Here is a 135,832-nt window from a genome sequence, read left to right as displayed (position 1 = left end):
TCAGAGCTAAGTTCTTTAAGCAAAGAGTGGTGTGTGTGTGGGATGCACTGACAGCAAGTGATAGAGCCGGATACAATAGGGTCTTTTAAGAGACTCTTAGATAGGTACATGGAGCTTAGGAAAATAGAGGGCGATGCGGCAGGGTAATTCTAAGCAGTTTCTAGAATAAGTTACATGATTGGCAGAACACTGTGGACCAAAGCGTCTGTAATGTGTTGTAGATTTCTATGATTCTGTGAAATTCAAGGGAAATCTCCTATCCCATAGATTCTTCTTTCTCTGCTGTTTAAACTCCCAGTTACGGGGTACATAACAAATCTCCTATCCCATAGAGTGGTGACTAGTTGCAACCTGTCATCTCAGGGAGATCAAGGGGGAACGGCAGGGATATATTTTTATATACTGATATGGAACAGAAACATGGGCAGGGACAAGATGGGCCGAGTGGCCTGTCTAGTGTACATAGTCTTTTAACTGGCCACAGTTCCGGTATCAGGCACAATATCAAACTCTTTGCTTCCCTCTGTGTATCAAAATGGATTATTCCTCCCCTTCATCAGTTTGTGACTTGGCTCAGTTTGTCTGTCTCCTTCGCATTCTGAGCATGCGCCACACACCCACTGAGATCACATTTTATTTACACGGCTGTGACTAGAGACTTTCTGATTATTATGTCCCTCCCGGCATTTGACGGTGGTAAACTCAGAGTCAGCAATGGTATTGACCCTCAGGAGTAGGTGATTAGGCTTTTTCGTTGGAGATCGATAAACTGCCGGTAGTGTGTGTCTGGATGAGTGGGTCGTTTTCAGACTGGAAGGAGGTAGCGTTTGGAGTACCTCAGAGATCAGTCCCTGACCACAGTTGTTCACAGTTTAATGTCCTGGCGGAGGCAGCGAGATGTGAGATGCCCCAGTCTGCTGGTGAGGCAAAAAGAGTGGAGTTGGGGGAGGGGAAGCTATTCACATGCAATTTCGTAGCTTTGCAATTAGTACATAGTGCACTGTGGGGCTGCCGTGGCGGGTTCCAATCTGCTAATTAAATTTGCTGACCACACTACATTGATCGGCCGAATCCCAAATAATAACGAGGCAGTCTACAGAGAAGAAGTCATCTCCTGACACAGTGGTGACAAGAAAACCTCTCCATCATTGTGACAAAAACAATGGAGCTGGTTGTGGATTACAGGAGGAATGGAGACAGGGACCAAATTCAACATTTCCAAGTCTGTTATTGAGACAAAATGCACATTTTAATATTGATCATGACACAATGTATTTTATATATTGTTAATGACATAAAAAATATCTATAGATTGTGTTACGTACTCCGTAACTGGGTTAACAGACCAGCAGAAATGGAATGATACGTTGGAGTCTGGTGGTACTATAACTAAAAGTGTTTATTAGTAAACTAAGCAATACAATATCAAAAATGCTGATATACATATAAAACTGGTTAGCAATTATAAACATAGAAGTGTAGGAATAATAATCAATAATAAGAAACAAGCTCCATCAATGTCTAGGGGTAAATGAATTGTCATAGAAGAATATAAAGTTCAGTTCAGTTCGTGCTGAGGTAGTTGTTGTGTTGCAATTGTTGGAGAGAGAGAGAGAGAGAGAGAGAGAGAGAGAGAGAGAGAGAGAGAGAGAGAGAGAGAGAGAGAGAGAGAGAGAGAGAGAGAGAGAGAGAGCAAGAGATTGAGCAGCTGCAGCAGGCAAACCTTCTGTTGTCTTCTTATTCCGTTGTACCGTTGTTGACATTCGGTTATGACCCCTCCGTTCTCGGCTAGACCGTTCTTCTGTGGTGGACTCGTCACTCTGGCATGAGTGGACACACACACAAGCCCCCACCGGCCCTGCCGTCACACTGTGAGCTTTGTGACCGATCTCCTGATTCGCTCCTCTAAGCCCCCACCTTCCTGTGGGTGCACAACACTCTTTCAGTGTCCACTGGTGTGTCTGAGGGTGTCTCCACAGACCCGTCTTTTAACCCCACTGACGGGGTATCAGCCATCCATCAACTCAATATGTCTATGTCCATCAAACTAGGCCACTTCTGCTGTCTCCTCAGGAATGTTAACGAACAAAGAAACGTCCTTGTAGCGAAAGGTAAATAATCCTTGAAGAGCCAAAATACAACAACTCAATCGTTTTTCTCTCTCTTATCTGTAGCAGATGTCTCTACCTCTGTTCATCTCCCTCTCTCTCTTTCTCTCATTAGCAGCATAGTTCCCGGGGGGGGGGGGAGGGGGGGGCTTAGCTCTGAACCACATTTCCAAATGGTTTGTTCAGCACTCATAACATTGTTACTGACAGAGAATCGTATAATTTGTGTTCCGTGTGTTATCTGAATGTACTTGCCTGTGATGCTGTCACAAGTCAGTGTTTCTCTGTACCTGTACCTTCCCGTACTTGTGCACTTGGCAATAAATTCAACGGGACCTGAGAAATCTCATTGAGATTTGATTAGTGATGATCATCTTGGCAGCTCGGTAGGTCGAATGTATGAGACAGTACACTGTTAAATGCAAAACCCTGAACAGTGTTGATGATCAGAGGGATCTTAGACTCCAAGTTCATCGCTCCCTGAAAGAGATGCACAGATTGACAGGGAGGTTAAGAGGGCAAAGGGCATGGTTATCTTTATTAGTTGAAGCATTGAGTTCAAAAGTCGGGAAGTTGTGTTGCGGCTGTTACGAGCCTGCGGTCGTACTGTGACTGTTTCTTTAAGAGCGCCCCGTCCCTTTCAATGTGCGACAGTGACATCGACAAGGTAAGTATCCTTGGTGACATCTCAACTTGCTGGCATTTGGAGTTGGATGAAGCAAAGTAGGAAGAGAAAGAGACAGAGACATAGAGGAAGAGGGAGGAGAGAAGGGAAGTGGGAGAAAGACAGAGAGAGAACAGGCTGTGGTGGTATTGAGAGAGACAAACTGAGTTAGAGAGTGCAACAAGAGGCTGTTGGAGTGTTAGCGAGACAGACTGAGGAGAGATGGGAGGGAAGTGTCGGAGGCAAGAAACAGAAGGGAGAGACGGGGCGACAACCAGTGAGGGATGGCGGAAAATGGGACGGACGTGGGTGAGAAATAAACGGGGAGCAAGTGAGGGGGCAGAATGAGGCGTGGGAGAGAATGACCGAGGAGAGGAATTGGAGGGAATGGGGACGGAAGAGAAATGGGGAGTTAAATGGGGAGATACTCAAGGGAATGTGATGGGCTCTTTGATATCTCTGTTGATCAGTGAGAGAGACACGGACAGGGATCGAAAAGGGCCACTCATTGTAAATGGAGATATATAGAAATTTCTAAATTTCTAAATCTTCCAAGTAAATTCCTGTAGGATCAGCAAAGTGTCTATCTATCTATCTGTCTGAGTGTAGGCGGTGGGTGGGTACATTTGACGTGGAGATAGACGGGGATGGGAACAGAAGCATAGATCAGACTCGGCCCGTGTTGAATAAACATAATATCATAAGTCTTCCTCCTCATCTCTCTTCTGAATTGATTTCCCTGTAGTCTTGAGGGTGTACCCCTGGTCCTGGGCTCCGCATTATGGGAAACATCCTCTCCATAACCTCCATACCTCGGCTTTTCAGTATTCGGGAACCCCACCCCGCAACACCAACACATTCCTCCCCCCCCCCCATAATTCTAAACTCTAGCGGGAACAGGCACAGAGACAGCAAATACCATGAGCTGTGGTCTTGTTCAGCAGCTTCAGCTGCAGCACCTGGTTCAAGACGATCTGAAAATCCAAACAAACAACACCCACCGCCTTACTTATTTCACCAAAGGATTCCAACAGAATTGTCTGGGAAGATTTCTCCTGAGGAAAACCATGCCGACTTTGGCCGTACAGAGGAGGATTTAAAAGAACGGTCATTGAGGAGGAGAATAAGATGGCGGCGCAACGCAGCACACACGGCCTCTCTGGAGAATGATATCTGTTACTTGTTAAGTACAGATTTGTATCTGTATGTTAAGTATAATATTATTGTATAAGTATTCTGATTTGATGGAGACAGACGTGAGAGCGTGGAGGAACATCTGGAGAAACTTCTGAAACGCCCGCTTCGCTGCCGCTGCTACTGTGCGGTCCGGAATCTCCGGAGGAGAAGGCCTCCGAGACCTCGGCTTTGCTTGTTTCGGCGGCCGGGACAAGGTCGAAGGCGCTCGGCAGAGGATGGCGCTCCGGAGGCTGTATCGCAGGCTCGAAGTTTTCGGACAGACTCAGAGTCTGCTGTGGTCCGGTGCTTCCAAGGCATCAGTTTGTCGGTGCCTGGGAGTTTATGGCAGGGAGAGTTTCTCCCTTTTGCTGCCTGATATCAGGACTATTGGAGTCGATCGGGACTTGAGACTTTCTCTTAAACCGTGCCCATGCTCTACTTTTATCAGATTATGGTATTGCTTTGCACTGCTGTAACTATATGCTATAATTATGTGTTTTTTTGTCAATGTGAGTCTTTGGTTTGTCCTGCTTTTTATGTGATATCATTCTGGAGGAACATTGTATCATTTCATAATGCATGCATGCATTTCTAAATGACAATAAACGAGGACTGAGTGTCCTCATAATCTAATGGAACAGAATCACTGGCAGGGTCCAGCTGGCCAGGGTTGACTCTCTGCTGTACACTAGGTGTGTTACAAATTCACTTAAGTACCAAAGACAGAGTTTAAAATAAACCGATTTATTTGTCTCAGATCCAGAATATTAAACTACAGTCCCATTAAAGGTGAATGTGCAGCAGAAGAAACTCCTCCCATGTCCAGTGACCAGGGTGCAGAACTGGGTGTGGTGAGCAGCAGTAATAATTGCAGAGTTCAGCTCCGACAATCACTCTTGAAATAGCATTCAGCAACAGTGATGGACAAATACCCAGCATGCAGCTTATTGAAACTTTCTCCCAGTGTGACCATGGCAGTGTGTCATAAGTGTAACATGCTGTAATGTTTCATTGCTGATGTACTGACCTCTCTGTAATGTTTCACTGCTGAGGCAATGGTTTCTCTGTAGCAGCAATGTTTAGGTTAAGACCAGAGAAAACAGGGTTTTGGAGTGCAGGGCTATCCGATGAGAGAAACCTTCTGTCTTGTGAGTCTGGAAGAGAGATTCTCATGGTCTTTTGCTGGGGAGAGATGAGAAGACGTGAATGGAGAGAGTGGGCCCTTTTTCTTTTCTTTTTTTGTTATCTTTACCTACTATATAGTCAAAGTAAGAATTATAAAGCTCAATCGTTTAATCACATATTGTGTACTGTTTGTTATTTCGGGGTACTGATTTGTAACGGGACACATCACACAGCATCCACCCAAATGAGATTTCTTAAGTTTGGCCGGGCTGAGGGGCTATCAACTCCGAAATTAAGTGAGAGATACATAAGGTTAGCTGACTGAGTGAATCGCTTCCCACATTCACAGTAGGTGAACAGCCTCTCCCCAGTGTAAAGTCAGTGATGCACATTTGGTTGATTTGGCTGAGAGAATCTCTTCCCAAAGTCTGAGCAGGTGATCAGTCTCTACCCAGTGTGAACTCGCTGGTGTCTCTGTAGTTTAGATGACCGAGTGAATCCCTTCCCACAGTCTGAGCAGGTGAACGGCCACTCCCTAGTGTGAATTGACTGGTGTGCCTTTAGGCTGGATGATTGAGTGAAACCCTTCCCGCATTCTGAACAGGTGAACGGCCTCTCTCCAGTGTGAACTCGCCAATGTACCTTCAGTTTAGATGAGCATGTGAATCCCTTCCCACAGTCTGAGCAGGTGAATGGCCTGTCTCTTGTGTGAAATGACTTGTGTACCAGTAGGTCAGATGACTGAGTGAATCCCTTCCCACAGTCTGAGCAGGTGAATGGCATCTCTCTGGTGTGAACTCGTTGATGTACCTTCAGTTTAGATGAGCAAGTGAATCCCTTCCCACATTCTGAGCAGGTGAATGGCTTCTCCCCAGTGTGAACTCGCTGATGTATCGTCAGCTTGGATGATCGAGTGAATCCCTTTCCACAGTCTGAGCAGGTGAATGGCCTCTCTCCAGTGTGATCTCGCTGATGTACCTTCAGATAAGATGACCGAGTGAATCCTTTCCCACAGTCCGAGCAGGTGAACAGCCACTCCCCAGTGTGCACTCGCTGGTGTACCTTCAGATAAGATGACCGAGTGAATCCTTTCCCACAGTCCGAGCAGGTGAATGGCCGTTCCCCGATGTGAACTCGCTGGTGAGCCATTAGGTCAGATGACCGAGTGAATCTTTCCCCACAAATTCAGCAGACGAGCAACTTCTGCCCAGTGTGAACTGACTGGTGTGTCCACAGGTGGGAAGACTGACTAAATCCCTTCTCACGCACAGAACAGGTGAATGGCATTGTCCTAGTATGAACCTGCTGATGTATCTTTAGTCAAAATGACCAAGCGAATCCCACAGTCTCAGCAGGAAGGATGATCGAGTGAGTCCCTTGCTCCAATTATTAAATATCTTGATAGAGACAGCAAAGCTGGTGTGTTCTGTTTGAGATTCCTGTAGACAAATTCCTTGTCATTTTTAACCTGTAAAAAGATTTACAAAATCCATCAATGGGTGTAGAACAGCATTTCAGAAGAGATCACTTGAGTTGTCAAGGTGTGATCTGGAATCACACAGTTACAGTGAAGTTCATCCCAAGTTGGAGAGAGAAATCATCTTCTAACTGGGCACAGTGCTGGTATCTGGAATGTGCATTGAACTCTCTGATGCTCCTCCTGTCTCTATAAGAATGGGGCATTTCTGCCATCTCCAATCTGTAACCTGGCTCAGTTTGACTCTCTCCATTGGTATTATTCCCTGTTCCCACTGAGCTGCATGGGTGCCTGGCCCCACAGTAACTGAAACACTCTCACACAAATAGCCGGCAGTGCATTCCATGCACCCACCACTCTCTGTGAAGAAAACTTACCCCTGATATCCGCTCGGTATCTATTTCCAAGCACCTTAAAACTATGCCCCGTCGTGTTAGCCATTTCAGTCCTGGGAATAAAATCCTCTGGCTATCCACACGATCAATGCTCCTCATCATCTTATACACCTAAAAAATGCTCTAAACATAGACAAGGTAATTAAACATTGCTTTGAGGATTTGTTGGAAGTCTACAGAATTATGATGGTACAGATAGCGTAAAGGCAAGCAGCTTTTTCCACTGAGGTTGTGTGGGATGACAACTAGAGGGCATGGGTAAGCAGGGAAGGTGAAAATTTAACGGGAACATGTGGAAAAGCTCTTCACTGAAATGGTCGTGAGAGTGTGGAATGAGATGTCAGCAGAAGGGGTGCACGTGAGCTCAGTTTCACCATTTGAAAAAAAGTTTGGATGGGAGCCTGGATGGTAGGGGTATGGCGGGTGATGGTCCCGGTACAGGTAGTTGCATAAGATACCGTAAATGTTTTTTTTAGCATTGATGGGCCAAATAGCCTGTTTCCGTACTGAACTCCTCCATGTTTCTGTGACAGAGAAGCTGGCCAAACTTGTTTGAAAGGGAAAAGGTAGGAGCGACAACAGAGTAGCAATGGCTGGAGTTTTTGGGAACAATTTGGAAGCTGAGTGATCGATATCTGAGGTCTGATCAACATCTGACTTGTGTCAAGAAAACAAACTCTCCCTCATTGTCACAAAAACAAAGGAGCTGATTGTGTACTGCAAGAGGAATGGAGACAGGCGAACCCTATTGACATCAATGGATCTGGGGTTGAGAGGGTGAACAGCTTTAAGATCCTCAGCATAAACATCACCAAGGCATTCAAATGCTCTGTATGTACTGGCTGTGTTGCAAAAAGAGCACAGCAGCACCTCTTTCACCTCAGATGGTTGAAGTTGCTTGGTATGGGCCCGAAATCCTAAGAACTTTCTACAGAGAGACAATAGAGAGCATGCTGACTGGGTGCAGCACTGCCTGGTATGGGAACTGTACTTCCCTCAATCGCAAGACCCTGCAGAGAGTGGTGCAGACAGCCCAGTGCATCTGTAGATGTGAACTTCCCACTATTCAGGAGATTTACAGAGACAGGTGTGTAACGAGTGCCCAAAGGATATTGGGGACCCAATTCACCACAACCACAAACTGTTCCTACTGCCACCATCCAGGAAACGGTACCACAGCAAAAGGACTAATAGGCTTTGGGACGTCATTTTCTACCAGGGCATCAGAATGATTAATTCATGCTGATACCATTGAATTTCGATTTTATATTGACTGTTCTATGTATAAACAATATATTATAAATTACTATAAGTTACACATTGCACATTTAGACGGAGAGTAACATAAAGATTTTTACTCCACATGTGTATGAAGGATGTATGTAATAAAGTCAATTCAATTCGACTCAATGCACCCTCTCCACTGTCTGTTCTGTCACTCTGGCTCCCATTTCCCCTACAACTTATTTTAAGCACATCACCCTCCCACCACACTAGCTCCAGCAAACCTTAATACTAGGATATTAGTCCCCTTCTTGTTCCATTCCCGTAACTAATGAATCCCCTATCACTTATTTGACTTTCCACTGCCAGGTAATCCCCCCAACAGTTTCTAAAGTGGTCCACCTGCTGTTGTGTGGAATGTCTGCAACAGTACTCTTCGATGGCCTTTTAACCTCATTCAACTGCCTGACTGTCACCCAGTTTCCTACGTCCTGCACCTTGGGTGTAACTCGCCTCTCTTCATGTCACATCTATCACCCCCTCTGACTCCCAGGGATTCAGGCAGGCAGGCACGTCCCCGGGGTTCAGGCAGGTCTAGGTGGCTAGATAGGCTGGTGGAGAGCCCTCCCTGGGTGGGCCGCATATGTCCCGGGTAGGGTCGCCTCCCAGGCAGAAACACCAGAGGCCTGGGCACGATGCAGACCCCTAGGCAGGAGTGGGGCACAATCCCAGGGTTCGGGCAGAAGAGGAGGATGGGGCAGAACACCTGCCGGGCCTACCCGACCGAGGCAAGGGATAGTAACGGGCAGAACTACCTTGTCTCCGTCGGGCAGGTCCGGGCATAGGTCCACGGTGAGCAACACAACAGCCATGATGGCAGGAAAATTGGGAACGGCCGGCAGACAGCGCGACCACGCAAACAAAACAAACGAGCGGAGAAGCGGGACCAGCGCATGGGAAGAAAGGTGGGGGAACGGACCAACCTGGCAGTACAGGTACGGGGCAGAAAAGCATGATGAGGAGTAGATCTGAGCCCGGGCAGGATAACAGAATGCAGAGAAGAGTTCAGAACCAGCAGAGAACAGGAAATAGAACAAAACGACCACCCGCCTGGTCCCAGACCCAAGACCCCTTATAAGCACCTGCAGCTCAATGAGTTACAGGTGTGCCTCCTTGAGCCAGAAAGGTCCTAACTAGTTGACAGATGACGGGAGGGACTACTGCAGGACCCGGAGTCCGGAGCCCTCGGACCGGATTCGAGACCCGGAATGCGAATTACGGACCGGACCGGACCCCGACACTTACTGATAAGGATAGGAGTAAACATCTGTCTGTAATTAAGTCAGGGACTTGCAAAGGGAATAACTGATAAGGACTGGACAGTACATACATCTGTAATTAAAACCTTCATTTAGCAAACTCTCTTATCTAATTAAGTTTGGAACCAACAGACTTGCTGGGCGTACCAGTTCAAAGAACATTTTGCAATCGTAATGAATGTGGCTTACTATGTATAAATATATGGCTGTAACCTGACTAAGTCAGTCCACTTGTCAGATGGTGGCAGCGCTTATGTGCCTTCCTTTTAACAATAGGGTCTCAAACTCCTGCAGGAAAATGTGCGATAAACTGTGGTGACGATAAGAAGCTGGTCTCCCGAGTTTTATTCAACTTTAACATTTAGAGTCACAAACACGATCCCAATACAGGGATTGCCAAGCAGGATGAATAATAAAATAAAATGGGCGGCATGGTGCCCTGTTGGTTGGCACTGTTGCCTTGTGGGATTTGGTGAAAACTAGACTTAAGATTGGATCAGCCATGATCTTGTTGAATGGCGGAGCAGGCTTGAGGGGCCGATTGGCCTACTCCTGCTCCTATCTCTTATGTTCTTATGTTATGTTATGTTCAGACGGGCTGAGTAAGCCGCTGGACCACTCTGGGGACTGCGGAGACCGACTCCATGCCCAATAGTTATTTTACCTTTTGTCGCTCTCCGTTAGTTCCTTTGGAGGAGCGGTCCCTCTCCCAAGGCTGATCGCATACCTTGAGTGGATCTGGAAAGAATCTGTTGGGAGACTCGTTTAAGGTAGGCAAAATTTTACTAAGTGGGCAGGAGGCAGACATGCCCGGTAAATTTATCAAATGGGATGCCAGCCGGGTCAATTTATCTGATTGTTAATTGAGCAGGAGGCTTTGTGCCAGGTAAATTACTTAGAGAACATGGGTTAATTGCAATCGATTGATACGACTGGGCCAGGAGCAGCCCTGCACAATGTCTGAGAGTTTTCCAACAAGGAAAAAGATTTGTGAATGTTCACTGCAGCGCTGAATAGGAAATTGGGGAACAAAATGTGGCCACTGGGGAGGGTGGGAACCTGGGATATTACATCATGAGAACAAGCAGTAAATTTGATATGGAAAAAGAACTGTGGAAAGAAGAGGAATTTGTTGAAAAGGGAATGGAATGAAGATGTAAAGTGGAACAGTATACTATCAGCAAGTTGGAGGAATAATACATGTGACAAAGGGATAGAGGTATGTACTGCAGAAGGAACGCCAAAGGTTGGGAGACACTAAAAGTGAAGTGTGAATGGGTGGATGTGCGCCAAAAATGAGAGCAGGAAAAACAACGTAAGCAAACCAAGGTTGGCCCAGATAGGAGAGAAGGGCAGGAACGTCAGTCTAAAGTTCGAACTGATAGGGAAACAAGGGATCCCGAACCCATGTCTGTCATACCGACCCTGTTTGAGGACAGTGACCGTGATGAGGAGTGGGCACCCCCCGTAACAATCCCCCACCTTACCAGGGGCCGAGTGCACCCAGTGCTCCTGAACCCAATCCTCCCAGTACCCAGATACGGTGGCCGCTCAGGTAAAACAGTGGCACAGGGAAGGGATGTCACTACATCCTGAGATCCAGAAAGGGAATACCCAGGATTATTCCGAGACAGGGAGGGAAGAATCCAATAAATCCCCAGAGTTAGTGACTCCACAAAGACAACTGCCCACCCAAATGCTGCCCAATCCACGAGCAGGAGGAGGAGGGACAGCCCTCAGTGATTCCTGTGTATGCACCCTGGAAGCCTCAGGAAATGATAATGATCATGAATCAGGCCCCAGATAGAAAAGAAAATCCAGCACAGTTTGCTCAGTGTGTCCACAGTACTACACAAACGTTTAATGCAACCCCACAAGATTTATTCAGTCTCTGCTGCATGATTCTCTCAGCTGCTGAGGGGCGGAAATGGAAGGCAGAATTGAGATACCAAACCTATCAGGAGTTACAGGCAGGAAAACATAATGAGAATGAACAGACAGACCAGATCATTCAAGCCTTGGAAAGGGCTCTCCAGCAACCTGTAAACATCACTAAAGTACTTGAATGCAAACCTAAGCCTGGGGAATGGGGACCAGACTATTGGGAGCGATTTGTGGCCTGCTACGGCACCTTCGCAGGAGACCAAGACTTTAATGATGGGAATCTGTCCCCTCAGTTCAATGCCCTACTGCTCCAATGCTTACCAACTAAGTTAACCAACATAATTAAAATAAATAATATGGATTGGCTTAACAATGACCGAAATCGAACATGCCGAGCTTTGATATATTATTGGAACCTGATTTTTGATTCCTGATCAACCTCGAAGGGAAATAATATTTAAGGTGAATATGTTCAGCAGGAAGAAGGATGCAAGCGGGCTATATCTGGGAATCAGAAATGGGAACAAAAACCTACCAAGGGACAGGTGGGGACAACAACCCATTTAGAAATGGACAAGCAAGGATGCTTCCTACCGTGAGTACCACCCCTCAGGAAGAGCCCAATGTAATATTGACAGTTGCTGGAGTTTCAATTCCGTTTATGATTGATATGGGGCAACCACAACCACTCTCGATCAGGAAACAGTATCAGAAAAGGGATTCCAGCTATCAGACGCTACAATCACTCTGCCAGAGTTCAGAGGCACGGAATGTACGTATTCACGTACCCAGCTACTGCAGGTGGAATTCCAGGGGAACCAGTGTGAGGTTTCATTTACAGTCACCACCAGACGGGGGTGTAATCTCATAGGGAGAGACTTGCTCTGTCCGTTGGAAGTCGAGATTCTATGCACGGACAAGGATAGCACGCTGGAACTGCGAACAACTGATAGCTTCCTCAGTTTCTGACCACCCAGTGGTGGGTACTTTATCTGGACTCCAGTACATTTGAACCCCTTCTGCCAGCGGCCAGCTCTCACGTGACTCTGTGTTATGACCCTACATGATGCTCAACTGAGGAAAGCTAATATTATGCACCCCTCGAGGGACAGAAATTCCCAGTCACGGTGAATGGAGAGGTTAAAGGAAGAGAGGGCAGGGCTGAATTTCTGGATTTCCTTTGGTGACAGACAGGACTGGTGGTTCCCAATACCACCGTTAGGGTTTTCCCTGGGTTCAAGCCAAAGAGCCGAGAGCTCCTTGCCTACACCCTGACAAAACAAGCCTCCAGCACTGAGGGAGACTGGCAAGACTTGGCTGCGGGCCAACTCCGATACTGGAAGGACTCTGAGGTGAAGACGGGACATCTGGTAAGTCATTCTTTTAATATTGACCGATCCCAAGACGTTGTACCCCATTTCTGGGCAATTTCAGGCCATGGAGTCGGCCACACCAACTGCCGTCTGTCCGGATCACCGTGAAAGAAGGATAGTCTCTCCCATCCATTCCACAATACCCCCTCAAGCCCGAGGCAATGTTTTCTGAGGATGGAAGCTCATTTGTAGATCCAGCAGGGAAACGATGCGATAGTGACGGACAGTAATTGAACAGGCCACTTTTGAAGCGGCTGTCTCCGCCCAGAAGGCTGAGCTGTTTGCTCTGACTCGTGCCTGTATCCCAGCAACAGACTAAGGTGGGAACGTTTACACAGACTCCCGTTATGCGTTTGGAATGGTACATGACTACAGGGCTCTCTGGGAACATGGGGATTCCTGACTTCCTCTGGCCACCCCATTAGTAATGCCACCTTTGTAAACAACTTACTCACCGCTCTACAGCTACCTCGAGTTTTGGCTATTATTAAATGTGCAGCCCACGTCCGTATGTCTAACCTGGTCACTACAGGCAATGCTTTAGCAGGTTAGACAGCGAAAAGTGCGGCACAATCCTCGGTAGTTGTAGTCCGCTCGGGTTCCCGTCAAGCAATCCTCCATGACTCAAGCAGAACGGGTTTGCCAGACATGCGGGAGGTACGTAATTTTCAGGTGGATGCCTCTGAGGAGGAGCGCAAACTGTGGTCCCAGATGGGATGCCAGAAAGACCCCGACCTAGGTTTTTGGATCTCCCAGTGGGACAGGTTTGTGTTCCTACACAGTTTTTACCAACATTGGTCAATTATGTAGATAACTGTACACACCTGGGAAAGGAGGGAATGGGTGGTCACCTGTACCCTGCACACCGGGTACGACTCCCTTGACAGGTGGAACTTTTTCGTGTCTACAAGTTGATTTCATTGAATTGCCTCGAGTACATTGCTATAGATACTGCTTAGTTATTATAGACGTGTTTAGTAGATGGGTTGAAGCTTTTCCAACTACCATTAATACTGCTGTGACTGTTGTGAAGGTATTATTACGGGATATAATTCTCAGGTGCGGCCTGCCAGAGATGCTGAGCTCTGACAATGGCCCACACTTTGTGGTGAAAGCAAACGAAGGGGTATGTAACGAACTATCTATCAAGCAACAATTCCACTGTGTACACCACTCACGGGCCACCGGTATAGTGGAAAGAGCCAATGCAACTCTGAAGAGTAAACTGGCCAGACTAACAGCGGAGACTGGACTCACTTGGTTGAAGGTCCGACCATTAGCCCGATTCCACATGAGGGTTACCCCACAGGGGAAAACAGGGCTGTCACCAGCTGAAATCATTTCTGGATGGCCCATGAGGACACCCTGGGAACAAAGTCTCAGGATTTAAGGCTAAATGAATAATAAGGAACCTTGGTTCTCAAGGGAACTCTGATAAAGAAAAAGAGAGATGTATGACATGTCTAAGAAACAGGGAGCAAATAAGGTACTAGAGGAGTATAAAAAGAGTAAGAAAATACTGAAGAAAGAAGTCAGGAGGGCTAAAAGAAGACATGAGGTTGCTTTGGCAGTCAGGGTGAAGAATAATCCAAAGAGCTACATTTGGTATGTTAAAAGCAAAAGGATAGTAAGGGATAACATTGGTCCTCTTGAAGATCAGAGTGGTTGGCTATGTATGGAACCGAAAGAAATGGGGGAGATCTTAAATGGTTTTTTTGCGTCTGTATTTACTAAGGAAACTGGCATGGAGTCAATGGAAATAAGGCAAACAAGTATTGAGGTCATGGAACCTATACAGAGAGAAGAGGAAGAGGTGCTTGCTATCTTGAGGCGAGTAGATAAATCTCCAGGACCTGACAGCGTATTCTCTCAGACCTTGAAGGAAATTAGTGTTGAAACTGCAGGGGCCCTGGCAGATATATTTAAATGTCGTCATCTACGGGTGAGGTGCCAGAGGATTGGAGGATAGCTCATGTTGTTCCATTGGTTAAAAAAGGCTCTGAAAGTAACTCTCGAAATTATAGGCTGGTAAGTTTGATGTCGGTAGTGGGTAAAATTTTGGAGGAGTACTAAGAGACAGGATCGACAATTATTCAGATAGACAGGGTCTTATTAGGAAGAGTAACATGGCTTTGTGTGTGGTAGGTCATGTTTAAGGAATCTTTTAGAGTGTTTTGAGGAGGTTACAAGGAAAGTGGATGAAGGCAAGGCAGTGGATGTTGTCTACATGGACTTCAGTAAGGCCTTTGACAAGGTCCCGCATGGGAGGTTAGGTAGTAAATTGGATTAGACATTGGCTCAAAGGGAGAAGCCAGAGAGTGGTAGTGGACGATTGCTACTCTGAGTGGAGGCCTGTGACTAGTGGTGTGCCACGGGGATCAGTACTGGGTCCATTGTTATTTGACAACTATATCAATGATCTGGATGATAATTTGGTAAATTGGATCAGCAAATTTGCTGATGATACAAAGATTGGAGGTGTAGTGGACAGTGAGGAAGGTTTTCAAAGCTTGCAAAGGGATCTGGACCAGCTGGAAAAATGGGCTGAAAATAGATGGAGTTTAATACAGACAGGTGTGAGGTGTTGCACTTTTAGTACATTGGCCTTTATGAATCAAAGTATTGAGTATAAGAATTGGAATGTTATGGTGAGGTTGTATAAGGCATTGGCGAGGCCGAATTTGGAGTATTGTGTGCAGCTCTGGTCACCGAATTACAGGAAGAATATTAATAAGGTTGAAAGAATGCAGAGAAGGTTTACAAGGATGTTGCCAGGACCTGAGAAACTGAGTTACAGAGAAAGGTTGAATAGTTTAGGACTTTATTCCTTGGAGCATAGAAGAATGAGCGGAGACTTCATAGAGGTATATAAAATTATGATGGGTATAGATAGAGTGAATGCAAGCAGGCTTTATCCACTGAGGCTAAGGAAGAAAAAAACCAGAGGACACGGGTTAAGGGTGAAGGGCAATAAGTTTAAAGGGTACATTAGGGGGGGCTTCTTCACAACTGGTTCTGACAGAGGCATAACTGGTTCTTCTGGGCACATTCAGTCTCACTCCCAACTATTTCCTACCTTCCTTTGTACAGGTATGTAATGTCTAAGAGACCAGTGTTTGAGTAAATGAGACTCACCAAACTTTCTCCTGACTGAATCACTGGAATCTCCGAGTCAGATGGGTTCTCTCCAGTCGGTGCTCTCAGTCCTCGGGCAGGTTCACTTGTTGCTATTCCCTCGTCTTCAGTCGTGGTTTTTCTTCCAATAAATCTCTCACTGCAGGTCTAACTTTAACATGAAAGATAATGAAGCACGTTAACAATGAAAAGGAGGACCAAACATTTCTGCTTAATGTTACTAGGAACAAAACTCACTGAAATTTAAACGTTGAAGGCAAATATAATGATCTCAGTGAACAATCTTTTATTGTCCCTCATATGTCACAAAACGATATGGGATAAGAAGGAGCCATCATTCAGTCATGGTAAGACATAAGACAAAGGAACAGAATTAGATGATTCTATCCATCTGATCTGCCACATCACTCAACCAGGACTGATTTTTATTCCAACACCATATTCCTGCCTTCCTCCTGTAACCCTGAAGCTACTCAGCAATCATGAATATATTAATCTCTGTCATAAATATACCCATATCGCAGCCTCAATCAGACTCCGTGGCAACAAATTCCACAGATCAGACATCTTTTGGCAAAAAAAAAATTTCTCAACTGAATTTTAACAGGAAGCATCTTTATTCTGAGACTGTGCTGTCAGATCACAGACTCTGTCTAATGGAAACATCCTCTCCATGTCCACTGTATCCAGGCTTTTCAGCATTCGGTAAGTTTACTTAACCATACATCCCTCCACCACCCCCACCGTCCCTCTGAACTCCATCGAGCACAGGTCCAGAACCATCAAATGCTCCTGATACATAACGCCGATCATTCCTGAGATTATTCATGTAAACCTTGTTAGCAACAACTGTACTGAACACATTTCCAGGAATAACAGACAAATTACAGACAAAGTACCAGGATAATTTTTCTTTTAAAAATTTTTTTAATTAGTTTTCAAAACATTTTACAAAATTAAAAATCCCAAATCCCAATGAGGAGCATTAATACAGTGCAAGATTAAGCATACAATAACAATATGCTACAAAGGAAGAGAATTTAACAAAAAAGCACCTAAATTAAAGACAAGTGAGCTTAGTGTCCTCCCCAAACCCCACAAGAAAAAAAAAAAACAATTCCAGACCAACCACCACACAATATAAAGAATATAAGTCCGGACAGTCAAACTCCCAGACTGTGAATACACTTAGTAACAGAGGATAATAATGCCTACTACCAGAAAAAAAAAAGAGCTGAAAGCAAGGGACCGAAAAGAAAAAAAAAACCCTAGTCAAGAGGAAGGTTATGAAAGTACTCGATAAAAGGCCCCCAAACCTTATGGAATTTTAGGTCCGAATTGAGAACTGAATAATGAATTTTTCCAAGGTCCAAGCAGGCCATAATGTCGTTAAGCCATTGCGCATGGGTGGGCGGGGCAACATCTATGAAAATGCCGACCCGCCCACTTTGACAGAAGCAGGGAGTTATCAAAACAACGAATATGAGTTTCTTGGAGGAAAGCAATGTCAGCTTTGAGTTGTTTAATATGTGAGAATACCTTCCTCCTTTTAACAGGGTGGTTCAGTCCCTTTACATTCCAGCTCACAAATTTAAGTGCACTAGCCATTATCAATTACTAATGCATAAAAGGCAGCAGGCATATAAAAAGTCAAGCAGTACAATAGCAGTCTGGGAGCAGAGATGTAAACATAGATTCGTAAGGTCAAAATATAAACATGTCCTAAGCAATAAAGAGATGTTGGAACTGGAAAACCCACCCCACCCACACAACCCAAACCTAGACGGCTACCAAAACAAGTAGCTAGCTCTACCAAAAAAATTAACCCAAATACAACTTCCAGATCTGTGTCATTAACAACAGTTCCGTATAAATGCTATAGCAAACAGTAACTAGTTTATGCACTAGAAAACATAACCACAGATTAGAACACCTTCTGCCGAAATATACAACTTAATGCAGAAAAAATCGGAAGAAAACCAAAACTAAACTACCCGCAAAAAATTATAGAAGAATAAAGTAAGAGAAAGGGGAAAAAATGGTAAGAAAGAAAAAGAAAAAAGAGGAAGGGGAAAATTATAAATTCAAGACGAGTATTTATCAACCACTTACCGAGAAGGGAGAGAAAAAATTCAAATATTAGAAAAAAAAGGGGGAGTGAAGAAAAGAAAAAGATAAAATAAATATTTAAAACAGAGGAAAAATAAATCAGCAGTTGAACTGTGAACCGACAAACAGGGAGGCCTTCACTAAAGACTTCGAACCTCCAAAACAAGTTAGAGTTAGTTGTAGAACTCTGTAGGTAAAGTTATACAGAGGTAAAAATAGATTACACACACACCAAATCCCGGGAGAGATTGTCAACAGCCCTTAGAGTTTCAATGAATAATGTCTGAGTGATTCAAGTGAATTCCGAGTCCAGAGAAAGTAACTTTATTACGAGGAGTACTTATCCACCATTTTAGGAGATCCTGACAGATTCCGAAGATGACTGGATAGCCGGATGACTTGCCACAAACGCTTCAGCTTCCCTCGCTGATTTGAACCACTTGTATTTCCCGGTATTTAACTTGATTCTTAGATCAGCAAGGTTACGAAAGGAAGGTTTGAAACCACGATCAAAAAGCACTTTCATTACGCCTTTAAACTCAGCGTGCATCTTTAAGGTCTGGGGTGCAAAATCTTCCACAAAGCGAATGGTTGTATCCTGGAAAGAAAACGAGCCTCTGCGACGCGCTTCTACAATCAGACTGTGTTTTACCTGGTATTGATGGAAACACAGGATTACTGGTCGCAGGCGGGAGCCCAGAATTCCGGGGGGAACGTAAACTCTGTGTGCCCGTTCGAGCTCGGGCGGCTTCGGAAGCAGATTTTTCCCGAATAACTCACAGAGAAACTCGGCGAAAAACTTCACGGTTGACCCCTTCTCAGTCGCCTCTGGTAATCCCAGAATTCTGATGTTACAGCGTTTGCTTCGGTTTTCGAGATCCACCATTTTGGAAAGAAGTTTGTTAGATTTTTCCTCTAAACTGGAACAGAGAGTCTCCAAGTATCGAACACGATTTTCTAAGTCTTCAGAAGTCGAATCGATGCGAGATAAGTGTTCAGCATGTTTGTCCACTTTATCGTTGATCCGATCCAGTTTGTCTTCTAACTGTTTGAAAGCGGTTTTAAATTCCTTTAAGATTTCGTCTCAGAACTTTCCCAGCGCAATCAGCGTCTCCTCTGACGGGGTCATAGCTTCTTTTCTTCCAGATTTAGAACACTTGCTAGACATTGTAGGTTAGGTATATTCACAGGCAAGTAAGAGATACCGAAATAATTCCTAACTAAGGTTTAAAAAATGGAGACATTTAGTGCAAAGGTAGCGACAGTAACGGAACAAAAGTTCGGAGCAGCTAAGCAATCGCCATCCTACCGGAAGTCCCGTACCAGGATCATTTAAAGGGAAACGTTGTGCTTTCTTTACTGTTCTACAATCACATGTGCTGGCGCGTGGCCAAGTGGTTAAGGCGTTGGTCTAGTGATCTGAAGGTTGCTAGTTCGAGCCTTGGCAGAGTCCTTGTGTGTGTGTCCTTGAGCGACGACATCAGTGCCAAGCTGTATGGGTCCTAATGCCCTTCCCTTGGACAACATCGGTGGCGTGGAGAGGGGAGACTTGCAGAGACTCTAACGGAGGCCTACAAACTATCAGAGCCATTTTCATTTCCAGGTTAAAACAGGTCCATTTCATGAAATATAAACCAAGAAATAAAAATAAACTGGAAATTCCAGAAACACTCAGCAGGTAAGGACAGCTTTGAATACAATTCAATTAATAACATTTCATCAGATTGACTTCAAACATTTTCAGTTTTTAGTGCAGATCTCCAGCAAAGCTGCCTGATTTCCACTGTGTGACAGTGAGGGGGTGGGATTTCCAAACACAGTTTGAACACCAAACTCACGAAACATCTGATCCCAGACCAGAAATACTCGATCAACACCTCACAAGCCCAAACAGCTCAATCCCAGGTCCACTTTACCTGGATCAAAAACCGTGATCTCCCAGGACCCAACCTCACAGACTCACACAGCTGAATCTGCCACTCACCGACCCTAAGAGTCTCACACATTGTCCCCACATCTCACACTGGGTAGTGCAATGTCCAGCTGCTCAAAATTTCTGCTTCATTGCAGGACGACTATCCGGCCCCATCTGTAGGAGCTCAAAGCAAAGTCAAAGCCAAAACACCAATAGTTCCATTTGCCTGGAATGCCGAACACAGGATTAGCGCCCAAGCACCAACTCTCCCAGTACTCTTTGCTGCCAGTAAAATGCTGCAGTGTGTCAGCCCGTCACTGTTCATAAACTAGCACCTCCACACCAATGCACAACAGAACTGGGACCTGATGACCCTCTGGCATTCCAGCTGACAATAACCGATTCTGGAAATAACTCAGCGAGGCCAAAGGTACAAAAGAACACTTCACAATGAAGACAAGGATTAGAAGAAAGTTTGCTGATGTATAACATTGAGGAGGTGGGATACAAGGCGGACTGAGGATGACCCAGATAGATAGATAGATACTTTATTCATCCCCATGGGGAAATTCAACATTTTTTTCCAATGTCCCATACACTTATTGTAGCAAAATTAATTACATACAATACTTAACTCAGTAAAAATATGATATGCATCTAAAATCACCCTCTCAAAAAGCATTACTAAATAGCTTTTAAAAAGTTCTTAAATAGTTTACTTAAATACATTGAATGGTATCAATAAATAGGAAAGATATTGTTAGGGTTAATTTGCGACTGCCAGTTCAGGTCAGCGTGATATTAGCAGACAGAAATACAAGGGAGGGAGCGAAACAAGGGATCCTTTGTCTCTAAACTGCTAGTGTCACGTGATTCAGTAAAACAGGGAACTCGTGAAGAAATGGCATCGGACCAAGGACACAAGTGTCCAGCATTACCAAATATGTGTAGCGAGGGTTGGGCTAAGGGAAAGGGGTATAAATAAGAAAAGAATGTAAGGGGAGGGGAGAACGCGCCTTCCCAGCGGGGTCTTGTCTCCTCGCTGTGCCAGTTACGCTTCTGCATTAAAGCCAAGTTTTGTAATATTCCGGTGTTGGTTGTCTCTCTTCCTAAACGAACACAGGGCAGAATTTAAAGCATAACAATTGGTGACCCCGACGTGGGGAGGGAAGAGACAACAGGCTGACGGATCCGACAGCAGACAACTTGCGGCCGCACCCCGACTAAGGTGAGGAAGTGCCTGTTATATCAAAGACTTCCACTAGATAGTTAAATTACTGAGTTAGATCTTGTCTGCCGACGGATCCTCACCAACCCCAAATTACCTCGGGAAAGATTATTCCCGGTGCAGAATCGTGACTGGTAAGTGCTAACTTTGTCTTGTTTTGGTAAGTACTAACTTTGTCTTGTTTGTTTGTAGAAGAATCCTCCGCCGCCCACGAGGGGCATAAAAGTCTTCTGAGTGATGGTACCCGCCGCCCAGAGGGGCATAAAAGTCTCAGGAGTGAGGAGGATAAAAGTGTTGCCAGGTACACCACAGTGCACAGAGATACTGACGGTGCCTACCTTAGACTGGTTGTTAAGAGGAGAAATCTCCCACACGAAGGTCAGGTTTTGAAAGGAGACTGTCCCACATTTGATTTTCTCCGTGCACTGGGGAGCCATGGAACACTTCAACTTTAAGTTACCGAAACTCAGACATTTGTGTGTTGAGTAACAGAGTATATGAGAGTTTTTAGAAATATGGTAAAATTGATAACTGTGCTTGTCTGGAAGCTAAAGATAATGAAAAGAAAAGTATCTCTGATTTCAAATCATTGTTAAAGGAAGCAGAGAAGGAAAATTTCCAGAAAATGATTTATTGAAACAGTTGCGGGAAGCTATTGTTGAGGCAGAAAAGTGTGCCTCTGTTGCTCAGCAACTACTTAATGATAAACGGCGGGAGGGCAGTGGTGTGCCTCCTGGGATGATGTTTGGTGGGGAACGGGGTGGACCAGACGGAAAGCTGACCAGGAGCCTGATAGAACTCCGGGCGTTGGCCAACGAGCTGAAAGAGCAGTCTGGGGTAAACAACCCAGTGGTAGATTGGCTGAATAAGACCTTTGGTAAGTGGGGAGCGTTCCTGGGACAGTTGGCGTTAGGACTGTCTATTTCAATTGCTATTTTTATCACGTGTGGTTGTTGTTGCATACCCTGTATCAGGACCCTAGTCGTCCGGACTATAGATCGAGCTTTGACTGGAAAGGATGGACCTCCACCGGCGTACCAAACGCCGGTGTTCCCGGTGGAGGGAGAGGACACGGCCCTCCCTGAAAGCGGACGCGCTATGGGAGGACACGGACTGGAATGGACAATGGCAAAGGGGGGATTGTGAATTTGTTCTTGAATAAGATTTCAGAAATGTTGCGTGCTACTTGTAAAAATTGCTGATGCTTAGGGAACCCCTACCCATACTTTATGACCCTAGGTCGGACAAATCAGGAAATGCAAAAAGGGAGGGCATGACAAAGAGTGCCTGGGGGACGCTCGCCTCCCTGCCTGGTCCCGACAGCCGCGGAAAAGCTTGTAAGGGATGTGGCCTCGGGGAGGCCAAGGGAGGGAATGTTAGGGTTAATTTGCGACTGCCAGTTCAGGTCAGCGTGATATTAGCAGACAGAAATACAAGGGAGGGAGCGAAACAAGGGATCCTTTGTCTCTAAACTGCAAGTGTCACGTGATTCAGTAAAAACTGGGAATTCGTGAAAAAATTGATATCAGACCAATTAGAAGGGCAAAAGTGTCCAATATTACCAAATATGTATAACAAAGTTCAGCATTATCAGATATGTGTAGCGGGGGTTGGGCTAAGGGAAAGGGGTATAAATAAGAAAAGAATGTAAGGGGAGGGGAGAACGCGCCTTCCCAGCGGGGTCTTGTCTCCTCGCTGTGCCAGTTACGCTTCTGCATTAAAGCCAAGTTTTGTAATATTCCGGTGTTGGTTGTCTCTCTTCCTAAACGAACACAGGGCAGAATTTAAAGCCCAACAGTCTGAACCCGGGTGTGTGTGATGGGACGATGTGGGGGTAGCTTCACTCTGTGACTGTGCCGGGGGAGTGTCTGATGGACGGTGTTGAGGGAGCTTCATTCTATGTCTGACCCCAGGAGTGTGTGCTGGTACAATGCAGAGGGAGATTCACTCTGTGTCTCACCCTGGGAGTGTGTGATGGGACGGTGTTGAGGGAGATTCACTCTGTGTCTGACCCCGGGAGTGTGTGTGACGTGACGGTGCGGAGGGAGCTTCACCCTGTGTCTGACCCCGGGAGTGTGTGATGGGACGGTGCGGAGGGAGATTCACTCTGTGTCTGACCCCGGGAGTGTGTGATGGGACGGTGTGGAGGGAGATTCACTCTGTGTCTGACCCCGGGAGTGTGTGATGGGACGGTGTGGAGGGAGATTCACTCTGTGTCTGACCCCGGGAGTGTGTGATGGGACGGTGTGGAGGGAGATTGTCTCTGTGTCTGACCCCGGGAGTGTGTGATGGGACGGTGTGGAGGGAGATTGTCTCTGTGTCTGACCCCGGGAGTGTGTGATGGGACGATGTGGAGGGAGATTCACACTGTGTCTGACCCCGGGAGTGTGTGATGGGACAGTGTGGAGGGAGATTCACTCTGTGTCTGACCCCGGGAGTGTGTGTGACGTGACGGTGTGGAGGGAGATTCACTCTGAGTCTGACCCCGGGAGAGTGTGATGGGACGATGCCGTGGGAGATTCACTGTGTGTCTGACCCCGGGAGAGTGTGATGGGACGGTGCGGACGGAGATTCACTCTGTATCTGACCCGGGGAGTGTGTGATCCGACGGTGCGGAGGGAGATTCACTCTGTGTCTGACCCCGGGAGTGTGTGATGGGACGGTGCGGAGGGAGATTCACTTTCTGTCTGACCCAGGGAGTGTGTCATGGGACGGTGCTGAGGGAGCTTCACTCTGTGTCTGACCCCGGGAGTGTGTAATGGGACGGTGCTGAGGGAGCTTCACCCTGTGTCTGACCCCGGGAGTGTGTGATGGGACGGTGCGGGGGGAGAATCATTCTGTGTCTAACCCCGGGAGTGTGTGATGGGACGGTGTGGAGGGAGATTGTCTCTGTGTCTGACCCCGGGAGTGTGTGATGGGACGATGTGGAGGGAGATTCACACTGTGTCTGACCCCGGGAGTGTGTGATGGGACAGTGTGGAGGGAGATTCACTCTGTGTCTGACCCCGGGAGTGTGTGTGACGTGACGGTGTGGAGGGAGATTCACTCTGAGTCTGACCACGGGAGAGTGTGATGGGACGATGCCGTGGGAGATTCACTGTGTGTCTGACCCCGGGAGAGTGTGATGGGACGGTGCGGACGGAGATTCACTCTGTATCTGACCCGGGGAGTGTGTGATCCGACGGTGCGGAGGGAGATTCACTCTGTGTCTGACCCCGGGAGTGTGTGATGGGACGGTGCGGAGGGAGATTCACTTTCTGTCTGACCCAGGGAGTGTGTCATGGGACGGTGCTGAGGGAGCTTCACTCTGTGTCTGACCCCGGGAGTGTGTAATGGGACGGTGCTGAGGGAGCTTCACCCTGTGTCTGACCCCGGGAGTGTGTGATGGGACGGTGCGGAGGGAGATTGTCTCTGTGTCTGACACCGGGAGTGTGTGATGGGACGGTGTTGAGGGAGATTCACTCTGTGTCTGACCCCGGGAGTGTGTGTGACGTGACTGTGCGGAGGGAGATTCACTCTGTGTCTGACCCCGGGTGTGTGTGTGACGGGACGGTGTGGAGGGAGATTCACTCTGTGTCTGATCCCGCGACTGTGTGATGGGACGATGTGTTGGGAGATTCACTCTGTGTCTGATCCCGCGAGTGTGTGATGGGACGGTGTGGAGGGAGATTCACTCTTTGTCTGACGCCGGAAGTGTGTGATGGGACGGTGTGGAGGGAGATTGTCTCTGTTTCTGTCCCCGGGAGTGTGTGTTGGGACGGTGCGGAGGGAGAATCATTCTGTGTCTAACCCCGGGAGTGTGTCATGGGACTGTGTGGAGGGAGATTCACTCTGTGTCTGACCCCGGGAGTGTGAGATGGGACGGTGTGGAGGTAGATTCACTCTGTGTCTGACCCCGGGAGTGTGTGATGGGACGGTGTGGAGGGAGATTCACTCTGTGTCTGACCCCGGAAATGTGTGATGCGACGGTGTGGAGGGAGATTCACTCTGTGTCTGACCCCGGAAGTGTGTGATGGGACGGTGTGGAGGGAGATTCACTCTGTGGCTGACCCCAGGAGTGTGTGATGGGACGGTGTGGAGGGAAATTCACTCTGAGTCTTCCCCGGGAGTTTGTGATGGGATGGTTTTGAGGGAGCTTCACTCTGAGTCCGACACCAGGAGTATGTGATGGTACGATGCAGATGGAGATTCACTCTGTGTCTCACCCTGGGAGTGTGTGATGGGACAGTGTGGAGGGACATTCAGTCTGTGTCTGAACCCCGGTGTGTGTGATGGGACAATGTGGGGGTAGCTTCACTCTGTGACTGTGCCGGGGGAGTGTCTGATGGACGGTGTGGAGGGAGCTTCATTCTATGTCTGACCCCAGGAGTGTGTGCTGGTACAATGCAGAGGGAGATTCACTCTGTGTCTCACCCTGGGAGTGTGTGATGGGACGGTGTTGAGGGAGATTCACTCTGTGTCTGACCCCGGGATTGTGTGATGGGACGGTGTGGAGGGAGATTCACTCTGTGTCTGTCCCCGGGAGTGTGTGATGGGACAGTGTGGAGGGAGATTCACTCTGTGTCTGACCCCGGGTGTGTGTGATCGGACAGAGTGGAGGGACATTCAGTCTGTGTCTGAACCCGGGTGTGTGTGATGGGACAGGCCATCTTGGCCCTTCTCTTCCGTGCTAAACACTCACTCTCTACCATGTCCCACTGACCTGCACTCACCCCATAACCATCCATTCCTCTCCTGTCCATATACCTATCCAATTTTTTTTTAAATGACAAAATTAAACCCGACTCTGCCACTTCTACTGGAAGCTCGTTCCATACAGCTACCACTCTCTGAGTAAAGAAGTTCTCCCTCGTGTTACCCCTAAACTTGACTCTCAACTCATGTTCTCTTGTTTGAATCTCCCCTACTTTTAATGGAAAAATCTTTTCTACGTCAACTCTATCTATCCCCCTCATAATTTTAAATACCTCTATTAAGCCCCCCCCCCCCTTCAACCTTCTACGCTCCGAAGAATAAAGACCTAACTTGTTCAACCTTTCCCTGTTACCTCGGTGCTGAAACCCAGGTAACATTCTAGTTAATCTTCTCTGTACTCTCTCTGTTTTGGTGACATCTTTCCTATAATTCGGTGACCAGAACTGTACACAATACTCCAAATTCGGCCTGATCAATGCCTTTTCCAATTGTAACATTACATCCCAACTCCTCGACTGAATGCTCTGATTTATAAAGGCCAGCATACCAAAAGGTTTCTTCAGCACCCTATTCACATGAGATTCCACCTTCAGGGAACTATGCACCATTATTCCGAGATCACTCTGTTCTACTGCATTCCTCAATGCCCTACCATTTCAGTTCATCGGGTGCTGGGGGCAGCAGTAACCCCATGTCACTGATTCTCCTATAATGAGACCAAAGTCAGACACCAAGACACTAAGTTACAGCGGTTTATTGATATCATCATGACAAATGTAAATCGACTCTCTCACAGTCACACACAATTAACTGACCGGCGACAACGAGTGACAGGTTGAATAATCAATCCCGTTTCTCACCGTCACTCTGCATCGGGGAACCGATGATTATAAAATCACACTTCAGGGCCGTGTCCAGGATCGCTGCAGATCCATGGTCACTGCCGAGGGATTTGTCCATTTAACATCATTATATCGGCCAGGCTGCCGAATGCACCGTCCTCAGCAAAGGGAGCAAAAGGATTCTCTCCCGGGATCATCCCCCCCACCCCGGGACACCGGTGTCCCAGACTGAGCCCCGGACCTCCGGGCTCTTCCTGTCCGGGTAATTCTCCGGGGTGTCACGTGGGGAGTCTCGAACACGCACATCCGGCGGAAGCTGCCCCGCCGGACAACAGGCGGAAACACGTCACTGCGGGACCGCTGCGAGCGACGCACACAGCGCGGGGCACGAGCCGGTTCCGTTAAAACCGTTGGGAATCAGCCCCGGCGCGCGGCCGTTAAAGGTAAGGGCGGGAGTTAAAGGGGAGGGCGGGGAGTCGGCCAAATGTCCCCATCCCGCGGGCGGGGATGTTCACACATTCAGATGTTCACACGATCACTCTCAGTCCGGGTCTGAGTTCCTCCAGAGATCTCAGTTCCTTCCTCCCGGTCTCATTGAACTGATTCCCCCGCAGCCTGAAACAGATGGGAGAATAAAGATGAAATAAACAGATTAAACAACAGTGTCAGTAACAGGGGACCGGGGTTAATGTTTCAACAACACTCACAGACAAATATCACCAGAAAACCCGCGGATCCGCTGATATTTTATCACATTGAACATAAACACAAACGCTCACCCGATCCACTCCAGACTCGGGAGGGTCAGTATGAGGCGGCGGAGAGCGGGGACAGATCCGTCTGTCAGAGAGTTGTAACCCAGGTCCAGCTCCCTCAGTGATGGTTTTGTACTGAGAGCGGAGGCGAGATCCTCGGCACCAGAATCTGTGAGACTGACATCCCCCAGCCTGGAGATGAGAGAGAGTGAGGGTGAAGGACACAGAGAGACAGGAGACGGTACAAATCCCCAGTGTTTATCAGTAACACATTTTCTGATCACATTAATGTTCAGTGTCAGACACCCAGTGACTGTAAACACAATCTCTCACAGTCTGGTACTTACCCCAGTTTCTGTATTTTACACTCCGGTTTCCTCAGAGCCGCAGACACCAGTTTCACTCCTGAATCTCCCAGTTCATTATAACTCAGGATCAGCTCCGTCAGTGATGGGTTTGTACTGAGAGCGGAGGCGAGATCCTCGACACCAGAATCTGTGAGACCGACATTGAACAGCCTGGAGATGAGAGAGAGTGAGGGTGAAGGACACAGAGAGACAGGAGACGGTACAAATCCCCAGTGTTTATCAGTAACACAATCACTGATTATTTTCCTCAGCACGACTGCGCAAGTCGGCCAGTGAGAAGAGCGAGAAGAGTTTAAAAGGAAGACAGATTTACAGAGCGAGCGTCAGAGGAACGGGAGACAGAGTAGGAAGGCTTTGGCACAACGGGGCTTCGGCGATAAAGGGTCGAGGCGAGATAGGTTATCTGTTGACAATACAGACAGAGAGTATGTGTGTGAGGCTGTGTCGAGCTGCAGCTCCTTAGGGACCGAGTTAGGGAACTGGAGATACAGCTCGATGATCTTCGTCTGGTCAGGGAGAGTGAGGAGGTGATAGAGAGGAGTTACAGGCAGGTGGTCACACCGGGGCCACGGGAGACTGAAGAAGTGGGTGACAGTCAGGAGAGGGAAGGGCAAGAGGCAGGTACTAGAGAGTACCCCTGTGGCTGTACCCCTGTTCGAGTACTGCCGGAGGGGGGTGGCCTACGGGGTTGGGGAGCATCAGTGCCAGTGCCTCTGGCACAGAGTCTGGCCCTGTGGCTCAGGAGGGCAGGAAAAGGAAGAGGAAGGCAGCAGAGATAGGGGACTATAGTCAGGTGGTCAGACAGATGATTCTGTGGACGCAGGAAAGAAACTCGGATGCTAGTTTGCCTCATAGGTGCCAGGGTCCGGGATGTTTCTGATCACGTCCAAGATATCCTGCGGTGAGAGAGAGAACAGCCAGAGGTCGTGGTACATATTGGTACCAGTGACATAGGTAGGAAAAGGGAAGAGGTCCTGAAAGTAGACTACAGGGAGTTAGGAAGGAAGTTGAGAAGCAGGACCTCAGAGGTAGTGATCTTGGAATTACTGCCTGTGCCTCGTGACAGTGAGAATAAGATTAGGATGAGGTGGAGGATAAACGCATTGACTGAGGGACTGGAGCAGGAGGCAGGGATTCAGATTTCTGGATCATTGGGACCTCTTTTGGGGCAGGAGTGACCTGCACAAAAAGGATGGGTTGCACTTGAATTCCTGGGGGGCCAATATCCTGACAGCAAGGTTTGCTAAGGCTACTGGGGAGAGTTTAAACAAGAATTGCTGGGGGGAGGGAACCAAATTGATGTGATGGAGGAGAGGGAGGTTGGCTCACAAATAGAGAGAATTTGGAGACAGTGTGAAAGGGAGGATACGCGGGTGATAGAGAAAGAGGCACTCAGTCCGATGGTTTGAGATGTGTCTATTTTAATGCAAGGAGTATGATGAATAAAGCGGATGAGCTTAGAGCGTGGATCAGCTCTCGGAGATATGATGTGGTGGCCATTACAGAGACTAGGATGGTGCAGGGGCAGGAATGGTTACTTCGAGTGCCAGACTTTAATTGTTTCAGAAAGGACAGGGAGGGAGGCAAAAGAGGTGGGGACGTGGCACTGTTGATCAGAGATACTGTCATGGCTACAGAAAAGGAGGACACTACGGCATCTCTGGGTGGAAGTTAGGAACAGGAAGGGGTCAATAACACTACTGGGTGTTTTGTATAGACCACCCAACAGTAACAGGGACATCGAGGAGCAGATAGGGAGACAGATTCTGGAAAGGAGTTTTAATAACAGGGTTGTTGAAGTGTGAGATTTTAATTTCCCAAATATTGATTGGTATCTCCCTAGAGTGAGGGGTTTAGATGGAGTGGAGTTTGTTAGGTGTGTTCAGGAAGGTTTTCTGACACAATATGTAGATAAGCCTACAAGAGGAGAGGTTGTACTTGATCTGCTATTGGGAAATGAACCTGGTCAGGTGTCAGGTCTCTCAGTGGGAGAGCATTTTGGAGATAGTGATCACAATTTTGTCTCTTTTACCACACCTTTAGAGAGGTATGGGTCAGTTAAGTTAGGGAATCCTTTAATTGGAGAAAGGGGAACTATGGGGCTATCAGGTTGGAACTTGTAAGCATGAATTGGAAACAGATGTTGTCAGAGAAATGTACCGAAGCAATGTAGAAAATGTTCAAGGGATATTTACATGGGGTACTGAGAAGGTGCGTTCCAATGAGACATGGAAAGGATGGTAGGGGACAAGATCTGTGATGTACAAAGGCTGTTGTAAATCTAGTCAAGAAGAAAAGAAGAGCTTACAAAAGGTTCAAAAACGAGGTAGTGATATGAATCTGGAAGATTATAAGGCTAGCAGGAAGGAGCTTAAGAATGAAATCAGGAGAGCTAGAAGGGGCCATGAGAAGGCCTTGGCGGACAGGATTAAGGAAAACCCTAAAGCATTCTGCAAGTATGTGAAGAGCAAGAGGATAAGACGTGACAGAATAGGACGAATCAAGTGTGACAATGGAAAAGAGCGTATTGAACCGGAGGAAATAGAGGAGATATTTAATGAACCATTTGCTTCAGTATTCATGACGGAAAAGGATCTTGGCAATTGTAGGGATGACTTGCAGTGGACTGAAAAGCTTGAGAATGTAGATATTAAGAAATATGTGGTGGAGCTTTTGGAAAGCATCAAGTTGGATAAGTCACCGCGACCGGAAAAGGTGTACACCAGGTGACTGTTGGAAGCAAGGGAAGAGATTGCTGAGCCTCTGGCGATGATCTTTGCATCATCAATGAGGACATGAGAGGTTCCGGAGGATTGGAGGGTTGCGAATCTTGTTCACTTATTCAAGAAAGGGAGTCGGGTTAGCCCAGGAAATTATAGACCAGTGGGTCTTACTTCAGTGGTTGGTAAGTTGATGGAGAAGATCCTGAGAGGTAGGATTTATGAACATCTGGAGAGGCAAAAGATGATTAGGAATAGTCAGCATGGCTTTGTCAAAGGCAGGTTGTGCCTTACGAGTCTGAATGATTTTGTTGAGGATGTGACTAAACACATTGATGAAGGAAGGAAGAAGATGCAGTGTATATTGATTTCAGCAAGGCATTTGATAAGGTACACCATGCAAGACTTATTGAGAATGTAAGGAGGCATGGGATCCAAGGGGACATTGCTTTGTGGATCCAGAACTGGCTTGCCCACAGAAGGCAAAGAGTGGTTGTAGACGGGTCATATTCTGCATGGAGGCCGGTGACCAGTTGAGTGCCTCAGAGATCTGTTCTGGGACCCCAAGTCTTTGTGATTTTTATAAATGACCTGGATGAGGAAGTGGAGGGTAGAGTTAGTAAATATGATGATGACACAAAGCTTGGGGGTGTTGTGGATAGTGTGGAGGGCTGTCAGAGTTTACAATGGGACATTGATAGGATGCAAAACTGGGCTGAGAAGTGGCAGATGGAGTTCAACCCAAATAAGTGTGAAGTGGTTTACTTTGGTAGGTCAAATATGATGGCAGAATATAGTATTAATGGTAAGACTCTTAGCAGTGTGGAGGATCAGAGGGATCTTGGGGTCCGAGTACATAGGACACTCAAAGATGCTATGCAGGTTGACTCTGTAGTTAAAAGGGCATACAGTGTATTGGCCTTCATCAGTCGTGGGATTGAGTTTAAGAATCGAGAGGTGATGTTTAACAGTTGAGAGATTATGAGGGGGGATAGATCGAGTTGACGTGGATAGACTTTTTCCATTGAGAGTAGGGGAGATTCAAACAAAAGGACATGATTTGAGAGTTAGGGGGCAAAAGTTTAAGGGTAACACGAGGGGGAATTTCTTTACTCAGAGAGTGGTAGCTGTGTGGAGCGAGCTTCCAGTAGAAGTGGTAGAGGCAGGTTCGGTATTGTCATTTAAAGTAAAATTGGATAGGTATATGGACAGGAAAGGAAAGGAGGATTATGGGCTGAGTGCGGGCCAGTGGGACTAGGTGAGAGTAAGCGTTCGGCACAGACTAGAAGGGCCGAGATGGCCTGTTTCCGTGCTGTAATTGTTATATGGTTATATGTTGCAGCTATACAGGACCCTGGTCAGACCCTACTTGGAATACTGTGCTCAATTCTGGTCACCTCACTATAGGAAGGACGTGGAAACCATAGAAAGGGTGCAGAGGAGATTTACAAGGATGTTGCCTGGATTGTGGTGCATGCCTTATGAGAATAGGTTGGGTGAACTCGGCCTTTTGTCTTGGAGTGACGGAGGATGAGAGGTGATTTGGTAGAGATGTACATGATAATGAGAGGCATTGATCATGTGGATAGTCAGAGGCTTTTCCCCAGGGCTGAACTGGCTAGCATGAGAGGGCATAGTTTTAAGGTGCTTGGAAGTAGGTACAGAGGAGAGGTCAGGGGTAAGTTTTTTTACACAGAGAGTGGTGAGTGCGTGGAATGGGCTGCTGGCGGCGGTGGTGGAGGCAGAAACGATCGGATCTTTAAACTCCAGGAAGGCTACATGGAGCTTAGAAATATAGAGGGCTATGGGTAAAACCGAGGTAATTCTAAGGTAGAAACATGTTCAGCACAACTTTGTAGGCTGAAGGGCCTGTATTGTCCTGTATGTTTTCTATGTTTCTTTGTTTCTACTGATCACATTAATGTTCAGTGTCAGACACCCAGTGACTGTAAACACAATCTCCCCCAGTCTGGTACTTACCTCAGTTTCTGTATTTTACACTCCGGGTTCCTCAGAGCTACAGACACCAGTTTCACTCCTGAATCTCCCAGGCCATTCTCCCCAAGTCTAAACACAAACAGACAGATTGATGAACAAAGTGATTCAAACTGTGGGTTTGGGGGAATTTCTCTCACTTGGATATTTCAGGAAACATTAAACTCTTCAGTAAATCACTGATCACAGATCCCATCACTATCAATGTTCCTCACTGCCCAGCTCCAGCGTATTCACCAAATGTCGGTAATTTAGTCTGTCGGTGTGACCCTTTAAACTCCACATATTCTGTCCCATTCCCCGATGGCTAAACAAAATGTTCCTGACAGAAAAGCAGAAATGTCAATGGGACACAGTGAAATAGACCCACCCGAGCTAAAGGGATGGGGAAGAGAGATCCCACAAGAAGAGTGGGGGATGGGAACAGAGGCCCCACACGAGAAAGGGTGATGGTGAATAGAGATCCCACATGAGGAAGGGGGATGGGGGAGAGAGATCCCGCAGGAGGAAGGGGAATGGGGGAGAGGGATCCCATAGGATGAAGGGGGATGGGGGAGAGAGATCCCACAGGAGGAAGGGAGATGGGGAAAGAGAGATCCCACAGGAGGGGGGATGTGGTAGAGAGATCCCACAGGTGGAAGGGGGAAGGGGAAGTGATAGATCCCTGAAGAGGAAGGAAGATGTGGAAGGGAGACCCACAAGAAGGGTGGGGTATGACAACAGAAGCCCCACAGAAGAAAGGTGGATGGGGAATAGAGATCCCACAAGAGGAAGGGGGATGGGGAAGGGAGATCCCACAGGTGGAAGGGGGACGGGGAAGAGAGATCCCACAGGAGGAGGGGGGATGGGGAAGAGAGATCCCACAGGAGGAAGGGGGAGGGGAAAGAGAGATCCCACAGGAGTTCAGATGGACGAGAGATCTGAAAGTAGGAAGGGGGATGGGGAAGAGAGATCCCACAGGAGGAAGGGGGATGGGGAAGAGAGATCCCACAGGAGGAAGGGGGATGGGGAGGAGAGATCCCACAGGAGGGGGGATGTGGTAGAGAGATCCCACAGGTGGAAGGGGGAAGGGGAAGTGATAGATCCCTGAAGAGGAAGGAAGATGTGGAAGGGAGATCCACAAGAAGGGTGGGGTATGACAACAGAAGCCCCACAGAAGAAAGGTGGATGGGGAATAGAGATCCCACAAGAGGAAGGGGGATGGGGAAGGGAGATCCCACAGGAGGAGGGGGGATGGGGAAGTGAGATCCCACAGGAGGAAGGGGGATGGGGAAGAGAGATCCCACAGGAGGAAGGGGGATGGGGAAGTGAGATCCCACAGGAGGAAGGGGGATGGGGAAGAGAGATCCCACAGGAGGAAGGGGGACGGGGAAGGGACATTGCACAGGAGGAAGGTCAAAGGGGAAGGGAGATCTCACAGGAGGAAGGGGGACGGGGAAGGGACATTGCACAGGAGGAAGGTCAAAGGGGAAGGGAGATCTCACAGGTAGATTGCTACCCATGCCCCGTGCTAGTGAGGCTAGAAATAGGAAGATAATGCAGCTAAATACGTGGCTGAGGGGATGGTGCATAAGGGTGGGGTTCATGTTTCTGGACAATTGGGCTTTCTTCCAGGAGAGGTGCGACCAGTTCGAATTGGACAGTTTGCACCTGAACTGGAGGGGACTAACATCCTTGCCGGTAGGTTAGGCAAGTTCTGCTCAGGGGGTTTTAATCCAGATTGTAAGCGGAGGGTGCAGTGTGTTAGAGCTGATAGTGATGTGGAGGAGGATACGGGTCATGTGAGGACTGCTTGTATAGACAGATATCAAATGTTTGTACGTGATAGAAATGTTCTCAGGTACATCTATTTCCATACGAGGAGTATTGTAGGTAAGGCAGATGAGTTTAGGTCGTGGATTGGCACATGATGATATCGACATCATTGCTATTAGTAAGACTTGGTTGCAGGAGGGGCAGGACTAATAACTATATAAACATATAACAATTACAGCATGGAAACAGGCCATTTCGGCCCTTCTAGTCCGTGCCGAATGCTTACACTCACCTAGTCCCACTGACCCGTACTCAGCCCATAACCCCCCATTCCTTTCCTGTCCATATACCTATCCAATTTTACTTTAAATGACAATACCGAACCTGCCTCTACCACTTCTACTGGAAGCTCGTTCCACACAGCGTCCACTCTCTGAGTAAAGAAATTACCCATCATATTACCCTTAAACGTTTGCCCCCTAACTCTCAACTGATGTCCTCTTGTTTGAATCTCCACTATTCTCAATGGAAAAAGCCTATCCATGTCAACTCTATCTATCACCCTCATAAGTTTAAATACCTCTATCGTCCCCCCTCAACCTTCTATGCTCCAAAGAATAAAGACCTAACTTGTTCAATCTTTCTGTGTAACTTAGGTGCTGAAACCCAGGTAACATTCTAGTAAATCTTCTCTGTACTCTCTCTATTTTATTGACATCTTTCCTATAATTCGGTGACCAGAACTGTACACAATACTCCAAATTTGGCCTTACCAATGCCTTGTACAATTTTAACATTACATCCCAACTCCTATACTCAATGCTCTGATTTATAAAGGCCAACATACCAAAAGCTTTCTTCACCACCCTATTCATATGAGATTCCACCTCCAGGGAACTATGCACCATTATTCCTAGATCACCCTGTTCTACTGCATTCTTCAATGCCCTACAATTTACCATGTATGTCCTATTTGGATTATTCCTACTAAAATGCAGTACCTCACACTTATCAGCATTAAACTCCATCTGCCATTGTTCAGCCCACTCCTCTAACTGTTCTAAATCTCTCTGCAAACTTTTAAAACCTACTTCATTATCCACAACGCCACCTACCTTAGTATCATCTGCATACTTACCAATCCAATTTACCACCCCATCATCCAGATCATTAATGTATATGAGAAACAACATTAGACCCAGTACAGATCCCTGAGGCCCACCACGAGTCACCAGCCTCCAACCTGACAGTTATCCACCACTACTCTCTGGCATCTCCCATCCAGACACTGTTGAATCCATTTTACTGCTTCAGTATTAATACCTAACGATCAAATCTTCCTTATTAACCTTCTGTGCGGAACCTTGTCAAGGGCCTTAATGAAGTCCATATAGACAACATCCACTGCTTTACCCTCGTCAACTTTACTCGTAACCTCTTCAAAAAATTCAATAAGGTATGTCAAACGTGACCTTTCACGCACAAATCCATGATGACTGTTCCTAATCAGACCCTGTCTATCCAGATAATTATATATACCATCTCTAAGAATACCTTCCATTAATTTACCCACCACTGACGTCAAACTGACAGGCCTATAATTGCTAGGTTTACTCTTAGAACCCTTTTTAAGCAATGGAACCACATGAGCAATACGCCAATCCTTCGGCACCATCCCCGTTTCTAATAACATTTGAAATATTTCTGTCAGAGCCCCTGCTATTTCTACACTAACCTCCCTCATGGTCCTAGGGAATATCCTGTCAGGATCCGGAGATTTATCCACTTTTATATTCCTTAAAAGCGCCAGCTTCATGTTCCGAGGTTCCGTTGTTTCAGACGTGATAGGGGTGAAGGATGAAAGGGGGAGGAGTGGCTTTACTAGTCAGGGAGAATATCACAGTTGTGCGTAGACGGGGCAGCCCAGAGGGCTCGTCTACAGAGGCCATATGGGTGGAGCTGAGGAACGGGAAAGGTGTGACCACATGAATAGGGTTGTATTATAGACCGTCCAATAGGCAGAGAGAATTGGAGGAGCAAATCTGTAAAGAGTTAGCAGACCGATGTAAGAAACAGAAAGTTGTAATTGTAGAGGATTTTAAATTTCCACATATTGACGGGTACTCCCAGTCTGAGAAAGGGTTAGATGGCGTGGGGTTTGTCAAATATGTTCAGGAAAGTTTTCTAAATCAATATCTTGAGGTACCAACGAGAGAGGGTGCAGTACCTGATCTCCTATTACGGAACCAGACAGGTCAGGTGACAGAAGTATGTGTGAGCAAACATTTTGGGTCCAGTGACCATAATGTCATTAGGTTCAAGATAATTATGGATAAGGATAGGACTGGTCCACCAGTTAAGGTTCTGAATTGGTAAGGGCCAATTTTGTGGAAATGAGAGAGGATCTGGGAAAAGTGGATTGGGATAAGTTGTTTTCTGGCAAGGATGTGTTCAGTAAGTGGAACACCTTCAAGGGTGAAATTTTGAGAGTGCAGAGTTTGCATGTTCCTGCCAGGATTAAAGGCAAAGTTAACAGGCCTAGGGAACCTTGGTTTTCGAGGGATATAGGTGATCTGGTTAAGAAGGTGTTTAGCAAGTATAGGCAACAAAGGACAAATGAGGTACTTGAAGAGTACAGAAAATGTAAGCGAATACTAAAGAAGGAAATCAGCAAGGCAAAAAGAAGACATGAGGTTGCTTTGGCAGATAATGTGAAGGTAAACCCGAAGGGTTTCTACAAGTATATTAAGAGTAAAAGGATAGTAAAGGACAAAATTGATCCCCTAGAAGATCAGAGTGGTCGTCTATGTGTGGGGCCTCACGAGATGGGGGAGATCTTAAACAGTTTTTTTGCGTCAGTGTTTACTCAGGAAACTGGCATAGCGGATATGGAATTAAGGCAAACAAACAGTAGTGTCATGGAACATATAGAGATTAAAGAGGAGGTGTTGCTTGCTGCCTTACAGTGAATACAGGTAGATAAATCCCCCGGGCCTGACATGATATCTCCTCGGACCTTGAGAGAGACTAGTGTAGAAATTGCAGGGGCCCTGGCAGAAATATTTAAAATGTCCTCAGCCACGGGTGCGGTGCCGGAGGATTGGAGGGTAGTTCATGTAGTTCCGTTGTTTGAAAAAAGCTCCAAAAGTACACCAGGTAATTACAGGCCAGTGTGCCTGACATCAGTAGTAGGTAAATTATTGGAAGGTGTTCTGAGAGATCGGATATACAAGGATTTGGACAGCCAAGGGCTGATTAAAGATTGTCAGCATGGCTTTGTGTGTGGTGGATCGTGTTTAATGAATCCTGTAGTGTTTTTCGAGGAGGTTACCAAGAATGCATATGAAGGATAGGCTGTGGATGTTGTGTAGATCGACTTTTGTAAGGGCTTTGACAAGGTCCCACGTAAGAGGTTAGTTCTAAAGGTCCAGACACTAGGTATCCATGGAGAGGTTGTAAACTGGATTTGAATTGGCTGTGTCGGAGAAGACAGAGAGTGGTAGTGGATGATTGCTTCTCAGACTGGAGGCCTGTGACTAGTGGTGTGTCTCAGGGATCTGTGCTGTGACCATTGTTGTTTGTTGTCTATATCAATGATCTAGATGATAGTGTGATAAATTGGATCAGCAAGTTTGCTGATGACACTAAGATTGGAGGCGTTGTGGACAGCGAGGAAGGCTTTCAAAGCTTGCAGAGGGATCTGGACCAACTGGCAACATGGGCCAGAAAATGGCAGATGGAATTTAATGCAGGCAAGTGTGAGGTGTTCCATTTTGGAAGGACAAATCAAGGTACGACATACACGATAAACGGTAGGGCACTGAGGAGTGAGGAGGAACAGAGGGGGTCTGGGAGTTCAGATACCTAAGTCCCTGAAAGTGGCGTCACAGGTAGACAGGGTTGTAAAGAAGGCTTTTGGCATCCTGGCATTCATAAATCAGAGTACTGAGTATAGGAGTTGGGATGTTATGGTGATGTTGTGTAAGATATTGGTGAGGCCAAATTTGGAGTATTGTGTGCAGTTCTGATCACCTAACTATAGGAAGGATATCAGTAAGTTTGGAAAAGTGCAGAGGAGATTTACTAGGATGTTGCCAGGTCTTCAGGAGTTGAGTTACAAGGAAAGATTGAACAGGTTAGGACTTTATTCCTTCGAGCATAGAGGAATAAGGAGAGATTTGATAGAGGTTTACAAAATTATGAGGGTATAGACAGGGTAAATGCGAATAGGCTCTTTCCACATAGATTAGGAGAGATAAATATGAGAAGACATGGCTTCAGCGTGAAAGCAGAAAGTTTTATGGGGAGCATTAGGAGGAACTTCTTCACAGAGGGTGGTGAGATTGTGGAACGAGCTGCCATCTGCTGTGGAAAATGTGGACTCACTCTTAAGCTAAGAATAAATTGGATAGATACATGGATGGGAGAGGACTGGAGGGTTATGGACTGGGAGCAGGTCAATGGGACTAGCGGAATAAGGTTTTGGTACAGACTAGAAGGACCGAATGGCTTGTTTTCTGTGCTGTGGTGTTCTATGATTTTATGATTCTATGGGGAGGAGAGTTCCATCAGGCGAAATGGGGATGGGGAAGAGAGATCCCAAAGGAGGAAGGGGATGCGGAAGCGAGATCCCACAGGAGGAAGGGGGATGAGGAAGATAAATCCCACAGGAGGAAGGGGGATGGGGAAGAAAGAACCCACTGGACAATGGGGCATGCCAAAGAGAGATCCGACAGGATGAAGTCGATGGGGGAGAGAGATCCCACAGGAGGAAAGGGTATGGGGAAGAGAATTCCAACAGCAGGAAGGGATGGGGAAGAGAAATCCATAGAAGGAAGGGGGATGGGGAAGAGCGATCTCATAGATGAAAGGGAGATGTGGAAGAGAGATCTCACAGGAGGAAGAGGGATGGGGAGGAGAGATCCCACAGGAGGAAGGGGGATGGGGAAGAGAAATCCCACAGGATGAAAGGGAGATGGGGAAGACAGATCTCACAGGAGGAAAAGGGATGGGGAAGAGAGATCCCACAAGAAGAAGGGGTTTGGGGAAGAGAGATCCCAAAGGAGGAAGAGGATGGGGAAGATAGATCCCACAGGAGGAAGGGGGATGGGGAAGAGAGCTCCCACAGGAGGAAGGGGGATGGGGAAGAGAGTTCCCACAGGAGGAAGAGGGATGGGGAAGAGAGATCCCACAGGAGGAAGGGGGATATAGAGATAGATTAAACAGGATGAAGTGGGAAGGGGTTGAGAGATCGGCCAGGAGGAGTAGAGATGTTGAAGAGAGTTCCCACAGGAGGGTGTGGGATTGGGAAGAGAGTTCCAACAGCAGGAAGGGATGGGGAAGAGAAATCCATAGAAGGATGGGGGAAGGGGAAGAGCGATCTCATAGGTGAAAGGGAGATGGGGAAGAGAGACCTCACAGGAGGAAGAGGGATGGGGAGGAGAGATCCCACAAGGGGAAGAGGGATGGGGAAGAGAGATCTCACAGGAAGGGGGGGGGGTGTGGAAAAGACATCCCACAGGAGGATGAGGAAAGAGTAATAGAGAGCCCACAGGAGGAATGGGGATGGGGGCGAGATTCCAAAGAATGAATGGGGGATTGGGATGAGAGGTCCCACAGGAGGATAATCCTACAAGACGAGAGGATGCGGAAATTTTTTGTACGTGTGTGTTGGGTCTGAACAGAGGAGAATGGCCCTCGCTCTTTGCGTATCTGGAAGTGAGCAAAGTCACACACGGGGAAGGGCAGGGGAGGACAATCTCACAATGGTATTTCTTTCCTTCTCACTGGGACAGTCTGCTGACGGTCTCTTGTCCCTCACCGGGAAGAGGGTGTGAATTTCTGACCCACCTGCTGCAGTCAGTGTCGGTCTGGGTGTCAGTAACAGTGAGAAGGAACATTGTCAATGGACGTGTCACAGGCGGCGAGAAACACGGCCATTCCTGTGATTTACTACCATTAAACCAATGGCCGTTGTTCACTGATCTGATGAAGTCTCCAACATCCCTTCACAAGGAACCACAGAATCCTCCCATCATTGGGGAATTACTGACCAATCCCCTGGTCATTTGTCACAATTCATCACAATCTGATTTACTACAAATTTACCAAAATTACTTTACATTGAAACAGCACAATGAGACAGTTTCACAGTTCAGAGTGAGAGATAAATCAAGTTACCCCAACTCCTGGCACTTGTGAAGCCCGGGTCCCAGCCGCTGGATTCCTTCACACTGAATGCGGCAGTTCCCCAGGTCGAGGTGTTTAATTGTATCACAGAGTCTGATGGCATGAGACAGGACCGCGCAGTCAATCGGAGTCAGTGTCATTCCACTGAATGAAAGTGTTTCCACAGATCCCAATGCGGCCTGAGCCAGTCCACGATTCTGAGACTCAAACAGGTAGTGCAATGTGTTCAGGAGGCTCCTTTTACCAGCTTCACTCCCCGTGTTTCTACTCTGACGTTTAACCTCGTTCTTCACCCAGTCAATCACCCGGCAGGTTGTTTGATGAGGAAATGGACCCAGAAACTCCTCCAGGCCCCGAGCTGTCATTGGGTTGGAGAGTCCAGCAACAAAACGGAGAAATACCTCAAATCGCCCATCTCTCGTGTTGTGGACTTCAGTGAGGAATATCAGGATATCCCCGGGATGTGGATTCAGGAATTGTGCGACTGCAGCTACAAACTCTTGGATGGTGAGGTGTGGGAATGTGTACACCACGCTCCGGGCAGAATCCTCTCTCTCCAAAAGCTCCATCAGGAACCCAGACAGGAACTGGGAAGGCTGCAGATTGTACTTGATCAAATCTCCATCTCTAAACACAATCTTCTTCTCGGACACTCCTCCGAAGGCCATCTGACCAACCCTGAGTAACACATCACGGGGGTTCTCAATCTCACGGCCGTGGTTTTTCAGGATGTTGTAAATATAGTAGGAGTACAGTTGGGTGATGGTCTTGGGAACTCGCTGCGGGTCCCTGACTCTTTGTGTGAAGAAGGGGCCCAGTACCAGAGCGAGGATCCAGCAGTAGGAGGGGTTGTAGCTCATGGTGTAGAGGATCTCGTTCTCCTTCACATGTTTGAAAACAGCTTCTGCCACCGTCTGATCTTCAAAATGCCTGATGAAGTATTTCTTCCGTTCCTCACCAGAAAATCCCAGGATTTCAGCCTGGATACCGATCTGAGCGTTTTGCAATAAATGTAACGCAGTGGGACGGGTGGTCACCAGCACTGAACACCCTGGGAGCAGCTTGCCCTGGATTAAACTGTACACAATGTCAGACACTTCACACCACCACTCGGGATCTGGACACTGGTGCTTGGGTTCTGAGTCTCTCCGGCTGTCTGCAAAATCGATTCTGTGCTTGAATTCATCCAAACCATCGAATAAAAATAGCAATCCCTCTGGGTTCCTCCAGACCTCTCTCAGGAAATTCCCAAAGTAAGGATACTGATCCAGAATCAGTTCCCTCAGGTTTATTCTGTTGTTAATGGAGTTTAAATCCCGGAATTTGAAACTGAAGACAAACTGGAACTGTTGGTATATTTTCCCCGTGGCCCAGTCATGAACAATCTTTTGAACCATCGTTGTTTTCCCGATCCCCGGCACTCCAGCCACTGCTGCCGAACTCCCAGATTTGGATTTACTCCGGGAAAACCTGCTCTGGAACAACTGAACAGTCCGGATTTTTTCCAGCTCTCCTTGGAGATGTTTCTCTCTCCACTCCTCGTGGTCTCTGCCTCTTGCCAGCAGCTCATGTTCCACCACTCTCCGATCTCGAACAGTAGAAATGACCGTGAGCTCAGCGTATCGATCAACCAGCTGGAAAACCTTCACCTTCTCCCTCATCAGGATCGTGTTCACTCTCAGTGTTTCAGTTTGTGCCCTCAGAGTCTCCTTGTGTTTCTGTTGAACATCTTCCATAGGAACAGACAGTGGACAAACTGTTAGATGCCTCAACTCAGAACTCAGTATTTAAGCACACAAGAGTTAGCTCAAAGCTATTGCATTAATGGATTCGTCAATGGATGTTCCTACAGTAAAGTAAATTTGATTAACAGACCCCAAAATGGACAGGGAGGCCTGGTCTAGATAAAAATCCGATCATCACATTTCCACATTAACTGTGCTGTGAAGGTCACTATTTCCCTTGTAGTTTACTGACCGACGACTGTCCTGTACCGAATAATCTCCCACGACTGTCATAACTGTCATTTTCTTCTGTGGAATAAACTTTTAATCGGATCCTGTCATGGGTGTGTGGTGTCTCACTCTGTGACTGAAACTCAAAGTGTGTTTGGATCCTGTCAGGAGTGTGTGGAGTCTCTCTGTGTGTTAGGACCATGTAAGTGGTGTTGGGCCTCACAGTGTGTCAGGACCCTGGCCAATGTGTGTGTGGTCTCACTGTGTGTCAGGACCCTGTCGGGTGTGTGTTCTCACAGTGTGTCAGGACCCTGTCAGGGGTGTGTGGGGTGTCACAGTGTGTCAGACACTGTCAGGGGTGTGTTGGATCTCACACTGTGTCAGGACCCTGTCAGATGTTTGTGGTGTCTCACAGTGTGTCAGGACCCTGTCACGGGTGTGTGGTGTCTCACAGTGTGTCAGGTCCCTGTCAGGGGTGTGTGGTGTCTCACAGTGTGTCAGGACCCTGTCAGGGGTGTGTGGTGTCTCACAGTGTGTCAGGAACCTGTCAGTGGTGTGTCGTGTCTCACAGTGTATCAGACCCTGTCACGGGTGTGTGGGGTCTCACCGTGTGTCAGGACCCTGTCAGGAGTGTGTGGGGTCTCACTGTGTGTCAGGACCCTGTCAGGGGTGTGTGGGATCTCACAGTGTGTCAGGACCCTGTCAGGTGTGTGTGGGGTCTCACTGTGTGTCAGGACACTGTCAGGGGTGTGTGGGATCTCACAGTGTGTCAGGAACCTGTCAGGGGTGTGTGCCCTCTCCCAGTGTATCAGGACCCTGTCAGGTGTGTTTGGGTTCTCACAGTGTGTCAGGTCCCTGTCAGGGGTGTGTGGTGTCTCACAGTGTGTCAGGACCCTGTCAGGGGTGTGTGGTGTCTCATCGTGTGTCAGGACCCTGTCAGGGATGTGTGGTGTCTCACTGTGTGCCAGGACCCTGTCAGGGGTGTGTGGTGTCTTACAGTGTGTCAGGACCCTGTCAGGGATGAGTGGGGTCTCGCAGTGTGTCAGTAACCTAAAATGAGTTTGTGGGGCATCACAGTGTGTCCGGACCCTGTCAGGTGTGCGTGGGGTCACACAGTGTATCAGGACCCTGACAGGGATGTGTGGTGTCTCACAGTGTGTCAGGAACCTGTCAGTGGTGTGTCGTGTCTCACCGTGTATCAGACCCTGTCACGGGTGTGTGGGGTCTCACCGTGTGTCAGGACTCTGTCATGGATGTGTGGGATCTCACAGTGTGTCAGGACCCTGTCAGGAGTGTGTGGGGTCTCACTGTGTGTCAGGACCCTGTCAGGGGTGTGTGGGATCTCACAGTGTGTCAGGACCCTGTCAGGTGTGTGTGGGATCTCACAGTGTGTCAGGACCCTGTCAGGTGTGTGTGGGGTCTCACTGTGTGTCAGGACACTGTCAGGGGTGTGTGGGATCTCACAGTGTGTCAGGAACCTGTCAGGGGTGTGTGCCCTCTCCCAGTGTATCAGGACCCTGTCAGGTGTGTTTAGGTTCTCACAGTGTGTCAGGTCCCTGTCAGGGGTGTGTGGTGTCTCACAGTGTGTCAGGACCCTGTCAGGGGTATGTGGTGTCTCACAGTGTGCCAGGACCCTGTCAGGGGTGTGTGGTGTCTCACAGTGTGTCAGGACCCTGTCAGGGGTGTGTGGTGTCTCAACGTGTGTCAGGACCCTGTCAGGGGTGTGTGGAGTCTCACAGTGTGTCAGGACCCTGTCAGGGGTGTGTGGAGTCTCACAGTGTGTCAGGACCCGGTCAGGGGTGTGTGGGGACTCACAGTGTGTCAGGACCCTGTCAGGGGTGTGTGGGGACTCACAGTGTGTCAGGACCCTGTCAGAGGTGTGTGCGGTCTCACAGTGTGTCAGGACCCTGTCAGGGGTGTGTGGGGACTCACAGTGTGTCAGGACCCTGTCAGGGGTGTGTGGGGACTCACAGTGTGTCAGGACCCTGTCAGGGGTGTGTGGGGTCTCACAGTGTGTAAGGACCCTGTCAGGGGTGTGTGGGGACTCACAGTCTGCCAGGACCCTGTCAGGGATGTGTGGGGTCTCGCAGTGTGTCAGGAACCTAAGATGAGTTTGTGGGGCATCACAGTGTGTCAGGACCCTGTCAGGTGTGTGTGGGATCTCACAGTGTGTCAGGACCCTGTCAGGTGTGTGTGGGGTCTCACTGTGTGTCAGGACACTGTCAGGGGTGTGTGGGATCTCACAGTGTGTCAGGAACCTGTCAGGGGTGTGTGCCCTCTCCCAGTGTATCAGGACCCTGTCAGGTGTGTTTGGGTTCTCACAGTGTGTCAGGTCCCTGTCAGGGGTGTGTGGTGTCTCACAGTGTGTCAGGACCCTGTCAGGGGTATGTGGTGTCTCACAGTGTGCCAGGACCCTGTCAGGGGTGTGTGGTGTCTCACAGTGTGTCAGGACCCTGTCAGGGGTGTGTGGTGTCTCATCGTGTGTCAGGACCCTGTCAGGGGTGTGTGGAGTCTCACAGTGTGACAGGACCCTGTCAGGGGTGTGTGGAGTCTCACAGTGTGTCAGGACCCGGTCAGGGGTGTGTGGGGACTCACAGTGTGTCAGGACCCTGTCAGGGGTGTGTGGGGACTCACAGTGTGTCAGGACCCTGTCAGGGGTGTGTGCGGTCTCACAGTGTGTCAGGACCCTGTCAGGGGTGTGTGGGGACTCACAGTGTGTCAGGACCCTGTCAGGGGTGTGTGGGGGCTCACAGTGTGTCAGGACCCTGTCAGGGGTGTGTGGGGTCTCACAGTGTGTAAGGACCCTGTCAGGGGTGTGTGGGGACTCACAGTGTGCCAGGACCCTGTCAGGGATGTGTGGGGTCTCGCAGTGTGTCAGGAAGCTAAAATGAGTTTGTGGGGCATCACAGTGTGTCAGGACCCTGTCAGGGGTATGTGGGGCATCACAGTGTGTCAGGATCCTGTCAGGGGTATGTGGGGTCTCGCAGTGTGTCAGGAACCTAAAATGAGTTTGTGGGGCATCACAGTGTGTCAGGACCCTGTCAGGGGTATGTGGGGACTCACAGTGTGTCAGGACCCGGTCAGGGGTATGTGGGGACTCACAGTGTGTCAGGACCCTGTCAGGGGTGTGTGGGGTCTCACTGTTTGTCAGGATCCTCTTAGGAGGGTGTGCTGTCTCTCGGTGTGTTAGGACCATGTAAGGGGTGTGGCGTCTCTCAGTCGTTCGGGACCCTGTCAAGGATGTGTGGGGTCTCACACTGTGTCAGGACCCTGTCAGATGTTTGTGGTGTCTCACAGTGTGTCAGGACCCTGTCACGGGTGTGTGGTGTCTCACAGTGTGTCAGGTCCCTGTCAGGGGTGTGTGGTGTCTCACAGTGTGTCAGGACCCTGTCAGGGGTGTGTGGGGTCTCACAGTGTGCCAGGACCCTGTCAGGAGTATATGGGGTCTCACAGTGTGTCAGGACCCTGTCAGGAGTGTGTGGGGTCTCACAGTGTGTCAGGACCCTGTCAGGGGTGTGTGGGGTCTCACAGTGTGCCAGGACCCTGTCAGGGGTTTGTGGTGTCTCACAGTATGTCAGGACCCTGTCAGGAGTGTGTGGGTTCTCACAGTGTGTCAGGACCCTGACAGGGGTGTGTGGTGTCTCACAGTGTGTCAGGACCCTGTCAGGGGTGTGTGGGGTGTCACAGTGAGTCAGGACCCTGTCAGGGGTGTGTGGGATCTCACAGTGTATCAGGACCCTGTCAGGGGTTTGTGGGATCTCACAGTGTATCAGGACCCTGTCAGGGGTGTGTGGGGTCTCACTGTGTGTCAGGACCCTGTCGGGTGTGTGTTCTCACAGTGTGTCAGGACCCTGTCAGGGGTGTGTGGGGTGTCACAGTGTGTCAGACACTGTCAGGGGTGTGTTGGATCTCACACTGTGTCAGGACCCTGTCAGATGTTTGTGGTGTCTCACAGTGTGTCAGGACCCTGTCACGGGTGTGTGGTGTCTCACAGTGTGTCAGGTCCCTGTCAGGGGTGTGTGGTGTCTCACAGTGTGTCAGGACCCTGTCAGGGGTGTGTGGTGTCTCACAGTGTGTCAGTAACCTGTCAGTGGTGTGTCGTGTCTCACAGTGTATCAGACCCTGTCACGGGTGTGTGGGGTCTCACCGTGTGTCAGGACCCTGTCAGGAGTGTGTGGGGTCTCACTGTGTGTCAGGACCCTGTCAGGGGTGTGTGGGATCTCACAGTGTGTCAGGACCCTGTCAGGTGTGTGTGGGGTCTCACTGTGTGTCAGGACACTGTCAGGGGTGTGTGGGATCTCACAGTGTGTCAGGAACCTGTCAGGGGTGTGTGCCCTCTCCCAGTGTATCAGGACCCTGTCAGGTGTGTTTGGGTTCTCACAGTGTGTCAGGTCCCTGTCAGGGGTGTGTGGTGTCTCACAGTGTGTCAGGACCCTGTCAGGGGTGTGTGGTGTCTCATCGTGTGTCAGGACCCTGTCAGGGATGTGTGGTGTCTCACTGTGTGCCAGGACCCTGTCAGGGGTGTGTGGTGTCTTACAGTGTGTCAGGACCCTGTCAGGGATGAGTGGGGTCTCGCAGTGTGTCAGTAACCTAAAATGAGTTTGTGGGGCATCACAGTGTGTCCGGACCCTGTCAGGTGTGCGTGGGGTCACACAGTGTATCAGGACCCTGACAGGGATGTGTGGTGTCTCACAGTGTGTCAGGAACCTGTCAGTGGTGTGTCGTGTCTCACCGTGTATCAGACCCTGTCACGGGTGTGTGGGGTCTCACCGTGTGTCAGGACTCTGTCATGGATGTGTGGGATCTCACAGTGTGTCAGGACCCTGTCAGGAGTGTGTGGGGTCTCACTGTGTGTCAGGACCCTGTCAGGGGTGTGTGGGATCTCACAGTGTGTCAGGACCCTGTCAGGTGTGTGTGGGATCTCACAGTGTGTCAGGACCCTGTCAGGTGTGTGTGGGGTCTCACTGTGTGTCAGGACAATGTCAGGGGTGTGTGGGATCTCACAGTGTGTCAGGAACCTGTCAGGGGTGTGTGCCCTCTCCCAGTGTATCAGGACCCTGTCAGGTGTGTTTAGGTTCTCACAGTGTGTCAGGTCCCTGTCAGGGGTGTGTGGTGTCTCACAGTGTGTCAGGACCCTGTCAGGGGTATGTGGTGTCTCACAGTGTGCCAGGACCCTGTCAGGGGTGTGTGGTGTCTCACAGTGTGTCAGGACCCTGTCAGGGGTGTGTGGTGTCTCAACGTGTGTCAGGACCCTGTCAGGGGTGTGTGGAGTCTCACAGTGTGTCAGGACCCTGTCAGGGGTGTGTGGAGTCTCACAGTGTGTCAGGACCCGGTCAGGGGTGTGTGGGGACTCACAGTGTGTCAGGACCCTGTCAGGGGTGTGTGGGGACTCACAGTGTGTCAGGACCCTGTCAGAGGTGTGTGCGGTCTCACAGTGTGTCAGGACCCTGTCAGGGGTGTGTGGGGACTCACAGTGTGTCAGGACCCTGTCAGGGGTGTGTGGGGACTCACAGTGTGTCAGGACCCTGTCAGGGGTGTGTGGGGTCTCACAGTGTGCAAGGACCCTGTCAGGGGTGTGTGGGGACTCACAGTGTGCCAGGACCCTGTCAGGGATGTGTGGGGTCTCGCAGTGTGTCAGGAACCTAAGATGAGTTTGTGGGGCATCACAGTGTGTCAGGACCCTGTCAGGAGTGTGTGGGGTCTCACTGCGTGTCAGGACCCTGTCAGGGGTGTGTGGGATCTCACAGTGTGTCAGGACCCTGTCAGGTGTGTGTGGGATCTCACAGTGTGTCAGGACCCTGTCAGGTGTGTGTGGGGTCTCACTGTGTGTCAGGACACTGTCAGGGGTGTGTGGGATCTCACAGTGTGTCAGGAACCTGTCAGGGGTGTGTGCCCTCTCCCAGTGTATCAGGACCCTGTCAGGTGTGTTTGGGTTCTCACAGTGTGTCAGGTCCCTGTCAGGGGTGTGTGGTGTCTCACAGTGTGTCAGGACCCTGTCAGGGGTATGTGGTGTCTCACAGTGTGCCAGGACCCTGTCAGGGTTGTGTGGTGTCTCACAGTGTGTCAGGACCCTGTCAGGGGTGTGTGGTGTCTCATCGTGTGTCAGGACCCTGTCAGGGGTGTGTGGAGTCTCACAGTGTGTCAGGACCCTGTCAGGGGTGTGTGGAGTCTCACAGTGTGTCAGGACCCGGTCAGGGGTGTGTGGGGACTCACAGTGTGTCAGGACCCTGTCAGGGGTGTGTGGGGACTCACAGTGTGTCAGGACCCTGTCAGGGGTGTGTGCGGTCTCACAGTGTGTCAGGACCCTGTCAGGGGTGTGTGGGGACTCACAGTGTGTCAGGACCCTGTCAGGGGTGTGTGGGGGCTCACAGTGTGCAGGACCCTGTCAGGGGTGTGTGGGGTCTCACAGTGTGTAAGGACCCTGTCAGGGGTGTGTGGGGACTCACAGTGTGCCAGGACCCTGTCAGGGATGTGTGGGGTCTCGCAGTGTGTCAGGAAGCTAAAATGAGTTTGTGGGGCATCACAGTGTGTCAGGACCCTGTCAGGGGTATGTGGGGCATCACAGTGTGTCAGGATCCTGTCAGGGGTATGTGGGGTCTCGCAGTGTGTCAGGAACCTAAAATGAGTTTGTGGGGCATCACAGTGTGTCAGGACCCTGTCGGGTGTGTGTTCTCACAGTGTGTCAGGACCCTGTCGGGTGTGTGGGGTGTCACAGTGTGTCAGACACTGTCAGGGGTGTGTTGGATCTCACACTGTGTCAGGACCCTGTCAGATGTTTGTGGTGTCTCACAGTGTGTCAGGACCCTGTCACGGGTGTGTGGTGTCTCACAGTGTGTCAGGTCCCTGTCAGGGGTGTGTGGTGTCTCACAGTGTGTCAGGACCCTGTCAGGGGTGTGTGGTGTCTCACAGTGTGTCAGTAACCTGTCAGTGGTGTGTCGTGTCTCATAGTGTATCAGACCCTGTCACGGGTGTGTGGGGTCTCACCGTGTGTCAGGACCCTGTCAGGAGTGTGTGGGGTCTCACTGTGTGTCAGGACCCTGTCAGGGGTGTGTGGGATCTCACAGTGTGTCAGGACCCTGTCAGGTGTGTGTGGGGTCTCACTGTGTGTCAGGACACTGTCAGGGGTGTGTGGGATCTCACAGTGTGTCAGGAACCTGTCAGGGGTGTGTGCCCTCTCCCAGTGTATCAGGACCCTGTCAGGTGTGTTTGGGTTCTCACAGTGTGTCAGGTCCCTGTCAGGGGTGTGTGGTGTCTCACAGTGTGTCAGGACCCTGTCAGGGGTGTGTGGTGTCTCATCGTGTGTCAGGACCCTGTCAGGGATGTGTGGTGTCTCACTGTGTGCCAGGACCCTGTCAGGGGTGTGTGGTGTCTTACAGTGTGTCAGGACCCTGTCAGGGATGAGTGGGGTCTCGCAGTGTGTCAGTAACCTGTCAGGGGTGTGTGCCCTCTCCCAGTGTATCAGGACCCTGTCAGGTGTGTTTGGGTTCTCACAGTGTGTCAGGTCCCTGTCAGGGGTGTGTGGTGTCTCACAGTGTGTCAGGACCCTGTCAGGGGTGTGTGGTGTCTCATCGTGTGTCAGGACCCTGTCAGGGATGTGTGGTGTCTCACTGTGTGCCAGGACCCTGTCAGGGGTGTGTGGTGTCTTACAGTGTGTCAGGACCCTGTCAGGGATGAGTGGGGTCTCGCAGTGTGTCAGTAACCTAAAATGAGTTTGTGGGGCATCACAGTGTGTCCGGACCCTGTCAGGTGTGCGTGGGGTCACACAGTGTATCAGGACCCTGACAGGGATGTGTGGTGTCTCACAGTGTGTCAGGAACCTGTCAGTGGTGTGTCGTGTCTCACCGTGTATCAGACCCTGTCACGGGTGTGTGGGGTCTCACCGTGTGTCAGGACTCTGTCATGGATGTGTGGGATCTCACAGTGTGTCAGGACCCTGTCAGGAGTGTGTGGGGTCTCACTGTGTGTCAGGACCCTGTCAGGGGTGTGTGGGATCTCACAGTGTGTCAGGACCCTGTCAGGTGTGTGTGGGATCTCACAGTGTGTCAGGACCCTGTCAGGTGTGTGTGGGGTCTCACTGTGTGTCAGGACACTGTCAGGGGTGTGTGGGATCTCACAGTGTGTCAGGAACCTGTCAGGGGTGTGTGCCCTCTCCCAGTGTATCAGGACCCTGTCAGGTGTGTTTAGGTTCTCACAGTGTGTCAGGTCCCTGTCAGGGGTGTGTGGTGTCTCACAGTGTGTCAGGACCCTGTCAGGGGTATGTGGTGTCTCACAGTGTGCCAGGACCCTGTCAGGGGTGTGTGGTGTCTCACAGTGTGTCAGGACCCTGTCAGGGGTGTGTGGTGTCTCAACGTGTGTCAGGACCCTGTCAGGGGTGTGTGGAGTCTCACAGTGTGTCAGGACCCTGTCAGGGGTGTGTGGAGTCTCACAGTGTGTCAGGACCCGGTCAGGGGTGTGTGGGGACTCACAGTGTGTCAGGACCCTGTCAGGGGTGTGTGGGGACTCACAGTGTGTCAGGACCCTGTCAGAGGTGTGTGCGGTCTCACAGTGTGTCAGGACCCTGTCAGGGGTGTGTGGGGACTCACAGTGTGTCAGGACCCTGTCAGGGGTGTGTGGGGACTCACAGTGTGTCAGGACCCTGTCAGGGGTGTGTGGGGTCTCACAGTGTGTAAGGACCCTGTCAGGGGTGTGTGGGGACTCACAGTCTGCCAGGACCCTGTCAGGGATGTGTGGGGTCTCGCAGTGTGTCAGGAACCTAAGATGAGTTTGTGGGGCATCACAGTGTGTCAGGACCCTGTCAGGTGTGTGTGGGATCTCACAGTGTGTCAGGACCCTGTCAGGTGTGTGTGGGGTCTCACTGTGTGTCAGGACACTGTCAGGGGTGTGTGGGATCTCACAGTGTGTCAGGAACCTGTCAGGGGTGTGTGCCCTCTCCCAGTGTATCAGGACCCTGTCAGGTGTGTTTGGGTTCTCACAGTGTGTCAGGTCCCTGTCAGGGGTGTGTGGTGTCTCACAGTGTGTCAGGACCCTGTCAGGGGTATGTGGTGTCTCACAGTGTGCCAGGACCCTGTCAGGGGTGTGTGGTGTCTCACAGTGTGTCAGGACCCTGTCAGGGGTGTGTGGTGTCTCATCGTGTGTCAGGACCCTGTCAGGGGTGTGTGGAGTCTCACAGTGTGACAGGACCCTGTCAGGGGTGTGTGGAGTCTCACAGTGTGTCAGGACCCGGTCAGGGGTGTGTGGGGACTCACAGTGTGTCAGGACCCTGTCAGGGGTGTGTGGGGACTCACAGTGTGTCAGGACCCTGTCAGGGGTGTGTGCGGTCTCACAGTGTGTCAGGACCCTGTCAGGGGTGTGTGGGGACTCACAGTGTGTCAGGACCCTGTCAGGGGTGTGTGGGGGCTCACAGTGTGTCAGGACCCTGTCAGGGGTGTGTGGGGTCTCACAGTGTGTAAGGACCCTGTCAGGGGTGTGTGGGGACTCACAGTGTGCCAGGACCCTGTCAGGGATGTGTGGGGTCTCGCAGTGTGTCAGGAAGCTAAAATGAGTTTGTGGGGCATCACAGTGTGTCAGGACCCTGTCAGGGGTATGTGGGGCATCACAGTGTGTCAGGATCCTGTCAGGGGTATGTGGGGTCTCGCAGTGTGTCAGGAACCTAAAATGAGTTTGTGGGGCATCACAGTGTGTCAGGACCCTGTCAGGGGTATGTGGGGACTCACAGTGTGTCAGGACCCGGTCAGGGGTATGTGGGGACTCACAGTGTGTCAGGACCCTGTCAGGGGTGTGTGGGGTCTCACTGTTTATCAGGATCCTCTTAGGAGGGTGTGCTGTCTCTCGGTGTGTTAGGACCATGTAAGGGGTGTGGCGTCTCTCAGTCGTTCGGGACCCTGTCAAGGATGTGTGGGGTCTCACACTGTGTCAGGACCCTGTCAGATGTTTGTGGTGTCTCACAGTGTGTCAGGACCCTGTCACGGGTGTGTGGTGTCTCACAGTGTGTCAGGTCCCTGTCAGGGGTGTGTGGTGTCTCACAGTGTGTCAGGACCCTGTCAGGGGTGTGTGGGGTCTCACAGTGTGCCAGGACCCTGTCAGGAGTATATGGGGTCTCACAGTGTGTCAGGACCCTGTCAGGAGTGTGTGGGGTCTCACAGTGTGTCAGGACCCTGTCAGGGGTGTGTGGGGTCTCACAGTGTGCCAGGACCCTGTCAGGGGTTTGTGGTGTCTCACAGTATGTCAGGACCCTGTCAGGAGTGTGTGGGTTCTCACAGTGTGTCAGGACCCTGACAGGGGTGTGTGGTGTCTCACAGTGTGTCAGGACCCTGTCAGGGGTGTGTGGGGTGTCACAGTGAGTCAGGACCCTGTCAGGGGTGTGTGGGATCTCACAGTGTATCAGGACCCTGTCAGGGGTTTGTGGGATCTCACAGTGTATCAGGACCCTGTCAGGGGTGTGTGGGGTCTCACTGTGTGTCAGGACCCTGTCGGGTGTGTGTTCTCACAGTGTGTCAGGACCCTGTCAGGGGTGTGTGGGGTGTCACAGTGTGTCAGACACTGTCAGGGGTGTGTTGGATCTCACACTGTGTCAGGACCCTGTCAGATGTTTGTGGTGTCTCACAGTGTGTCAGGACCCTGTCACGGGTGTGTGGTGTCTCACAGTGTGTCAGGTCCCTGTCAGGGGTGTGTGGTGTCTCACAGTGTGTCAGGACCCTGTCAGGGGTGTGTGGTGTCTCACAGTGTGTCAGTAACCTGTCAGTGGTGTGTCGTGTCTCACAGTGTATCAGACCCTGTCACGGGTGTGTGGGGTCTCACCGTGTGTCAGGACCCTGTCAGGAGTGTGTGGGGTCTCACTGTGTGTCAGGACCCTGTCAGGGGTGTGTGGGATCTCACAGTGTGTCAGGACCCTGTCAGGTGTGTGTGGGGTCTCACTGTGTGTCAGGACACTGTCAGGGGTGTGTGGGATCTCACAGTGTGTCAGGAACCTGTCAGGGGTGTGTGCCCTCTCCCAGTGTATCAGGACCCTGTCAGGTGTGTTTGGGTTCTCACAGTGTGTCAGGTCCCTGTCAGGGGTGTGTGGTGTCTCACAGTGTGTCAGGACCCTGTCAGGGGTGTGTGGTGTCTCATCGTGTGTCAGGACCCTGTCAGGGATGTGTGGTGTCTCACTGTGTGCCAGGACCCTGTCAGGGGTGTGTGGTGTCTTACAGTGTGTCAGGACCCTGTCAGGGATGAGTGGGGTCTCGCAGTGTGTCAGTAACCTAAAATGAGTTTGTGGGGCATCACAGTGTGTCCGGACCCTGTCAGGTGTGCGTGGGGTCACACAGTGTATCAGGACCCTGACAGGGATGTGTGGTGTCTCACAGTGTGTCAGGAACCTGTCAGTGGTGTGTCGTGTCTCACCGTGTATCAGACCCTGTCACGGGTGTGTGGGGTCTCACCGTGTGTCAGGACTCTGTCATGGATGTGTGGGATCTCACAGTGTGTCAGGACCCTGTCAGGAGTGTGTGGGGTCTCACTGTGTGTCAGGACCCTGTCAGGGGTGTGTGGGATCTCACAGTGTGTCAGGACCCTGTCAGGTGTGTGTGGGATCTCACAGTGTGTCAGGACCCTGTCAGGTGTGTGTGGGGTCTCACTGTGTGTCAGGACAATGTCAGGGGTGTGTGGGATCTCACAGTGTGTCAGGAACCTGTCAGGGGTGTGTGCCCTCTCCCAGTGTATCAGGACCCTGTCAGGTGTGTTTAGGTTCTCACAGTGTGTCAGGTCCCTGTCAGGGGTGTGTGGTGTCTCACAGTGTGTCAGGACCCTGTCAGGGGTATGTGGTGTCTCACAGTGTGCCAGGACCCTGTCAGGGGTGTGTGGTGTCTCACAGTGTGTCAGGACCCTGTCAGGGGTGTGTGGTGTCTCAACGTGTGTCAGGACCCTGTCAGGGGTGTGTGGAGTCTCACAGTGTGTCAGGACCCTGTCAGGGGTGTGTGGAGTCTCACAGTGTGTCAGGACCCGGTCAGGGGTGTGTGGGGACTCACAGTGTGTCAGGACCCTGTCAGGGGTGTGTGGGGACTCACAGTGTGTCAGGACCCTGTCAGAGGTGTGTGCGGTCTCACAGTGTGTCAGGACCCTGTCAGGGGTGTGTGGGGACTCACAGTGTGTCAGGACCCTGTCAGGGGTGTGTGGGGACTCACAGTGTGTCAGGACCCTGTCAGGGGTGTGTGGGGTCTCACAGTGTGCAAGGACCCTGTCAGGGGTGTGTGGGGACTCACAGTGTGCCAGGACCCTGTCAGGGATGTGTGGGGTCTCGCAGTGTGTCAGGAACCTAAGATGAGTTTGTGGGGCATCACAGTGTGTCAGGACCCTGTCAGGAGTGTGTGGGGTCTCACTGCGTGTCAGGACCCTGTCAGGGGTGTGTGGGATCTCACAGTGTGTCAGGACCCTGTCAGGTGTGTGTGGGATCTCACAGTGTGTCAGGACCCTGTCAGGTGTGTGTGGGGTCTCACTGTGTGTCAGGACACTCTCAGGGGTGTGTGGGATCTCACAGTGTGTCAGGAACCTGTCAGGGGTGTGTGCCCTCTCCCAGTGTATCAGGACCCTGTCAGGTGTGTTTGGGTTCTCACAGTGTGTCAGGTCCCTGTCAGGGGTGTGTGGTGTCTCACAGTGTGTCAGGACCCTGTCAGGGGTATGTGGTGTCTCACAGTGTGCCAGGACCCTGTCAGGGGTGTGTGGTGTCTCACAGTGTGTCAGGACCCTGTCAGGGGTGTGTGGTGTCTCATCGTGTGTCAGGACCCTGTCAGGGGTGTGTGGAGTCTCACAGTGTGTCAGGACCCTGTCAGGGGTGTGTGGAGTCTCACAGTGTGTCAGGACCCGGTCAGGGGTGTGTGGGGACTCACAGTGTGTCAGGACCCTGTCAGGGGTGTGTGGGGACTCACAGTGTGTCAGGACCCTGTCAGGGGTGTGTGCGGTCTCACAGTGTGTCAGGACCCTGTCAGGGGTGTGTGGGGACTCACAGTGTGTCAGGACCCTGTCAGGGGTGTGTGGGGGCTCACAGTGTGCAGGACCCTGTCAGGGGTGTGTGGGGTCTCACAGTGTGTAAGGACCCTGTCAGGGGTGTGTGGGGACTCACAGTGTGCCAGGACCCTGTCAGGGATGTGTGGGGTCTCGCAGTGTGTCAGGAAGCTAAAATGAGTTTGTGGGGCATCACAGTGTGTCAGGACCCTGTCAGGGGTATGTGGGGCATCACAGTGTGTCAGGATCCTGTCAGGGGTATGTGGGGTCTCGCAGTGTGTCAGGAACCTAAAATGAGTTTGTGGGGCATCACAGTGTGTCAGGACCCTGTCGGGTGTGTGTTCTCACAGTGTGTCAGGACCCTGTCAGGGGTGTGTGGGGTGTCACAGTGTGTCAGACACTGTCAGGGGTGTGTTGGATCTCACACTGTGTCAGGACCCTGTCAGATGTTTGTGGTGTCTCACAGTGTATCAGGACCCTGTCACGGGTGTGTGGTGTCTCACAGTGTGTCAGGTCCCTGTCAGGGGTGTGTGGTGTCTCACAGTGTGTCAGGACCCTGTCAGGGGTGTGTGGTGTCTCACAGTGTGTCAGTAACCTGTCAGTGGTGTGTCGTGTCTCATAGTGTATCAGACCCTGTCACGGGTGTGTGGGGTCTCACCGTGTGTCAGGACCCTGTCAGGAGTGTGTGGGGTCTCACTGTGTGTCAGGACCCTGTCAGGGGTGTGTGGGATCTCACAGTGTGTCAGGACCCTGTCAGGTGTGTGTGGGGTCTCACTGTGTGTCAGGACACTGTCAGGGGTGTGTGGGATCTCACAGTGTGTCAGGAACCTGTCAGGGGTGTGTGCCCTCTCCCAGTGTATCAGGACCCTGTCAGGTGTGTTTGGGTTCTCACAGTGTGTCAGGTCCCTGTCAGGGGTGTGTGGTGTCTCACAGTGTGTCAGGACCCTGTCAGGGGTGTGTGGTGTCTCATCGTGTGTCAGGACCCTGTCAGGGATGTGTGGTGTCTCACTGTGTGCCAGGACCCTGTCAGGGGTGTGTGGTGTCTTACAGTGTGTCAGGACCCTGTCAGGGATGAGTGGGGTCTCGCAGTGTGTCAGTAACCTAAAATGAGTTTGTGGGGCATCACAGTGTGTCCGGACCCTGTCAGGTGTGCGTGGGGTCACACAGTGTATCAGGACCCTGACAGGGATGTGTGGGGTCTCACTGTGTGTCAGGACAATGTCAGGGGTGTGTGGGATCTCACAGTGTGTCAGGAACCTGTCAGGGGTGTGTGCCCTCTCCCAGTGTATCAGGACCCTGTCAGGTGTGTTTAGGTTCTCACAGTGTGTCAGGTCCCTGTCAGGGGTGTGTGGTGTCTCACAGTGTGTCAGGACCCTGTCAGGGGTATGTGGTGTCTCACAGTGTGCCAGGACCCTGTCAGGGGTGTGTGGTGTCTCACAGTGTGTCAGGACCCTGTCAGGGGTGTGTTGTGTCTCAACGTGTGTCAGGACCCTGTCAGGGGTGTGTGGAGTCTCACAGTGTGTCAGGACCCTGTCAGGGGTGTGTGGAGTCTCACAGTGTGTCAGGACCCGGTCAGGGGTGTGTGGGGACTCACAGTGTGTCAGGACCCTGTCAGGGGTGTGTGGGGACTCACAGTGTGTCAGGACCCTGTCAGAGGTGTGTGCGGTCTCACAGTGTGTCAGGACCCTGTCAGGGGTGTGTGGGGACTCACAGTGTGTCAGGACCCTGTCAGGGGTGTGTGGGGACTCACAGTGTGTCAGGACCCTGTCAGGGGTGTGTGGGGTCTCACAGTGTGCAAGGACCCTGTCAGGGGTGTGTGGGGACTCACAGTGTGCCAGGACCCTGTCAGGGATGTGTGGGGTCTCGCAGTGTGTCAGGAACCTAAGATGAGTTTGTGGGGCATCACAGTGTGTCAGGACCCTGTCAGGAGTGTGTGGGGTCTCACCGTGTGTCAGGACCCTGTCAGGGGTGTGTGGGATCTCACAGTGTGTCAGGACCCTGTCAGGTGTGTGTGGGATCTCACAGTGTGTCAGGACCCTGTCAGGTGTGTGTGGGGTCTCACTGTGTGTCAGGACACTGTCAGGGGTGTGTGGGATCTCACAGTGTGTCAGGAACCTGTCAGGGGTGTGTGCCCTCTCCCAGTGTATCAGGACCCTGTCAGGTGTGTTTGGGTTCTCACAGTGTGTCAGGTCCCTGTCAGGGGTGTGTGGTGTCTCACAGTGTGTCAGGACCCTGTCAGGGGTATGTGGTGTCTCACAGTGTGCCAGGACCCTGTCAGGGGTGTGTGGTGTCTCACAGTGTGTCAGGACCCTGTCAGGGGTGTGTGGTGTCTCATCGTGTGTCAGGACCCTGTCAGGGGTGTGTGGAGTCTCACAGTGTGTCAGGACCCTGTCAGGGGTGTGTGGAGTCTCACAGTGTGTCAGGACCCGGTCAGGGGTGTGTGGGGACTCACAGTGTGTCAGGACCCTGTCAGGGGTGTGTGGGGACTCACAGTGTGTCAGGACCCTGTCAGGGGTGTGTGCGGTCTCACAGTGTGTCAGGACCCTGTCAGGGGTGTGTGGGGACTCACAGTGTGTCAGGACCCTGTCAGGGGTGTGTGGGGGCTCACAGTGTGTCAGGACCCTGTCAGGGGTGTGTGGGGTCTCACAGTGTGTAAGGACCCTGTCAGGGGTGTGTGGGGACTCACAGTGTGCCAGGACCCTGTCAGGGATGTGTGGGGTCTCGCAGTGTGTCAGGAAGCTGAAATGAGTTTGTGGGGCATCACAGTGTGTCAGGACCCTGTCAGGGGTATGTGGGGCATCACAGTGTGTCAGGATCCTGTCAGGGGTATGTGGGGTCTCGCAGTGTGTCAGGAACCTAAAATGAGTTTGTGGGGCATCACAGTGTGTCAGGACCCTGTCAGGGGTATGTGGGGACTCACAGTGTGTCAGGACCCGGTCAGGGGTATGTGGGGACTCACAGTGTGTCAGGACCCTGTCAGGGGTGTGTGGGGTCTCACTGTTTATCAGGATCCTCTTAGGAGGGTGTGCTGTCTCTCGGTGTGTTAGGACCATGTAAGGGGTGTGGCGTCTCTCAGTCGTTCGGGACCCTGTCAAGGATGTGTGGGGTCTCACACTGTGTCAGGACCCTGTCAGATGTTTGTGGTGTCTCACAGTGTGTCAGGACCCTGTCACGGGTGTGTGGTGTCTCACAGTGTGTCAGGTCCCTGTCAGGGGTGTGTGGTGTCTCACAGTGTGTCAGGACCCTGTCAGGGGTGTGTGGGGTCTCACAGTGTGCCAGGACCCTGTCAGGAGTATATGGGGTCTCACAGTGTGTCAGGACCCTGTCAGGAGTGTGTGGGGTCTCACAGTGTGTCAGGACCCTGTCAGGGGTGTGTGGGGTCTCACAGTGTGCCAGGACCCTGTCAGGGGTTTGTGGTGTCTCACAGTATGTCAGGACCCTGTCAGGAGTGTGTGGGTTCTCACAGTGTGTCAGGACCCTGTCAGGGATGAGTGGGGTCTCGCAGTGTGTCAGTAACCTAAAATGAGTTTGTGGGGCATCACAGTGTGTCAGGACCCTGTCAGGTGTGCGTGGGGTCACACAGTGTATCAGGACCCTGACAGGGATGTGTGGTGTCTCACAGTGTGTCAGGAACCTGTCAGCGGTGTGTCGTGTCTCACAGTGTATCAGACCCTGTCACGGGTGTGTGGGGTCTCACCGTGTGTCAGGACCCTGTCTGGAGTGTGTGGTGTCTCACTGTGTGTCAGGACCCTGTCAGGGGTGTGTGGTATCTCACAGTGTGTCAGGACCCTGTCAGGTGTGTGTGGGGTCTCACTGTGTGTCAGGACACTGTCAGGGGTGTGTGGCATCTCACAGTGTGTCAGGGACCTGTCAGGGGTGTGTGCCCTCTCCCAGTGTATCAGGACCCTGTCAGGTGTGTTTGGGTTCTCACAGTGTGTCAGGTCCCTGTCAGGGGTGTGTGGTGTCTCACAGTGTGTCAGGACGCTGTCAGGGGTATGTGGTGTCTCACAGTGTGCCAGGACCCTGTCAGGGGTGTGTGGTGTCTCACAGTGTGTCAGGACCCTGTCAGGGGTGTGTGGTGTCTCATCGTGTGTCAGGACCCTGTCAGGGATGTGTGGTGTCTCACAGTGTGCCAGGACCCTGTCAGGGGTGTGTGGTGTCTTACAGTGTGTCAGGACCCTGTCAGGGATGAGTGGGGTCTCGCAGTGTGTCAGTAACCTAAAATGAGTTTGTGGGGCATCACAGTGTGTCCGGACCCTGTCAGGTGTGCGTGGGGTCACACAGTGTATCAGGACCCTGACAGGGATGTGTGGTGTCTCACAGTGTGTCAGGAACCTGTCAGTGGTGTGTCGTGTCTCACAGTGTATCAGACCCTGTCACGGGTGTGTGGGGTCTCACCGTGTGTCAGGACTCTGTCATGGATGTGTGGGATCTCACAGTGTGTCAGGACCCTGTCAGGAGTGTGTGAGGTCTCACTGTGTGTCAGGACCCTGTCAGGGGTGTGTGGGATCTCACAGTGTGTCAGGACCCTGTCAGGTGTGTGTGGGGTCTCACTGTGTGTCAGGACACTGTCAGGGGTGTGTGGGATCTCACAGTGTGTCAGGAACCTGTCAGGGGTGTGTGCCCTCTCCCAGTGTATCAGGACCCTGTCAGGTGTGTTTGGGTTCTCACAGTGTGTCAGGTCCCTGTCAGGGGTGTGTGGTGTCTCACAGTGTGTCAGGACCCTGTCAGGGGTATGTGGTGTCTCACAGTGTGCCAGGACCCTGTCAGGGGTGTGCGGTGTCTCACAGTGTGTCAGGACCCTGTCAGGGGTGTGTGGTGTCTCACAGTGTGTCAGGACCCTGTCAGGGGTATGTGGTGTCTCACAGTGTGTCAGGACCCTGTCAGGGGTGTGTGGAGTCTCACAGTGTGTCAGGACCCGGTCAGGGGTGTGTGGGGACTCACAGTGTGTCAGGACCCTGTCAGGGGTGTGTGGGGACTCACAGTGTGTCAGGACCCTGTCAGGGGTGTGTGGGGTCTCACAGTGTGTCAGGACCCTGTCAGGGGTGTGTGGGGACTCACAGTGTGTCAGGACCCTGTCAGGGGTGTGTGCGGTCTCACAGTGTGTCGGGACCCTGTCAGGGGTGTATGGGGACTCACAGTGTGTCAGGACCCTGTCAGGGGTGTGTGGGGACTCACAGTGTGTCAGGACCCTGTCAGGGGTGTGTGGGGTCTCACTGTTTATCAGGATCCTCTTAGGAGGGTGTGCTGTCTCTCGGTGTGTTAGGACCATGTAAGGGGTGTGGCGTCTCTCAGTCGGTCGGGACCCTGTCAAGGATGTGTGGGGTCTCACACTGTGTCAGGACCCTGTCAGGTGTGTGTGGGGTCTCACAGTGTGTCAGGATCCTGTCAGGTGTGTGTGGCGTCTCACAGTGTGTCAGTAACCTAAAATGAGTTTGTGGGGCATTACAGTGTGTCAGGACCCTGTCAGGTGTGCGTGGGGTCACACAGTGTATCAGGACCCTGACAGGGATGTGTGGGATCTCGCAGTGTGTCAGGACCCTGTCAGGTGTGTGTGGCGTCTCACAGTGTGTCAGTAACCTAAAATGAGTTTGTGGGGCATTACAGTGTGTCAGGACCCTGTCAGGTGTGCGTGGTGTCTCACAGTGTGTCAGGACGCTGTCAGGGGTATGTGGTGTCTCACAGTGTGCCAGGACCCTGTCAGGGGTGTGTGGTGTCTCACAGTGTGTCAGGACCCTGTCAGGGGTGTGTGGTGTCTCATCGTGTGTCAGGACCCTGTCAGGGATGTGTGGTGTCTCACAGTGTGCCAGGACCCTGTCAGGGGTGTGTGGTGTCTTACAGTGTGTCAGGACCCTGTCAGGGATGAGTGGGGTCTCGCAGTGTGTCAGGACGCTGTCAGGGGTATGTGGTGTCTCACAGTGTGTCAGGATCCTGTCAGGTGTGTTTGGGTTCTCACAGTGTGTCAGGTCCCTGTCAGGGGTGTGTGGTGTCTCACAGTGTTTCAGGACGCTGTCAGGGGTATGTGGTGTCTCACAGTGTGCCAGGACCCTGTCAGGGGTGTGTGGTGTCTCACAGTGTGTCAGGACCCTGTCAGGGGTGTGTGGTGTCTCATCGTGTGTCAGGACCCTGTCAGGGATGTGTGGTGTCTCACAGTGTGCCAGGACCCTGTCAGGGGTGTGTGGTGTCTTACAGTGTGTCAGGACCCTGTCAGGGATGAGTGGGGTCTCGCAGTGTGTCAGTAACCTAAAATGAGTTTGTGGGGCATCACAGTGTGTCCGGACCCTGTCAGGTGTGCGTGGGGTCACACAGTGTATCAGGACCCTGACAGGGATGTGTGGTGTCTCACAGTGTGTCAAGAACCTGTCAGTGGTGTGTCGTGTCTCACCGTGTATCAGACCCTGTCACGGGTGTGTGGGGTCTCACCGTGTGTCAGGACTCTGTCATGGATGTGTGGGATCTCACAGTGTGTCAGGACCCTGTCGGGAGTGTGTGGGGTCTCACTGTGTGTCAGGACCCTGTCAGGGGTGTGTGGGATCTCACAGTGTGTCAGGACCCTGTCAGGTGTGTGTGGGATCTCACAGTGTGTCAGGACCCTGTCAGGTGTGTGTGGGGTCTCACTGTGTGTCAGGACACTGTCAGGGGTGTGTGGGATCTCACAGTGTGTCAGGAACCTGTCAGGGGTGTGTGCCCTCTCCCAGTGTATCAGGACCCTGTCAGGTGTGTTTGGGTTCTCACAGTGTGTCAGGTCCCTGTCAGGGGTGTGTGGTGTCTCACAGTGTGTCAGGACCCTGTCAGGGGTATGTGGTGTCTCACAGTGTGCCAGGACCCTGTCAGGGGTGTGTGGTGTCTCACAGTGTGTCAGGACCCTGTCAGGGGTGTGTGGTGTCTCATCGTGTGTCAGGACCCTGTCAGGGGTGTGTGGAGTCTCACAGTGTGTCAGGACCCTGTCAGGGGTGTGTGGAGTCTCACAGTGTGTCAGGACCCGGTCAGGGGTGTGTGGGGACTCACAGTGTGTCAGGACCCTGTCAGGGGTGTGTGGGGACTCACAGTGTGTCAGGACCCTGTCAGAGGTGTGTGCGGTCTCACAGTGTGTCAGGACCCTGTCAGGGGTGTGTGGGGACTCACAGTGTGTCAGGACCCTGTCAGGGGTGTGTGGGGACTCACAGTGTGTCAGGACCCTGTCAGGGGTGTGTGGGGTCTCACAGTGTGTAAGGACCCTGTCAGGGGTGTGTGGGGACTCACAGTGTGCCAGGACCCTGTCAGGGATGTGTGGGGTCTCGCAGTGTGTCAGGAACCTAAGATGAGTTTGTGGGGCATCACAGTGTGTCAGGACCCTGTCAGGAGTGTGTGGGGTCTCACTGTGTGTCAGGACCCTGTCAGGGGTGTGTGGGATCTCACAGTGTGTCAGGACCCTGTCAGGTGTGTGTGGGGTCTCACTGTGTGTCAGGACACTGTCAGGGGTGTGTGGGATCTCACAGTGTGTCAGGAACCTGTCAGGGGTGTGTGCCCTCTCCCAGTGTATCAGGACCCTGTCAGGTGTGTTTGGGTTCTCACAGTGTGTCAGGTCCCTGTCAGGGGTGTGTGGTGTCTCACAGTGTGTCAGGACCCTGTCAGGGGTATGTGGTGTCTCACAGTGTGCCAGGACCCTGTCAGGGGTGTGTGGTGTCTCACAGTGTGTCAGGACCCTGTCAGGGGTGTGTGGTGTCTCATCGTGTGTCAGGACCCTGTCAGGGGTGTGTGGAGTCTCACAGTGTGTCAGGACCCTGTCAGGGGTGTGTGGAGTCTCACAGTGTGTCAGGACCCGGCCAGGGGTGTGTGGGGACTCACAGTGTGTCAGGACCCTGTCAGGGGTGTGTGGGGACTCACAGTGTGTCAGGACCCTGTCAGGGGTGTGTGCGGTCTCACAGTGTGTCAGGACCCTGTCAGGGGTGTGTGGGGACTCACAGTGTGTCAGGACCCTGTCAGGGGTGTGTGGGGGCTCACAGTGTGTCAGGACCCTGTCAGGGGTGTGTGGGGTCTCACAGTGTGTAAGGACCCTGTCAGGGGTGTGTGGGGACTCACAGTGTGCCAGGACCCTGTCAGGGATGTGTGGGGTCTCGCAGTGTGTCAGGAACCTAAAATGAGTTTGTGGGGCATCACAGTGTGTCAGGACCCTGTCAGGGGTATGTGGGGCATCACAGTGTGTCAGGATCCTGTCAGGGGTATGTGGGGTCTCGCAGTGTGTCAGGAACCTAAAATGAGTTTGTGGGGCATCACAGTGTGTCAGGACCCTGTCAGGGGTATGTGGGGACTCACAGTGTGTCAGGACCCGGTCAGGGGTATGTGGGGACTCACAGTGTGTCAGGACCCTGTCAGGGGTGTGTGGGGTCTCACTGTTTATCAGGATCCTCTTAGGAGGGTGTGCTGTCTCTCGGTGTGTTAGGACCATGTAAGGGGTGTGGCGTCTCTCAGTCGTTCGGGACCCTGTCAAGGATGTGTGGGGTCTCACACTGTGTCAGGACCCTGTCAGATGTTTGTGGTGTCTCACAGTGTGTCAGGACCCTGTCACGGGTGTGTGGTGTCTCACAGTGTGTCAGGTCCCTGTCAGGGGTGTGTGGTGTCTCACAGTGTGTCAGGACCCTGTCAGGGGTGTGTGGGGTCTCACAGTGTGCCAGGACCCTGTCAGGAGTATATGGGGTCTCACAGTGTGTCAGGACCCTGTCAGGAGTGTGTGGGGTCTCACAGTGTGTCAGGACCCTGTCAGGGGTGTGTGGGGTCTCACAGTGTGCCAGGACCCTGTCAGGGGTTTGTGGTGTCTCACAGTATGTCAGGACCCTGTCAGGAGTGTGTGGGGTCTCACAGTGTGTCAGGACCCTGTCAGGGATGAGTGGGGTCTCGCAGTGTGTCAGTAACCTAAAATGAGTTTGTGGGGCATCACAGTGTGTCAGGACCCTGTCAGGTGTGCGTGGGGTCACACAGTGTATCAGGACCCTGACAGGGATGTGTGGTGTCTCACAGTGTGTCAGGAACCTGTCAGCGGTGTGTCGTGTCTCACAGTGTATCAGACCCTGTCACGGGTGTGTGGGGTCTCACCGTGTGTCAGGACCCTGTCAGGAGTGTGTGGTGTCTCACTGTGTGTCAGGACCCTGTCAGGGGTGTGTGGTATCTCACAGTGTGTCAGGACCCTGTCAGGGGTGTGTGGGATCTCACAGTGTGTCAGGACCCTGTCAGGTGTGTGTGGGGTCTCACTGTGTGTCAGGACACTGTCAGGGGTGTGTGGGATCTCACAGTGTGTCAGGAACCTGTCAGGGGTGTGTGCCCTCTCCCAGTGTATCAGGACCCTGTCAGGTGTGTTTGGGTTCTCACAGTGTGTCAGGTCCCTGTCAGGGGTGTGTGGTGTCTCACAGTGTGTCAGGACCCTGTCAGGGGTATGTGGTGTCTCACAGTGTGCCAGGACCCTGTCAGGGGTGTGCGGTGTCTCACAGTGTGTCAGGACCCTGTCAGGGGTGTGTGGTGTCTCACAGTGTGTCAGGACCCTGTCAGGGGTATGTGGTGTCTCACAGTGTGTCAGGACCCTGTCAGGGGTGTGTGGAGTCTCACAGTGTGTCAGGACCCTGTCAGGGGTGTGTGCGGTCTCACAGTGTGTCAGGACCCGGTCAGGGGTGTGTGGGGACTCACAGTGTGTCAGGACCCTGTCAGGGGTATGTGGTGTCTCACAGTGTGCCAGGACCCTGTCAGGGGTGTGTGGTGTCTCACAGTGTGTCAGGACCCTGTCAGGGGTGTGTGGTGTCTCATCGTGTGTCAGGACCCTGTCAGGGGTGTGCGGTCTCACAGTGTGTCAGGACCCTGTCAGGGGTGTGTGGAGTCTCACAGTGTGTCAGGACCCGGTCAGGGGTGTGTGGGGACTCACAGTGTGTCAGGACCCTGTCAGGGGTGTGTGGGGACTCACAGTGTGTCAGGACCCTGTCAGAGGTGTGTGCGGTCTCACAGTGTGTCAGGACCCTGTCAGGGGTGTGTGGGGACTCACAGTGTGTCAGGACCCTGTCAGGGGTGTGTGGGGACTCACAGTGTGTCGGGACCCTGTCAGGGGTGTGTGGGGTCTCACAGTGTGTAAGGACCCTGTCAGGGGTGTGTGGGGACTCACAGTGTGCCAGGACCCTGTCAGGGATGTGTGGGGTCTCGCAGTGTGTCAGGAACCTAAGATGAGTTTGTGGGGCATCACAGTGTGTCAGGACCCTGTCAGGAGTGTGTGGGGTCTCACTGTGTGTCAGGACCCTGTCAGGGGTGTGTGGGATCTCACAGTGTGTCAGGACCCTGTCAGGTGTGTGTGGGATCTCACAGTGTGTCAGGACCCTGTCAGGTGTGTGTGGGGTCTCACTGTGTGTCAGGACACTGTCAGGGGTGTGTGGGATCTCACAGTGTGTCAGGAACCTGTCAGGGGTGTGTGCCCTCTCCCAGTGTATCAGGACCCTGTCAGGTGTGTTTGGGTTCTCACAGTGTGTCAGGTCCCTGTCAGGGGTGTGTGGTGTCTCACAGTGTGTCAGGACCCTGTCAGGGGTATGTGGTGTCTCACAGTGTGCCAGGACCCTGTCATGGGTGTGTGGTGTCTCACAGTGTGTCAGGACCCTGTCAGGGGTGTGTGGTGTCTCATCGTGTGTCAGGACCCTGTCAGGGGTGTGTGGAGTCTCACAGTGTGTCAGGACCCTGTCAGGGGTGTGTGGAGTCTCACAGTGTGTCAGGACCCGGTCAGGGGTGTGTGGGGACTCACAGTGTGTCAGGACCCTGTCAGGGGTGTGTGGGGACTCACAGTGTGTCAGGACCCTGTCAGGGGTGTGTGCGGTCTCACAGTGTGTCAGGACCCTGTCAGGGGTGTGTGGGGACTCACAGTGTGTCAGGACCCTGTCAGGGGTGTGTGGGGGCTCACAGTGTGCCAGGACCCTGTCAGGGGTGTGTGGGGTCTCACAGTGTGTAAGGACCCTGTCAGGGGTGTGTGGGGACTCACAGTGTGCCAGGACCCTGTCAGGGATGTGTGGGGTCTCGCAGTGTGTCAGGAACCTAAAATGAGTTTGTGGGGCATCACAGTGTGTCAGGACCCTGTCAGGGGTATGTGGGGCATCACAGTGTGTCAGGATCCTGTCAGGGGTATGTGGGGTCTCGCAGTGTGTCAGGAACCTAAAATGAGTTTGTGGGGCATCACAGTGTGTCAGGACCCTGTCAGGGGTATGTGGGGACTCACAGTGTGTCAGGACCCGGTCAGGGGTATGTGGGGACTCACAGTGTGTCAGGATCCTGTCAGGGGTGTGTGGGGTCTCACTGTTTATCAGGATCCTCTTAGGAGGGTGTGCTGTCTCTCGGTGTGTTAGGACCATGTAAGGGGTGTGGCGTCTCTCAGTCGTTCGGGACCCTGTCAAGGATGTGTGGGGTCTCACACTGTGTCAGGACCCTGTCAGATGTTTGTGGTGTCTCACAGTGTGTCAGGACCCTGTCACGGGTGTGTGGTGTCTCACAGTGTGTCAGGTCCCTGTCAGGGGTGTGTGGTGTCTCACAGTGTGTCAGGACCCTGTCAGGGGTGTGTGGGGTCTCACAGTGTGCCAGGACCCTGTCAGGAGTATATGGGGTCTCACAGTGTGTCAGGACCCTGTCAGGAGTGTGTGGGGTCTCACAGTGTGTCAGGACCCTGTCAGGGGTGTGTGGGGTCTCACAGTGTGCCAGGACCCTGTCAGGGGTTTGTGGTGTCTCACAGTATGTCAGGACCCTGTCAGGAGTGTGTGGGGTCTCACAGTGTGTCAGGACCCTGTCAGGGATGAGTGGGGTCTCGCAGTGTGTCAGTAACCTAAAATGAGTTTGTGGGGCATCACAGTGTGTCAGGACCCTGTCAGGTGTGCGTGGGGTCACACAGTGTATCAGGACCCTGACAGGGATGTGTGGTGTCTCACAGTGTGTCAGGAACCTGTCAGCGGTGTGTCGTGTCTCACAGTGTATCAGACCCTGTCACGGGTGTGTGGGGTCTCACCGTGTGTCAGGACCCTGTCAGGAGTGTGTGGTGTCTCACTGTGTGTCAGGACCCTGTCAGGGGTGTGTGGTATCTCACAGTGTTTCAGGACCCTGTCAGGTGTGTGTGGGGTCTCACTGTGTGTCAGGACACTGTCAGGGGTGTGTGGGATCTCACAGTGTGTCAGGGACCTGTCAGGGGTGTGTGCCCTCTCCCAGTGTATCAGGACCCTGTCAGGTGTGTTTGGGTTCTCACAGTGTGTCAGGTCCCTGTCAGGGGTGTGTGGTGTCTCACAGTGTGTCAGGACGCTGTCAGGGGTATGTGGTGTCTCACAGTGTGCCAGGACCCTGTCAGGGGTGTGTGGTGTCTCACAGTGTGTCAGGACCCTGTCAGGGGTGTGTGGTGTCTCATCGTGTGTCAGGACCCTGTCAGGGATGTGTGGTGTCTCACAGTGTGCCAGGACCCTGTCAGGGATGTGTGGTGTCTCACAGTGTGCCAGGACCCTGTCAGGGGTGTGTGGTGTCTTACAGTGTGTCAGGACCCTGTCAGGGGTGTGTGGTGTCTCACAGTGTGTCAGGACCCTGTCAGGGATGTGTGGTGTCTCACAGTGTGCCAGGACCCTGTCAGGGGTGTGTGGTGTCTTACAGTGTGTCAGGACCCTGTCAGGGATGAGTGGGGTCTCGCAGTGTGTCAGTAACCTAAAATGAGTTTGTGGGGCATCACAGTGTGTCCGGACCCTGTCAGGTGTGCGTGGGGTCACACAGTGTATCAGGACCCTGACAGGGATGTGTGGTGTCTCACAGTGTGTCAGGAACCTGTCAGTGGTGTGTCGTGTCTCACAGTGTATCAGACCCTGTCACGGGTGTGTGGGGTCTCACCGTGTGTCAGGACTCTGTCATGGATGTGTGGGATCTCACAGTGTGTCAGGACCCTGTCAGGAGTGTGTGAGTTCTCACTGTGTGTCAGGACCCTGTCAGGGGTGTGTGGGATCTCACAGTGTGTCAGGACCCTGTCAGGTGTGTGTGGGGTCTCACTGTGTGTCAGGACACTGTCAGGGGTGTGTGGGATCTCACAGTGTGTCAGGAACCTGTCAGGGGTGTGTGCCCTCTCCCAGTGTATCAGGACCCTGTCAGGTGTGTTTGGGTTCTCACAGTGTGTCAGGTCCCTGTCAGGGGTGTGTGGTGTCTCACAGTGTGTCAGGACCCTGTCAGGGGTATGTGGTGTCTCACAGTGTGCCAGGACCCTGTCAGGGGTGTGTGGTGTCTCACAGTGTGTCAGGACCCTGTCAGGGGTGTGTGGTGTCTCATCGTGTGTCAGGACCCTGTCAGGGGTGTGTGGAGTCTCACAGTGTGTCAGGACCCTGTCAGGGGTGTGTGGAGTCTCACAGTGTGTCAGGACCCGGTCAGGGGTGTGTGGGGACTCACAGTGTGTCAGGACCCTGTCAGGGGTGTGTGGGGACTCACAGTGTGTCAGGACCCTGTCAGGGGTGTGTGGGGTCTCACAGTGTGTCAGGACCCTGTCAGGGGTGTGTGGGGACTCACAGTGTGTCAGGACCCTGTCAGGGGTGTGTGCGGTCTCACAGTGTGTCAGGACCCTGTCAGGGGTGTATGGGGACTCACAGTGTGTCAGGACCCTGTCAGGGGTGTGTCGGGACTCACAGTGTGTCAGGACCCTGTCAGGGGTGTGTGGGGTCTCACTGTTTATCAGGATCCTCTTAGGAGGGTGTGCTGTCTCTCGGTGTGTTAGGCCCATGTAAGGGGTGTGGCGTCTCTCAGTCGGTCGGGACCCTGTCAAGGATGTGTGGGGTCTCACACTGTGTCAGGACCCTGTCAGGTGTGTGTGGGGTCTCACAGTGTGTCAGGATCCTGTCAGGTGTGTGTGGCGTCTCACAGTGTGTCAGTAACCTAAAATGAGTTTGTGGGGCATTACAGTGTGTCAGGACCCTGTCAGGTGTGCGTGGGGTCACACAGTGTGTCAGGACCCTGTCAGGAGTGTGTGGGGTCTCACAGTGTGTCAGGACCCTGTCAGGGATGTGTGGAGTCTCATAGTGTGTCAGGGACCTGTCAGGGGTGTGTGCCCTCTCCCAGTGTATCAGGACCCTGTCAGGTGTGTTTGGGTTCTCACAGTGTGTCAGGTCCCTGTCAGGGGTGTGTGGTGTCTCACAGTGTGTCAGGACCCTGTCAGGGGTATGTGGTGTCTCACAGTGTGCCAGGACCCTGTCAGGGGTGTGTGGTGTCTCACAGTGTGTCAGGACCCTGTCAGGGGTGTGTGGTCTCATCGTGTGTCAGGACCCTGTCAGGGATGTGTGGTGTCTCACAGTGTGCCAGGACCCTGTCAGGGGTGTGTGGTGTCTTACAGTGTGTCAGGACCCTGTCAGGGATGAGTGGGGTCTCGCAGTGTGTCAGTAACCTAAAATGAGTTTGTGGGGCATCACAGTGTGTCCGGACCCTGTCAGGTGTGCGTGGGGTCACACAGTGTATCAGGACCCTGACAGGGGTGTGTGGTGTCTCACAGTGTGGCAGGAACCTGTCAGTGGTGTGTCGTGTCTCACAGTGTATCAGACCCTGTCACGGGTGTGTGGGGTCTCACCGTGTGTCAGGACTCTGTCATGGATGTGTGGGATCTCACAGTGTGTCAGGACCCTGTCAGGAGTGTGTGGGGTCTCACTGTGTGTCAGGACCCTGTCAGGGGTGTGTGGGATCTCACAGTGTGTCAGGACCCTGTCAGGTGTGTGTGGGATCTCACAGTGTATCAGGACCCTGTCAGGGGTTTGTGGGATCTCACAGTGTATCAGGACCCTGTCAGGGGTGTGTGGGGTCTCACTGTGTGTCAGGACCCTGTCGGGTGTGTGTTCTCACAGTGTGTCAGGACCCTGTCAGGGGTGTGTGGGGTGTCACAGTGTGTCAGACACTGTCAGGGGTGTGTTGGATCTCACACTGTGTCAGGACCCTGTCAGATGTTTGTGGTGTCTCACAGTGTGTCAGGACCCTGTCACGGGTGTGTGGTGTCTCACAGTGTGTCAGGTCCCTGTCAGGGGTGTGTGGTGTCTCACAGTGTGTCAGGACCCAGTCAGGGGTGTGTGGGGTCTCACAGTGTGCCAGGACCCTGTCAGGAGTATATGGGGTCTCACAGTGTGTCAGGACCCTGTCAGGAGTGTGTGGGGTCTCACAGTGTGTCAGGACCCTGTCAGGGGTGTGTGGGGTCTCACAGTGTGCCAGGACCCTGTCAGGGGTTTGTGGTGTCTCACAGTATGTCAGGACCCTGTCAGGAGTGTGTGGGGTCTCACAGTGTGTCAGGACCCTGTCAGGGATGAGTGGGGTCTCGCAGTGTGTCAGTAACCTAAAATGAGTTTGTGGGGCATCACAGTGTGTCAGGACCCTGTCAGGTGTGCGTGGGGTCACACAGTGTATCAGGACCCTGACAGGGATGTGTGGTGTCTCACAGTGTGTCAGGAACCTGTCAGTGGTGTGTCGTGTCTCACAGTGTATCAGACCGTGTCACGGGTGTGTGGGGTCTCACCGTGTGTCAGGACCCTGTCAGGGGTGTGTGGGGTCTCACTGTGTGTCAGGACCCTGTCGGGTGTGTGTTCTCACAGTGTATCAGGACCCTGTCAGGGGTGTGTGGGGTGTCACAGTGTGTCAGACACTGTCAGGGGTGTGTTGGATCTCACACTGTGTCAGGACCCTGTCAGATGTTTGTGGTGTCTCACAGTGTGTCAGGACCCTGTCACGGGTGTGTGGTGTCTCACAGTGTGTCAGGTCCCTGTCAGGGGTGTGTGGTGTCTCACAGTGTGTCAGGACCCTGTCAGGGGTGTGTGGGGTCTCACAGTGTGCCAGGACCCTGTCAGGAGTATATGGGGTCTCACAGTGTGTCAGGACCCTGTCAGGAGTGTGTGGGGTCTCACAGTGTGTCAGGACCCTGTCAGGGGTGTGTGGGGTCTCACAGTGTGCCAGGACCCTGTCAGGGGTTTGTGGTGTCTCACAGTATGTCAGGACCCTGTCAGGAGTGTATGGGGTCTCACAGTGTGTCAGGATCCTGTCAGGTGTGTGTGGCGTCTCACAGTGTGTCAGTAACCTAAAATGAGTTTGTGGGGCATTACAGTGTGTCAGGACCCTGTCAGGTGTGCGTGGGGTCACACAGTGTGTCAGGACCCTGTCAGGAGTGTGTGGGGTCTCACAGTGTGTCAGGACCCTGTCAGGGATGTGTGGAGTCTCATAGTGTGTCAGGGACCTGTCAGGGGTGTGTGCCCTCTCCCAGTGTATCAGGACCCTGTCAGGTGTGTTTGGGTTCTCACAGTGTGTCAGGTCCCTGTCAGGGGTGTGTGGTGTCTCACAGTGTGTCAGGACCCTGTCAGGGGTATGTGGTGTCTCACAGTGTGCCAGGACCCTGTCAGGGGTGTGTGGTGTCTCACAGTGTGTCAGGACCCTGTCAGGGGTGTGTGGTCTCATCGTGTGTCAGGACCCTGTCAGGGATGTGTGGTGTCTCACAGTGTGCCAGGACCCTGTCAGGGGTGTGTGGTGTCTTACAGTGTGTCAGGACCCTGTCAGGGATGAGTGGGGTCTCGCAGTGTGTCAGTAACCTAAAATGAGTTTGTGGGGCATCACAGTGTGTCCGGACCCTGTCAGGTGTGCGTGGGGTCACACAGTGTATCAGGACCCTGACAGGGGTGTGTGGTGTCTCACAGTGTGGCAGGAACCTGTCAGTGGTGTGTCGTGTCTCACAGTGTATCAGACCCTGTCACGGGTGTGTGGGGTCTCACCGTGTGTCAGGACTCTGTCATGGATGTGTGGGATCTCACAGTGTGTCAGGACCCTGTCAGGAGTGTGTGGGGTCTCACTGTGTGTCAGGACCCTGTCAGGGGTGTGTGGGATCTCACAGTGTGTCAGGACCCTGTCAGGTGTGTGTGGGATCTCACAGTGTATCAGGACCCTGTCAGGGGTTTGTGGGATCTCACAGTGTATCAGGACCCTGTCAGGGGTGTGTGGGGTCTCACTGTGTGTCAGGACCCTGTCGGGTGTGTGTTCTCACAGTGTGTCAGGACCCTGTCAGGGGTGTGTGGGGTGTCACAGTGTGTCAGACACTGTCAGGGGTGTGTTGGATCTCACACTGTGTCAGGACCCTGTCAGATGTTTGTGGTGTCTCACAGTGTGTCAGGACCCTGTCACGGGTGTGTGGTGTCTCACAGTGTGTCAGGTCCCTGTCAGGGGTGTGTGGTGTCTCACAGTGTGTCAGGACCCAGTCAGGGGTGTGTGGGGTCTCACAGTGTGCCAGGACCCTGTCAGGAGTATATGGGGTCTCACAGTGTGTCAGGACCCTGTCAGGAGTGTGTGGGGTCTCACAGTGTGTCAGGACCCTGTCAGGGGTGTGTGGGGTCTCACAGTGTGCCAGGACCCTGTCAGGGGTTTGTGGTGTCTCACAGTATGTCAGGACCCTGTCAGGAGTGTGTGGGGTCTCACAGTGTGTCAGGACCCTGTCAGGGATGAGTGGGGTCTCGCAGTGTGTCAGTAACCTAAAATGAGTTTGTGGGGCATCACAGTGTGTCAGGACCCTGTCAGGTGTGCGTGGGGTCACACAGTGTATCAGGACCCTGACAGGGATGTGTGGTGTCTCACAGTGTGTCAGGAACCTGTCAGTGGTGTGTCGTGTCTCACAGTGTATCAGACCGTGTCACGGGTGTGTGGGGTCTCACCGTGTGTCAGGACCCTGTCAGGGGTGTGTGGGGTCTCACTGTGTGTCAGGACCCTGTCGGGTGTGTGTTCTCACAGTGTATCAGGACCCTGTCAGGGGTGTGTGGGGTGTCACAGTGTGTCAGACACTGTCAGGGGTGTGTTGGATCTCACACTGTGTCAGGACCCTGTCAGATGTTTGTGGTGTCTCACAGTGTGTCAGGACCCTGTCACGGGTGTGTGGTGTCTCACAGTGTGTCAGGTCCCTGTCAGGGGTGTGTGGTGTCTCACAGTGTGTCAGGACCCTGTCAGGGGTGTGTGGGGTCTCACAGTGTGCCAGGACCCTGTCAGGAGTATATGGGGTCTCACAGTGTGTCAGGACCCTGTCAGGAGTGTGTGGGGTCTCACAGTGTGTCAGGACCCTGTCAGGGGTGTGTGGGGTCTCACAGTGTGCCAGGACCCTGTCAGGGGTTTGTGGTGTCTCACAGTATGTCAGGACCCTGTCAGGAGTGTGTGGGGTCTCACAGTGTGTCAGGACCCTGTCAGGGATGAGTGGGGTCTCGCAGTGTGTCAGTAACCTAAAATGAGTTTGTGGGGCATCACAGTGTGTCAGGACCCTGTCAGGTGTGCGTGGGGTCACACCGTGTGTCAGGACCCTGTCAGGAGTGTGTGGGGTCTCACTGTGTGTCAGGACCCTGTCAGGGGTGTGTGGGATCTCACAGTGTGTCAGGACCCTGTCAAGTGTGTGTGGGGTCTCACTGTGTGTCAGGACACTGTCAGGGGTGTGTGGGATCTCACAGTGTGTCAGGAACCTGTCAGGGGTGTGTGCCCTCTCCCAGTGTATCAGGACCCTGTCAGGTGTGTTTGGGTTCTCACAGTGTGTCAGGTCCCTGTCAGGGGTGTGTGGTGTCTCACAGTGTGTCAGGACCCTGTCAGGGGTGTGTGGTGTCTCATCGTGTGTCAGGACCCTGTCAGGGATGTGTGGTGTCTCACAGTGTGCGAGGACCCTGTCAGGGGTGTGTGGTGTCTTACAGTGTGTCAGGACCCTGTCAGGGATGAGTGGGGTCTCGCAGTGTGTCAGTAACCTCAAATGAGTTTGTGGGGCATCACAGTGTGTCCGGACCCTGTCAGGTGTGCGTGGGGTCACACAGTGTATCAGGACCCTGACAGGGATGTGTGGTGTCTCACAGTGTGTCAGGAACCTGTCAGTGGTGTGTCGTGTCTCACCGTGTATCAGACCCTGTCACGGGTGTGTGGGGTCTCACCGTGTGTCAGGACTCTGTCATGGATGTGTGGGTTCTCACAGTGTGTCAGGACCCTGTCAGGAGTGTGTGGGGTCTCACTGTGTGTCAGGACCCTGTCAGGGGTGTGTGGGATCTCACAGTGTGTCAGGACCCTGTCAGGTGTGTGTGGGGTCTCACTGTGTGTCAGGACACTGTCAGGGGTGTGTGGGATCTCACAGTGTGTCAGGAACCTGTCAGGGGTGTGTGCCCTCTCCCAGTGTATCAGGACCCTGTCAGGTGTGTTTGGGTTCTCACAGTGTGTCAGGTCCCTGTCAGGGGTGTGTGTTGTCTCACAGTGTGTCAGGACCCTGTCAGGGGTATGTGGTGTCTCACAGTGTGCCAGGACCCTGTCAGGGGTGTGTGGTGTCTCACAGTGTGTCAGGACCCTGTCAGGGGTGTGTGGTGTCTCATCGTGTGTCAGGACCCTGTCAGGGGTGTGTGGAGTCTCACAGTGTGTCAGGACCCTGTCAGGGGTGTGTGGAGTCTCACAGTGTGTCCGGACCCGGTCAGGGGTGTGTGGGGACTCACAGTGTGTCAGGACCCTGTCAGGGGTGTGTGGGGACTCACAGTGTGTCAGGACCCTGTCAGGGGTGTGTGGGGACTCACAGTGTGTCAGGACCCTGTCAGGTGTGTGTGCGGTCTCACAGTGTGTCAGGACCCTGTCAGGGGTGTGTGGGGACTCACAGTGTGTCAGGACCCTGTCAGGGGTGTGTGGGGACTCACAGTGTGTCAGGACCCTGTCAGGGGTGTGTGGGGTCTCACAGTGTGTAAGGACCCTGTCAGGTGTGTGTGGGGACTCACAGTGTGCCAGGACCCTGTCAGGGATGTGTGGGGTCTCGCAGTGTGTCAGGAACCTAAAATGAGTTTGTGGGGCATCACAGTGTGTCAGGACCCTGTCAGGGGTATGTGGGGCATCACAGTGTGTCAGGATCCTGTCAGGGGTATGTGGGGTCTCGCAGTGTGTCAGGAACCTAAAATGAGTTTGTGGGGCATCACAGTGTGTCAGGACCCTGTCAGGGGTATGTGGGGACTCACAGTGTGTCAGGACCCGGTCAGGGGTATGTGGGGACTCACAGTGTGTCAGGACCCTGTCAGGGGTGTGTGGGGTCTCACTGTTTATCAGGATCCTCTTAGGAGGGTGTGCTGTCTCTCGGTGTGTTAGGACCATGTAAGGGGTGTGGCGTCTCTCAGTCGTTCGGGACCCTGTCAAGGATGTGTGGGGTCTCACACTGTGTCAGGACCCTGTCAGATGTTTGTGGTGTCTCACAGTGTGTCAGGACCCTGTCACGGGTGTGTGGTGTCTCACAGTGTGTCAGGTGCCTGTCAGGGGTGTGTGGTGTCTCACAGTGTGTCAGGACCCTGTCAGGGGTGTGTGGGGTCTCACAGTGTGCCAGGACCCTGTCAGGAGTATATGGGGTCTCACAGTGTGTCAGGACCCTGTCAGGAGTGTGTGGGGTCTCACAGTGTGTCAGGACCCTGTCAGGGGTGTGTGGGGTCTCACAGTGTGCCAGGACCCTGTCACGGGTTTGTGGTGTCTCACAGTATGTCAGGACCCGGTCAGGAGTGTGTGGGGTCTCACAGTGTGTCAGGACCCTGTCAGGGATGAGTGGGGTCTCGCAGTGTGTCAGTAACCTAAAATGAGTTTGTGGGGCATCACAGTGTGTCAGGACCCTGTCAGGTGTGCGTGGGGTCACACAGTGTATCAGGACCCTGACAGGGATGTGTGGTGTCTCACAGTGTGTCAGGAACCTGTCAGTGGTGTGTCGTGTCTCACAGTGTATCAGACCCTGTCACGGGTGTGTGGGGTCTCACCGTGTGTCAGGACCCTGTCAGGAGTGTGTGGTGTCTCACTGTGTGTCAGGACCCTGTCAGGGGTGTGTGGTATCTCACAGTGTGTCAGGACCCTGTCAGGTGTGTGTGGGGTCTCACTGTGTGTCAGGACACTGTCAGGGGTGTGTGGGATCTCACAGTGTGTCAGGGACCTGTCAGGGGTGTGTGCCCTCTCCCAGTGTATCAGGACCCTGTCAGGTGTGTTTGGGTTCTCACAGTGTGTCAGGTCCCTGTCAGGGGTGTGTGGTGTCTCACAGTGTGTCAGGACCCTGTCAGGGGTATGTGGTGTCTCACAGTGTGCCAGGACCCTGTCAGGGGTGTGTGGTGTCTCACAGTGTGTCAGGACCCTGTCAGGGGTGTGTGGTGTCTCATCGTGTGTCAGGACCCTGTCAGGGATGTGTGGTGTCTCACAGTGTGTCAGGACCCTGTCAGGGGTGTGTGGTGTCTTACAGTGTGTCAGGACCCTGTCAGGGGTGTGTGGGGTCTCACTCTGTGTCAGGACCCTGTCAGGGGTGTGTGGGACCTCACAGTGTGCCAGGACCCTGCCAGGGGTGTGTGGTGTCTCACAGTGTGCCAGGACCCTGTCAGGGGTGTGTGGTGTCTTACAGTGTGTCAGGACCCTGTCAGGGATAAGTGGGGTCTCGCAGTGTGTCAGTAACCTAAAATGAGTTTGTGGGGCATCACAGTGTGTCCGGACCCTGTCAGGTGTGCGTGGGGTCACACAGTGTATCAGGACCCTGACAGGGATGTGTGGTGTCTCACAGTGTGTCAGGAACCTGTCAGTGGTGTGTCGTGTCTCACAGTGTATCAGACCCTGTCACGGGTGTGTGGGGTCTCACCGTGTGTCAGGACTCTGTCATGGATGTGTGGGATCTCACAGTGTGTCAGGACCCTGTCAGGAGTGTGTGGGGTCTCACTATGTGTCAGGAGCCTGTCAGGGGTGTGTGGGATCTCACAGTGTGTCAGGACCCTGTCAGGTGTGTGTGGGGTCTCACTGTGTGTCAGGACACTGTCAGGGGTATGTGGGATCTCACAGTGTGTCAGGAACCTGTCAGGGGTGTGTGCCCTCTCCCAGTGTATCAGGACCCTGTCAGGTGTGTTTGGGTTCTCACAGTGTGTCAGGTCCCTGTCAGGGGTGTGTGGTGTCTCACAGTGTGGCAGGACCCTGTCAGGGGTATGTGGTGTCTCACAGTGTGCCAGGACCGTGTCAAGGGTGTGTGGTGTCTCACAGTGTGTCAGGACCCTGTCAGGCGTGTGTGGTGTCTCATCGTGTGTCAGGACCCTGTCAGGGGTGTGTGGAGTCTCACAGTGTGTCAGGACCCTGTCAGGGGTGTGTGGAGTCTCACAGTGTGTCAGGACCCGGTCAGGGGTGTGTGGGGACTCACAGTGTGTCTGGACCCTGTCAGGGGTGTGTGGGGACTCACAGTGTGTCAGGACACTGTCAGGGGTGTGTGGGGACTCACAGTGTGTCAGGACCCTGTCAGGGGTGTGTGCGGTCTCACAGTGTGTCAGGACCCTGTCAGGGGTGTGTGGGGACTCACAGTGTGTCAGGATCCTGTCAGGGGTGTGTGGGGACTCACAGTGTGTCAGGACCCTGTCAGGTGTGTGTGGCGTCTCACAGTGTGTCAGTAACCTAAAATGAGTTTGTGGGGCATTACAGTGTGTCAGGACCCTGTCAGGTGTGCGTGGGGTCACACAGTGTATCAGGACCCTGACAGGGATGTGTGGGATCTCGCAGTGTGTCAGGACCCTGTCAGGTGTGTGTGGCGTCTCACAGTGTGTCAGTAACCTAAAATGAGTTTGTGGGGCATTACAGTGTGTCAGGACCCTGTCAGGTGTGCGTGGGGTCACACAGTGTATCAGGACCCTGACAGGGATGTGTGGGATCTCGCAGTGTGTCAGGACCCTGTCAGGTGTGCGTGGGGTCACACAGTGTATCAGGACCCTGACAGGGATGTGTGGGATCTCACAGTGTGTCAGGACCCTGTCAGGTGTGTGTGGCGTCTCACAGAGTGTCAGGAACCTAAAATTAGTTTGTGGGGCCTCACAGTGTGTCAGGACATTGTCAGGGGTGCGTGGGGTCACACAGTGTGTCAGGACCCTGACAGGTGTATGTGGTGTCTCACAGTGTGCCAGGACCCTGTCAGGGGTGTGTGGTGTCTCACAGTGTGTCAGGACCCTGTCAGGTGTATGTGGTGTCTCACAGTGTGCCAGGACCCTGTCAGGGGTGTGTGGTGTCTCACAGTGTGTCAGGACCCTGTCAGGGGTGTGTGGTGTCTCATCGTGTGTCAGGACCCTGTCAGGGATGTGTGGTGTCTCACAGTGTGCCAGGACCCTGTCAGGGGTGTGTGGTGTCTTACAGTGTGTCAGGACCCTGTCAGGGATGAGTGGGGTCTCGCAGTGTGTCAGTAACCTCAAATGAGTTTGTGGGGCATCACAGTGTGTCCGGACCCTGTCAGGTGTGCGTGGGGTCACACAGTGTATCAGGACCCTGACAGGGATGTGTGGTGTCTCACAGTGTGTCAGGAACCTGTCAGTGGTGTGTCGTGTCTCACCGTGTATCAGACCCTGTCACGGGTGTGTGGGGTCTCACCGTGTGTCAGGACTCTGTCATGGATGTGTGGGTTCTCACAGTGTGTCAGGACCCTGTCAGGAGTGTGTGGGGTCTCACTGTGTGTCAGGACCCTGTCAGGGGTGTGTGGGATCTCACAGTGTGTCAGGACCCTGTCAGGTGTGTGTGGGGTCTCACTGTGTGTCAGGACACTGTCAGGGGTGTGTGGGATCTCACAGTGTGTCAGGAACCTGTCAGGGGTGTGTGCCCTCTCCCAGTGTATCAGGACCCTGTCAGGTGTGTTTGGGTTCTCACAGTGTGTCAGGTCCCTGTCAGGGGTGTGTGTTGTCTCACAGTGTGTCAGGACCCTGTCAGGGGTATGTGGTGTCTCACAGTGTGCCAGGACCCTGTCAGGGGTGTGTGGTGTCTCACAGTGTGTCAGGACCCTGTCAGGGGTGTGTGGTGTCTCATCGTGTGTCAGGACCCTGTCAGGGGTGTGTGGAGTCTCACAGTGTGTCAGGACCCTGTCAGGGGTGTGTGGAGTCTCACAGTGTGTCAGGACCCGGTCAGGGGTGTGTGGGGACTCACAGTGTGTCAGGACCCTGTCAGGGGTGTGTGGGGACTCACAGTGTGTCAGGACCCTGTCAGGGGTGTGTGGGGACTCACAGTGTGTCAGGACCCTGTCAGGGGTGTGTGCGGTCTCACAGTGTGTCAGGACCCTGTCAGGGGTGTGTGGGGACTCACAGTGTGTCAGGACCCTGTCAGGGGTGTGTGGGGACTCACAGTGTGTCAGGACCCTGTCAGGGGTGTGTGGGGTCTCACAGTGTGTAAGGACCCTGTCAGGTGTGTGTGGGGACTCACAGTGTGCCAGGACCCTGTCAGGGATGTGTGGGGTCTCGCAGTGTGTCAGGAACCTAAAATGAGTTTGTGGGGCATCACAGTGTGTCAGGACCCTGTCAGGGGTATGTGGGGCATCACAGTGTGTCAGGATCCTGTCAGGGGTATGTGGGGTCTCGCAGTGTGTCAGGAACCTAAAATGAGTTTGTGGGGCATCACAGTGTGTCAGGACCCTGTCAGGGGTATGTGGGGACTCACAGTGTGTCAGGACCCGGTCAGGGGTATGTGGGGACTCACAGTGTGTCAGGACCCTGTCAGGGGTGTGTGCGGTCTCACAGTGTGTCAGGACCCTGTCAGGGATGTGTGGGGTCTCGCAGTGTGTCAGGAACCTAAAATGAGTTTGTGGGGCATCACAGTGTGTCAGGAACCTGTCAGGGGTGTGTGGGGTCTCACTGTTTATCAGGACCCTCTTAGGAGGGTGTGCTGTCTCTCGGTGTGTTAGGACCATGTAAGGGGTGTGGCGTCTCTCAGTCGGTCGGGACCCTGTCAAGGATGTGTGGGGTCTCACACTGTGTCAGGACCCTGTCAGGTGTGTGTGGGGTCTCACAGTGTGTCAGGATCCTGTCAGGTGTGTGTGGCGTCTCACAGTGTGTCAGAAACCTAAAATGAGTTTGTGGGGCATTACAGTGTGTCAGGACCCTGTCAGGTGTGCGTGGGGTCACACAGTGTATCAGGACCCTGACAGGGATGTGTGGGATCTCGCAGTGTGTCAGGACCCTGTCAGGTGTGTGTGGCGTCTCACAGTGTGTCAGTAACCTAAAATGAGTTTGTGGGGCATTACAGTGTGTCAGGACCCTGTCAGGTGTGCGTGGGGTCACACAGTGTATCAGGACCCTGACAGGGATGTGTGGGATCTCGCAGTGTGTCAGGACCCTGTCAGGTGTGCGTGGGGTCACACAGTGTATCAGGACCCTGACAGGGATGTGTGGGATCTCACAGTGTGTCAGGACCCTGTCAGGTGTGTGTGGCGTCTCACAGAGTGTCAGGAACCTAAAATTAGTTTGTGGGGCCTCACAGTGTGTCAGGACATTGTCAGGGGTGCGTGGGGTCACACAGTGTGTCAGGACCCTGACAGAGATGTGTGGTCTCACAGTGTGTCAGGACCCTGTCAGGAGTGTGTGGGGTGTCAGAGTGTGTCAGGACCCTGTCAGGAGTGTGTGGGGTCTCACAGTGTGTCAGGACCCTGTCAGGAGTGTGTGGGGTCTCACAGTGTGTCAGGACCCTGTCAGGGATGTGTGGAGTCTCATAGTGTGTCAGGACCCTGTCGGGAGTGTGTGGGGTGTCACAGTGTGTCAGGACCCTGTCAGGGGTGTGTGGGGTCTCACAGTGTGTCAGGACCGTGTCAGGGATGTGTGGAGTCTCACAGTGTGTCAGGAACCTAAAATGAGTTTGAGGGGCATCACGGTGTGTCAGGACCCTGTCAGGAGTATGTGGGGTCTCACAGTGTGTCCGGACCCTGTCAGGAGTGTGTGGGGTCTCACAGTGGGTCAGGACCATGTCAGCGGTGTGTGGGGGCTCACAGTGTGTCAGGACCCTGTCAGGGGTGTGTGGGGTCCCACAGTGTGTCAGGACCCTGTCAGGGGTGAGTGGGGTCTCACAGTGTGTCATGACCCTGTCAGTGGTGTGTGGGGTTTCACAGTGTGGCAGGACCCTGCCAGGGATGTGTGGAGTCTCACAGTGTGTCAGGACCCGGTCAGGGGTGTGTGGGGGCATCACAGTGTGTCAGGACCCTGTCAGGAGTATGTGGGGTCTCACAGTGTGTCAGGACCCTGTCAGGGGTGTGTGCGGTCTCACAGTGTGTCAGGATGCAGTCAGGGTTGTGTGGTGTCTCACAGTATGTCAGAACCCTGTCAGGGGTGTGTGGTGTCTCACAGTGTGTCAGGACACAGTCAGGAGTGTGTGGGGTCTCATTCTGTGTCAGGACCCTGTCAGGGGTGTGTGGTGTCTCACAGTGTGTCAGGACCCTGTCAGGAGTGTGTGGGGTCTCACACTGTGTCAGGACCCAGTCAGGTGTGTGTGGGGTCTCACTCTGTGTCAGGACCCTGTCAGGAGTGTGTGGTGTCTCACAGTGTGTCAGGACCCTGTCAGGGGTGTGTGGGGTGTCAGTGTGTCAGGACCCTGTCAGGAGAGTGTGGGGTCTCACAGTGTGTCAGGACCCTGTCAGGGATGTGTGGAGTCTCACAGTGTGTCAGGACCCTGTCAGGTGTGTGTGGCGTCTCACAATGTGTCAGGAACCTAAAATGAGTTTGAGGGGCATCACAGTCTGTCAGGACCCTGTCAGGAGTGTGTGGTGTCTCACAGTGTGTCAGGATCCTGTCAGGGGTGTGTGGGGGTCACACTGTGTGTCAGGACCCTGTCAGGGATGTCAGGGGTCTCACAGTGTGTCAGGACCCTGTCAGGGGTGTGTGGTGTCTCACAGTGTGTCAGGACCCTTTCAGGAGTGTATGGGGTCTCACAGTGTGTCAGGACCATGTCAGGGGTGTGTGGGGTCTCACAGTGTGTCAGGATCCTGTCAGGGATGTGTGGATTCTCACAGTGTGTGAGGACCCTGTCAGGGGTGTGTGGGGTCTCACTGTGTCTCAGGAACATAAAATGAGTTTGTGGGGTCTCACAGTGTGTCAGGCTCCTGACATAGGTGTGTAGAGTCTCACAGTGCGTCAGGACCCTGTCAGGGGTGTGTGGGATCTCACAGTGTCTCAGGACCCTGTCAGTGGTGTGTGGGGTCTGAAAGTGTGTCAGGACCCTGTCAGGGTTGTGTGGGGTCTCACAGTGTGTCAGGACCCTGTCAGGGATGTGTGGGGTCTCACAGTGTGTCAGGACTCTGTCAGTGGTGTGTGGGGTCTGACAGTGTGTCAGGACCGTGTCGGGTGTGTGGGGACTCACAGTGTGTCAGGACCCTGTCAGGGGTGTGTGGGGACTCACAGTGTGTCAGGACCCTGTCAGGTGTGTGTGGCGTCTCACAGTGTGTCAGGAACCTAAAATGAGTTTGAGGGGCATCACAGTCTGTCAGGACCCTGTCAGGGGTATGTGGGGTCACACAGTGTGTCAGGACCCTGACAGGGGTGTGTGGGGTCTCACACTGTGTCAGGACCCTGTCATGTGTGTGTGGGGTCTCACTGTGTCTCAGGAACCTAAAATGTGTTTGTGGGGTCTCACAGTGTGTCATGCTCCTGACATGGCTGTGTGGAGTCTCACAGTGCGTCAGGACCCTGTCAGCTGTGTGTGGGGTCTCACTGTGTGTCAGGACCCTGACAGGGGTGTGTGGCGTCTCACACTGTGCCAGGACCCTGTCAGGTGTGTGTGGGGCCTCAAAGTGTGTCAGGAACCTAAAATGTGTTTGTGGGGTCTCACAGTGTGTCAGGCTCCTGACATGGGTGTGTGGCGTCTCACACTGTGCCAGGACCCTGACAGGGGTGTGTGGGGCCTCACAGTATGTCAGGACCCTGTCAGGGATGTGTGGGGTCTCACAGTGTGTCAGGACCCTGTCAGGGATGTGTGGGGTCTCACAGTGTGTCAGTAACCTAAAATGAGTTTGTGGGGCATCACAGTGTGTCAGGACCCTGTCAGGTGTGCGTGGGGTCTCACAGTGTATCAGGACCCTGACAGGGATGTGTGGGATCTCGCAGTGTGTCAGGACCCTGCCAGGTGTGCGTGGGGTCACACAGTGTATCAGGACCCTGACAGGGATGTGTGGGATCTCACAGTGTGTCAGGACCCTGTCAGGTGTGTGTGGCGTCTCACAGAGTGTCAGGAACCTAAAATTAGTTTGTGGGGCATCACAGTGTGTCAGGACCCTGTCAGGGTTGTGTGGGGTCTCACAGAGTGTCAGGAACCTAAAATTAGTTTGTGGGGCATCACAGTGTGTCAGGAACCTGTCAGGGGTGTGTGGGGCCTCACAGTATGTCAGGACCCCGTCAGGAGTGTGTGGGGTCTCACAGTGTGTCAGGACCCTGACAGAGATGTGTGGTCTCACAGTGTGTCAGGACCCTGACAGGGGTGTGTGGGGTCTCACAGTGTGTCAGAAACCTGTCAGGGGTGTGTGCGGTCTCACAGTGTGTCAGGATGCAGTCAGGGTTGTGTGGTGTCTCACAGTGTGTCAGGACCCTGTCAGGGGTGTGTGGTGTCTCACATTGTGTCAGGACCCAGTCAGGAGTGTGTGGGGTCTCACTCTGTGTCAGGACCCTGTCAGGGGTGTGTGGTGTCTCACAGTGTGTCAGGACCCAGTCAGGTGTGTGTGGGGTCTCGCTCTGTGTCAGGACCCTGTCGGGAGTGTGTGGTGTCTCACAGTGTGTCAGGACCCTGTCAGGGGTGTGTGGGGTGTCACAGTGTGTCAGGACCCTGTCAGGAGATTGTGGGGTCTCACAGTGTGTCAGGACCCTGTTAGGTGTGTGTGGCGTCTCACAGTGTGTCAGGAACCTAAAATGAGTTTGAGGGGCATCACAGTCTGTCAGGACCCTGTCAGGGGTATGTGGGGACTCACAGTGTGTCAGGAACCTGTCAAGTGTGTGTGGTGTCTCACAGTGTGTCAGGACCCTGTCAGGGGTGTGTGGAGACTCACAGTGGGTCAGGACCCTGTCAGGGGTGTGTGGGGTCTCACAGTGTGTCAGGATCCTGTCAGGGATGTGTGGATTCTCACAGTGTGTCATGACACTGTCAGGGGTGTGTGGGGTCTCACTGTGTCTCAGGAACATAAAATGAGTTTGTGGGGACTCACAGTGTGTCAGGACCCTGACAGGGGTGTGTGGGGTCTCACAGTGTGTCAGAACCCTGTCAGGGGTGTGTGCGGTCTCACAGTGTGTCAGGATGCAGTCAGGGTTGTGTGGGATCTCACAGTGTGTCAGGACCCTGTCAGGTGTGTGTGGCGTCTCACAGAGTGTCAGGAACCTAAAATTAGTTTGTGGGGCATCACAGTGTGTCAGGACCCTGTCAGGGTTGTGTGGGGTCTCACAGAGTGTCAGGAACCTAAAATTAGTTTGTGGGGCATCACAGTGTGTCAGGAACCTGTCAGGGGTGTGTGGGGCCTCACAGTATGTCAGGACCCCGTCAGGAGTGTGTGGGGTCTCACAGTGTGTCAGGACCCTGACAGAGATGTGTGGTCTCACAGTGTGTCAGGACCCTGACAGGGGTGTGTGGGGTCTCACAGTGTGTCAGAACCCTGTCAGGGGTGTGTGCGGTCTCACAGTGTGTCAGGATGCAGTCAGGGTTGTGTGGTGTCTCACAGTGTGTCAGGACCCTGTCAGGGGTGTGTGGTGTCTCACATTGTGTCAGGACCCAGTCAGGAGTGTGTGGGGTCTCACTCTGTGTCAGGACCCTGTCAGGGGTGTGTGGTGTCTCACAGTGTGTCAGGACCCAGTCAGGTGTGTGTGGGGTCTCGCTCTGTGTCAGGACCCTGTCGGGAGTGTGTGGTGTCTCACAGTGTGTCAGGACCCTGTCAGGGGTGTGTGGGGTGTCACAGTGTGTCAGGACCCTGTCAGGAGATTGTGGGGTCTCACAGTGTGTCAGGACCCTGTTAGGTGTGTGTGGCGTCTCACAGTGTGTCAGGAACCTAAAATGAGTTTGAGGGGCATCACAGTCTGTCAGGACCCTGTCAGGGGTATGTGGGGACTCACAGTGTGTCAGGAACCTGTCAAGTGTGTGTGGTGTCTCACAGTGTGTCAGGACCCTGTCAGGGGTGTGTGGAGACTCACAGTGGGTCAGGACCCTGTCAGGGGTGTGTGGGGTCTCACAGTGTGTCAGGATCCTGTCAGGGATGTGTGGATTCTCACAGTGTGTCATGACACTGTCAGGGGTGTGTGGGGTCTCACTGTGTCTCAGGAACATAAAATGAGTTTGTGGGGACTCACAGTGTGTCAGGACCCTGACAGGGGTGTGTGGGGTCTCACAGTGTGTCAGAACCCTGTCAGGGGTGTGTGCGGTCTCACAGTGTGTCAGGATGCAGTCAGGGTTGTGTGGTGTCTCACAGTGTGTCAGGACCCTGTCAGGGGTGTGTGGTGTCTCACTCTGTGTCAGGACCCTGTCAGGGGTGTGTGGTGTCTCACAGTGTGTCAGGATCCAGTCAGGTGTGTGTGGGGTCTCGCTCTGTGTCAGGACCCTGTCGGGAGTGTGTGGTGTCTCACAGTGTGTCAGGACCCTGTCAGGGATGTTTGGGGTGTCACAGTGTGTCAGGACCCTGTCAGGAGATTGTGGGGTCTCACAGTGTGTCAGGACCCTGTCAGGTGTGTGTGGCGTCTCACAGTGTGTCAGGAACCTAAAATGAGTTTGAGGGGCATCACAGTCTGTCAGGACCCTGTCAGGGGTATGTGGGGACTCACAGTGTGTCAGGAACCTGTCAAGTGTGTGTGGTGTCTCACAGTGTGTCAGGACCCTGTCAGGGGTGTGTGGAGACTCACAGTGGGTCAGGACCCTGTCAGGGGTGTGTGGGGTCTCACAGTGTGTCAGGACCCTGTCAGTGGTGTGTGGGGTCTGACAGTGTGTCAGGACCCTGTCAGGGTTGTGTGGGGTCTCACAGTGTGTCAGGACCCTGTCAGGGATGTGAGGGGTCTCACAGTGTGTCAGGACTCTGTCAGTGGTGTGTGGGGTCTGACAGTGTGTCAGGACCGTGTCGGGTGTGTGGGGACTCACAGTGTGTCAGGACCCTGTCAGGGGTGTGTGGGGACTCACAGTCTGTCAGGACCCTGTCAGGGGTGTGGTGGGTCTCACTGTGTGTCAGGACTCTGACAGGGGTGTGTGGGGTCTCACACTGTGTCAGGACCCATTCAGGTGTGTGTGGGGTCTCACTGTGTCTCAGGAACCTAAAATGTGTTTGTGGGGTCTCACAGTGTGTCAGGCTCCTGACGTGGCTGTGTGGAGTCTCCCAGTGCGTCAGGACCCTGTCAGGTGTGTGTGGGGTCTCACTGTGTGTCAGGACCCTGACAGGGGTGTGTGGGGTCTCACACTGTGTCAGGACCCTGTCAGGTGTGTGTGGGGTCTCACAGTGTGTCAGGCTCCTGACATGGGTGTGTGCGGTCTCACAGTGTGTCAGGACCCTGTCAGGGGTGTGTGGGGCATCACAGTGTGTCAGGAGCCTGACAGGGGTCTGTGGGGTCTCACAGTGTGTCAGGACCCTGTCAGGGGTGTGTGGGGCTTCACAGTATGTCAGGACCCTGTCAGGAGTGTGTGGGGTCTCACAGTGTGTCAGGACCCTGTCAGGAGTGTGTGGGGTCTCACAGTGTGTCAGTAACGTAAAATGAGTTTGTGGGGCATCACAGTGTGTCAGGACCCTGTCAGGGGTGTGTGGGGTGTCACAGTGTGTCAGGACCCTGTCAGGGGTGTGTGGGATCTCACAGTGTGTCAGGACCCTGTCAGGAGTGTGTGGGGTCTCACAGTGTGTCAGGACCCTGTCAGGAGTGTGTGGGGTCTCACAGTGTGTCAGTAACGTAAAATGAGTTTGTGGGGCATCACAGTGTGTCAGGACCCTGTCAGGGGTGTGTGGGGTGTCACAGTGTGTCAGGACCCTGTCAGGGGTGTGTGGGATCTCACAGTGTGTCATGACCATGTCAGGGATGTGTGCCCTCTCACAGTGTATCAGGACCCTGTCAGGTGTATGTGGGGACTCACAGTGTGTCAGGACCCTGTCAAGTGTGTGTGGTGTCTCACAGTGTGTCAGGACCCTGTCAGGGGTGTGTGGAGACTCACAGTGGGTCAGGACCCTGTCAGGGGTGTGTGGGGTCTCACAGTGTGTCAGGATCCTGTCAAGGATGTGTGGATTCTCACAGTGTGTCATGACCCTGTCAGGGGTGTGTGGGGTCTCACTGTGTCTCAGGAACATAAAATGAGTTTGTGGGGTCTCACAGTGTGTCAGGCTCCTGACATGGGTGTGTAGAGTCTCACAGTGCGTCAGGACCCTGTCAGGGGTGTGTGGGATCTCACAGTGTGTCAGGACCCTGTCAGTGGTGTGTGGGGTCTGACAGTGTGTCAGGACCCTGTCAGGGTTGTGTGGGGTCTCACAGTGTGTCAGGACCCTGTCAGGGATGTGAGGGGTCTCACAGTGTGTCAGGACTCTGTCAGTGGTGTGTGAGGTCTGACAGTGTGTCAGGACCGTGTCGGGTGTGTGGGGACTCACAGTGTGTCAGGACCCTGTCAGGTGTGTGTGGGGACTCACAGACTGTCAGGACCCTTTCAGGGGTGTGTGGGGTCTCACTGTGTGTCAGGACCCTGACAGGGGTGTGTGGGGTCTCACACTGTGTCAGGACCCTCTCAGGTGTGTGTGGGGTCTCACTGTGTCTCAGGAACCTAAAATGTGTTTGTGGGGTCTCACAGTGTGTCAGGCTCCTGACATGGCTGTGTGGAGTCTCCCAGTGCGTCAGGACCCTGTCAGGTGTGTGTGGGGTCTCACTGTGTGTCAGGACCCTGACAGGGGTGTGTGGGGTCTCACACTGTGTCAGGACCCTGTCAGGTTGTGTGTGGGGCTCACAGTGTCTCAGGAACCTAAAATGTGTTTGTGGGGTCTCACAGTGTGTCAGGCTCCTGACATGGGTGTGTGGGGTCTCACAGTGTGTCAGGACCCTGACAGGGGTGTGTGGGGTCTCACAGTGTGTCAGGACCCTGTCAGGGGTGTGTGGGGTCTCACAGTGTGTCAGGACCCTGACAGGGGTGTGTGGGGTCTGACAGTGTGTCAGGACCCTGTCAGGGGTGTGTGGTGTCTCACTGTGTGTCAGGACCCTGTCCGGGGTGTGTGGGGTCTCACAGTGTGTCTGGACCCTGACAGGGATGTGTGGGGTCTCACAGTGTGTCAGGACCCTGTCAGGGATGTGTGGGGTGTCACAGTGGTGTCAGGACCCTGTCAGGGATGTGTGGGGTCTCACAGTGTGTCAGTAACCTAATATGAGTTTGTGTGGCATCACAGTGTATCAGGACCCTGACAGGGATTGTGTGGTCTCACAGTGTGTCAGGACCCTGACAGGGGTGTGTGGGGTCTCACACTGTGTCAGGACCCTGTCAGGTGTGTGTGGGGCTCACAGTGTCTCAGGAACCTAAAATGTGTTTGTGGGGTCTCACAGTGTGTCAGGCTCCTGACATGGGTGTGTGGGGTCTCACAGTGTGTCAGGACCCTGACAGGGGTGTGTGGGGTCTCACAGTGTGTCAGGACCCTGTCAGGGGTGTGTGGGGTCTCACAGTGTGTCAGGACCCTGACAGGGGTGTGTGGGGTCTGACAGTGTGTCAGGACCCTGTCAGGGGTGTGTGGTGTCTCACTGTGTGTCAGGACCCTGTCCGGGGTGTGTGGGGTCTCACAGTGTGTCTGGACCCTGACAGGGATGTGTGGGGTCTCACAGTGTGTCAGGACCCTGTCAGGGATGTGTGGGGGTGTCACAGTGTGTCAGGACCCTGTCAGGGATGTGTGGGGTCTCACAGTGTGTCAGTAACCTAAAATGAGTTTGAGGGGTCTCACAGTGTGTCAGGACCCTGTCAGGGCTGTGTGGTGTCTCACAGTGGGTCCGGACCCTGTCAGGGGTGTGTGGGGTCACACAGTTTATCAGGACCCTGACAGGGATGTGTGGTCTCACAGTGTGTCAGGACCCTGACAGGGGTGTGTGGGGTCTCACAGTGTGTCAGGACCCTGTCAGGGGTGTGTGGGGCCTCACAGTATGTCAGGACCCTGTCAGGAGTGTGTGGGGCCTCACAGTGTGTCAGGACCCTGTCAGGGATGTGTGGAGTCTCACAGTGTGTCAGGAACCTAAAATGAGTTTGAGGGGCGTCACAGTGTGTCAGGACCCTGTCAGGGGTGTGTGGGGTCTCACAGTGTGTCAGGACCCTGTCAGCGGTGTGTGGGGCCTCACAGTATGTCAGGACCCTGTCAGGAGTGTGTGTGGTCTCACAGTGTGTCAGGACCCTGTCAGGGATGTGTGGAGTCTCACAGTGTGTCAGGAACCTAAAATGAGTTTGAGGGGCATCACAGTGTGTCAGGACCCTGTCAGGGGTGTGTGGGCCCTCACAGTATGTCAGGACCCTGTCAGGGGTGTGTGGGATCTCACAGAGTGTCACGACCCTGTCAGGGGTGTGTGGGGTCTCACATTGTGTCAGGACCCTGTCAGGGGTGTGTGGGGTCTCACAGTGTGTCAGGATCCAGTCAGGGTTGTGTGGTTTCTGACAGTGTGTCAGGACCCTGTCAGGGGTGTGTGGGGCCTCACAGTATGTCAGGACCCTGTCAGGAGTGTGTGCCGCCTCACAGTGTGTCGGGACCCTGTCAGGGGTGTGTGGTGTCTCACAGTGTGTCAGGACCCTGTCAGGAGTGTGTGTGGTCTCAGTCTGTGTCAGGACCCTGTCAGGGCTGTGTGCAGTGTCACAGTGTGTCAGGACACTGTCAAGGATGTGTGGGGTCTCACAGTGTGTCAGGACCCTGTCAGGTGTGTGTGGGGTCTCACTGTGTCTCAGGAACCTAAAATGCGTTTGTGGGGTCTCACAGTGTGTCAGGCTCCTGACATGGGTGTGTGGAGTCTCACAGTGTGTCAGGACCCTGTCAGCGGTGTGTGGGGCCTCACAGTATGTCAGGACCCTGTCAGGAGTGTGTGTGGTCTCACAGTGTGTCAGGACCCTGTCAGGGATGTGTGGAGTCTCACAGTGTGTCAGGAACCTAAAATGAGTTTGAGGGGCATCACAGTGTGTCAGGACCCTGTCAGGGGTGTGTGGGCCCTCACAGTATGTCAGGACCCTGTCAGGGGTGTGTGGGATCTCACAGAGTGTCACGACCCTGTCAGGGGTGTGTGGGGTCTCACATTGTGTCAGGACCCTGTCAGGGGTGTGTGGGGTCTCACAGTGTGTCAGGATCCAGTCGGGGTTGTGTGGTTTCTGACAGTGTGTCAGGACCCTGTCAGGGGTGTGTGGGGCCTCACAGTATGTCAGGACCCTGTCAGGAGTGTGTGCCGCCTCACAGTGTGTCGGGACCCTGTCAGGGGTGTGTGGTGTCTCACAGTGTGTCAGGACCCTGTCAGGAGTGTGTGTGGTCTCAGTCTGTGTCAGGACCCTGTCAGGGCTGTGTGCAGTGTCACAGTGTGTCAGGACACTGTCAAGGATGTGTGGGGTCTCACAGTGTGTCAGGACCCTGTCAGGTGTGTGTGGGGTCTCACTGTGTCTCAGGAACCTAAAATGCGTTTGTGGGGTCTCACAGTGTGTCAGGCTCCTGACATGGGTGTGTGGAGTCTCACAGTGCGTCAGGACCCTGTCAGGTGTGTGTGGGGTCTCACTGTGTGTCAGGACCCTGACAGGGGTGTGTGGGGACTCACAGTGTGTCAGGACCCTGTCAGGTGTGTGTGGTCTCACTGAGTCTCAGGAACCTAAAATGAGTTTGTGGGGCATCACAGTGTGTCAGCACCCTGTCAGGTGTGCGTGGGGTCACACAGTGTATCAGGACCCTGACAGGGATGTGTGGGATCTCGCAGTGTGTCAGGATCCTGTCACGGGTGTGTGGGATCTCACAGTGTGTCAGGACCCTGTCAGGGGTGTGTGGGAGTCTCACAGTGTGTCAGGAACCTAAAATGAGTTTGTGGGGTCTCACAGTGTGTCAGGACCCTGTCAGAGGTGTGTGGGGCCTCACATTATGTCGGGACCCTGTCAGGAGTGTGTGGGGTCTCACAGTGTGTCAGGACCCTGTCAGGGATGTGTGGAGTCTCACAGTGTGTCAGGACTCTGTCATGGACGTGTGGGATCTCACATTGTGTCAGGACTCTCATGGACGTGTGGGATCTCACAGTGTGTGGGTGTTGACAGTGTGTCGGGACCCTGCCATCGTTCTGTGGCGTCTCCCTGTGCGTTAGGAAGCTGCCGTGGTGCGAGTGGTCTCACAGTGTGTCAACACCCTGTCAGAGTGTGTGGGGTCTTACAGTGTATCTTACCCTGTCAGGGGTGTGTGGTGTCTCACAGTGTGTCAGGACCCTGTCAGGGGTGTGTGGGGTGTCACAGTGAGTCAGGACCCTGTCAGGGGTGTGTGGGATCTCACAGTGTATCAGGACCCTGTCAGGGGTTTGTGGGATCTCACAGTGTATCAGGACCCTGTCAGGGGTGTGTGGGGTCTCACTGTGTGTCAGGACCCTGTCGGGTGTGTGTTCTCACAGTGTGTCAGGACCCTGTCAGGGGTGTGTGGGGTGTCACAGTGTGTCAGACACTGTCAGGGGTGTGTTGGATCTCACACTGTGTCAGGACCCTGTCAGATGTTTGTGGTGTCTCACAGTGTGTCAGGACCCTGTCACGGGTGTGTGGTGTCTCACAGTGTGTCAGGTCCCTGTCAGGGGTGTGTGGTGTCTCACAGTGTGTCAGGACCCTGTCAGGGGTGTGTGGGGTCTCACAGTGTGCCAGGACCCTGTCAGGAGTATATGGGGTCTCACAGTGTGTCAGGACCCTGTCAGGAGTGTGTGGGGTCTCACAGTGTGTCAGGACCCTGTCAGGGGTGTGTGGGGTCTCACAGTGTGCCAGGACCCTGTCAGGGGTTTGTGGTGTCTCACAGTATGTCAGGACCCTGTCAGGAGTGTGTGGGGTCTCACAGTGTGTCAGGACCCTGTCAAGGATGAGTGGGGTCTCGCAGTGTGTCAGTAACCTAAAATGAGTTTGTGGGGCATCACAGTGTGTCAGGACCCTGTCAGGTGTGCGTGGGGTCACACAGTGTATCAGGACCCTGACAGGGATGTGTGGTGTCTCACAGTGTGTCAGGAACCTGTCAGTGGTGTGTCGTGTCTCACAGTGTATCAGACCCTGTCACGGGTGTGTGGGGTCTCACCGTGTGTCAGGACCCTGGCAGGAGTGTGTGGGGTCTCACTGTGTGTCAGGACCCTGTCAGGGGTGTGTGGGATCTCACAGTGTGTCAGGACCCTGTCAGGTGTGTGTGGGGTCTCACTGTGTGTCAGGACACTGTCAGGGGTGTGTGGGATCTCACAGTGTGTCAGGAACCTGTCAGGGGTGTGTGCCCTCTCCCAGTGTATCAGGACCCTGTCAGGTGTGTTTGGGTTCTCACAGTGTGTCAGGTCCCTGTCAGGGGTGTGTGGTGTCTCACAGTGTGTCAGGACCCTGTCAGGGGTATGTGGTGTCTCACAGTGTGCCAGGACCCTGTCAGGGGTGTGTGGTGTCTCACAGTGTGTCAGGACCCTGTCAGGGGTGTGTGGTGTCTCATCGTGTGTCAGGACCCTGTCAGGGATGTGTGGTGTCTCACAGTGTGCCAGGAACCTGTCAGGGGGTGTGGTGTCTTACAGTGTGTCAGGACCCTGTCAGGAGTGTGTGGGGTCTCACAGTGTGTCAGGACCCTGTCAGGGGTGTGTGGGGTCTCACAGTGTGTCAGGACCCTGTCAGGGGTGTGTGGTGTCTTACAGTGTGTCAGGACCCTGTCAGGGATGAGTGGGGTCTCGCAGTGTGTCAGTAACCTAAAATGAGTTTGTGGGTCATCACAGTGTGTCCGGACCCTGTCAGGTGTGCGTGGGGTCACACAGTGTATCAGGACCCTGACAGGGATGTGAGGTGTCTCACAGTGTGTCAGGAACCTGTCAGTGGTGTGTCGTGTCTCACAGTGTATCAGACCCTGTCACGGGTGTGTGGGGTCTCACCGTGCGTCAGGACTCTGTCATGGATGTGTGGGATCTCACAGTGTGTCAGGACCCTGTCAGGAGTGTGTGGGGTCTCACTGTGTGTCAGGACCCTGTCAGGGGTGTGTGGGATCTCACAGTGTGTCAGGACCCTGTCAGGTGTGTGTGGGGTCTCACTGTGTGTCAGGACACTGTCAGGGGTGTGTGGGATCTCACAGTGTGTCAGGAACCTGTCAGGGGTGTGTGCCCTCTCCCAGTGTATCAGGACCCTGTCAGGTGTGTTTGGGTTCTCACAGTGTGTCAGGTCCCTGTCAGGGGTGTGTGGTGTCTCACAGTGTGTCAGGACCCTGTCAGGGGTATGTGGCGTCTCACAGTGTGCCAGGACCCTGTCAGGGGTGTGTGGTGTCTCACAGTGTGTCAGGACCCTGTCAGGTGTGTGTGGTGTCTCATCGTGTGTCAGGACCCTGTCAGGGATGTGTGGTGTCTCACAGTGTGCCAGGACCCTGTCAGGGGTGTGTGGTGTCTCATCGTGTGTCAGGACCCTGTCAGGGATGTGTGGTGTCTCACAGTGTGCCAGGACCCTGTCAGGGGTGTGTGGTGTCTTACAGTGTGTCAGGACCCTGTCAGGGGTGTGTGGGGTTTCACAGTGTATCAGGACCCTGTCAGGGGTGTGTGGGGTCACAATGTGTGTCAGGAACCTGTCAGGGGTGTGTGCCCTCTCCCAGTGTATCAGGACCCTGTCAGGTGTGTTTGGGTTCTCACAGTGTGTCAGGTCCCTGTCAGGGGTGTGTGGGGTCTCACAGTGTGTCTGGACCCTGACAGGGATGTGTGGGGTCTCACAGTGTGTCAGGACCCTGTCAGGGATGTGTGGGGTGTCACAGTGTGTCAGGACCCTGTCAGGGATGTGTGGGGTCTCACAGTGTGTCAGTAACCTAATATGAGTTTGTGTGGCATCACAGTGTATCAGGACCCTGACAGGGATGTGTGGTCTCACAGTGTGTCAGGACCCTGATAGGGGTGTGTGGGGTCTCACAGTGTGTCAGGACCCTGTCAGGGGTGTGTGGGGCCTCACAGTATGTCAGGACCCTGTCAGGAGTATGTGGGGTCTCACAGTGTGTCAGGACCCTGTCAGGGCTGTGTGGTGTCTCACAGTGGGTCCGGACCCTGTCAGGGGTGTGTGGGGTCACACAGTTTATCAGGACCCTGACAGGGATGTGTGGTCTCACAGTGTGTCAGGACCCTGACAGGGGTGTGTGGGGTCTCACAGTGTGTCAGGACCCTGTCAGGGGTGTGTGGGGCCTCACAGTATGTCAGGACCCTGTCAGGAGTGTGTGGGGCCTCACAGTGTGTCAGGACCCTGTCAGGGATGTGTGGAGTCTCACAGTGTGTCAGGAACCTAAAATGAGTTTGAGGGGCGTCACAGTGTGTCAGGACCCTGTCAGGGGTGTGTGGGGTCTCACAGTGTGTCAGGACCCTGTCAGCGGTGTGTGGGGCCTCACAGTATGTCAGGACCCTGTCAGGAGTGTGTGTGGTCTCACAGTGTGTCAGGACCCTGTCAGGGATGTGTGGAGTCTCACAGTGTGTCAGGAACCTAAAATGAGTTTGAGGGGCATCACAGTGTGTCAGGACCCTGTCAGGGGTGTGTGGGCCCTCACAGTATGTCAGGACCCTGTCAGGGGTGTGTGGGATCTCACAGAGTGTCACGACCCTGTCAGGGGTGTGTGGGGTCTCACATTGTGTCTGGACCCTGTCAGGGGTGTGTGGGGTCTCACAGTGTGTCAGGATCCAGTCAGGGTTGTGTGGTTTCTGACAGTGTGTCAGGACCCTGTCAGGGGTGTGTGGGGCCTCACAGTATGTCAGGACCCTGTCAGGAGTGTGTGCCGCCTCACAGTGTGTCGGGACCCTGTCAGGGGTGTGTGGTGTCTCACAGTGTGTCAGGACCCTGTCAGGAGTGTGTGTGGTCTCAGTCTGTGTCAGGACCCTGTCAGGGCTGTTGTGTCAGGACACTGTCAAGGATGTGTGGGGTCTCACAGTGTGTCAGGACCCTGTCAGGTGTGTGTGGGGTCTCACTGTGTCTCAGGAACCTAAAATGCGTTTGTGGGGTCTCACAGTGTGTCAGGCTCCTGACATGGGTGTGTGGAGTCTCACAGTGCGTCAGGACCCTGTCAGGTGTGTGTGGGGTCTCACTGTGTGTCAGGACCCTGACAGGGGTGTGTGGGGACTCACAGTGTGTCAGGACCCTGTCAGGTGTGTGTGGTCTCACTGAGTCTCAGGAACCTAAAATGAGTTTGTGGGGCATCACAGTGTGTCAGCACCTTGTCAGGTGTGCGTGGGGTCACACAGTGTATCAGGACCCTGACAGGGATTTGTGGGATCTCGCAGTGTGTCAGGATCCTGTCACGGGTGTGTGGGATCTCACAGTGTGTCAGGACCCTGTCAGGGGTGTGTGGAGTCTCACAGTGTGTCAGGAACCTAAAATGAGTTTGTGGGGTCTCACAGTGTGTCAGGACCCTGTCAGAGGTGTGTGGGGCCTCACATTATGTCAGGACCCTGTCAGGAGTGTGTGGGGTCTCACAGTGTGTCAGGACCCTGTCAGGGATGTGTGGAGTCTCACAGTGTGTCAGGACTCTGTCATGGACGTGTGGGATCTCACATTGTGTCAGGACTCTCATGACGTGTAGGATCTCACAGTGTGTGGGTGTTGACAGTGTGTCGGGACCCTGCCATCGTTCTGTGGCGTCTCCCTGTGCGTTAGGAAGCTGCCGTGGTGTGAGTGGTCTCACAGTGTGTCAACACCCTGTCAGAGTGTGTGGGGTCTTACAGTGTATCTTACCCTGTCAGGGGTGTGTGGTGTCTCACAGTGTGTCAGGACCCTGTCAGGGGTGTGTGGTGTGTCACAGTGAGTCAGGACCCTGTCAGGGGTGTGTGGGATCTCACAGTGTATCAGGACCCTGTCAGGGGTTTGTGGGATCTCACAGTGTATCAGGACCCTGTCAGGGGTGTGTGGGGTCTCACTGTGTGTCAGGACCCTGTCGGGTGTGTGTTCTCACAGTGTGTCAGGACCCTGTCAGGGGTGTGTGGGGTGTCACATTGTGTCAGACACTGTCAGGGGTGTGTTGGATCTCACACTGTGTCAGGAACCTAAAATGAGTTTGAGGGGCGTCACAGTGTGTCAGGACCCTGTCAGGGGTGTGTGGGGTCTCACAGTGTGTCAGGACCCTGTCAGCGGTGTGTGGGGCCTCACAGTATGTCAGGACCCTGTCAGGAGTGTGTGTGGTCTCACAGTGTGTCAGGACCCTGTCAGGGATGTGTGGAGTCTCACAGTGTGTCAGAACCTAAAATGAGTTTGAGGGGCATCACAGTGTGTCAGGGACCCTGTCAGGGGTGTGTGGGCCCTCACAGTATGTCAGGACCCTGTCAGGGGTGTGTGGGATCTCACAGAGTGTCACGACCCTGTCAGGGGTGTGTGGGGTCTCACATTGTGTCAGGACCCTGTCAGGGGTGTGTGGGGTCTCACAGTGTGTCAGGATCCAGTCAGGGTTGTGTGGTTTCTGACAGTGTGTCAGGACCCTGTCAGGGGTGTGTGGGGCCTCACAGTATGTCAGGACCCTGTCAGGAGTGTGTGCCGCCTCACAGTGTGTCGGGACCCTGTCAGGGGTGTGTGGTGTCTCACAGTGTGTCAGGACCCTGTCAGGAGTGTGTGTGGTCTCAGTCTGTGTCAGGACCCTGTCAGGGCTGTGTGCAGTGTCACAGTGTGTCAGGACACTGTCAAGGATGTGTGGGGTCTCACAGTGTGTCAGGACCCTGTCAGGTGTGTGTGGGTCTCACTGTGTCTCAGGAACCTAAAATGCGTTTGTGGGGTCTCACAGTGTGTCAGGCTCCTGACATGGGTGTGTGGAGTCTCACAGTGCGTCAGGACCCTGTCAGGTGTGTGTGGGGTCTCACTGTGTGTCAGGACCCTGACAGGGGTGTGTGGGGACTCACAGTGTGTCAGGACCCTGTCAGGTGTGTGTGGTCTCACTGAGTCTCAGGAACCTAAAATGAGTTTGTGGGGCATCACAGTGTGTCAGCACCCTGTCAGGTGTGCGTGGGTCACACAGTGTATCAGGACCCTGACAGGGATGTGTGGATCTCGCAGTGTGTCAGGATCCTGTCACGGGTGTGTGGGATCTCACAGTGTGTCAGGAACCTAAAATGAGTTTGTGGGGTCTCACAGTGTGTCAGGACCCTGTCAGAGGTGTGTGGGGCCTCACATTATGTCAGGACCCTGTCAGGAGTGTGTGGGGTCTCACAGTGTGTCAGGACCCTGTCAGGGATGTGGGGAGTCTCACAGTGTGTCAGGACTCTGTCATGGACGTGTGGGATCTCACATTGTGTCAGGACTCTCATGGACGTGTAGGATCTCACAGTGTGTGGGTGTTGACAGTGTGTCGGGACCCTGCCATCGTTCTGTGGCGTCTCCCTGTGCGTTAGGAAGCTGCGTGGTGTGAGTGGTCTCACAGTGTGTCAACACCCTGTCAGAGTGTGTGGGGTCTTACAGTGTATCTTACCCTGTCAGGGGTGTGTGGTGTCTCACAGTGTGTCAGGACCCTGTCAGGGGTGTGTGGGGTGTCACAGTGAGTCAGGACCCTGTCAGGGGTGTGTGGGATCTCACAGTGTATCAGGACCCTGTCAGGGGTTTGTGGGATCTCACAGTGTATCAGGACCCTGTCAGGGGTGTGTGGGGTCTCACCGTGTGTCAGGACCCTGTCGGGTGTGTGTTCTCACAGTGTGTCAGGACCCTGTCAGGGGTGTGTGGGGTGTCACAGTGTGTCAGACACTGTCAGGGGTGTGTTGGATCTCACACTGTGTCAGGACCCTGTCAGATGTTTGTGGTGTCTCACAGTGTGTCAGGACCCTGTCACGGGTATGTGGTGTCTCACAGTGTGTCAGGTCCCTGTCAGGGGTGTGTGGTGTCTCACAGTGTGTCAGGACCCTGTCAGGGGTGTGTGGGGTCTCACAGTGTGCCAGGACCCTGTCAGGAGTATATGGGGTCTCACAGTGTGTCAGGACCCTGTCAGGAGTGTGTGGGGTCTCACAGTGTGTCAGGGACCCTGTCAGGGGTGTGTGGGGTCTCACAGTGTGCCAGGACCCATGCAGGGGTTTGTGGTGTCTCACAGTATGTCAGGACCCTGTCAGGAGTGTGTGGGGTCTCACAGTGTGTCAGGACCCTGTCAGGGATGAGTGGGGTCTCGCAGTGTGTCAGTAACCTAAAATGAGTTTGTTGGGCATCACAGTGTGTCAGGACCCTTTCAGGTGTGCGTGGGGTCACACAGTGTATCAGGACCCTGACAGGGATGTGTGGTGTCTCACAGTGTGTCAGGAACCTGTCAGTGGTGTGTCGTGTCTCACAGTGTATCAGACCCTGTCACGGGTGTGTGGGGTCTCACCGTGTGTCAGGACCCTGTCAGGAGTGTGTGGGGTCTCACTGTGTGTCAGGACCCTGTCAGGGGTGTGTGGGATCTCACAGTGTGTCAGGACCCTGTCAGGTGTGTGTGGGGTCTCACTGTGTGTCAGGACACTGTCAGGGGTGTGTGGGATCTCACAGTGTGTCAGGAACCTGTCAGGGGTGTGTGCCCTCTCCCAGTGTATCAGGACCCTGTCAGGTGTGTTTGGGTTCTCACAGTGTGTCAGGTCCCTTCAGGGGTGTGTGGTGTCTCACAGTGTGTCAGGACCCTGTCAGGGGTATGTGGTGTCTCACAGTGTGCCAGGACCCTGTCAGGGGTGTGTGGTGTCTCACAGTGTGTCAGGACCCTGTCAGGGGTGTGTGGTGTCTCATCGTGTGTCAGGACCCTGTCAGGGATGTGTGGTGTCTCACAGTGTGCCAGGAACCTGTCAGGGGTGTGTGGTGTCTTACAGTGTGTCAGGACCCTGTCAGGAGTGTGTGGGGTCTCACAGTGTGTCAGGACCCTGTCAGGGGTGTGTGGGGTCTCACAGTGTGTCAGGACCCTGTCAGGGGTGTGTGGTGTCTTACAGTGTGTCAGGACCCTGTCAGGGATGAGTGGGGTCTCGCAGTGTGTCAGTAACCTAAAATGAATTTGTGGGTCATCACAGTGTGTCCGGACCCTGTCAGGTGTGCGTGGGGTCACACAGTGTATCAGGACCCTGACAGGGATGTGTGGTGTCTCACAGTGTGTCAGGAACCTGTCAGTGGTGTGTCGTGTCTCACAGTGTATCAGACCCTGTCACGGGTGTGTGGGGTCTCACCGTGCGTCAGGACTCTGTCATGGATGTGTGGGATCTCACAGTGTGTCAGGACCCTGTCAGGAGTGTGTGGGGTCTCACTGTGTGTCAGGACCCTGTCAGGGGTGTGTGGGATCTCACAGTGTGTCAGGACCCTGTCAGGTGTGTGTGGGGTCTCACTGTGTGTCAGGACACTGTCAGGGGTGTGTGGGATCTCACAGTGTGTCAGGAACCTGTCAGGGGTGTGTGCCCTCTCCCAGTGTATCAGGACCCTGTCAGGTGTGTTTGGGTTCTCACAGTGTGTCAGGTCCCTGTCAGGGGTGTGTGGTGTCTCACAGTGTGTCAGGACCCTGTCAGGGGTATGTGGTGTCTCACAGTGTGCCAGGACCCTGTCAGGGGTGTGTGGTGTCTCACAGTGTGTCAGGACCCTGTCAGGTGTGTGTGGTGTCTCATCGTGTGTCAGGACCCTGTCAGGGATGTGTGGTGTCTCACAGTGTGCCAGGACCCTGTCAGGGGTGTGTGGTGTCTCATCGTGTGTCAGGACCCTGTCAGGGATGTGTGGTGTCTCACAGTGTGCCAGGACCCTGTCAGGGGTGTGTGGTGTCTTACAGTGTGTCAGGACCCTGTCAGGGGTGTGTGGGGTTTCACAGTGTATCAGGACCCTGTCAGGGGTGTGTGGGGTCACAATGTGTGTCAGGAATCTGTCAGGGGTGTGTGCCCTCTCCCAGTGTATCAGGAACCTGTCAGGTGTGTTTGGGTTCTCACAGTGTGTCAGGTCCCTGTCAGGGGTGTGTGGTGTCTCACAGTGTGTCAGGACTCTGTCAGGGGTATGTGGTGTCTCACAGTGTGCCAGGACCCTGTCAGGGGTGTGTGGTGTCTCACAGTGTGTCAGGACCCTGTCAGGAGTATGTGGTGTCTCACAGTGTGCCAGGACCCTATCAGGGGTGTGTGGTGTCTCACAGTGTGTCAGGACCCTGTCAGGGGTGTGTGGTGTCTCAGCGTGTGTCAGGACCCTGTCAGGTGTGTGTGGGGTCTCACTGTGTGTCAGGACACTGTCAGGGGTGTGTGGGATCTCACAGTGTGTCATGAACCTGTCAGGGGTGTGTGGGGTTTCACAGTGTATCAGGACCCTGTCAGGGGTGTGTGGGGTCACAATGTGTGTCAGGACCATGTCAGGGATGTGTGCCCTCTCCCAGTGTATCAGGACCCTGTCAGGTGTGTTTGGGTTCTCACAGTGTGTCAGCTCCCTGTCAGGGGTGTGTGGTGTCTCACAGTGTGTCAGGACCCTGTCAGGGGTGTGTGGTGTCTCATCGTGTTTCAGGACCCTGTCAGGTGTGTGTGGGGTCTCACTGTGTGTCAGGACACTGTCAGGGGTGTGTGGGATCTCACAGTGTGTCAGGAACCTGTCAGGGGTGTGTGGGGTTTCACAGTGTATCAGGACCCTGTCAGGGGTGTGTGGGGTCACAATGTGTGTCAGGACCATGTCAGGGATGTGTGCCCTCTCCCAGTGTATCAGGACCCTGTCAGGTGTGTGTGGGGTCTCACTGTGTGTCAGGACACTGTCAGGGGTGTGTGGGATCTCACAGTGTGTCAGGAACCTGTCAGGGGTGTCTGCCCTCTCCCAGTGTATCAGGACCCTGTCAGGTGTGTTTGGGTTCTCACAGTGTGTCAGGTCCCTGTCAGGGGTGTGTGGTGTCTCACAGTGTGTCAGGACCCTGTCAGGGGTATGTGGTGTCTCACAGTGTGCCAGGACCCTGTCAGGGGTGTGTGGGGTCCCACAGTGTGTCAGTACCCTGTCAGGTGTGTGTGGGGTCTCACTGTGTGTCAGGACCCTGTCAGGGGTGTGTGGGATCTCACAGTGTGCCAGGACCCTGTCAGGGATGAGTGGGGTCTCGCAGTGTGTCAGTAACCTAAAATGAGTTTGTGGGGCATCACAGTGTGCCAGGACCCTGTCAGTGGTGTGTGGTGTCTCACAGTGTGTCAGGACCCTGTCAGGGTTGTGTGGTGTCTCATCGTGTGTCAGGACCCTGTCAGGGATGTGTGGTGTCTCACAGTGTGCCAGGACCCTGTCAGGGGTGTGTGGCGTCTTACAGTGTGTCAGGACCCTGTCAGGGGTGTGTGGGGTTTCACAGTGTATCAGGACCGTGTCAGGGGTGTGTGGGGTCACAATGTGTGTCAGGAACCTATCAGGGGTGTGTGCCCTCTCCAGTGTATCAGGACCCTGTCAGGTGTGTTTGGGTTCTCACAGTGTGTCAGGTCCCTGTCAGGGGTGTGTGGTGTCTCACAGTGTGTCAGGACCCTGTCAGGGGTATGTGGTGTCTCACAGTGTGCCAGGATCCTGTCAGGGGTGTGTGGTGTCTCACAGTGTGTCAGGACCCTGTCAGGGGTATGTGGTGTCTCACAGTGTGCCAGGACCCTGTCAGGGGTGTGTGGTGTCTCACAGTGTGTCAGGACCCTGTCAGGGGTGTGTGGTGTCTCATCGTTTGTCAGGACCCTGTCAGGTGTGTGTGGGGTCTCACTGTGTGTCGGGACACTGTCAGGGGTGTGTGGGATCTCACAGTGTGTCAGGACCCTGTCAGGTGTGTTTGGGTTCTCACAGTGTGTCAGGTCCCTGTCAGGGGTGTGTGGTGTCTCACAGTGTGTCAGGACCCTGTCAGGGGTGTGATGTGTCTAACAGTGTGTCAGGACCCTGTCAGGTGTGTGTGGGGTCTCACTGTGTGTCAGGACACTGTCAGGGGTGTGAGGGATCTCACAGTTTGTCAGGAACCTGTCAGGGGTGTGTGGGGTTTCACAGTGTATCAGGACCCTGTCAGGGGTGTGTGGGGTCACAATGTGTGTCAGGACCATGTCAGGGATGTGTGCCCTCTCCCAGTGTATCAGGACCCTGTCAGGTGTGTGTGGGGTCTCACTGTGTGTCAGGACACTGTCAGGGGTGTGTGGGATCTCACAGTGTGTCAGGAACCTGTCAGGGGTGTGTGGGGTTTCACAGTGTATCAGGACCCTGACAGGGATGTGTGGGATCTCGCAGTGTGTCAGGATCCTGTCACGGGTGTGTGGGATCTCACAGTGTGTCAGGAACCTAAAATGAGTTTGTGGGGTCTCACAGTGTGTCAGGACCCTGTCAGAGGTGTGTGGGGCCTCACATTATGTCAGGACCCTGTCAGGAGTGTGTGGGGTCTCACAGTGTGTCAGGACCCTGTCAGGGATGTGGGGAGTCTCACAGTGTGTCAGGACTCTGTCATGGACGTGTGGGATCTCACATTGTGTCAGGACTCTCATGGACGTGTAGGATCTCACAGTGTGTGGGTGTTGACAGTGTGTCGGGACCCTGCCATCGTTCTGTGGCGTCTCCCTGTGCGTTAGGAAGCTGCCGTGGTGTGAGTGGTCTCACAGTGTGTCAACACCCTGTCAGAGTGTGTGGGGTCTTACAGTGTATCTTACCCTGTCAGGGGTGTGTGGTGTCTCACAGTGTGTCAGGACCCTGTCAGGGGTGTGTGGGGTGTCACAGTGAGTCAGGACCCTGTCAGGGGTGTGTGGGATCTCACAGTGTATCAGGACCCTGTCAGGGGTTTGTGGGATCTCACAGTGTATCAGGACCCTGTCAGGGGTGTGTGGGGTCTCACCGTGTGTCAGGACCCTGTCGGGTGTGTGTTCTCACAGTGTGTCAGGACCCTGTCAGGGGTGTGTGGGGTGTCACAGTGTGTCAGACACTGTCAGGGGTGTGTTGGATCTCACACTGTGTCAGGACCCTGTCAGATGTTTGTGGTGTCTCACAGTGTGTCAGGACCCTGTCACGGGTATGTGGTGTCTCACAGTGTGTCAGGTCCCTGTCAGGGGTGTGTGGTGTCTCACAGTGTGTCAGGACCCTGTCAGGGGTGTGTGGGGTCTCACAGTGTGCCAGGACCCTGTCAGGAGTATATGGGGTCTCACAGTGTGTCAGGACCCTGTCAGGAGTGTGTGGGGTCTCACAGTGTGTCAGGACCCTGTCAGGGGTGTGTGGGGTCTCACAGTGTGCCAGGACCCATGCAGGGGTTTGTGGTGTCTCACAGTATGTCAGGACCCTGTCAGGAGTGTGTGGGGTCTCACAGTGTGTCAGGACCCTGTCAGGGATGAGTGGGGTCTCGCAGTGTGTCAGTAACCTAAAATGAGTTTGTGGGGCATCACAGTGTGTCAGGACCCTTTCAGGTGTGCGTGGGGTCACACAGTGTATCAGGACCCTGACAGGGATGTGTGGTGTCTCACAGTGTGTCAGGAACCTGTCAGTGGTGTGTCGTGTCTCACAGTGTATCAGACCCTGTCACGGGTGTGTGGGGTCTCACCGTGTGTCAGGACCCTGTCAGGAGTGTGTGGGGTCTCACTGTGTGTCAGGACCCTGTCAGGGGTGTGTGGGATCTCACAGTGTGTCAGGACCCTGTCAGGTGTGTGTGGGGTCTCACTGTGTGTCAGGACACTGTCAGGGGTGTGTGGGATCTCACAGTGTGTCAGGAACCTGTCAGGGGTGTGTGCCCTCTCCCAGTGTATCAGGACCCTGTCAGGTGTGTTTGGGTTCTCACAGTGTGTCAGGTCCCTGTCAGGGGTGTGTGGTGTCTCACAGTGTGTCAGGACCCTGTCAGGGGTATGTGGTGTCTCACAGTGTGCCAGGACCCTGTCAGGGGTGTGTGGTGTCTCACAGTGTGTCAGGACCCTGTCAGGGGTGTGTGGTGTCTCATCGTGTGTCAGGACCCTGTCAGGGATGTGTGGTGTCTCACAGTGTGCCAGGAACCTGTCAGGGGTGTGTGGTGTCTTACAGTGTGTCAGGACCCTGTCAGGAGTGTGTGGGGTCTCACAGTGTGTCAGGACCCTGTCAGGGGTGTGTGGTGTCTTACAGTGTGTCAGGACCCTGTCAGGGATGAGTGGGGTCTCGCAGTGTGTCAGTAACCTAAAATGAGTTTGTGGGTCATCACAGTGTGTCCGGACCCTGTCAGGTGTGCGTGGGGTCACACAGTGTATCAGGACCCTGACAGGGATGTGTGGTGTCTCACAGTGTGTCAGGAACCTGTCAGTGGTGTGTCGTGTCTCACAGTGTATCAGACCCTGTCACGGGTGTGTGGGGTCTCACCGTGCGTCAGGACTCTGTCATGGATGTGTGGGATCTCACAGTGTGTCAGGACCCTGTCAGGAGTGTGTGGGGTCTCACTGTGTGTCAGGACCCTGTCAGGGGTGTGTGGGATCTCACAGTGTGTCAGGACCCTGTCAGGTGTGTGTGGGGTCTCACTGTGTGTCAGGACACTGTCAGGGGTGTGTGGGATCTCACAGTGTGTCAGGAACCTGTCAGGGGTGTGTGCCCTCTCCCAGTGTATCAGGACCCTGTCAGGTGTGTTTGGGTTCTCACAGTGTGTCAGGTCCCTGTCAGGGGTGTGTGGTGTCTCACAGTGTGTCAGGACCCTGTCAGGGGTATGTGGTGTCTCACAGTGTGCCAGGACCCTGTCAGGGGTGTGTGGTGTCTCACAGTGTGTCAGGACCCTGTCAGGTGTGTGTGGTGTCTCATCGTGTGTCAGGACCCTGTCAGGGATGTGTGGTGTCTCACAGTGTGCCAGGACCCTGTCAGGGGTGTGTGGTGTCTCATCGTGTGTCAGGACCCTGTCAGGGATGTGTGGTGTCTCACAGTGTGCCAGGACCCTGTCAGGGGTGTGTGGTGTCTTACAGTGTGTCAGGACCCTGTCAGGGGTGTGTGGGGTTTCACAGTGTATCAGGACCCTGTCAGGGGTGTGTGGGGTCACAATGTGTGTCAGGAATCTGTCAGGGGTGTGTGCCCTCTCCCAGTGTATCAGGAACCTGTCAGGTGTGTTTGGGTTCTCACAGTGTGTCAGGTCCCTGTCAGGCGTGTGTGGTGTCTCACAGTGTGTCAGGACTCTGTCAGGGGTATGTGGTGTCTCACAGTGTGCCAGGACCCTGTCAGGGGTGTGTGGTGTCTCACAGTGTGTCAGGACCCTGTCAGGAGTATGTGGTGTCTCACAGTGTGCCAGGACCCTATCAGGGGTGTGTGGTGTCTCACAGTGTGTCAGGACCCTGTCAGGGGTGTGTGGTGTCTCAGCGTGTGTCAGGACCCTGTCAGGTGTGTGTGGGGTCTCACTGTGTGTCAGGACACTGTCAGGGGTGTGTGGGATCTCACAGTGTGTCATGAACCTGTCAGGGGTGTGTGGGGTTTCACAGTGTATCAGGACCCTGTCAGGGGTGTGTGGGGTCACAATGTGTGTCAGGACCATGTCAGGGATGTGTGCCCTCTCCCAGTGTATCAGGACCCTGTCAGGTGTGTTTGGGTTCTCACAGTGTGTCAGCTACCTGTCAGGGGTGTGTGGTGTCTCACAGTGTGTCAGGACCCTGTCAGGGGTGTGTGGTGTCTCATCGTGTTTCAGGACCCTGTCAGGTGTGTGTGGGGTCTCACTGTGTGTCAGGACACTGTCAGGGGTGTGTGGGATCTCACAGTGTGTCAGGAACCTGTCAGGGGTGTGTGGGGTTTCACAGTGTATCAGGACCCTGTCAGGGGTGTGTGGGGTCACAATGTGTGTCAGGACCATGTCAGGGATGTGTGCCCTCTCCCAGTGTATCAGGACCCTGTCAGGTGTGTGTGGGGTCTCACTGTGTGTCAGGACACTGTCAGGGGTGTGTGGGATCTCACAGTGTGTCAGGAACCTGTCAGGGGTGTCTGCCCTCTCCCAGTGTATCAGGATCCTGTCAGGTGTGTTTGGGTTCTCACAGTGTGTCAGGTCCCTGTCAGGGGTGTGTGGTGTCTCACAGTGTGTCAGGACCCTGTCAGGGGTATGTGGTGTCTCACAGTGTGCCAGGACCCTGTCAGGGGTGTGTGGGGTCCCACAGTGTGTCAGTACCCTGTCAGGTGTGTGTGGGGTCTCACTGTGTGTCAGGACCCTGTCAGGGGTGTGTGGGATCTCACAGTGTGCCAGGACCCTGTCAGGGATGAGTGGGGTCTCGCAGTGTGTCAGTAACCTAAAATGAGTTTGTGGGGCATCACAGTGTGCCAGGACCCTGTCAGTGGTGTGTGGTGTCTCACAGTGTGTCAGGACCCTGTCAGGGTTGTGTGGTGTCTCATCGTGTGTCAGGACCCTGTCAGGGATGTGTGGTGTCTCACAGTGTGCCAGGACCCTGTCAGGGGTGTGTGGCGTCTTACAGTGTGTCAGGACCCTGTCAGGGGTGTGTGGGGTTTCACAGTGTATCAGGACCGTGTCAGGGGTGTGTGGGGTCACAATGTGTGTCAGGAACCTATCAGGGGTGTGTGCCCTCTCCCAGTGTATCAGGACCCTGTCAGGTGTGTTTGGGTTCTCACAGTGTGTCAGGTCCCTGTCAGGGGTGTGTGGTGTCTCACAGTGTGTCAGGACCCTGTCAGGGGTATGTGGTGTCTCACAGTGTGCCAGGATCCTGTCAGGGGTGTGTGGTGTCTCACAGTGTGTCAGGACCCTGTCAGGGGTATGTGGTGTCTCACAGTGTGCCAGGACCCTGTCAGGGGTGTGTGGTGTCTCACAGTGTGTCAGGACCCTGTCAGGGGTGTGTGGTGTCTCATCGTTTGTCAGGACCCTGTCAGGTGTGTGTGGGGTCTCACTGTGTGTCGGGACACTGTCAGGGGTGTGTGGGATCTCACAGTGTGTCAGGACCCTGTCAGGTGTGTTTGGGTTCTCACAGTGTGTCAGGTCCCTGTCAGGGGTGTGTGGTGTCTCACAGTGTGTCAGGACCCTGTCAGGGGTGTGATGTGTCTAACAGTGTGTCAGGACCCTGTCAGGTGTGTGTGGGGTCTCACTGTGTGTCAGGACACTGTCAGGGGTGTGAGGGATCTCACAGTTTGTCAGGAACCTGTCAGGGGTGTGTGGGGTTTCACAGTGTATCAGGACCCTGTCAGGGGTGTGTGGGGTCACAATGTGTGTCAGGACCATGTCAGGGATGTGTGCCCTCTCCCAGTGTATCAGGACCCTGTCAGGTGTGTGTGGGGTCTCACTGTGTGTCAGGACACTGTCAGGGGTGTGTGGGATCTCACAGTGTGTCAGGAACCTGTCAGGGGTGTGTGGGGTTTCACAGTGTATCAGGACCCTGTCAGGGTTGTGTGGGGTCACAATGTGTGTCAGGACCATGTCAGGGATGTGTGCCCTCTCCCAGTGTATCAGGACCCTGTCAGGTGTGTTTGGGTTCTCACAGTGTGTCTGGTCCCTGTCAGGGGTGTGTGGTGTCTCACAGTGTGTCAGGACCCTGTCAGGGGTATGTGGTGTCTCACAGTGTGCCAGGACCCTGTCAGGGGTGTGTGGTGTCTCACAGTGTGTCAGGACCCTGTCAGGGGTGTGTGGTGTCTCATCGTTTGTCAGGATCCTGTCAGGGATGTGTGGTGTCTCACAGTGTGCCAGGACCCTGTCAGGGGTGTGTGGTGTCTTACAGTGTGTCAGGACCCTGTCAGGGATGTGTGGTGTCTCACAGTGTGCCAGGACCCTGTCAGGGGTGTGTGGTGTCTCACAATGTGTCAGGACCCTGTCAGGGATGTGTGGTGTCTCACAGTGTGCCAGGAACCTGTCAGGGGTGTGTGGTGTCTAACAGTGTGTCAGGACCCTGTCAGGGATGTGTGGTGTCTCACAGTGTGCCAGGACCCTATCAGGGGTGTGCGGTGTCTCACAATGTGTCAGGACCCTGTCAGGGATGTGTGGTGTCTCACAGTGTGTCAGGACCCTGTCAGGGATGTGTGGGGTGTCACAGTGTGTCAGGACCCTTCCAGGGGTGTGTGGTGTCTCACAGTGTGTCAGGACCCTGCCAGGGATGTGTGGTGTCTCACAGTGTGTCAGGACCCTGCCAGGGATGTGTGGGGACTCACAGTGTGTCAGGAACCTGTCAGGGATGTGTGGGATCTCACAGTGTGTCAGGACCCTGTCAGGGATGTGTGGGGTCTCACAGTGTGTCAGGAACCTGTCAGGGGTGTGTGGGGTCTCACAGTGTGTCAGGGCCCTGCCAGGGATGTGTAGGGTCTCACAGTGTGTCAGGACCCTGTCACCGGTGTGTGGGGTCTCACAGTGTATCAGACCCTGTCAGGGTTGTGTGGGTTCTCACATTGTGTCAGGACTGTCAGAGTTGTGTGGGTTCTCACATTGTGTCAGGACTCTGACAGGGGTGTGTGGGATCTCACATTGTGACAGGACCCTGTCAGGAGTGTGTGGGGTCTCACAGTGTGTCAGGACCCTGTCAGGGGTGTGTGGTGTCTCACCGTGTGCCAGGACCCTGTCAGGGGTGTGTATTGTCTCACAGTGTGTCAGGACCCTGTCAGGGGTGTGTGGTGTCTCACCGTGTGCCAGGGCCCTGTCAGGGGTGTGTGGTGTCTCACAGTGTGTCAGGACCCTGTCAGGGATGTGTGGGGTCTCACAGTGTGTCAGGACCCTGTCAGGGGTGTGTGGTGTCTCACCGTGTACCAGGACCCTGTCAGGGGTGTGTGGGGTCTCACAGTGTTTCAGGACCCTGTCAGGGGTGTGTGGTGTCTCACCGTGTGCCAGGACCCTGTCAGGGGTGTGTGGTGTCTCACAGTGTGTCAGGACCCTGTCAGGGGTGTGTGGTGTCTCACCGTGTGCCAGGGCCCTGTCAGGGGTGTGTGGTGTCTCACAGTGTGTCAGGACCCTGTCAGGGATGTGTGGGGTCTCACAGTATGTCAGGACCCTGTCAGGGGTATGTGGTGTCTCACCGTGTGCCAGGACCCTGTCAGGGGTGTGTGGTGTCTCACAGTGTCTCAGGACCCTGTCAGGGGGGTGTGGTGTCTCACAGTGTGTCAGGTCCCTGTCAGGGGTGTGTGGGGACTCACAGTGTGTCAGGACCCTGCCAGGGATGTGTGGTGTCTCACAGTGTGTCAGGACCCTGTCAGGGATGTGTGGGGACTCACAGTGTGTCAGGACCTGTCAAGGATGTGTGGGGTCTCACAGTGTGTCAGGAACCTGTCAGGGGTGTGTGGGGTCTCACAGTGTGTTAGGACACTGTCAGGGATGTGTGGTGTCTCACATTGTGTCAGGACCCTGTCAGGGGTGTGTGGTGTCTCACATTGTGTCAGGACCCTGTCAGGGGTGTGTGGTGTCTCACAGTGTATCAGACCCTGTCAGGGTTGTGTGGGGACTCACAGTGTGTCAGGACTCTGTCAGGGGTGTGTGGGATCTCACATTGTGTCAGGACCCTGTCAGGAGTGTGTGGGGTCTCACAGTGTGTCAGGACCCTGTCATGGACGTGTGGGATCTCACAGTGTGTGGGGGCTGACAGTGTGTCGGGACCCTGCCATCGTTGTGTGGCGTCTCCCCGTGCGTTAGGAAGCTGCCGTGGTGTGAGTGGTCTCAATGTGTGTCAACACCCTGTCAGAGTGTGTGGGGTCTTACAGTGTATCTTACCCTGTCAGGGGTGTCTGGGATCTCACAGTGTGTCAGGACCCTGTCAGGAGTGTGTGGGGTCTCCCAGTGTGTCAGGATTCTGTCATGGACTTGTGGGATCTCACATTGTGTCAGTACTCTGTCATGGACGTGTGGGATCTCACAGTGTGTGGGGGTTGACAGTGTGTCGGGACCCTGCCATCGTTCTGTGGCGTCTCCCTGTGCGTTAGGAAGCTGCCGTGGTGTGAGTGGTCTCACAGTGTGTCAACACCCTGTCAGGGGTGTGTGGGGTCTTACAGTGTATCTTACCCTGTCAGGGGTGTCTGGGATCTCACAGTGTGTCAGGACCCTGTCAGGAGTATGTGGGGTCTCACAGTGTGTCAGGACCCTGTCAGGCGTGTGTCGTGTCTCACAGTGTATCAGACCCTGTCACGGGTGTGTGGGGTCTCACAGTGTGTCAGGATTCTGTCATGGACGTGTGGGATCTCACAGTGTGTCAGGACCCTGTCAGGTGTGTTTGGGTTCTCACAGTGTGTCAGGTCCCTGTCAGGGGTGCGTGGGGTTTCACAGTGTGTCAGGACCCTGTCAGGTGTGTTTGGGTTCTCACAGTGTGTCAGGTCCCTGTCAGGGGTGTGTGGGGTTTCACAGTGTGTCAGGACCCTGTCAGGAGTGTGTGGTGTCTCACAGTGTGCCAGGACCCTGTCAGGGGTGTGTGGTGTCTCACAGTGTGTCAGGACCCTGTCAGGAGTGTGTGGGGTCTCACTGTGTGTCAGGACCCTGTCAGGTGTGTTTGGGTTCTCACAGTGTGTCAGGTCCCTATCAGGGGTGTGTGGTGTCTCACAGTGTGTCAGGACCCTGTCAGGAGTGTGTGGTGTCTCACAGTGTGCCAGGACCCTGTCAGGGGTGTGTGGTGTCTAACAGTGTGTCAGGACCCTGTCAGGGATGTGTGGGGTCTCACAGTGTGTCAGGACCCTGTCAGGGGTGTGTGGGTTCTCACATTGTGTCAGGACTCTGTCATGGACATGTGGGGTCTCACAGTGTGTCAGGACCCTGTCAGGAGTGTGTGGGTTCTCACATTGTGTCAGGACCCTGTCAGGGGTGTGTGGGTTCTCACATTGTGTCAGGACCCTGTCAGGAGTGTGTGGGTTCTCACATTGTGTCAGGACCCTGTCATGGACGTGTGGGATCTCACATTGTGTCAGGACTCTGTCATGGACGTGTGGGATCTCACAGTGTGTGGGGGTTGACATTGAGTCGGGACCCTGCCATCATTGTGTGGCGTCTCCCTGTGCGTTAGGAAGCTGCCGTGGTGTGAGTGGTCTCACAGTGTTTCAACACCCTGTCAGAGTGTGTGGGATCTTACAGTGTATCTTACCCTGTCAGGGGTGTCTGGGATCTCACAGTGTGTCAGGATGCTGTCAATGATGTGTGGGGTCTCACAGTCTATCAGGACCCTGTCATGGGTGTGTGGGGTTTCACAGAGTGTCAGGACCCTGGCAGGGGTGTGTGGGGTCTCACAGAGTGTCAGGACCCTGTCATGGGTGTGTTGGGTCTCACAGTGTGCCGGGACCCTGTCAGGAGTGTGTGGGTTCTCACATTGTGTCAGGACCCTGTCATGGACGTGTGGGATCTCACATTGTGTCAGGACTCTGTCATGGACGTGTGGGATCTCACAGTGTGTGGGGGTTGACAGTGAGTCGGGACCCTGCCATCATTGTGTGGCGTCTCCCTGTGCGTTAGGAAGCTGCCGTGGTGTGAGTGGTCTCACAGTGTTTCAACACCCTGTCAGAGTGTGTGGGATCTTACAGTGTATCTTACCCTGTCAGGGGTGTCTGGGATCTCACAGTGTGTCAGGATGCTGTCAATGATGTGTGGGGTCTCACAGTCTATCAGGACCCTGTCATGGGTGTGTGGGGTTTCACAGAGTGTCAGGACCCTGGCAGGGGTGTGTGGGGTCTCACAGAGTGTCAGGACCCTGTCATGGGTGTGTTGGGTCTCACAGTGTGCCAGGACCCTGTCAGGAGTGTGTGGGTTCTCACATTGTGTCAGGACCCTGTCATGGACGTGTGGGATCTCACATTGTGTCAGGACTCTGTCATGGACGTGTGGGATCTCACAGTGTGTGGGGGTTGACAGTGAGTCGGGACCCTGCCATCATTGTGTGGCGTCTCCCTGTGCGTTAGGAAGCTGCCGTGGTGTGAGTGGTCTCACAGTGTTTCAACACCCTGTCAGAGTGTGTGGGATCTTACAGTGTATCTTACCCTGTCAGGGGTGTCTGGGATCTCACAGTGTGTCAGGATGCTGTCAATGATGTGTGGGGTCTCACAGTCTATCAGGACCCTGTCATGGGTGTGTGGGGTTTCACAGAGTGTCAGGACCCTGTCAGGGGTGTGTGGGGTCTCACAGAGTGTCAGGACCCTGTCATGGGTGTGTTGGGTCTCAACGTGTTTCAGGAGCCTCTCAGATTTGTGTGTGGTCTCACAGTGTGTCAGGACACTGCCAGGCATGTCTGGCATCTCACCGTGTGTTAGGACACTGCCCGAGTTGTGTGGTGTCTCACAGTGCGACAGGATCCTGTCAGGGGTGTGTGGGTTCTCTATTCAATGTGTTCGGCTGTGATAGGGAGCTTAGGAAAACACTGATCCTGGACATATTCACTTTAGAGAATGTGACAGTGGCAGAAATGATGTTCTTCAATAATCAGGGACTGTATCTGTTTATATTCAGAAATGGGTGTGGGAATGTCACTGTCGTGTCTGTTCCCTTTGCAAACAGGATGAAGGACAATGATGAACAAGCTTGTAGCGATTTACTAAACCCGTGGTCAGGGACACTGAGGGATTTCATTGACCGGGTGTGGACTGGAGCAATATTTACAGAGGCCCCAGAAACGTGAGTAGTTTGTAAACTTCCAGATTCGTCTATCTCTGGTCCCATATTTAAATTATCATCTTTGGGATTTGCTGTTGTAAATGAGAGAGACTGAACCAGGGTTCTGGACAAGATTCCTTATATTTCTGGTAAGAGGTGCTCTGTGGTTGAACAGACCAGTTGGGATGTTACCTGCTCTTCTAATTAAAGTGATGCTATTATTACTATTCTGTGACTGGAACTTCAGTGGATGCCCAACTCTAAGAAAAGATAATCTGCGGGACCTGGGGAAGTTTAGAAAATGGTTAACGATCAGGCTGTTCAGGAGGGGGCAGTGGTTGGCAAGAGAAGGTTTTGACTATTTGCTGTTAAGAAATATAAGTTTTTTTTCCATTCTCCAGATCGCCCCCTTCTCCACTCAGATTCCAGTGGGGATCTGTAGTTGCAGGCCCCAGCGCGGTGTGACCACTTTCCTCAAACTCGCCAGCTCTCTGCCTCTTTCCTCAAAATGTCCTGTGAAAACTCGTCCTCTAGCAAACACGTTTCCCTGTGTCTCACTGTGTTCTCTGTCACAGTGCCAGTATTTACCTGGTCAGATCCTCGTGTCTCAACAACTGAACCGCCCGACAAAAATTACAACCGTTGATGGAAACAGAGGTCAAGTTTCAACCTTTTGAACTCCGCTTCAGCCACATCTGGGCCATTGCGTACCGTTCCGATCGCCCCATTACCGGAGGGATGTTGAGGCTTTAGAGAGGGAGCAGAAGAGGTTTACCAGGATGCTGCCTGGTTTAGAGGGTATGTGCTATCATGAGAGGCTGGATGAAATTAGATTGTTTGCTCTGGATCATCGGAGGCCGAGGGGAGCTCTGACACAGGATGACAAGATTACGAGAGGCATAGATAGAGTGGACAGAGATAATCGGTTTCCCGCGGTTGAAATGTCTATTACCGGAGGGAATATATTGAAGGTGAGAGGGTGTAGAATGAAGGGGGATGTGAAGGACAGCTTATTTTTTAAATCTGAGAGTCGTGGCTGCCTGGAACACACTGCCTGGTAAGGTGGTAGAAGCAAATTATTAGAAGCTTTTAAGGGACGTTTGGACAGGCACATGGATGTAAGGAAGATGGAGGCATGTGGACATGGTGAAGGAAGGAGAGATTAGACTTCACGGTTGTTTGATTTATTTCTTAGCTGTTTCGGCACAATATTACTTGCCTAATGGCTTATTCCTGTGTTATACTCTGCAATGTTCAATGAATGTTCACTTACCTTTCAGCTCACTGAGAAGCTTTAGTAAAAGTTGAACGGGAATTGGTCGATGGGAAAGGTCACAACCTGTTTGAATTTAAACAAATTGAGGAAATCATTTTTGTAAAGTTTTAAAGTGTGCTGTATTCAATACAAATTTGAATTAATCTCTGATATAATCTCACCATATATCTGTATTTCCTTCAGTATTTTGTCCAACGTTGGGACACCAATCCGCATTTTCACGAAGGTTTCCCACATCACCCTCGGGGCGCGGGAGCCTTTCTCCATCACCAGGCTCAGGAGGAGTTTAGAACTGTCCGCCCGCTCTCCCTTATCAGCGAGATCAGAGATTTTCTGTGAAGAGTAACGGTGAACATATTGGGGACTGACAGATTCACACAGAGAATGAGAAGTAAATGATGTGCTCTGTAACGGGATCACACTGAGCAGTCACCCGGACGGGTGCTGATCCTGTCTGGACATGGACTGTACATTCTGAGTGCAGAGCACACGGAGGGACATTCACCGTGAACCTGGTCCACCAGTCAATGAGATCCTGGCTGGTCTGTGACCACTTCAATGACGTGGCTCCAAATCCATAAATAATTCCTCACCGGATTTGACGGAGCAAAACAGAAATCAGAAAATAACCATCACAGATGAAAGAAATCAGGAAGGTTATTGTATCAGTGTGAGCAGTCTCAGAGAAGTTTGCAGAAAAGATGATGTGATTCATCTCCTCATTCCGCCAGTGTCCAGCATGACAGCGGATTACCGGCTGACACCTGATACCTTTCCTTTGCCTTTTCCAGTGGAGGTTTATTCAGAGATTACATATTACAACATGGCAGTATTGACCGATTCACACTGTTTGCAATTCCAGATTGAAACACAGTCATCTCCACCCAGAACAGAACACACTAATGCTCCTGTGGCATACACAGATGATGCCCTGGTTCTCACGGCCATCCTGCCGTCACGCTGCACGGTCTTCCCAAAATAAAATTTCCTACTGTATTTGATGACACCAAGGTTGGAGGTGTTGTGGATAGTGTAGAGGGCTGTCAGGGGTTACAGCGGGACACTGATAGGATTCAAAACTGGGCTGAGAAGTGGCAGATGGTGTTTAAATATAAATATAATATAATGATAAGTGTGGAGGATCAGAGGGATCTTGTGGTCCGAGTCCATAGGACACTCAAAGCAGCTGGGCAGGTTGACTCTGTGTATAAGAAGACGTACGGTGTTTTGGCCTTCATCAATCATGGAATTGAATTTAAGAGCCGAGAGGTAATGTTGCAGCTATATCGGACCCTGGTCAGACCCCACTCGGAGTACTGTGCTCATTTCTAGTCGCCTCACTACAGGAAGGATGTGGAAGCCATAGAAAGGGTGGAGAGGAGATTTACAAGGATGATGCATGGATTGGTGAGCACGTCTTATGAGAATAGGTTGAGTGAACTGGGCCTTTACTCCTCAAAGCGACAGAGGATGAGAGGTGACCTGATAGAGGTGTATAAGATGATGAGAGGCATCGATCGTGTGGATAGTCAGAGGCTTTTTCCCAGGGCTGAAAAGGCTGGCACAAGATGGTGGTGAGTGCGTGGAATGGGCTGCCGGCAATGGTTTTTGTATGTTTCTATACCTATTTAAACTCATTTATTGCAACCTCATTTAATTGTTACCTGCTCCTCTTGCTCTGAACATTCGGCTGCCACTGGGGGTATTTACACCTCTTTCAATCATTGCTTCTGATTCACAGTTTTAAGAATTATATACATTTATTTGTGAAATATTTTTATGCTTTACTATCCGATGAGTGAGAGTTCCGACACCCATCAGTCCTGTGATGTGTGAAAATTCAAACCCATTCTCCCTCACACTCACCCGATGTTCCTCTCCGCTGAACTGATTCTCGGCCGTTAACGCCAGGCTCACTCCGTGCACCCCTCCTTCCATCGCCTGCTCCAGCCTGTCCCGGTAGAAGTCCGTCAACTGCAGCAGCTGGGAATCGTCCCAGCTTGCCAGGAGCTCGGTGATCACTGAGCCTGGACCTGTGACAGAAAATGGAGAAAACTAAAGACAATACCGAACACCTATAGGTCAGTAAATTTCTCTCTGGAGCCTAAAGACGGGGATTCTGTGCAGCAGGTGACGGAACACAATCCGAAATAGACGCACTAATGTGTTACAATTTGAAAGGACAAGTCAGGGAAGGAATTACACAGTGAAAGACAGGACAGTGCAGAGTGCACTGAGAAAGTAGATACAACCCAAAGGAATTTAATTAATTGAAAGTAGTGTCACGTGGAGATAGGGTTGTAAAGAAAGCTTTGATGCAAAGGATGTTATAAATCTAACTGTTGAGGATAGGCACACACAATGCTGGAGAAATTCTGCAGGCAGTCAGCAATTAAGGAGACGTTTATACAGCCGACGTTTTAGGCCGGGACGCTTCCAGAAACATTGATTCCCATAGCTGCTGACTGACCTGCTGAGATCCTCCAGCATTTTGTGTGCATTGCTTTGATTACCGGAATCTGCAGATTCTCTCGTCTCTGTTGAGCAGAGAAATTGGCATGTCTTGTTGGAGTCGTATGGGTCGTTTGCGAGGTCTGATTTGGAGTATTGCGTGCAGTTCCAACTTGGATCAGCTTTGGAGGCATTCAGTTCTCAGAAATTACACCTGCGTTTACCTACTTCAGAAACTTGCCTTCAACGGGCAAATGGTGCCTCAGAAACTGACAGGCAGCGATAAACCGAGACAGTTTGAATGTTGTGAGATACCTAACATTACCTTAGTCAAATTACAACCGTTGGTGGAAACAGAGGACAAGTTTCAACTTTATGAACTCTGGTTCTGCCTCATCTGGGCCACTGCGTACCGTTCCAATTGCCCCACTACCGGAGGGATGTTGAGGCTTTAGAGAGGGAGCAGAAGATATTTACCAGGATGCTGCTTGGTTTAGAGGGCATGTGCTATCATGAGAGGCTGGATAAAATTAGATTGTTTCTCTGGATCATCGGAGGCCGACGGGGGCTCTGACAGGCTGACAGGATTCTGAGAGGCATAGATAGTGTGGACAGAGAGAATCGATTTCCCACAGTTTAAGTATCTATTACCGGAGGGAATATATTGAAAGTGAGGGGGTATAGAGTGAAAGGAGATGTGAGGGATAGCTGTTTTTATAAATGACAGAATCGTGGCTGCCTGGAAGGTACTGTCTGGTAAGGTGGTAGAAGCTTTTAAGAGACATTTTGATACTCACATGGATATAAGGAAGATGGGGGCTTGTGGACATGGTGTAGGAAGGAGAGGTTAGAGTTTGGGCATGTTTGATTTGTTTCATATCCGTTTCGGCACAATATTATATACCTAATGGCTTATTCCTGTGTTATACTCTTCAATGTTCAATGAACGTTCACTTACCTTTCAGCTCACTGGGAAACTTTAGTAAAAGTTGAGCACGAATTAGTGGATGGGAAGGTTCACAACTTGTTTGAATTTAAACAAATTGAGGAAATCATTTTTGTAATATTTTGAAGTGTGCTGTGTTGTGATTCAAATTTAAATTAATCTCTGATATTATCTCACCATACATCTGGATTTCCTTCAGTACTTTGTCCAACGTTGGGACACCAATCCGCATTTTCACGAAGGTTTCCCACATCACCCTCGGGGTGCGGGAGCCTTTCTCCATCACCAGGCTCAGGAGGAGTTTAGAACTGTCCGCCCGCTCTCCCTTATCAGCGAGATCAGAGATCACTGCTCCGGGCTCCATTTTCACAGACATGATGGGCTTATGGATGTAGTGAGCTTCCCATCCAGACGGTCACAGTTTAACTAATTGCAATATTATTTATAGATATTTTCAGACCTTTCCACCTTCCTTGCCGCGATCCCACAACCCTCAGTTTCCCTGTCCTAATTCCCATCTCACCCTTCCATAGTGTCTATCACACAACACCGGCAGACAGGAATTTCAGCTTCTGTGGACTGAGCTGAGGAATATGTCCCCCAGTCTCACCCTCTCTAACACTGTAGCAGTGTTTGCACTAGGGAGTGCAGATGTGAACACAGCGGGGTTCATCTGCTGCTCTGTGGTTGAACAGACCAGTTGGGATGTTAGCTGCTTTTCTAATTAAAGTGATGCTATTATTACTATTCTGTGACAGGAACTTCAGTGGACGTCCCACTCTAAGAAAAGATAATCTGCAGGAACTGGGGGAGTTTAGAAAATAGTTAAGGGTGAGGCTGTTCAGGAGGGGGCAGTGGCTCACAAGGGAAGGTTTTGACTTTTTTGGTGTGAAGAAATATAAATTTTTATTTCCATTCTCCAGATCGCCCCCTCCTCCACTCAGACTCCGGTGGAGATCTGTAGTTGCAGGCCCCAGAGCAGTGTGACCACTTTCCTCAAACTCGCCAGCTCTTTGCCTCTTTCCTCAAAAAGTCCTTTGAAAGCTGTCCCACTAGCAAAGATGTTTCCCTGTGCCTCACTGTGTTCTCTGTCACAGTGCCAGTATTTACCTGGTCAGATCCTCGTGGCTCAACACCTTAACCGCCCGACGCAAATTACAACCGTTGATGGAAACAGAGATCATGTTTCAACCTTATGAACTCTGCTTTGGCCACATCTGTTTTGAAAGGACTCTGCTAATTCCTGAGAATATAGTAACCCATCACCATCACTCTCCTGGTACTGCCCATCACCGCCGCTTTGCTCTGGGTTACTGTCTGCCTGCCTGGTCAACCCCTTCCTCAGCAAATCTCTGGGATTTCTCACAAAATGCTGGAGGTGCTCAGTAGGCCAGGCAGCATCTATGGAGGAGAATAAACAATCAATGTTTCGAGCCAAGGCCCTTCATCGGACTGGTGATGACGGGACAGAAATTCTAGATATTGCTGCATTACTTTCTATTCCTTGTGGTCCCGATCTGAAACGTTAACTGTTTATTCCTCTCCATGGATGATTGCCTGACCTGCTGAGTACTGCCAATATTTTGTGTGTCTTTGTTTCACCCAAAACTTTCAGCATCTGCAGAATGTCTTGTCTTGTCTTGTCTTGTCTTCTGGAGTAACAATGTCTTGTCTTCTTGTCTCCTGTTCGGTTGAAAGGAAAGGTTAAAGGTTTGAAAGCGCCATGGTTTTCAAGGGATATTAGAAACTTGGTTCGAAAAAAGAGGGATGTCTACAATAGATATAGGCAGCATGGAGTAAAGGAATTGCTCGAGGAATATAAAGAATGTAAAAGGAAACTTAAGAAAGAGATTAGAAAAGCTAAAAGAAGTTACGAGTTTGGTTTGGCAAATAAGGTGGAAGTAAATCCGAAAGGCTTCTACAGTTATATTAAAAGCAAGAGGATAGTGAGGGATAAAATTGGTCCCTTAGAGAATCAGGGTGGTCAGCTATGTGTGGAGCCGAGGGAGATGGGAGAGATTTTGAACGATTTCTTCTCTTCGGTATTCACTAAGGAGAAGGATATTGAATGGTGTAAGGTGTGGGAAACAAGTAAGGAAGTTATGGAACCTATGACAATTAAAGAAGTGGAAGTACTGGCGCTTTTAAGAAATTTAAAAGTGGATAAATCTCCGGGTCCTGACCGGATATTCCCCAGGACCTTGAGGGAAGTTTGTGTAGAGATAGCAGGAGCTCTGACGGAGATCTTTCAGATGTCATTAGAAACAGGGATTGTGCCGGAGGATTGGCGTATTGCTCATGTGGTTCCATTGTTTAAAAAGGGTTCTAGAAGTAAGCCTGGCAATTATAGACCTGTCAGTTTGACATCAGTGGTGGGTAAATTAATGGAAAGTATTCTTAGAGATAGTATTTATAATTATCTGGATAGACAGGATCTGATTAGGAGTAGCCAGCATGGATTTGTGCGTGGAAGGTCATGTTTGACAAACCTTATTGAATTTTTTGATGTAGTTACGAGGAATGTTGACGAGGGTAAGGCAGTGGATGTAGTCTATATGGACTTCAGCAAGGCCTTTGACAAAGTTCCACATGGAAGGTTAGTTAAGAAGGTTCAGTCGTTAGGTATTAATGCTGGAGTAATAAAATGGATTCAACAGTGGCTAGATGGGAGATGCCAGAGAGTAGTGGTGGATAATTGTTTATCGGGATGGAGGCCGGTGACTAGCGGGGTGCCTCAGGGATCTGTTTTGGGCCCAATGTTGTTTGTAATATACATAAATGATCTGGATGATGGGGTGGTAAATTGGATTAGTAAGTATGCTGATGATACTAAGGTAGGAGGTGTTGTCGATAATGAGGTGGGTTTTCAAAACTTGCAGGGAGATTTATGCCGGTTAGAAGAATGGGCTGAACGTTGGCAGATGGAGTTTAATGCTGAGAAGTGTGAGGTTCTACATTTTGGCAGGAATAATCCAAATAGAACATACAGGGTAAATGGTAGGGCATTGAGGAATGCAGTGGAACAGAGAGATCTAGGAATAACAGTGCATAGTTCCCTGAAGGTGGAGTCTCATGTAGATAGGGTGGTGAAGAAGGCTTTTGGAACGCTGGCCTTTATAAATCAGAGCATTGAGTACAGAAGTTGGGATGTAATGTTAAAATTGTACAAGGCATTGGTAAGGCCAAATTTGGAATATTGTGTACAGTTCTGGTCACCGAATTATAGGAAAGATATCAATAAATTAGAGAGAGTGCAGAGACGATTTACTAGGATGTTACCTGGGTTTCAGCACTTAAGTTACAGAGAAAGGTTGAACAAGTTAGGTCTCTATTCATTGGAGCGTAGAAGGTTGAGGGGGGATTTGATCGAGGTATTTAAAATGTTGAGAGGGATAGATAGAGTTGACGTGAATAGGCTGTTTCCATTGAGAGTAGGGGAGATTCAAACGAGAGGACATGATTTGAGAGTTAGGGGGCAAAAGTTTAAGGGAAACACGAGGGGGTATTTCTTTACTCAGAGAGTGATAGCTGTGTGGAATGAGCTTCCTGTAGAAGTAGTAGAGGCCAGTTCAGTTGTGTCATTTAAGGTAAAATTGGATAGATATATGGATAGGAAAGGAGTGGAGGGTTATGGGCTGAGTGCGGGTAGGTGGGACTAGGTGAGATTAAGAGTTCGGCGCGGACTAGGAGGGCCGGAATGGCCTGTTTCCGTGCTGTGATTGTTATATGGTTATATGGTTAACTCGCTATTTTAATGTGCATCACAATCTGTTAGAGGAGCAGGAGCAGACGGTAACTGTACTCCTTCCACGTGTGTCTGTGTTTCCCCCTGAAATGTTAACTCTCTCTCTCATCTCTCTGCTCAGTTTTCACAAATATTTTGAGAATTGCCATTATTGAATTAAACCCAGACGGAGAATCCGCAGAGTATTTATAAATTAAATTACTTCGCCAACATACCCGTGTCCTTTCCCGATGTTGACGTCACTGGAGCTCCTCCACTGCTCGATCCTTGACCCATTTTGTGGACAGGAGTTTTCAGTTTTTGCTGCTCTGTAACAAAAAAAAAATAACAGGAGGGTCAAACATTAATTGGGGTTTAAAGCAGAACACTGTTTTGTTTTTCAACTGAGGTGAACACTTCCAAACATCTTGGGCCTATCCACTGAACACGTGACATGGCCGGATCCACCTGCACCCATCCACCCACAATCACACAATGTCCATTTCCGCTCTCCATGGATTGTGCACTGGACCAGGATTCTCCAGTGTATCTACTCTCTGTATTGCAGGCAATTCCCTTTTAGGAACCAATTTTGTGTCCTGGACCGGGAGTGATGAGTCTACGGAATGCAAGCCAGGTTGAGCAGACAGAGCCCACTGCTTTGGTCCTGCTATCACTGGTGGCACTGTGGTGAGTAATGGACAAGTGTTACAGCGGTGTGGGCTGAAACATTTCTCCTGACAATGAGACTTCTTTTCCTCTCGTCACTGGATTATACAGATTTCTCAGTCACACCTGATTCTCACCGTCTCCTTACGGGTGAACATCGCCTGGCATTGACACCTATGGCAATATATGATTTGTGTCTATACAGATAGATAGATAGATAGATAGATACTTTATTCATCCCCATGGGGAAATTCAACATTTTTTTTCCAATGTCCCATACACTTGTTGTAGCAAGACTAATTACATACAATACTTAACTCAGTAAAAGTATGACATGCATCTAAATCACTCTCTCAAAAAGCATTAATAATAGCTTTTGAAAAGTTTCTTAAGTAGTTTACTTAAATACATTAAATACAATCAACCCCGGCACTTTAACATATCTTACTCCTGGCGGTTGAATTGTAAAGCCGAATGGCATTGGGGAGTTATGATCTCTTCATCCTGTCTGAGGAGCATTGCATCGATAGCACTCTGACAGAAACACTCTCTGACAACCTGAACAATGCAATCTCACACATAGCACCATGACATCTTGTCCTGAACCACTATAGTTTTTCCAGCAGGACTTTAAAACTATTATTAGCACCAAAACTTGGTTAAGATTCCTTTGAGCACATCACCTGGCTATTATCAGATAGTTAGTTATATGACACCTTGTTAAACACAATGTCGACACGCCATACATCCAAAACAGTCAGTTCAGAAAAATTGTCAATATAATTAAAAGAGAATGATGGAATTATTCATCAAGACAGAGAGTATGTTAATATTTCAGGTGGAGGACCCTGTATCAGATCTGAGCCTGTGTGTGGGAACCATGTATCTGTTCTCTATCAGCATTGCATCCTGCATTGTGTATTTATGATTTTTTTTTACGGTAACAAGTTGCATCAGTCGGGGTGTGGTAAATGCAAAGGGAATCAGTTACATAGTTTGCTTTGTTCCATGCAGTACACAGCTGGGGACTGACCGATGTCATATATTTTGTTATTATTAACTCAAATACGATGAATTTATGTTTGGGTACAGATCAGTTTTATCACTTCAAGATTGTATGTTTACTGATTGCTAATAAAGGATGGAATACATATCACCGACTTTTGTAACAATCATTATTGGAGTTGAGGGTGCATCATGCAAGTACAGGAAATGGCCAGCAATGGCAAATTAGCTTGGTTAAATCTCACTGCTAGCTTCTCAACAAATGTTTCTCAACCTGCCGATCATTGAAATATTCTGAGATGCTGAGTATTTTGCTTCAGTATTCACCGGTGAAAAGGACCTTGGCAATTGTGGGGATGACTTACCGCAGACTGAAACACATGAGTGTATGAACTATAAGAAAGAGCTTGTGCTGGATCTTTTGAGAGGGATTCAGTTAGATAAGTCACTGGGACTGAACGAGATATACCCCATGCTACTGTAGGAATCGAGGGAGGAGATTGCTAAGCCTCTGACGATGATCGTTGCATCATCAATTAGGTGTGGAGAAGTACCAGAGGATTGGAAGGTTGCAAATGTTGCTCTCTTGTTCAAGAAATGGAGTAGAGATAACTCAGGAAATTACAGACCAGTTAGTGTTACTTCAGTTGTGGGCATGTTTTGGAGAAGATCCTGAGAGGCAGGGTTTATGAGCATTCGGAGAGACATGGTCTGATTAGGGATAGTCAGCATGGCTTTGCCGAGGGCAGGTCACGCCTTATGAACCTGATTGAATTCTTTGAGGATGTAACAAAACACATTGATGAAGGTAGAGCAGTGGAAGTACTGTATATGGATTTCAGTAAGAGGTTTGCTAAGGTTCTCCATGGAAAGCTCATTCAAAAAATAATGAGGTATGGGATCCAAGGAGACATTTCTTTGTGAATCCAGAACTGGCATGCCCACAGAAAGCAAAGGTCGATTGTAGATGGTTAGTATTCTGCATGGATGACTGTGACTAATATTGTTCCGTTGGGATCTGTTCTAAGACCTTGATCAGACTCTGCTTGGGAGTACTGTGTTCAGTTCTGGTCACCTCACTACAGGAATTGATATGGATGCTATAGAGAGAGTACACAGGAGATTTACAAGGATGTTGCCTGGATTGGGGAGCATGCCTGATGAGAATAAGTTGAGTAAACTTGGCCTTTTCTCCTTGAAGCAATGGCGGATGAGATGTGACATGACAGAGGTGTATAAGATGAGAGGCTTTGCTTGTGTCGATAGCCAGAGGCTTTTTCTCAGGATTGAACTGACTAAGAAGAGGGAGCATAGTATTCAGGTGCTTGGAAGTAGGTACAAGGGGGATGACAGGGTTACATTTTTCTCACAGAGAGGGGTGGGTGTGTGGAATGCACTGGCAGCAATGGTGGTAGAGGTGGATCCATTGCGGTCTTTTAAGAGACTCTTAGATTGGTACATGGAGCTTATAAAAATAAAGGTATATGCTGCAAGGAAATTGTAGTCCACCTCTAGAGTAGGTTACTCGATTGACACAATATTGTGAGATGAATGGCCTGTAATGTGATTTAGATTTCTATGTTCTATCTTCTTTACATTCTACCTACCGAGGTGCCAAACTGATCATCACTAATCAAATCTCACTGAGATTTCTCAGGTCCTGTTGAATTTATTGCCAAGTTCACAAGAACGGGAAGGTACAGGGACAGAGAAACACTGACTTGTGGCAGCATCACAGGCAAGTACATTCAGATAACACACGGAACAGTAATTATACGATTCTGTGTCACTAACAATATGAGCATACAGTCTCCCACTGTTTGCCCACCGAAGAGGTGAATATCTCTGCTCACCACCACTGTGGACTCAGACGTTTCCATAGACGAGTCCCTCATTTCTTTTTCCCGCTGTCAATGGGCTCCTTCCCCAATCCTGCTCCTGGATCCCCCACCGGGGCAAACAACTTCGCAGACCCTATCCTATTCAACCCCTCACAACATATTTATCCTCTCAATTAATTCACCCTCCCTCCTCCTCCTGCTGGGTTCCCTCCCTCCCCAGGGAGATGGCAGCAATCCAGTGGGCCGAGTGGTCTCCTCCTACCTCTCAGCAATTCATCAGACACCGACTGAAGGAGAAGCTTCTTAAACACCCCCAGCTTCCCTCGGAGGGATATTGAAATAATTCAAAAAGCGGGGCATTTACTTTGGGATTTGTTCCGCTTTGACGTGGCGGGAGTGAGAGATGTCCTCAGCGGGGGTAATGCCCTCTCGGCTGGCCCATCTCTGCTATTGGGTGTAACCAGTGACTGACATCGCTTTGCACCAATGGGAAGAGTGTAACTCCTCTGTAGACTGTGGGGTGGGGTGGGTGATTCAGTGAATTGTTACCTTAGCCGGTAAAGCTCAACTGTCTGTTGAATGCTGCTCTTTCTTGTCCCCATGGATATACCTCTCTGTTTGCAAAAGACTTTGCTAATTCCTGGGAATATAGTAACCATCACCATCACTCTCCTGGTACTGCCCATCACCACCGCTTTGCTCTGGGTTACTGTCTGCCTGGCTGGTCAACCCCTTCCTCAGCAAATCCCTGGGATTTCTCACAAAATGCTGGAGGTACTCAACATGTCAGGCAGCGTCTCCGGAGGAGAATAAACAATCAGTGTTTCAGGCCAAGGCCCTTCATCGGACTGGAAATGAGGGGACAGAAATTCTAGATATTGTTACATTACTTTCTGTTCCCCGTGGTCCTGATCCAAAACATCATATGTTTATTCTTCTCCATGGATGCTGCCTGACCTGCTGAGTTCAGCCAATATTTTGTGTGTCTTTGTGTTGCTTAAAACTTTCATCATCTGCAGAATGTCTTGTCTTCTGGAGTAACTCGCTATTTTAATGTGCATCACAATCTGTTAGAGGAGCAGGAGCAGACGGTAACTGTACTCCTTCCACGTGTTACTGTGTTGCCCCAGAGATGTTAACTCTCTCTCTCATCTCTCTGGTCAGTTTTCACAATCATGTTGTGAATTGCCGATGTTGAATTAAACCCAGACATAGAATCAGCAGAGGTAACAAAAAAAAAAATAACCGGAGGGTCAAACATTAATTGAAAAACTCGGTTTTGTTTGTTAACGGAGACAAACACTTCCAAACATCTTGGGCCTATCCACTGAACACGTGACATGGCCGGATCCACCTGCACCCATCCACCCACAGTTACACAATGCCCATTTCAGCTCTCCATGCATTGTGCACTGGGCCAGGATTCTCTAGGGTATCTACTTCCTATATCGCAGGCAATTCCCTTTTAGGAACCAATCTTGTACCCTGGACCGGGAGTGATGTGTCAACGTAAAGACAAAGCAGGCTGAGCAGACAGCTTCCACTGCTTTGGTCCTCCTACCACTAGTGGCGCTCTGGTGAGTAATGGATAACAGTTATAGCAGTGTGGGTTGAAATATTGCTGCTGACGATGAGACTTCTGTTCCTCTCTTCACTGGATTATACAGATTTCTCAGTCAGACCTGATTCTCACCGTCTCCTTTCATTTTGACATCCCCTTGCATTGACACCTATGGCAATATATGAATTGAGTCTATGTAGAATCACTCTGACATCCTGAACAATGCAATCTCACCCATCACATTGTGACATCTTGTCCAGAACCACTACATTTTCTCCGGAAGGATTGTAAGATCATTATTATCTCCTAAACTCCGGTCAACATGTTATTGAGTATTTAAAGACAAATACACTGCAGATGCTGTGGTCAAATCAACACGTACAAACAGGCTGGATGAACTCAGCAGGTCGGGAAGCATCCGTTGAAATGAGCAGTCAACGTTTCGGGCCGAGAGCCTTCGTCAGGACTGAGGAAGGAGGAGGCAGGGGTCCTATAAAGAAGGTGGGGGGTGCGGGAAGGTGCAGGTGAAAAGCCAATTAGAGGAAACATCAAGAGGGTGGGGGAGGGGAAGCAGGGAGGGGATAGGCAGGACAGGTGAAGAAGGAATGTAAAGGGAAAGCACTATGGGTAGTAGAAGAAGGCAGAATCATGAGAGAGGTGAATCCGATGTTCATACCAAGGGGCTGGAGACTACCCAGACGGTATATGAGGTGTTGCGCCTCCAACCTGAGTTTGGCTTCATCATGGCAGTAGAGGAGGCCATATATGGACATATCCAAATGTGAGTGTGAAGGAAAGTTGAAGTGGGTGGCAACCGGGAGATCCTGTCTGTTGTGGCGGACGGAGCGGTGGTGCTCGACGAAGCGGTCCCCCAATCTGCGTCTGGTCTCGCCGATGTAGAGGAGGCCACACCGGGAGCACCGGATGCAATAGATGACCCCAACAGACTCAGAAGTGCAGTGTTGCCTCACCTGGAAGGACTGTCTGGGGCCCTGAATGGTGGTAAGGGGGGAGGTGTAGGGACAGGTGTAGCACTTACGCTTGCAGGGATAAGTACCCGGTGGGAGATCTGTGGGGAGGGACGTGTGGACCAGGCAGTTATGGAGGGAATGATCCCTGCGAAAAGCAAAGATTTTCGTAGAGAGGGTAGAGAGGGGAAAATGTCCTTAGTGGTGGGGTGATGCCCTCACCCGCATCTCTTCCATTTCCCGCACTTCGGTCCTCACCCCATCCTCCCATCACCACAACAGGGACCGTGTTCCCCTTGTCCTCACCTACTACCCCGTCAGCCTCCGGATCCAGTATATTACCCTCCGCAACTTCCGCCACCTTCAACGGGATCCCATACACCTCATATACCTCTCTCATGATTCTGCCTTCTTCTACTACCCATAGTGCTTTCCCCTTACATTCCTTCTTCACCTTTCCTGCCTATCCCCTCCCTGCTTCCCCTCCCCCACCCTTGATCTTTCCCCCGATTGGTTTTTCACCTGGCACCTATCAGCCTCCTCCTTCCCACCCTCCCCCCACCTTCTTTATGGGGCCCCTGCCTCCTCCCTCTTCAGTCCTGACGAAGGGTCTCGGCCCGAAACGTTGACTGTTCCTTTCACCGGACGCTAACCGAGGCGCTGAGTTCATCCGGCCTGTTTGTACCTGTTCCTGTGTGTTTACCTGGCTATTAGCAGCTTGTAACATCGCACCTTTGTTAAACACAATGTAGACACGCCATACATACAAAGCAGCAAGTTGGCAAACATCTTTAACATAATTTAAAAAAAATGCTGGAGTTATTCAACAAGACAGAGAGTATGTTACTATTTCAGGTGGAAGACCCGGTGTCAGAGCTGAGTTCTGTGTGGGAGTCAGGTATCTGTTCACTATCTGCATTGTAGTCTGTGTTGCATACTAATGATTTTTTTTGTTGCTCAATCTGTTCCACAACTCTCCGTGCCCTCCCATTCACTATACCAGTCCCACCGTGGTGACTGTTCAAATGATCCACCCCTCACTTGTTCGAGTTGAAAACCATTCGCCATTTCTCAGACCATTTCCATAACTAACCAAGATGTCTTTGAAATTTATTGTAACCTGTTGCAATATCAACCAGACTCCAGAACTTTGTATCAAATTTGATACCGTGCCATGTACATTCATATACAAATCAATGGCACGAATAACAAATTAACGAGTTCTCGACACGGACACGCACGTCCCACGTGTCACAGGCTAAATTCATCTTCAGTCATCACCCTCTGCTTCTTGTTCTCGAACCCGGTGTGAATCCCATTGCCAGCTCCCTGTGAATCCCACGTGACCGAACCTTCCCGATCAGCTGCCATGCGGGATCTTGTTACAGACTTTACCAAAGTTCAGATGAACAGCATCACTTCCCAACTTTCACCCAACTCTCTAGTTAACTCTTAAATAATCTCCAAAATACTTGACAGATATGATATCCTATTGGACAGAGTTGACGGTGATTTCCCCATAACCAACGCCCAACCGCCCGGGATTTCAGCTTCACTGCAGACTGAGAAAATTCCGATCCCAACTGTCGAATTACCAACCTGGACTGAAGCCCGTATATTGCCAGTTCCATATCATCAGAGTCACCAGCCCAATATCATCACCCATACAAAGACGATTTGGTGCCTGCGATTTGTCATGGTATTCCTGCCATTTCCGATTCGCAGACTAAGGTGGAATTGGAACCTAATGACCCTCTGCCGGGGCCGGTGCTCAGGCTGGTTCCCCGGTCTGTATAGAGGTTGCGGATGCACTTCAGCCTGTCCCCAGCAGCTAAACCGAGCGCATTTGATCACAATCTTCCTGCTGTGTGGGATTTTGCCCGGCACAGCTGTCTGCCATGTTTCCTGCAGTGTAGCAGGAACGAAATGTAAAATTATAAAGTAGAAAATGCTGGGAGCTCAGTACATCAGACTACATCTCTGAAAGGAGAAATGGTGGAAGACCCAGTTCCAGAGCTGAGACTGTCCGAGATGCTGCCGATCTGCTGAGCGTCTCCAGTATTTTTTGCTCTTCACTTTAAATTTCCTGCAACCGTAGTATTTCTCCCTCTTCATTTTAATGCACAGATAGTAAACTGATTGCCATTCTAAACTGTAAATACCATCCCACCCCAACCACTCTGTTAGTTCAGAGTTCATTCTCACCCTGGTGTAACACATTCCATACAGTCAATGCTCACAGCATCCTTTCCTCCCACTATCATTCTGTTACATTTGCTCCCGAGGCCACTGTCTCTACGCTGAGAGGCGGTGACCACAGAGCGATAAAAAGTGCAATACTTGCTGCAGCTCTGACAGGCTGTTACCCAGGAAACAGAGGAAATGGTTCACCGAAAATAAACAAAAAATGAAATAACAAACTCAACTTCAGATGCTATGGGTTACATTATGGCAAAGGTTAACACTGTAGCCATTTTGTAACGGTGAAACTAAAATTGAAATGGCTGCTTTTTACCCTGCCACGTGCTGTGTTCAATTAAACCTCTGGTAGTCCTAACTGTCAAAAAAACAATTCTGGAAAAGATGCAAAGCAAAACTTCACAATGAAGACAAAGTTTGAAAGAGAGATTGCTGAAATATATCATTGCAGCATTGGGAACAGTCTGGGCAGAGTTTGAACAAGATGGTTGACATAGATCATTGAGATGGCGGGATACAGGCTGGACAGAGATTGGATAAGATGGTTGATATATATCATTGAGATGGTGGGATACAGACTGGACAGAGGTTGAACAAGATGGTTGATATATATCATTCAGCTGGTGGGATACAGGCTGGACAGAGATTGGATAAGATGGTTGATATATATCACTGATTTGGTGGGACAGAGGCTGGATAGAGGTTGAACCAGATCGGCAGGGAATGAGCAGATGGAGCCAGATGGGTGAATGGGATGAAGGGCGATCTCTGATGTTCCTCCCGCAATACACAGACACTGAAATAATAGTACGCATGAGTAGATAACAGATTCCAATATTACAAAACCAGAACAAACAATAAGAATTTTGGTATATGTCATTTTCTACTCGACACACTTTATCAATTCACCGCAGAAAGTATCCCATCCCGATACTTCACATCTTCATATAGCTACTGCTCTTTCTTTAATTGAATGAAATAGTGGAGAACAGTGATAGAGCTGAGTACGTAATAGAAACCAACCTCCCCTCCATGGACTCTGTCTATTCTTCCCACTGCCTCAGTAAAACAGCCAACATAATGAAAGATCCCCACAACCCTGAACATTCTCACTTCTAATGCTCCATCGGGCCGAACATAAAATAAAACAGAAACATGCCACCGGGCTCAAGGACGGTGTCCATTCTGCTGTTAGAAGCGAACAGCGTGATGAGTGGACTCCTGACCTCACAGTCTAAATCGATGTGACCTTGCACCACATATCTACCTGCACTTCACTTTCTCTGTAACCGGAATGATTTGTTTTACCTCAATGTACTGCTGCAATTGTATTGATTTGCATGGATGATACCAAAGACATGATTTTTACTCTACGTCTGTACATGGAAAACATTCCCCATTTCAATCGTGTGGAAATATCAGACAGCCTGGGTTGCTCCTTTGGAAATTCCGGAGGGAGTGTACACATTTCCGAGAAACCCAGATAAATGAACAAGACTTAATTCTCGCATTAATAGGGCCAGATATCGGGAAACACTGTCAGCATTTCGGCAATTTGTGGTAATGGAAAGAAGATGGAAATAAACTTCCCAGTCCCCCAAGAGGACGTGAGAGATCTGGATTTCACTGTCCTGTCTGAACTGGGAAAGATGGAACTACTTATACACGTGGAGGAGTGTCCCGAGGATGCGGTTACTCTGTTTAACACTTTCTGTCTGCAAGAACACAACAGGCCAAACGGCCGCTTCCAGTGTGCTGGAAATATGTAAAACAATTATCGACCCCGGGCATCGATCCAGGTGAAGTGTGGATCCGATACCGGGCATGGTGATGAAGGTAAAGTTCACCAGGTACATCTTAATGGATGGGTTCAGTCTCGGCATCACCACCTCATCCCGCTCCTGGGACCAGAACACCAGGGGCTGAGCGGCGGCTCATCTCAGGCGGTTCCGTGTGAAGGTCCCATAACCCGGACCGACCACGACAGGTTGTATTCAGGAAGCGGGACGAGACCACCGGTTCAAGGATGTTAACGGGACTCCCTGCCCATCATCAGGTGCCCAACTTCCCCCGGGATTGGCTTCAGTACTCACCGATGGGAAAATGTCGGTCGCGTTCACCCCTAGTAACCGGTTATCAATACTCACTGATGAGAACTTGATCAATTGTTCCCGCAGACAGCGATCGGTCCTCCGGTTCCCAGCTGACGACCCGCTTCGACAGAGAACAGAACGAAAACCATCGCCCTTCCGGAGACTGTGAGAGCGGGGGCGGGGCCTCGGAAGCGAAAACCTGAGATACTGCAGATCTGTGTTTGAAATGGGAGCGAGAACCTGGATCACGTGACGGGTGGAGGGTCTCCCACCTGAACCGGTGACTCTGCTCCTCGCTCCTCACACACTGCCCGACCTACCGGCCGCATTTTACATATTATTTTATATTTAGCCCAGCTACATTTTCAATCTCTCCCTCTGCATCTTCCCCGTCCCCATCGCTCCACCACCCGGTTCTCAGAGTTACTGGATCAATTCTCATCCCGGTCCGACACTGAATTCCCACCCGAACAAGAATTGTGCAGGTTTCATTGAAATCACTTCTACGTTTATAAACACTAATTTCTATTCACATTCCTCCGGAGCCTCGCTGGACAGCAGCACTGAAACATCAAGTGAGAAACAGGAGGAGGTGGCCATTCAGCCCCTCTAACCATCAACAAAATGGCGGCTTCTCTCCCATCTCAGCCACATGTTTCTCCACGATCCTCATTTCCTCGATCCCTTCGGTCTCCACACATCTGCCGGCTTCTACTTTATGTGAAGACGATCACTGAGACTTCATCGTCCTCAAGGAATCAGTCTGGTGAATCTCTAAAACAAGCTCACTCTTACTTGTTAGATAATCCTCCATAGAATTTAATTCCATTTCTGCAGCCCCGTGTTGTCCCAATCACTCACCTCCCACCCCTGTCTCTAATTCAACCTTCCCACCACCAACCCCCCCCCCTTCACCTGGATCCAGCTCTTGCCCCATCCTCACCCTTCACCTCTTTTCTCTGACTATTTCCCGTCCACTCTCAGTCCAGAGGGAGGGTCTCGGCCCGAAATGTTGACAGTCCATTTCCCTCCACAGATGCTGCCCGATCCACTGAGTTCCTCCGACAGTTTGTTCTTTGGTCTGTATAACCCGTGTTAGTATGGGGAGCGGGATTTTACACCATATTCCAGGCACAATCTCAGCAAAGCACAAATAATTATTACGGTAATTGCCACACTTAAACACGAGAAAGCTTGCAAATGCTGGAAATCCAAAGCAGCACACACAAAATTCTGGAGGATCTCAGCACACCAGGCAGTATGTATGGAAAAGAGTGAACAGTCGACAGTTTGGACACTGAGCCTTTTTCATTCCTGAGGAGGGGGGGGGGGAAGATATGTGAATAAAAATGTCGGCGAAGATAAAGAGGGGAGCTGGAAGGTGATTGGTGAAGTCAAGTGATGGACAGGTCAAGGGCTGGAGAATAAAGAATCGGAGAGTTGTCAATAGGAGAAAGGGAAGGAGGGGACCCAGGGGGAAGATAAAGAGGGGAGCTGGAAGGTGATTGGTGAAGTCAAGTGATGGACAGGTCAACGGCTGAAGAATAAAGAATCGAAGAGTTGTCAATAGGAGAAAGGGAAAGAGGAGACCCGGGGGAAGTAATAGGCTGGTGAGCAGAAATGAAAGTTCAGAGTGGAGAAGAGTGAAGTGGGTGGGGGGCGATTTGTTTACTGGAAGGAGAATTCAACATTCATACAGTCAGGTTGGAGGGTACCCAGATGGTGTTGTTCCTCCACCCTGAGGGCGTTCTCATCTTGGCACAAGAGGAGGCCATTGATAGAGATCTTTGAATGGGAATCAGAATTAAATACTTAGGCCACTAGGAAGTCTCCCCTGTGGCAGATAGTACAGAGATTCTCGACAAAACGGTTTACCAATTTATGGTGGGTCTCACCAATGTAAAGGAGGACGCATCGGGAGCAGGGAATACAATAAGCGACCTCAGCAGATACGCAGATGAAGTGTTGCTTCACCTGGAAGGACTGTTTTGTGTCTGAATGGAGGTGAGGGAGGTGGTGTACGGGTAGGTGTAGCGCTTAGGCCGCTTGCAGGGATAAGTGACTGGAGGGAGATCAGTGAGGAGGGATGAATGAACAAGGGAATTGTTGAGAGACTGATCCCTGTTGAAAGAAGAAGGCAGGCTGCGAGCGAGGAAGGTAAAGATATGTTTAGTTGTAATATCTCTCCGGAGAACACTGCCAGTTCCGTAATCCTGGAGTCCCATCCCAGGATTATAGACCAAGCACCAACACTCCCAGGACTCTTTCCATTCAGTAATATTCAGCAGTGTCTGGTCTAATCCCAGTTCTAAAATTAACACTCCGCTCCATCCCATAATAGAACTAGAACCTGATGACTCTTTAACTGGGCGGGGAACCCGGGCTATGGGTCGCCAGTGGGTGGGGATATATATTTAACTTGTCTTCAGCAGGTAATTTGAGCGCTTCTGTTTATTATCGTATTGCGGAGCGGGACCTGGATCAGTGCAATTCGCCGCCACTTCCCCCACAGTGAAACTACAAGTAAACGCTTTTAATATAAAATTGTAAATAAATCACTGGAAACCCAGTACAGGTTTTTGTCTTTTTGATGCACAGATATTGGCTAACTGCAAGATGTTTGTGGCATCCTGAAGAGATTTGCATAAATAAATACATACATTCATTGTTATCTCTTTATTCCAACATAAACATCATATATTCCATATAGTAAATGCTCAAGGCATCCGGGCCTCCACACCAGCTCCTGAGGCCACTGAGGGGCGGTGACCAGAGAGCGATAAATATGTTCAACACTCTGCAGCTCTGGTGGGCTGTTACCCTGGTGATGGAGGAAGTGGCTCAGCAGAACTAACTGAAAATAGGAAATAAGGAACCTCACATGCTCTGAGTTTCATCATGATAAAGATGAATACTGAGCTCTCAGCCGTTTTGTACTGGGGATGTTAAAATTCCAGTTGCTGTGTTAACCCTGTCCCGAGGTCAATCCAATAAATTTGTTGTGACTTCCATCTCTACAGAACTTCCAGCAGTGCAGAAGCTGGTCCAAAAAAAAAAAAAAAAAACACGTTGTTGGATGAGGCTTCAAATGGCAACTATGGGATACTTAAAAAGATATCACAATACATTGTAGTGATAAACAAAAAGTTTACTTCTTTGTTCAATTAGTTGGTTAAAATTCCATCATGTTCTTGTGGCTGCCAATAGCTTATATCTATGATCAACCCCAGGCATTGATTCATGTTCAATTCAGATCCTGTTACTGGACAGAATGATGGAAGAGCAGGTTCCCAGATACAATTGAATAGATTGAGCTTGTAACCTCAGTTACTAGACTCTCCTACTGTTGAATACCTCTTGTCCCTATGCACTCTATCCAGACCTCAGGATTTCATTGAGGTTCCTGTTCCCAGAGTCACCACTCCTCCATTGAGATCAGGCCCAGAAACACCAAATGCTCCTCATACGTAAAACTTTTCATTCCAGAATCACTCTTGTGAACTTTGTAAACAACAACAGTAATGAGCACATTCCCTCGGATACAGACAATTTGGTGGCGGAATAATTTATTGAGACACATGTACTACTTCGTACTGCCCAATTAACTGTCAAAAATGATCAGCGTGCTATCTAGTCAAGGCACTGAAAAGGATGGGGTAGATCTTCAATAATTTTTGTTTGCCTGCATTTACCTGGGAGACAGATACAGTGACTATAGAAATCCGGAAAAGTTCGTCTTGTTTTAGATTGTATGCAGATTACAGAACAGGTGCTTGGTGAATTAGAATGGACAAATACCCCGGGCCTGAAAAGGTGTTCCCTCGGACACAGTGGAAGGCCAGTGCACAAACTGCTGAACACTGTTAGATACATATGAAATGCACAGGGCTATAAATGATATGCCAGAGGATGGGAAGATAGCTGGTTTTGCTCATTTGTGTTAGAAAGACTAGAAAAATAAGAAGGGATACTATAGGCACGTGATCCTGACGTCAGTCTTGGGTATGTCCTTGGAAGGTATTTTAAGAAATGGAATTCATAGTTTTCGAAATACTGGGCTTGATGAGGGATAGTCAGACTGGGAGTTCATGTCTAATCAAATTATTCTGCATAGGAGGCTGGTCCAAAAGGGAAAGGTAAATAAGATTCAGGAGGAAGCAAGTGGAGAACCCGTAGAGTGCTGGCAGATGGTTGCCTCTCTGAATGGAGGCATGAGACTCACGAGGTGCCTCAGGGAAAGTGACTGGGTGCTTGGTACTAACGTTAATGATTGAGATAACAGATGAAAATGTGGCAAACTAGATCAGCAAATTTGTGGATTATACCGAGATGGGACGTAGCAGGCAGTGAGAAAGGCTACCAAAGGTGCATTGTGATCTGGACAAGCTGAAAGTCAGGTTACTAACTGCAGAGGGAATTTAGTGCAAACACCAACAATCTCTTACAATTTGGCAAGATAAACCGGGGTTTGACTTGCACAGGTAATGGCAAGGTTCTGTGGTATTTGACAAAATGAACT

The 135,832-nt window shown here is 52.1% G+C and overlaps 2 protein-coding genes across 2 annotated transcripts; both read right to left on the bottom strand.

The window, feature by feature from the left end:
- Nucleotides 1-4,913: 4,913 nt before the first annotated feature.
- Nucleotides 4,914-15,984, bottom strand: LOC140720371 (uncharacterized). Its single transcript, XM_073035245.1, has 2 exons — nucleotides 15,881-15,984; nucleotides 4,914-6,541 (listed from the first exon to the last, which is right to left on the bottom strand). The coding sequence occupies exon 2, from the start codon at nucleotides 6,220-6,222 to the stop codon at nucleotides 5,521-5,523; it is 702 nt and encodes a 233-aa protein (XP_072891346.1). The 5' UTR covers nucleotides 6,223-6,541; nucleotides 15,881-15,984; the 3' UTR covers nucleotides 4,914-5,520.
- A 24,454-nt stretch (nucleotides 15,985-40,438) lies between these two features.
- Nucleotides 40,439-117,978, bottom strand: LOC140720321 (NACHT, LRR and PYD domains-containing protein 3-like). Its single transcript, XM_073035185.1, has 5 exons — nucleotides 117,431-117,978; nucleotides 115,723-115,889; nucleotides 114,018-114,189; nucleotides 113,854-113,919; nucleotides 40,439-42,180 (listed from the first exon to the last, which is right to left on the bottom strand). Exons 1-5 carry the CDS (start codon nucleotides 117,627-117,629, stop codon nucleotides 40,439-40,441), a joined length of 2,346 nt encoding a protein of 781 aa, XP_072891286.1. The 5' UTR covers nucleotides 117,630-117,978.
- Between the last annotated feature and the right edge of the window lie 17,854 nt (nucleotides 117,979-135,832).

The sequence above is a fragment of the Hemitrygon akajei genome, unplaced genomic scaffold (assembly GCF_048418815.1).
Source record: "Hemitrygon akajei unplaced genomic scaffold, sHemAka1.3 Scf000041, whole genome shotgun sequence".
Taxonomy (NCBI): Eukaryota; Metazoa; Chordata; class Chondrichthyes; order Myliobatiformes; family Dasyatidae; genus Hemitrygon; species Hemitrygon akajei.
Note: the sequence above shows the minus strand (reverse complement) of the source record. Positions and strands in the feature narration are given on the sequence as shown.

Bases quoted from the DNA above. Each gene is read 5' to 3' on its own strand.
- LOC140720321 (XM_073035185.1), bottom strand. From the start codon at position 117,629: ATGTCTGTGAAAATGGAGCCCGGAGCAGTGATCTCTGATCTCGCTGAT. The intron at 115,890-117,430 runs GTGAGATAATAT...TTTCTGTCACAG, and splicing joins GAAGGAAATCCAGATGTATG to GTCCAGGCTCAGTGATCACC. The intron at 42,181-113,853 runs GTAAGTGAACAT...TTCCTATGGAAG, and splicing joins GCTTCTCAGTGAGCTGAAAG to ATGTTCAACAGAAACACAAG.
- LOC140720371 (XM_073035245.1), bottom strand. From the start codon at position 6,222: ATGGCTCACCAGCGAGTTCACATCGGGGAACGGCCATTCACCTGCTCG.